The 123,839-nt window shown below is 34.1% G+C and overlaps 10 protein-coding genes and 1 long non-coding RNA gene across 17 annotated transcripts; 4 read left to right on the plus strand and 7 right to left on the minus strand.

The window, feature by feature from the left end:
- Positions 1–786: 786 nt before the first annotated feature.
- Positions 787–3,056, plus strand: LOC110689846 (NAC transcription factor 25-like). Its single transcript, XM_021866679.1, has 3 exons — positions 787–964; positions 2,129–2,457; positions 2,592–3,056. The coding sequence occupies exons 1-3, from the start codon at positions 787–789 to the stop codon at positions 3,054–3,056; spliced, it is 972 nt and encodes a 323-aa protein (XP_021722371.1).
- Positions 3,057–5,272: 2,216 nt separating this feature from the next.
- LOC110689673 lies at positions 5,273–11,625 on the minus strand. Of its 4 annotated transcripts, XR_002504934.1 has the most exons (8): positions 11,443–11,624; positions 10,839–10,920; positions 10,514–10,615; positions 10,056–10,163; positions 8,931–9,066; positions 6,557–6,694; positions 5,620–5,868; positions 5,273–5,529 (listed from the first exon to the last, which is right to left on the minus strand). It is a non-coding gene; the product is annotated as an uncharacterized LOC110689673 (long non-coding RNA). The 4 variants fall into 4 exon arrangements; XR_002504936.1 differs by having other exon boundaries at positions 5,620–5,854; positions 10,839–11,625; XR_002504935.1 differs by having other exon boundaries at positions 10,514–10,642; positions 10,839–11,624.
- Positions 11,626–12,170: 545 nt separating this feature from the next.
- LOC110689847 lies at positions 12,171–19,478 on the minus strand. Its single transcript, XM_021866680.1, has 5 exons — positions 19,419–19,478; positions 19,266–19,330; positions 14,770–15,526; positions 12,650–12,705; positions 12,171–12,348 (listed from the first exon to the last, which is right to left on the minus strand). Exons 1-5 carry the CDS (start codon positions 19,476–19,478, stop codon positions 12,171–12,173), a joined length of 1,116 nt encoding a protein of 371 aa, XP_021722372.1.
- A 6,601-nt stretch (positions 19,479–26,079) lies between these two features.
- On the plus strand, positions 26,080–30,358 carry LOC110689674 (FT-interacting protein 1-like). The gene has a single exon (XM_021866450.1). It carries the CDS (start codon positions 26,990–26,992, stop codon positions 30,095–30,097), a length of 3,108 nt encoding a protein of 1,035 aa, XP_021722142.1. The 5' UTR covers positions 26,080–26,989; the 3' UTR covers positions 30,098–30,358.
- Positions 30,359–31,202: 844 nt separating this feature from the next.
- On the minus strand, positions 31,203–40,760 carry LOC110689676 (ribokinase-like). Its single transcript, XM_021866451.1, has 13 exons — positions 39,168–40,760; positions 38,989–39,031; positions 38,793–38,882; positions 37,399–37,476; positions 37,206–37,280; positions 35,899–35,951; positions 35,328–35,478; positions 33,779–33,889; positions 33,490–33,616; positions 33,248–33,345; positions 32,254–32,392; positions 31,779–31,831; positions 31,203–31,549 (listed from the first exon to the last, which is right to left on the minus strand). Exons 1-13 carry the CDS (start codon positions 39,254–39,256, stop codon positions 31,436–31,438), a joined length of 1,221 nt encoding a protein of 406 aa, XP_021722143.1. The 5' UTR covers positions 39,257–40,760; the 3' UTR covers positions 31,203–31,435.
- Positions 40,761–45,639: 4,879 nt separating this feature from the next.
- LOC110689677 (ribokinase-like) lies at positions 45,640–52,729 on the minus strand. 3 transcript variants are annotated; one of them, XM_021866454.1, is made up of 13 exons: positions 52,086–52,729; positions 51,899–51,953; positions 51,294–51,383; positions 50,449–50,526; positions 50,228–50,302; positions 49,421–49,473; positions 48,979–49,129; positions 48,110–48,220; positions 47,216–47,342; positions 46,889–46,989; positions 46,263–46,401; positions 46,091–46,143; positions 45,640–45,963 (listed from the first exon to the last, which is right to left on the minus strand). In XM_021866454.1, coding segments are annotated over exons 1-13 (1,143 nt in total). In that variant the 5' UTR covers positions 52,088–52,729; the 3' UTR covers positions 45,640–45,855. The 3 variants fall into 3 exon arrangements, with proteins under 3 accessions (XP_021722146.1, XP_021722144.1, XP_021722145.1); XM_021866452.1 differs by having other exon boundaries at positions 51,899–52,095; XM_021866453.1 differs by having other exon boundaries at positions 46,889–46,986; positions 51,899–52,093.
- A 1,364-nt stretch (positions 52,730–54,093) lies between these two features.
- On the plus strand, positions 54,094–59,482 carry LOC110689679 (39S ribosomal protein L47, mitochondrial-like). The gene is made up of 4 exons (XM_021866457.1): positions 54,094–54,234; positions 54,361–54,537; positions 56,721–56,878; positions 59,227–59,482. Exons 2-4 carry the CDS (start codon positions 54,375–54,377, stop codon positions 59,332–59,334), a joined length of 429 nt encoding a protein of 142 aa, XP_021722149.1. The 5' UTR covers positions 54,094–54,234; positions 54,361–54,374; the 3' UTR covers positions 59,335–59,482.
- A 4,737-nt stretch (positions 59,483–64,219) lies between these two features.
- LOC110689678 (receptor-like serine/threonine-protein kinase ALE2) lies at positions 64,220–75,173 on the minus strand. Its single transcript, XM_021866456.1, has 9 exons — positions 74,197–75,173; positions 71,041–71,124; positions 69,769–69,882; positions 69,571–69,666; positions 68,001–68,369; positions 67,672–67,923; positions 66,417–66,806; positions 66,003–66,243; positions 64,220–65,171 (listed from the first exon to the last, which is right to left on the minus strand). Exons 1-9 carry the CDS (start codon positions 74,258–74,260, stop codon positions 64,460–64,462), a joined length of 2,322 nt encoding a protein of 773 aa, XP_021722148.1. The 5' UTR covers positions 74,261–75,173; the 3' UTR covers positions 64,220–64,459.
- A 5,734-nt stretch (positions 75,174–80,907) lies between these two features.
- LOC110689680 (WD repeat-containing protein 26-like) lies at positions 80,908–90,813 on the plus strand. Of its 2 annotated transcripts, none has more exons than XM_021866458.1 (5): positions 80,908–81,045; positions 81,240–82,275; positions 88,595–88,696; positions 88,973–89,608; positions 90,285–90,813. In XM_021866458.1, the coding sequence occupies exons 2-5, from the start codon at positions 81,553–81,555 to the stop codon at positions 90,474–90,476; spliced, it is 1,653 nt and encodes a 550-aa protein (XP_021722150.1). In that variant the 5' UTR covers positions 80,908–81,045; positions 81,240–81,552; the 3' UTR covers positions 90,477–90,813. The 2 variants fall into 2 exon arrangements, with proteins under 2 accessions (XP_021722150.1, XP_021722151.1); XM_021866459.1 differs by having other exon boundaries at positions 81,036–81,148.
- A 3,607-nt stretch (positions 90,814–94,420) lies between these two features.
- Positions 94,421–97,300, minus strand: LOC110689848. Its single transcript, XM_021866681.1, has 6 exons — positions 97,026–97,300; positions 96,451–96,646; positions 95,973–96,397; positions 95,816–95,846; positions 95,448–95,730; positions 94,421–94,902 (listed from the first exon to the last, which is right to left on the minus strand). Exons 1-6 carry the CDS (start codon positions 97,298–97,300, stop codon positions 94,421–94,423), a joined length of 1,692 nt encoding a protein of 563 aa, XP_021722373.1.
- A 6,657-nt stretch (positions 97,301–103,957) lies between these two features.
- Positions 103,958–104,778, minus strand: LOC110689919. The gene is made up of 2 exons (XM_021866745.1): positions 104,548–104,778; positions 103,958–104,293 (listed from the first exon to the last, which is right to left on the minus strand). Exons 1-2 carry the CDS (start codon positions 104,658–104,660, stop codon positions 104,077–104,079), a joined length of 330 nt encoding a protein of 109 aa, XP_021722437.1. The 5' UTR covers positions 104,661–104,778; the 3' UTR covers positions 103,958–104,076.
- Positions 104,779–123,839: the final 19,061 nt, after the last annotated feature.

Raw genomic sequence — 123,839 nt, forward strand, 5'->3', positions numbered from 1 at the left:
ATCCAAGAAACACAACCATTTAGCTGATCCTATTTGTACCATTAAAACTCAAGGCATCTTCATTGAAATCCCAGATTAATGCTAGTTTAAGATCTACATACCAACGGAAAGAGGCGGTTTTCAGTCCTGTTAGCTAAATAAAACACCAATGACTTTAAAGTATTGAGCTTTAGATTTTTAATCTGATCATGAAACACCAGGACAAAATCACAATATTGTCCATAGTCGCAAATAACAAATAAAAGGGGACGAAGGGAGTACATAGTAGCAAATAACAAAAGCAAGAGTTGAAGCAACTATTCGTTCGAAAAATCCAGTAATAACAATAGTTCATTACAAAAAGAGCATACCATACAAAATAATGCTGATGGTATCCCTAACCAACATACGACTTAACCCAACATTTCACATTCAGGGTACTCCATATGTTGCACAAACCACCTTGAAGAAAATCCCAGTCCAACGATCCACCGATGAATCAAAGGTCAAAATAGCTCCATCCTCCAAGGTATAAACACCAGCATTCAACCCAAAACTATATCTTATCATTATACTCGGTTAGTTGGTTAGTTAATGATATTTAACTATATCTTATCCTATTATCTATAGAATTATATCCGTATCAAATTTCATCAAAATTCTATCTTCATGTTGCATGCTTGGCCAAAGGTCAACCTCCTACTATAAAAGTGAATTGAAAACGCATTATAATGGTAATCTTGATTATCGCAGTTATTAGTTAATCAACAACGTAACTTTCTTTCCCTAAACCTCTAATACTAAGCTATGGAAGAAAAATCCGGAGAATCGTTCGATAACCTTCCACCCGGCTACAGATTTGAACCCTATACAAAAGAACTAATTAATCATTATCTCAAACCCAAGATCAATGGCTTTGATTTGCCTATGAATCCCATACATGAAGTTGACAATATCAATGTCTATGGTCCTGAACATCTCACTGGTACGTACAATTGCACCACTAATACTTTTTTTTTTCTACCTCTTGTATGCAAGCCAAAAATAACTAAAGTTACAAAAGCATGTGATTTATTTACTCTATTCTTTGTTGTTTGTGCGTAATTATTAATTTTCCAAATTAATTCTAATAACTAAAGTCACAAAAGCATGTAATTTATTTACTCTATTCTTTGTTGTTTGTGCATAATTATTAATTTTCCAAATTAATTCTTACTTTTTAAACCTTCACAAATTAAAATTACATATTCAACGCGTTTTATGTGTATACGTAACTGAATAACCCTTCACCTAGTATCCCTTAATCAAGTAACCATAGCCACACGGGGTAGACAGCCAAATAGAATTAGGGTTTATTTTATTTGTCTCAACTCCTTAATTTATTTTAAGACGTACCTAATTCAGCAAATTTTGAATTTAAATTTAAACGGAGCATGAGATTTTTAATTTTTTTTTTTTTTTTTTTTTTTTTTTTTAAAAGAAAGATAGAGCCATTATATTACTAAGCCAAATCCAAAGTAGCAAGTGTTACAATACTTTGGGCAAACGGAGGGAAACACACAACTTCCAAACCGTCCCCTACATCACTACGAGCTACTAAGTGAGCTACTGTATTACCACTCCGTTTCGTGTGAGAGAAAATACACGACTCAAAAAAAGCTCTATCGATCAAAATATCATCAAAAACAGCGTATATAGGTGACCTGCCTTTTTTCGGGCATGAGATGACCTTAATCACGTTCAATGAATCGGATTCCACACATATCTTCCTGAAACCAAACCTTCGAGCAATTCCCAGACCATATCGTATAGCTTGCGCCTCAGCACATTCTGGTGACGAATGGTGTATGTGTTTCGTTGCTGTCATGATTAGCTGACCCAGGTAGTCACGGACCACCACACCCATACTCGCATAATTCAGTATGAGATTTTTAATTGAATTTAAGTAATTTGCTTGGATTAGGGTTATAAAAAAATATTTTTTTAAAAAAAAAAAAAAAAAAAAACCTACTTGTCATAGGCATATATCTTTCTTTTTTAGATATTGTGAGAAGACACTACTGTATCATTTAGGATATGAAATTTTTTTAAGTTTAATTATTAATTTGTTTTTGTAATTTAAACCTTGCATCCAGATTCATACCACAAGGAAAAGGAAAAAGTATAAGTTGGTATTTTTTCACATCACGGAATAGAAAATACCAGAACGGCAGTCGTCCTGATAGAAAAGCCGGTGATGGATTTTGGAAGGCTACCGGAAAAGACCACCCAATCATAGATGATGATGGTACGTTGATCGAACACCAAAGGTCTTTAGTGTATTTCAAAGGAAAACCTAACAATAACAAAAAGGATAAGAAAGAGAATAATAATGAGAAGACGCAATGGCATATGCTGGAGTTACGAGTCGCTGATCAACCCAAATTAATGTCTAAGAGGAAACGAGATCATCCACAAGAAACCAATAATAGTATGAGGGTATGTACGCTTATAATTCTTCCCATCCTTATTATTATTATTATCGTTAATTTTTAGTATAACAATAATACCCCTTTGCTGCAACTAAAATTAACGGAAATAATTAATTTATTTTTTTTGTGGATGAGATGCAGTTGGATTATGTGCTATGTAGAATCTACTACCATGAAGGAGCCAAAAAAGAAATACAAGATGCACAAGTTGCAAAAGAAAATAAAGAAGTAGTAGAATCTAATGTGGAGGAAAACATCAATAGCCACGAGCAAGAAATTAACAATGAACAACTCTCCAACAGTAGCTCGAACACCTTCTCTGTCACCAACAACAGTTACCATTCTGTAGGTTATGATTACGAGTTGGTTAACCGCAGCAGCCTCATCTGCTACGATAATATTGATGGCTTGGTTGACAACAACAACCTCATCAGCTACGACAATAATGATGGCTTGGTTAACAGCAACAACCTCATCAGCTACAACGATGATGGCTTGAATAACTCCATCTATGGTGATCTTCAGGATCTCGTGCCGGATTTTGATAGTTTATATGACGAGATAATGACCGAAGTATTAATCGACCAAATAGATTTCACAAATTGATCCTTAGATTTTTTTAAAAAATTTTATTAGTCTTAGACACTCTTATTAGATTTTTGATGGTTATAAGTTTTTTTTTAGTCTTAGTTTATTTTCAATATTTTTAATTATTTTGTTTTTTGAACTTATTAACTAGTTAATAGAGCTCATGGCATATAACCTTTTAATAAAGTTCAATTTATGGAATATAGCCTTTTACATACAATCCGACTAATACTTAGTATTTTACTATTTTTCATCAACAGGTTTTCCCACCAAAAACAAATAGTCCCGTAGAGGGGAATTCCTAATGTAACTTAAGTCGTATTTAACTGACTTTATAAATTGAATAGTAAGGTTTTGTTTAAGTAAATGTCTATGCATATATATGAATAATATGATGAATATAAGCAGTATAAAGCTAGACCGAATTACTTACATGTTTATTTTAAAAAAGAAAAAAAAAACTTAAGAGTTTTTACGATATCAAATACTCCCGAGATAGATAATGTGGAGTACTTGTAAAATAGTAGTGGGTCTTAGTATCAGTTATATGCTCTGTTCTCTTCACTTTTAAAAAAAATTAATTAGTAAATATCTTTAATTATCAATAAGTAAAAAATTAAAATAATTGAATATTAACAAATTATTTATTATGACAATTCAAATAAATATCCACAAGACTATATTTATTTTGACATATAAATCAAAAATATTAAACAAAGACATAGTATTTTCAGTCTAGGAGAATTAATTTTGAGTTTGGATTGTTTAGTTTTAAAAAAGTGAGAAGAACAAAACGTAATACGGGAGTATTTGATCTCTGAGATTAATATTTCAGTTTATCTCCACTTACAAGAGTCACAACTTTATGCATTTGATTTCTGCACCATTTTATTATTTCACTTTTATTATTTACTAGTCATTGGAACGTGCGCGATGCACACGCCCCCTCGACGGTATGATGATTTAGTTGGGTAATTAATCTGGTGCTTTTAACTATGATGCTGGTTTTGTGCTTAAATTGTGTTTTTACATTGTATATATTATTGGGAGCTCTATGGAAAAATGAAGTGCATGCATGTCGTTTAAATATGTGGTATATGAAATGGGTGTTTTTATAGTATTTGTAGGGAACTTATAGTAGAATTAGGTTAGTTTTAGTTTAAGTGTTGAATTCATACCTTATTTTTAGCTTACATTTGAATTACCAGCTGTAATATAATTGGTGTTGCTGCTGTCAAAATATATATATATATATATATATATATATATATATATATATATATATATATATATATATATATATATATATATATATATATATATAATTGGTGTCACATAAATGTTTAAGGTGTAATTGCTGAAATGGCAAGTTATGTTGGGAAAACTAATTTGCTATTTTATGATAAAGGAGTTTTTGAATTGAATTCTTCAACTGTAACTGTTAGTAAAAATAGGATATAAATTTTCTAGTCAACATGGATGGAGAAATATTATCATGTTTTAATTTTATTTAGATTTAACTGAAAATTAGGTGGAATATGTTTGAATAAAGTAACGGCACTTTGAAAATGTATTTTATGCTAATTTTATAGGGTAATTTGTTTATCTATAAATGTAGGTGTTTTTGAGTCCTTAACTAACTCAGATATTCTCTTTGGAAAGTAAGTCTAAGTGGTTGCCTAAGGTTAGGTTTATTAATTGAGTATGAATAAGCATTAATCTTTAAACTAATCATTTTTTTGGTTTAAAAAAACAACCCACTTTTAAAATCACAAAAATAGTTTGATAACATACTTTTTCATTAAAATTCATGTTCTTCAATCCCAAAAGATACTCATAATAGCGAAAGTATGCTCACTAACGAAAGAAAATTATAGCTTAAATCTCACATTTGTGAATGCACAAAGCTATAAGATACAACATTTATCCATTACTAAAAGATTTGAACAAAAAATAAATTACAAATAGGAAATAAACCCAAGATTTATAATGAGCTTAAAAGCAAAACCATTTGGCCAAAACATCAGCATTTCAAAGTTATGGATACAAATTCATAGATCATACCTTTCAAAATATAAACCCCAAATTTCTTTTTTACTCCGTAATACCTCGTCATTCTGGTGCAAAAGGATCGGTTTCCTTTATTAATAACTTAATTTATTTATTTATGAAATTATTACTTTTATTATATTTTATTTTGAATAAATTACGCATGTGGTACAATCATACAAGTATGATGTAAAAATTAAAATTACATTTATTGAGTAGTAATTTAGAAGTTACATCAAACTAACCCACAAAGCCAACAACCAGTTATTTTTATTAAAGTGTTGGAATAGAACCAGCAAAGCCAAACATGTAGCATCTTTTGTATTTCTTAAATGAGGGACATTCTCAAGACCATTAGGCCGGAAAAACTTGGTATGGTGATTCTTCTGAGCCACAATCACCACAATCTTTGGGTTCACTTCTCATCCAGGTTTTTACAAGCCTGCCAAGAGTTTGGAATATGTTTGGTTACGAAAGTTGAAAATTATCAAAGGATGATAGTCATGGGCAAACCTTAGGCAAAAACACGTACCTAAATACGATAATATGTTCAGGCTTTCTTTTCCCATAACTGACATAGAAATCAAGCAGAGCCTATAATGACCCATTTTAGAACTGCTTAGGCTTAAGACAACATTTACACAAGTAACATCTTCCGCAAACGTATCTCATGATACCTTCATCTTAGACACAAAATTGTCAAATCATTTTGACCTTAGGAGACTGACTCCTTAGATGCCCTGTATTGTGAAATCAACGACCATTCCCTGTAGTTAACAACCTAAAGAGCATAAGAACAAACAACATCAACTAATGTTGATAGCAAATTTTCCTTGTCAATTTTTCGAAAAATGACGAGGAAGGAGTGTAGAAATTTACAGCAGCAATTGATGGCACATCAGAATGCCTCGGTGATTAAATGATTATATTAAAATAATGAAAATTATAAATTAAAAAATAATAATAATTGAATTAAATAAAAACAATTTGATTGAAGCCAGTATAAAACACATTCTTACAAATTTTTAAGCTTTATAGCACAGATAAGTGACCTACAAGGCCTCAATCAGAGAAGAAACATTCAACATGTGATCATATGAATAGGAATTTACATAACAGGTTCAGATGCTAAGAGAGAAGATTAGTGCTCTTGCTGACATTTCTTGTTTTTGAGATTAAGCTTTTCACATTCCTAAATCCTGATGCAGTCTATACTTTATTCCCTTTCCGAGGCAAGTTCTAAATAAATAAAGAGCTATAGGGAACCATCACAATTGAAACAACTACAGTAGCACAACATATACCATCTCATCAAACAATAGCATAAGCATGCAAAGAGATAAGGTGATAGCAGGTTACAATGAAATTGAATTTGCTGATACATGCTTTCCCAATGCAAGGCAACAATGGTTATTATTTCATTGTTTGATTCAGCAAGAAAAAAATCTTGTTAATCAAGCAACCGTTACCTCAAATGTCATGTTGCAAGAAGAAGGAGCCCAATCCTCGGCAATATTCCTTTCAAGTGATTTCTGATTAGTTGTAGGTGGAACCTGGATGTCAATACTTGCTTCAGCTTCAGAAGGTTGTAAATTCATGACAAATTCCTGAGAGACAATATCAAAATGAACTGAATTGAATTGACAAAACCCTTAAATTCTAAACGATTTGAACCTCACATAGTATGCGAAAGTTCAATCCAATTCAGGTTCACTTTCCAAATTTTGCTTAATCCAGCAGTATGCGAAAGATTTGGAATTGAAATACTGGAACCTCACATAGTAAAGAATTTTGTACTCAAACAACTTAGAGTTAGCTAGCATGGCCATGTCACTTACGAGTAAACTTCCTTTGACAGGTCAACGCACAACTCAGGCAACACAGATGGTTTGCATGTCAAGTGATTTTGAAGCATAATTTTACAATAATCTTAAGATCCAAGGAACACACTTTTTTAGTTTGGTATTACTCAGCAACAAATTTCTATCTATTACAAGGATATAGGAGTCTTATCCTCTATTCTCATCAGCTGAGACAATGATTAAAATCAGGTTATAGATTACTTTAGTACTTATGATTCAAACTGAAATTTGGTGATTAAGATCATATAGCACTGTCATTCTCTAATTTATCCAGTTTCCCTTAACCTAAGATGAAATTTCTCCATGTAGCTATGCTGCAAGCTCAAGCTCAAACTACCATCCTACTTCTGCTGATCTGCAATAAGCCTAAAGCCAACAGCTTATCCATACCAGAAACCACAACTGAAACTACAAATTATGAACACCGCCATGCCAGTGCCCCTTCATGACTATAACCTATGGCAGAGTTTAAAACAACAATGTTATCTTAAGTAAATTGTTCAAATAAATTAAAAAGTAGTAGTGAGCCAATGATGAAACCTATAAGAAGTATATATGATATTGAGAACGCAAAGGACCTGCTTGAACAAATCATATAGTGAAGTGGCCTAAATTAGCAACCATTGCTTCAGCTCTTGTAATCGCATAGCTCAATTATTGTTGAACAATTGGACATCGAACCAAATGATTAGTCCTTGTCTAATTCATACTCATAGGACTAATGCTCAATTGCTCAAGAAAGACAATGGGATTCCCTAATTTCACTGCTTCTTCTTATTAAACTATCTAATCCTATCAGTTTCTTCATTTTCAACAAGCAATTTCTAAGGTTTAGCCTAATCATACCTAAACATACCAATCCTGTCATTATAGCTGCACACATTATACTAATACAAAATAATATAAACTAAGTTAACTAACTACCATCATTCACTAAGAAACATCAACTCGACTAATAGACAAAACAGAGTCAGTAATTACAGATATGTTTAGAGCTAAACTCTTAGTTAAAAAGCTTTGACATCATAAACAGGCAGCATTTTGTCTAAAGGTGAGGTAAAACAAACAAATTTTACCAGCAAATCCGCTTGCTAAATCTTTCAGAACTTTAGTATATATATGAGCAATATTTCAATACTTTGCCAAAGAAGACCCCTAAATTGGATATACTAAAATAAAAATTTATGATAATGTGAAATTGAACCCTAGATTGTGGAATAGATATTTGAATTAGCAACCACATTTGACTCAATTATTAGAATTATCAGATTAGGTTCAAAAAATCATATTAAGTTCTTGCTTTAAAAAATCAACATAAATAGCACATGGAAAGTTCAAGCAACAAATCTGCTTGTTAAATATCTCACAACTTCATAAAATATGACAAATATTTCAATAAAAATGTCATTCAGCAACTATGTATCAAAATAATGATTTTGAGCCAAAAAACCAGATAAAAGCAGGATGGAGATGTCTTATATTTTGGATATGGTTTCATGATTGTCGAATCCTCGTCTCCAATTTTTAGGAGTCCCCTCTGGTACAAATTTGTGTCATTGACATGTCAGATCATACTTAGATATGTACCCAAACATTGCTGTTGCCTGTAGGTTGTATTGTATCTAAGTAGAATAGGCATGCAGAACATGATATTAGATATTGGGGTTTAGAGTCTCAAATTTCATAAAAAGGTTAAGGCAACAATTAATAGAACAGTGAAGAGCCCCAAAGGTCAATAGTGATGCATTTCTACTGATAGGCATAGGACAAATAGGCAAAAACATCAAATATGTAACATGCATAATATGCGTTACCACGTATGTGGACTGGACGAAAGCAAAGGCGAGCTCATATTAGACATCACTACTAACTTAATAACAACATAATACTTAGATAATGTGAACAAAGAACGAGCCACCGTCTTAAAATCCAAAGAGCAGGCAAAAGTTACAGAAAATGGAGATAAAAGTGGTAAGCTTACCTTCAAACCAACATCGGGTGAGTAGATTGTAGCAGTTCTGAATGCTCATGATCTTTGGAATTCCTCCAACTTTTGCTGCATGGACAAACTCCATAATGCCCTAAGAACTTTCATTTGAGAAACCAATGTATCTTGCCTACATGTGTACATTACAGTGTGTTAATGCAGCAAAACAACAACAATAAAGGCAGGAAGTAGCAACAAAAAAATAATAAAAATAACTTACATGACAAAAATGCATGCCAACAAGGAAATTTCACAACACATTTTTTGTACACAAGTAAAACTACAACAAAAATTGAGACATTAAAATGGGCGATCCTAGAAGTTATAAAAAGAGGGAAAAGGAAACAAGCGAGCAAAAAATAAGACAGGAGAAGAAACAGCTGAGAAGATGGGTGAGTTGTGAACATATTGCTATGTGCTTCAATTGATATGGTTTTTAAGATAGGCATTAGAACATGGGCCTTGTCGTGGTTTCTCCCCATACTAAAAACAATTACATTTTTCTTGAAATGACGGGAGTATTATTCCCTTAAATATAATTTTCTACTTAAATTCTGCCTTCCTCATAACAATAAACAAATAAAAGGAAAACCTTCTTTATCAAAATTAGTTTACAAAAATTGAAAAGTAAAATCCCCTCATGAGATGTATTACTACTTTTAATAATTAAACCTTAAGAAATGGTGGCTTGCGTAGTTGGATAACTTGTGACCATTAGCCAGTTCCGCAAACATGATCCTCAGTTTTTTACAAGCTCAAAATCTTGTCACTCCAATAAACAGTCATTGAACACTCAGCCTAATTAAAGGAGGATATACAATGTAGCCAACATGAAATTTCCTCAAAGCTGAATTTTGTAGTCGTTATGTGTTTGAAACTAACCGAAGAATCCATGTAGTTGATTAAATTAAGTTGGTTGTTAATTGATTTATAAGAGAGAAGCATAATACATGCATTGTACTTGACAGCATACATATGTGCATTTCATTTATAACAATTCCTGTAATATACCCTATGTCTTTTTAAAAATTCTAGGCCCGATTATGGAAAGACCTCAATAAAATGAAAATGTGTGCAAGATGCAATGACCCTCACATGCTTCCTATAAGCTGTCTATACCTTTCCTTCATCAATAACTTCTTGCAAGGCCTCAAGTTGCTCCTCAAATGGCATACCTTCCCTCCATTTATTGTCATCGTTAAAAAAATTCAAGGTATGGCACTGAAGCTGCACAATAGAAACAAACATATAGGGAAATGGTTTAGTCATAAAATCTAAAAGATTGGGATTTTTAGATGATCAATAAAAGTAGAGCTAAGATGATTTCAAAACATTCTGTTATCTGGCATACTTAAACATTCTATAATCAGAATACGGGAAAAGTAATAAGGTACGAAGGGAAATGTTTCCTTATAAACCTCAACAAAAGAAAAAGAAGAATAAAGTTTTAAGAATTAAAACAACCTCAATTCTAAAATCCAACTAAACCCGTTCAAAATTAAAGCAAAACCTATGAAAACGAAGCTCAATAACTACAAATTTCACCAAAAATGGAGAGAAAAAGACGACAAAAAGACCTGTGAGATCGCCAGTGGTAAGATAAAGAGAAGGGTTGATGACCGGAAGGATAAGGGCCCACCATTTTCTTGAAATCAAGAGCTCTGTTTGGGTGATGAACACTGAAATGAAGATCAGACAGTTGAATCCTAATTTAGGTTTCAGCAAGCATACAAAAACCCAATAAAACTAAGTTAAACTCAGAAGCAATAAAATTCCAACTTTGGAAAAAAAAAAAACAGAATTAAACCAAAATTAAATCCATCAAATAAAAGGAAAAATCTAATCGAAGAGATGAATATTGAACCAATTGGAACAAGAGAGAGAAAGGAGAAAGATCTATACCTGGAGATCGGAGAAAACGCCACCGGAGAATCAACAAATTACCTCTCAAGTTGCTTCAATGAAGAGGAAGGTTCAAAAGTTGCTTCAATGGAGGGTTGGAGAAAGCGTAGAAGTGAAAAACGCAAACAAATATCAACTTCCGTGGCCATTTTTACCAGTAGATTCAACAAAAGAACACAATTTAAACAAAATTCTAAACTGAATTTAACAATAATAGCGCAAAATAAAACCCTACTTTAAGCAATACCTAAAATTCTTGAACAACAAACGTCTTCATCAACTTGTAAAATAGCCACTCAAAACTCTCACCAATAAATTTATAAATTTGGGCGATTTTTGGCGAAAATTGAAGTATTTTAACGCCCAAATTTCTTCAATTGTCGTTTCTCAATCCACCTCTCATTCACTCAATCAATTAAATTAAAATTCCATCAATTCCACAAGATACAAACAAATATCAACAACAACAACACACAAATCACAAAATAGATCAGAAATTCCACAAGATATTGCACAGGAAAATTTTCCAGAATTTTTTTTTAAAAAAACACAAAGATCGAACTCGAATTAGGGTTTAATTTGCGATGTTATTGTTAAATAATACCTCAATCAGTTTCTTCACCTCACTCTCGAATCCACCAAACCTCGCTCCGTCTTCCTCCTTCCGCCTATTTGAAACACAAAGATTGTTAAACCGAATGTCTTTTCCTTGAATAAGTGCAAGTTGAGGACCCTTGAGGTTTATGGCACCTTTGTAAGCTGTAATATGATTATATAAAGTAACTAGGCTGATTTACCATACACATAATCTCATATAGTAGTATTGAACTACCAAATAACATTGTTTGAGTATCAAATAAAAGCGACGATATAAATTTAATAAATTTTTATCTACACATAAATGAGTACGTGTGAATAATGTTAAGACATATAAGTAATTGTTTGATATATATAGTAAAGATAGAGGGTGGGAGATAGCTCAAGCTTTCCGCTCATGTGGCTCTCTAAACATCAATTTAAATATGGATCAACATCATTTAGGAGAATTGAATATACTTCTATGTTTGTATATATCATTAGAATCACAACACACACCCTAGAATAAGGGTGTTTGTATCCTAGTACGTCAAGTCACATATACAAATTTCAGCTAACTATTTATAGGGTAATTCCTTGTTCCTCATTGTTTTGTTCCTCATGGGGTATGTGTCAAGATCACATAGTTCCACTCATGACACATAGACGGATCACATTAATGAAAAACATCACATTATTTTCCAAAATGTCATTATGAAGAACAAAAGAGCTCCTCAGAAACTGGGGCTCCCTCCTTTATATACGTAGAAAACTAACACATGAAACTCGTAGATCAAGTTTCTCTGCACATTCACACTTCCATGTGTGACTCCCCTGCGCACTTTTACCCTGCTCCAATATGTAATTCCCAGCTGCACGGAACACTCCAAAGCCTTCTTGTTGCCTGAAGTACTTTTCTGGTGCTATATCATACCTGCTATCAACGCAATGTGCCCTATTATATGCTATGGAATTGAACAAGATAATATAGCTTCATTTCTCAAATCACATAAAGATTCATGAACAAAGATTAATGGGTTTTTCCCCTCTAAAAAAAGGAACTTTAAAGATAAGCCCCTAAATAAAGCTAGTAGCACTCAATTTTCAAAAATAGTCTTGTTATGAAAATTTTACCCCTAAACAATAGATAAGAGTCTAGTAATGAATGATATGAGCTTATAAGATATAACTAGTTCAGAGGCGAAAAAGAGAATCAAACATGGAAATTGAACTACCCATTTAGCCGACTCTTGTGTTGTTTTTCACGGCCAACCTTTAGTGCAGTATAGCACTACACAACAGAACCTAGGTGATAAAATCATTATACATCAAGGAAACCATACAAATTTCAAACCTACCAATCAAAACAGATGATACAAATTTCAATCCTCAACTTAAACAACTTTACCCAAATGCCTGTTTTTAGCTACAAATAGCAAGAATTGACCCACTTTGCTACTGCCCAGGAAAATCACTCTATTATACCACTTGCTTCATTCCCATTTCATTTGATAGACAATTAGACATTGGAATTTCAACACACCACCACATAAAATTGATTCAATTGGGTGTTGGAGTTCGAGTTCGGGTTCGAAAGACAAGACCTTTGATTCAATTGGGTGTTACTTGTGTGATTTTAGATTCTTTATTAAGTTAAGGGGTTTAAATCCACGTCAGTGTGATTGGTCTAGCTTGTTGATTCGTCAAAGAAATTGAAGCGAAAAAACCTTTTTCATAACCCAGAAAAGCATAAAAAGATGGAAAATGAAAAGAATAAAGATAAGAAGAATGAAACCCACATTGGTGATATGAAAACTGATACACATTATAAGTGCTGAGGGGAAACGTAGGGAGTTTACGTATTAGGATCAACGTTATTTGGGAAATACCTCCTAATCTTAGCTTATAATTATAATTCATAAATATTTTTAACTTGAGAGATTAACGGCCAAATATGATGTTTAGGATAGCCTTACTTGACTATAAATGTTCTTTGCTAGATAGAAGCTGCTCTTGCAATACCTTTCTCTGAATATGAGTTGTGTAAATACCACAACGTGATTTGGGATTTAAGTGTGCTCGGTTGGGTAGCTGTGTTTTTTGTGTTGTACATTGTTCTTAGACCATTACAGTTCCCTTATTTAGCTCTTCCTGTTCTAGACCGAGTTTCTACTTTCCTTAATCATGTTATTGTTAATGGCCAATGTCACCAATTAAGGTAATTCTTCCCCTAATTTTATTTTTTATTATAAATCAGCAGGTAAATGTTTTACTTGCTGTCAACCAACTCGGAATTCCCTCAGTCTCAGGAAAGCAACTTTGTTTCTACTTGGAGTTGTATTCTTCTGCTGGAGGGTAAATCCTAAACTACTAGATCTATTTATGGATTTGTGCTCTGTTATTTTCAACAGTAGTGCAATTTGTGAGTTAGGGTGTCGTGGTTAATGCCCAAACTACTAATAATAGATACCTACTCCAGAATCTTTATATTATGCTTTATTGTTTATATCTGAAATACTTTCTATACTAATAATAGAGAGTGATGACTCACTATGGTTGCCAGAGGAGATATGGGCTCATAGATTATCAGTCGGAACACTTAGAAGTAAAATGGTTGCTATTTAATGAAACGTTGTATGCTGAAATTCTAGAATAGTGGATTATCGAAAATGGTTTCAATGGTGGAGAGAAAGCTCGGGAAGCGACTTTTACTCATGTCCAGTACATGAGCTGAGATTGAGCAACGAAAGTACCGTAGAATAAAAGAGAAATTTTGATGTAATGTCCTTGTACTGGTGTAATACTTGAATTGGGTGGCAAAATAGAGTACTACAGTTGAAATCTTGTTGTCATATTCATGGAGCTTGGGCTTAAGGTTTCATTTATTTTAAATTTTGATTCAATTGTAGGAAGATATAGGATTATAGGGTTATTCTAAAGGTAGATTATTAACTTTTAGTCAAGGTAAAACTTCATTTTCATTAGTTCTTGTCATAGTCCCCCTTCAAATATATCACTGTATTATATTTTAGCCAAAAAAAATCTGAATATACCAAAACCGATGAGGGAAAAAATGGTTTTTTTTTTATTATTTTTATAAATAAACTTAGCTTTTATGTTTCAAAATATGATCCCTTCGTTTTACTTTGTTAGTCTCATATACTATTTTGGGCGTTTCAAAATGATATACCCATATAAAATATATTCTTAGCATTATTCAAGGGTGAATAATTTTCATAATCTGTTAATAATTAATCTAATTAGGTGTTTTTTTTGGAGCAAAAAACGAGCGGAATTAAATTAAATCAAGTTCCACCAAAGTTTGTAGGCTTTGGGGAAAAGAATTTATACAAACCCGTTCCGGGGAAGTACTAGTATCCCATCTAGCAACAAAGTGGGCTACCGTATTCCCTGTTCGTTTAACGTGATTGCAAGAGAAAAAAGAAAAATCATTGCTCATCTTCAGAACATCATCAAATAGAAGAAAAATAGGTGCAGCCCCTACTTGCCTCGTCTGGATTGCTCGAACTGTTGTAAGTGCATCACTTTCCAGAACCACCTTCTCGAACCCCAGCCTTCTTGCCAGCTCAACCCCGTATCTCATAGCACCAGCCTCCGCCATATCCGGTGACCACCGTGCCTCACAATGCTTCACTGCAGCAGCTAACAACCCCCCATGGTTGTCTCGAATCAAAACACCAAACTGGACCCCAATCCCCTCCCTGATATGAGCATCAACATTCAATTTCACTACTCCAGCAGGGGGTAGAGACCACAAACTGGCTGAAGCATATGTTCTCGGTCCTCCACCGTTTAGCTTCGAATTGTATAGCCCATAATCAGATGAGAATAGCACGAAACCCCTAGCCATCTCAACCGCTCTTATTCCTCCTGGCCCTTCAAAAATGTGCTTGTTTCGGCAATGCCACGCTGCCCAACATAGAGATGTGAAGACTCTCAATTGCTCCTTGCTCACCTTCTTTGCAAACCAACACAACATATCAGCAATACATGTCTCAGCACATTCATGAAGTAGGTCCCCAAACTCGCTATATCTCCAAATCTCTCTCGCATACTTACACTCAAAGATTGAGTGCAAAACCGTTTCGACACTGCAGCCACATACTTTACATCTTATTAGGTGTTTAAAAGTCAAATAATTCTAATTGGTTAATATATGTGCTAGTGGATTGCTGACAAGGCAAATTCTTCCAATCAAAATTTATTATAGGCTACTAATTACTGCCAATTCCCATAAATAAAACAGGAAAAGACAAAATATTAATTACAAAGCTACAATCAAATTCCAAATTAATAGGATTCCTCCTTTTCTTATTGTAAGTGATTGATTCCAAATAGAACTAACAAAGTGAAACGGAGAGAGTATCGATTAGGAAAATTATGTTGAGCTTAAAATATTTTATGGTTAATCACTTACCTCTTAATTCGCTATTGTATATGGTACTATCAACTTGTATTATTGTGTATAAACCTCCTTACAAATGGACTAAATGGGATATCAACAATATAACACCCCTTAACATACACATTCTGGCAAACCGATTATATCTGTTCCATGTTAACATTCAGGCAAACCCATTTCAAAAGTGAAATTTGCTTACACAATGCATATACAATAAAAACCAGTTTAGTTAGTAACTGAATAAATAAATTATAAATTCAATCCTTTTTTTTTTTTTTTTTGTGACAAAATTCAATCCTTTTTATCAATTGTACGCTCACTAATTAATCTACAATTTTTCATTCGTCTAACAAAGAAGCGTACACATTTGCCAAAAAAAAGTCACAACTTTCGATCATGTGCAGTAGCTACAATAATATCGCTTCGTGAAACAACCCTAGTTCACCAAAAAGAAGAACTATGTAAATAATTCTTTGATTATATTATGTTTTTTTATTAGCTTTCTTCAATTACTTATAATGTGCAATGCATATAGAGCTTGTAATTTGTGTGTGTTAGGGTTTATTAAAAAGGTAATCATCTTTTGCCCTATTATCAGTTCGTTGGTAAAGAGTTGTCCGGGATCGCAACAGTTATCAAATCCTCAAAGGCGTTCAAGTGAATCAGATGAAAATTATCCTTACGGCTACAACAAAACGGTAGACCGTCTCTCCGAAAAGGCTGTGTATTCCAGCGATGTGTGCGAGAGATGTACCGCAGTGCAAGATCTATTCAACGATCGTAGCTTTGATGAAGGAAACTCTTATTTGATTCAATTTTATCTATTTGTTGATTTAGATTTCATTTGTAGATGTCGTATGGCTTTTGATTAATGAATTGATTTGTTTTTTTAAAAAAAAAATAGAGCTTGTACTTTTTTTTTTTTGACATGGTAGAGCTTGTACTTGATAAATTCTTGTTTTGATAATTTTATTTCCATCAATTTATGAATCTCTATGTTGCTATTTTGGATATATATGGTTGTATTTCAAGATGGTAATCACACATATGCACGTAAAATTTGATGGCGATAAACAATAAACTGAGATAATGGTCAATGAGGGGCAATAGCCACTAGTGGTCCATAGAGGTCCATGATTAGATCAGTCAGAACACTTAGGTTCAATCCTTAGTCTACCAAAAATGAAATTTCTAGTCTTTTGGTTCAATTTTAGACCTGCGCACAACCCTAATTATATTTCATAGTCCCCAAAACTCCCCCACAAAGATAATAAAATTTTGTATGTGTTATATGTTAGCCAAACTTGATCTCGTGTTTGATCCTCCATCCTCTATACATTTCTTTTCCCGGCTCTACAATTGTTGTACTTGCACATCGATGGACAGCTTGCAGTTGAAAAGGGCTAGGAGAGTATTGGGCAAAGACATAAAAGATTCTATAAATATGAGATCCAAAAAGGCAAGTGCACTCTCGTAATGATCGACTATTAAGCCCAATTACTCTATCTACAAGAATTATATTAAGGGAATGTGGATGGATTGATGGGTCATTTGCATACAAAGTTGAACTTACAAACAAGTAAATAAAAGCATGTTTGGCTTGTCTATGTCCTTATGGTGTGTTGGGGGAGTATATTTAATTTTACAAGAATTAAGGAATATATGATGGATTGATGGGTCATTTGCATACAAACAAGTATATAAAAGCAGCTTGTCTATGTCCTTAAGGACGTTAAAGTGTGTTTGGGGATGAAACCCCAATAGAAGCTCTTTGAGGAGGGGATTTTAAAGGGCTTAACTCGCTAACTTGGGTCAGAGTGGATTTGTGAGAGCATCCGGCCCGGCAAAACCCTTATCCTTACAAATAAATAAAAAATTATAAAATAAAAACATAACATATATTACATGCATTACTAAGCAAAGCTCTGATTAAGGGTCTATTCTGTACATCTCATTTTCACTTATTTCACGTCTAATAAATTCAAATAAGTTAAGTTAAGATAAGTTCAATTCAGAAAAAGTAAGTTCAAATAAATCCAGTTCAGAAAAAATAAGATCTAATAAGGGTTACACAAATTCAAATTACAACTAAAATAAATTCAAATACGTTCTAATTAGTTAAGATAAGTTCAGATAAGTGAAAATCAGATTAATATAACATACTCTGAAGGGTTGTTATATGTGTTGTGTAATAAGCAAATGGTTGTTATATGTGTTGTGTAATAAGCAAAATGAATATCAAAAATAAGGAAATAATTAGAATGTGTACTTGTTTAGTTGTATCACTTGTTTGCCATGTAAACTTATGAATACTTGTTTAGTTTGTATCACTTGTGTGCCACGTAAACTTACAGGTCACATCACATTTTTGTGTTATGCACGATACAATTTTTAATTTATCATAACAAGTTTAATTGGCAACTTAGGTAATTTTGAAATGTCTTCCTTTTGCAAATACAATTACTTCTACGAGTATAGAAAAAAAGAGAATCAATTAAAAAAAATTATTTCAACTACTTCCTGTGCCTTCTTCCCTCATTCGAGTATGCTTCCTTAATTATTAAATAATTGCACAATTTGTTTGATGATCTCCAAATATTATTTTACACCGGGGTTTCTGATGAACATAATATTTATTGATAGTTTTGAGGCTAACTAACCAGGTAGGTAAAAAAAGAATGAACACTAGTGACAATTTGGCTTTTATATATATATATATATATATATATATATATATATATATATATATATATATATATATATATATATATATTAGTCTTCGGGACAATTTGGTTAAAAAAAAAAAAAAAAAAAAAACCTCAAGCGACACTTGGACAAAAAATTGAAAAGGAAATAAATGAATTCCTATGAAGGTCATAAAGCATTGAATGTACAAAAAGTAAGATCAATCAAAATACTTTTAGGATCAGATCATAGTTCGAATATAAATTAAACAGACGAGACGTTTCATATATGCATCATAGTCTTTTAGTTCGAGTATAAATTAAACAGACGAGATGTTTCATATATGCATCATAGTCTTTTAGTTCGAGTATGATTTTAAACCTACGCACAGCCCTAACCATAGTCTCCAAAACTTCACTCATCTCCCTTTTGGCTAATAAATGAAGATGCATCATTTCATAATGCATAAACTGCTTTCACTGATTTATAATATAAGGAAATAAATGGCAGAATTATGCAAGGGTGTACCTAATTGATATCCAAACAAAGGCAGAAACTCAGTTTTTACCATACATGCTAATTGAGAATCATTCACATTCTAGTTTTCTTCTGTGTATTTACATTCTAAAAGACTCCTTATTCCATGAAAAACACACTTATTTGCAGTAAAAAATCATGTAAATGCTAGATAGATCCTGTACTATGTACTGTAATACTGGTTTTGTATACTCTCCTATATATACTTATGACTTCCTGTAACAAATTTCAGCCAATTCCATCTGGTAGCACTAGAACAGTATGAATTCAGCTATAGACATCATAAAATTCAGCTACAAAATTGAAATATTATCACCGGATTAAGGTTCCAAGAAGTGAAAGAGATCGCCCGAGAAAGCCTCAAGACCTTCTTCTACTGAATTATTATCGCGCACTGGAATTTCCTGGAGTGTTGCCATATTAGGAAGCATCAGATTTCTCCTTGTCACCTTGTATTTCGTCTGATTCTGTAGTAGACTCTGACATGTCTGTATCAGTTGCAGATAACACTTCCCCTGCAGCTATGCTGACTGATCTGTTGGACTCATCACCAGCAGTGGTATTGCCTGAGTTCGAACCAGGACCACTCCCAGTTCCTTGAGCCAGAGGAACAAAAGGCGGCTTTGCCTTATCAGAATCATCTTTGTTTTCACCATCTTGAGCTCCCGAGAGCAAAACATTACTTGAAGTACTTCCACCTCCCTCATTAATAACTATACCAGTAGAAGGCAATGGATCAACTGAAGGAATCAACTTCTGCATATTTTCTTGTGATTCTTTCCTTCGTTTTTGCCAAAAATTTATCTCAGCATTTATCTCGGAAGGCACCTTTGCATTATCAGAATCACCTTTGTTTTCACCATCTTGAGAAGCACTTGAGTGCAAAATATCAGCTAAATTACTTCTGCTTCTCTTAAGAGAACCAACGCCTGTACCTGTAGAAAGCAATTAGGTACATACTAGTACAGATCAACTATCAAACAGATCCCAAAAAGTAAAACATATATATCCTGTCAACCATAACCTTACAGAGAGCCGTGACAGCCTCAGATCAGTAGTAAGGCGAATATAAAAGTTCATAAGGCTCTAAAGCATACCTGCATCAGGAGATACAGTCACAGATCCCGACTCATCAACATAAACATCAAATGGTTGAAGCTTTAGGCTTGGTGGTGAACTTGATACTCCAGATAGTTTTAGGGAATCAAAATCCTTCAGAATCTTATTTGCTGCTGCTCGATCAATAACAGGTTTTGCACTTAATCCTGGTTGCATCAGGGAACCACTACGAGGCTGTAACTGATGCAATGGCCTTGTAGGTGCCACTAGCTGCTGTTGTGCCTGTTCTAACCAGAATCTTTATCAGCTTGACTTCGGATTTCTACTTCAAATGTAACAAATTAAAGACAGCAAGTAATTCAAGTAAATCAACAACTACAAATCCAACAAATTATAGACAGCAAGTATGTTTCATTAATTTGTTCTTCGACATGCCAAGTTGAATAATCCAACAAATAAAACACCCATTTACTTCTTTCTCTTAATCATTCATTATTTAGTGATTCAGAATGTACAATTAACCCATTAAATCAACATGCAGTAATCAATTTCATACTATACAACCAAGATTCATATACTAAGCAGTAAAACTAATACCCAGAAATTGTTCTACAATATGACAAAATGAATGAACCAATAAATTAAACACCCACTTAATTTTCTCTCATAATCCGCCATTAAAAAGCAATAAAGAATGTATAATCAACCCAGAAATCGAAAATGCAGAATATAATAGAGAGATAATCAAAGAAACTACTAGCAAAATTGTAGTGATAAAGAGTATAAAATGTCAAAATGAATGAACCAATAAATTAAACACCCACTTACGTTTTTCTCATAATCTGCCATTAATAAGCTATAAAGAATATACAATCAACCCAGAAAATCGAAAATGCAGCAAACAAATAGAGAGAGGTAATCAAAGAAAAACAGCAAGATTCTAATGATAAGAGTAGAAAATGTCAAAAACTTACAGCAGAGTTGGTGGGTTTAGATTCTTGATCATTGTTGTCATCGTCTTTCTCCATCTTTATCTTCTCGCTTGCCATTGAATTTACAATTCTTCGAAGATTTTAGAACAGTAGAACAGAGAATTTTTGTTTTTTCTTTCGTAATTTTTGAGAGCAAAAAAATTGAAGTGGTTTTTTGAGCGGTAGAATTTATGCGTATATATCAGTTCATATCAATCACTGTATTGGCTCGCGCTCTTTTTAAAAATAGAAATAGAATTTTATTACTACCTCCGTTTCATAGGGCGGTTTAGTAGAGGGTATTTATCAAAGGGTAAAAAATGAATCGATTTTTTTCATTGAGACAGTTCTGTTTTTATTAATGAACTAGGTTATATTCTCGTGCAATGCACGTTTAGAATTATCTTTCTCGTAGTTTATAATCTGTTGCATAATGTTGTATATGAAGATTAGAATTTGATTTTACATTTAAGGTAACTAAAAAAAATTGAAACCATGATCAAACGAAATAGGTATGCGAAACTATAATTTAGGAGGGAAAATTGGTTAATTGATTTTTATGTAGACACTTATGTATCAAAGTCAAATGTGTAGATTAAAAAATAAAAAATAAACAATCATTAATAATTGATGACATCATACATAGAATTGGAGGGAAATTTTTTAATTTGAGAATGACGCATATGATAGTTTAGGAGTTGATGATATTAGCAATGTTTTGTTTTAGTATTAGTTATTAGATTAATTTACTGCTTGTTTGTTTAGAGGATGAGAGAGGAAAGATAAGGTAAGGAATTTGAATATTTTTTTTGTAAATTTTAAGAAAAAAGCCCTGTCACTTACGAGTAATTCACAATTCACCAAAAAGAAGAACGTAGAGTATGTGAATAATTCTTTGATTGCATTATGTTTTTTGATTGGTTTTCTTCAACTGCTTATAGTGTGCAAATGGCCAAATGTGCAATGCACGAAGCTATAGAGCTTGTACTTAAAAAATTCTTGTTCAGATAACTTTATTATCATTATGAATCTCTATATATGTCGCTATTATTTTCATAATCACACACTATGCGCATAAAATTTGATGGCCACTAGCATTCGGCATGGTGTGATAAATAATAAGCTGAAATAAATGGTCAATTAAGGTTCATAATTACATCAATCAGAATACTAATAGGTTTAATACTTAGTCTACCAAAAAGGAAATTTCAAATCGTTTGGTTCGATTTTAGACCTATGCACAACCTATTCATATTTCCCAAACTCTCTACAAAGATAATAAAATTACATACTATCTCCATTTCTTATTATGGCTATATTTATATATCAATACCAATACTTGATCTCGTATTCGGATCCTTCATTCTCTATGCATTTTATTTCGCTATGGAGTGTTAACAAATTTTCTAAGCTCTACAATTGTTGTACTTGCACCTTGATGGACAGCTTGCGCCTTGCAGGCCCAGTAAATGTGAGAAAAGGCCCAGGAGAGTATTGGGCAAAGATGGTAAATGGGCAGTCCATTTCTGAAGCTATAAAAGAATTTTATAAAAATGAGATGTGATGATGAACTACCCATTAAAGAAGTTAGGCCCAATTAAGGAATGTATGATGGACTACCCAAAAATAAGACTATCAACCAGAATTAAGGAATGTATGATGGATTTGATAGACTATAAAAGCATGTTAGGCTTATATATGTCTAGTGGCGGAGCAGTATTTTTTTGTTAGGGGTGCCAAAATTTTATAAATGTACCCATATCTTATTCGTATTCAAAAACAATTTGATATATACTTAGTTAAAATATAAATTTAATAAATAAAATACAATAATTTCCAATTCTAGAACAACATAAATTAAATTATTGAAACTAAATATTTTTATCAAAAGTAAAATATTTAGTTAAATACATTTTGGAAATAGAGAGGCAAATGCCCAAAGACCTGAATTTGGGTACTACTTATTTACGACTCCATACAAGTGATGAGGGCACTAAAGCAAAATAAACAAAAAAAATTGCAACAGACAAGATTCGAACCTAAGATGAGAAAGACAAAATGAACAATGCAACCTCGCTAAACCATCTCTTATTAATATTTACAGCCATGGGGAAGGCCATGGCCCACGCCAACCCCCCCTTGGCTCCGCCATTGTATATGTCCTTAGGGAGTGTGGGTGGAGTGTGGGTGGGTATATTTAAGCTTATAAGCGTGATAAAGAAAACAAGTCAAACACAGATTAAAAACAAAAAAAAAATTGTAAGGGTTGTTATGTGTATTGTATAATACGAAATAAGCATAGATGGATATAAAAAAACATGGAAATAATTAGATTGGATAAGTAGTGTAGTTGTGTGCCATGTAAACTTAAACGGTCACACCACATGTTTTTATTATGCATACAATACAATTTTCAGTTTATCATAACAAGTTTAAATGACGACTTAGCAAGTTTGGAAAAGTTTTTCTTTTGCAAATACAATTACTCGTGTGGGTAGAGAAATTTTTTTGTAGTATAAAAATAAGTAAGTGAATTAAATTTTTTATTTCGATTACTCTCTCTACCTCCTTTCCTCATTCGATTATACTTCCTCAATTACTCAGTAATTGCACCATTTTCTTTTCGATGATCTTCAAAATATTACTTTGACCGTTAATGTTTTATAATTGTTCATAATTAAAAATTATAAAAAGATTGGATTTGGAAAATACATTTTACTTACACCAGGATTCTCATGATGAATAGAATATATATTGACAAATTTGAGGGTAACTTGCAAGATTGGTAATAGAAAAGTGAACACTAACGACAATTTGATAAAGAAAAATAACTCTGTTGATAAAAAAAATAAAAAATATTTCTCCAAATTCCTAATCACCCAATTTTTATTTCCTAAGGGGTTGGAAAAAGTTAAGTGGAAATTAATATTCAAGGAACGATTTCCCTAAAAATTGTTTAAATCGAAATTTATTCCTATTTTGTGTCATTTTAAAAACTTATTTTTTGAATAATATCCACGTAGGATCGAGTAATTGTATTTGCAAAAGAAAAACTTTTCCATTCATTGTTATAGAGGTAACCTCGAGTAACTGACTCTGAAATTATTCCATTCAGTGCTATAAAGTAGTGTCCACGAGTATTCGTCCAAAATGAGAAAAAAAGTATGTTTATCTTTGGATAAACATAATCACATAATATTTTCGTAAACAAATCAATATTTTTTTCTTAAAAACGAGTTCTCACAATGATGCTCACTAAATAAAGTTGTTGATTTATTTATCAAAATGTCATATAATGTAATAAATAATTTTTATTTATTACATAAATAAATCTGAGTTTCTTTGTCCAAACTGTTACTTGAGATATTTTTTTATTTATTTTAACCATATTGTCACATAAAATTCATTTTTTTTCTTAATGATTTTGTGGCATGAGATTATTTATCCACTAAATTGTTGGGAGTATTTTTCTTTTATTTACGATCTAGTCAATGACCTACGGTTTCAGACACAAAAAAAAAAAAAAAAAGGGTCCGTGAAACACGCGCCTCGAGGAAGCGAAGACCAAACATAAATTCTCGAAAATAGCTCAACTTATTGAAAACCAAAACCCAGAAACTCTTTCTCTTTGCTCTTGTCACTTTTTATATAATATAACTACGCCCTATTCAGTCTTCAGTCTTTCCCTCGTACTATGCACGCCTTTTACCTCACTTCTTTGGATTCTCTGCAGATTCTAGCACGCGCGCTTTGTCTTCTTCCCTCCCTTCTACTTTTGTTGTTTCCACGCGCGCATTTAATCTCATCCTTTCCTAGTTAGAGTACTCCGTACTTTGCATGCAACAGATTTTATTTCGAATAGCCCACTTCTACTTGTACTCTAGATTTTGTTACATACTTCGGATTTTTTATTTACTCGTATTCAATTCATATTAATACTAGGAAATTAAATTTCAAAATTCAACACAATGAATGGTACTTGCGTTTCAAGGTTTTGTGTTTTGTTCCAATCAAATTACTGAGGTGTCATAAATTGATATGATCAATGTCATTAATTCAATTCGATCTAAGTTGAAACAATCTGATTTAAATTTCAACTCGTAGATATGGACATACGAGTAATAATTTACTAATATGACTCAAATTTAAAATAAATCTAATCCGGTCTCACCGAGTTTGGCCCAAGTATTAAATTGACACCACTAGTCATCAACGCAGATACACGTAATAAGTCTAATAACCAGAGTATTAAATACTCCGTATTAATTTAAGGGAATTGGAATTGTTGATATTCATTACTCTTTGAACTATATTTGTCACAAACACAATTTTCACTGATATCTTTGATTATCTTTAACGAATTTCAGAGTATAAAAGAATTGATATTCTGAAGAAAAAAATACAGTAACAAAAATGTACATTGATTTTTATTTTTATTTTTTTATATATTTTTTTTAAATATAAGTAAGGGTTGATTAGGTACTAATTTTCCCAAGGTTGAAAAGATTAAAAACATGAAGAATTTGAAATAGTAGTCGTTAGGATTAAGAGAGTATTATTAGGAGTTCACATTCTAATTGTGATCAGTTTAGCCTTTGTAAAAAATTAAATGTAACAATTAATATATTTTCTTTACGCTATAATTGCACTAGGCTGTCAGGAAAAAAAGCTTAGAAACTTAATTAGAGTATCATTGGTCCAAACAGCTGATCCAGTATTCCAGTTGGATTTATTTACACTTATACAGATTTGTAATCTTCTTCTTCCACTCCCTTTTTTCTTATTAAGGAAATAATGAATTAAAAAAAGAAAAACAAAAGTGAAAAGCATAGTGAATTGTTGTATGTACTGCATGCACAAATGGACTATATTATGGCTCCATTATTAGTCCATCATTAACATATAGCTTTACTTAATCACTTTAGCAATTTTTATAACTTGTTTAAAGTATTTATAGCTTCAATAGGGATTTTAATTGAATACTTAAAGTAAACCTTATGTAAACATATAGTACGCAGCATGCCTTATAAATAATTTACTATCATATGATTTTATAACTTTAATTTTGAGTAATTTTTTTTTTATTAATTAAAAAAAAGTTGAATAAAGAGGTTGTACAAGTAGTTTTTCTTTTTTGAAACAGCCCTAATGTCATACCGTTAATACAATTATTGGACATACAAATTCTACTCCCCTGTTTGTTTTTTAATTGCAACAGTTTGACTATACACGCTTGTCAATATACAATTTTGATTATTAATATCTTTAATTTTGTATTAGCATAAACTATAAAATGGTGATATTATGATGAAAAAAATTGTAACCAATAGATAACATATTACATGACAAAATTTTGGTAAACATTAGTTAGTAATACAAGTCAATACTATTATATGAATGGTAGAAAACTCAAACAGTTGCAAAAAAAAAAAAAAAAAAAAAAAAAAAAAAAAAAAAGAAGAAAATACATGGTATACTTACTTCATATACAAAGAAGTACGGAATACTTCATAATTTAAAACGAGATATTTAATCTCATGCCTATACTGGCTAACTCGATTATGCCATTAATCCGTGATCACGTCACCATAGCAATTAATAACATTGTAAGTTTGTAACAGTAGTCAGTAACTAAGGCCAAAGACCAAACCACAAAATGTCAACTACATCCACAAACAAAACGTACACTTCCAATTCTAGCTTAACCATTGGTTCTCCAACTCTCTCACGCGCCTCGCGCGTGTACTTAACCAAATATTTTTTTCAAAATACCATCCATTTTCTCTCTCCTACCCTCCTTCCTCCTTCTCTTTCTACTGTCACAAGCATTCTCTCCTCCTCTGTTACACCAACAAAACACAACCCCATTTCAATTTTCTCTCTCCTCCAAAAAAAAAAAGATGAACAACAAAGAAAAACTCATAGTAGAAGTAATTGGAGCCCATAATTTAATGCCGAAAGATGGAGAAGGCTCATCATCTCCATTTGTAGAAGTAGAATTTGAAAACCAGAGACTAAAAACCCAGGTTAAATTCAAAGATTTAAACCCTGTTTGGAATGAAACCCTTGTTTTTCACCTCAATGATGTCGCTAATCTTCCTTACAGAACGTTGGAAGTGAATGTTTTCAACGAGAAAAGGTCGAGTAATAGCAGGAATTTTCTGGGTAAAGTTCGGATTTCGGGTTCGAGTGTTGCCAAAGAAGGGGAAGAAATGGCGCAGTTGTATAGTCTTGATAAGCGGAGTTTGTTTTCTCATGTTAGGGGTGAGATTAGTTTGAAGCTTTACGTTTCGTGTCGAAATGACCTTGTTGTTAATACCAAACAACTCGTTCACTTCAACAACAATTCGAGTGATAACCGCTCTAATAATGTTGGCTCTACGAAGAATGGTGGCGAGAATAACGTGCAAATTGTTGGGGGTAACAATGTCAAGAACAATAACAACAACAACAATAATAACAGTAATGGTAAGGGAAAGAAGAAAGGGGGGAATTCCTCAGCGGCAATGGCGGCGCAGAATCAAATGGGGGATAATAATGGTAATAATGGCGGAGTTCAGCAGAAAGGTGGGGAGTTGAGTGAGTTGAAGCCGGTTGTCGTAACTACCCTTCAGAATCCTCCGATGGGTGGGGGCGGTGGGAGGGGTAATTTGGGAATATACCCGAATGGAATGATATTGGCGAATGAGTATTCGTTGAAGGAGACGAGACCTCATTTAGGAGGGGGTTTACAGAGTAAGGATAAGACGAGCTCGACGTATGATTTAGTGGAGCAAATGCAGTATTTGTATGTCAAGGTTGTGAAAGCAAGAGAGCTGTCCGTGTTCGGTGGAGGAGAGGTGATTTGTGAGGTTAAATTAGGGAATTATAAAGGGGTTACGAAAAGGGTGAGTTATAATCATGCTGAATGGGATCAAGTTTTCGCGTTTTCGAAGGATTGTATTCAGTCTTCAATGGTGGAAGTGTTTGTTAAAGAGAGGGAGAAGGATGAGTATATTGGGCGGGTTTGGTTTGATTTGAATGAGGTGCCGAAAAGGGTGCCACCGGATAGTCAGCTTGCACCTCAATGGCATAGGATGGAGGATAAAAGAGGGGATAAGTCCAAGGCAGGTGAGGTTATGATTTCAATTTGGTTTGGAACACAAGCTGATGAGGCCTTTGCTGAGGCCTGGCACTCGAAAGCGGCTAATGTTCATCTTGATGGTTTGGGTTCGATAAAGTCGAAGATATACTTGTCTCCTAAGCTGTGGTACTTGAGGTTGAATGTGATTGAAGCGCAGGATATTGTGTTAGGGGAAAAGGGTGGTTCGATAATGAGGTATCCGGAGTTTTATGTGAAGGTTCAGGTCGGGAATCAGGTTTTGAGGACTAAGGTTTCCCCTGCTGGTGCAAATAGAGCAGTGTCTAACCCTTTTTGGAATGAGGACTTGATCTTTGTGGTTCCTGAGCCTTTGGAGGATTATGTGTTGATATCGGTGGAGGATCGTATAATGCCGGGGCGTGAGGAGGTTGTTGGGAGATTACTTCTTCCGTTGGCAGCTATTGAGAGGAGGTGGGATGATAAGACGGTTCCCTCCAAGTGGTTCCATGTTGACAATCAGAATTTTGCATTCAGTAACCCTTCTGATCCTTCCAAGAGTCGGTTTGGGTCGAGGATTCATATTCGAGCTACATTGGATGGAGGGTACCATGTTCTAGATGAGGCGACGATGTATAGCAGTGACCTTAGGCCTACTGCAAAACAGCTTTGGAAGCCTCACATTGGTGTTCTTGAGATGGGAATATTAGGGGCAACAGGGCTTATGCCAATGAAGATTAGGGAAGGTAAAGGGGGATCGACGGATGCTTATTGTGTCGCGAAATATGGTCAGAAATGGGTTCGGACAAGGACTGTGGTGGATTCACTTTCGCCTAAATGGAATGAGCAGTACACTTGGGAGGTGTTTGATCCTTGCACGGTGATTACAGTAGGTGTGTTTGATAATTGCAGGCTTGATAAGAACATTGCTGCTGCCACAGGAGCAAGAGATTCGCGTATTGGGAAGGTTCGAATTAGGCTCTCTACCCTGGAAACTGATAGAGTGTATACTCATTCTTACCCTCTTTTAATTTTGCATGCTTCTGGAGTGAAGAAAATGGGGGAGCTTCACTTGGCTGTGAGATTTTCTTGTGAAAATATGGGAAATATGCTTCATATGTATGCAATGCCTTTGCTTCCTAAGATGCATTATGTGAACCCTTTATCAGTGAACCAACTAGAGAGTCTCCGGTACCAAGCTATGAATGTTGTAACTGCTCGATTTAGCCGAGCAGAGCCTGCTCTGGGCCGTGAGGTGGTGGAATACATGCTTGATCATGACTCTCACATGTGGAGCATGAGGAAGAGCAAGGCCAACTTCTTTAGGCTTATGAATGTGCTTTCAGGCGTGATTGGAATGGCTTGTTGGGCTGAGGCAATCCGGTCTTGGCAGAGACCTGTTTACTCTTCCTTGTTTGTGTTGGTGTACCTTCTGCTGGTCACTTTTCCGGAGCTCATCATCCCTACAATGCTTATTTACATGGCACTTGTAGGGATATGGAGGTACAGGTCTAGGCCTCGACATCCTCCTCATATGGACACAAGGCTTTCACATGCAGAAAACGTGTACCCTGATGAACTCGATGAAGAGTTTGATACTTTTCCTTCAACCAGGAGTTCAGAACTCGTGAGGATGAGGTATGACAGGCTTCGAAGTGTAGCAGGGAGGATACAAACTGTGGTGGGAGATATGGCAACTCAAGGAGAGCGATTTCAGGGATTGTTGAGTTGGAGGGATCCAAGAGCCACTTTCTTGTTTGTGATATTGTGCTTGTTTGCTGCCATCGGGTTCTATATGGTTCCTATTAAGGCTGTGGTTGCTTTGTGGGGGATATACTATCTCAGGCCACCAAAGTTCAGGAGCAAACTGCCACCGCAGGTCTTCAGTTTCTTCAGAAGGCTGCCTTCCAAGGCAGACAGCTTGTTGTGAGAAGGTTTGGCTAGGTGATAATTAACTGATGATGTTCAGCTATTTTGTAATGTGTAATCTGGATATTATATAGGCTTAATTTAGATGAGGGTAAAAGCTGACTATTATTTATCTTTTGTAATTTGGCAGTACTTAGAATTAGTTGTGGTTGGTGGTGGCTTTTGTTTAATGATGTACTAATTGCCTAGATATTGTATGTAATTATAATTATGCTTTAAGGTAATGTTATGCTTAAATTGAGAATTAGGCATCTAATTTCCAAGCCAGTAAAACTTTGTTATTACAGTTTTGCTGTTAATTCAGATTTCTGGTACTCTTTAGTCCCCTCTGCCTCCCTTGTTCTTGCTGAAAATTAAACTATTGTGTTTTTCAGGATGTATAATTGTTGCTACATAACCTACATTCCTGTGATTTCAAAATATGTTTTATAGGCCTGTTCAATTGAGTTATTAATTCATGCATGATAAATGGTAAGCATAGTGTAAACAATTTGGGGGTTAGTTTATCTACAAGTTTAGTGTCAGGATGATTTTCTACTTCATTATGATAAATTCTCCTTAGAATTTAGAATTTTGTAACAGGCGAGGTCTATCACAGGCAGTTTGCATGCTCGTCCGCAGTAGTTGTGGTTCTGTTTCAGAATGATAATCGATTTAGCTTATGCAGAGATGAAGATATTCCTTGCGGGGAAGTAGCAACTTCCCTATTACTCCTGCTTTCATCGCCAGGTTTTCAGTTTTTAAGCACTAGTTTGCAAAGGTGAGATGAATGAAAGATACGAGCAGACTGTCACACTGTAAGCAATCAAGAGAGAACTCTCACAACAGTAAGCCTAATTTTAGAGTTCTAATTATGAACGAATTGCAGATAGAAATCACCAGTAGTATGTATAATGGGGACACTACACGAGTATGCTAATCTTAATAGATTGGCTTATTATACATTAATGATACAAGTGAAACTCACAAAATCACAGTTACATTACTAAGGAAAAAATAAGAACTACCTAGTGTTGATCTAGAAAGGCCTGACATAATCCCTATCAAGTATTTAAAAGAGAACTGACAGAGTGTTTCCAACGAATAATGAAGATCAACAAAAAATAAGAACATCAAAAGAATTCGTTAAGGAATTGACAAAAGGATAACTGATGATCACCGTACAAAATCAGCCAATGCATTCATAATAGTCAGTAATTAGAAATGCCAATTCGGGGCAAGTTACAAAGTCATACAGGGTGGAAATGCCAATTTGGGGCAAGTTACAATATTATACAGGGTAGAAATGCACATTTTCTTATAAGGTAATAAGGTATATACCAATTTTGCTTACGCACACTCATGGCACCAGACCAGCAATTTCAGAACCCTCGTGTAAAAATGGTGCAAGACGAGTATCTGAGTGATGGGGGAGACCTGACCGAGCTCCCAATGCTCTACAGCTACAGGCAGCCTAGTAAGAGAAATGGAATGCAGGGTGAGCATGTAAGTTGTCTGTTTGGTAAATCTTACTTTACACTATGTTATAAATAGACAGTCTACCATTTCAGATGTATTTTTTCCATGTTTTTGACACAAAATAGAGTCAGATATTAAATTGTTGAGGCAACATGAAGAGGCCAAGTAACAGTCTTTGTCTACCAGATTGTAGATGTGAGATACCCATTTATCAGTCTACTTACCACTTGCGAAGCAAACGGCAACATCCTCTCTGGAGGCAACTTCACACATGAAGCTGTGAATTTGCGAAAAAAAAAATTAGTATAACGCATATTAATGTATTAAATCATATTGCAGTATGATGAATGAGACAAATTGCAGTATGCTTGGGGTTTGGGGAGAATGTTCCTCAGAGACTCAATAACAACGGAAGAATAGTTTCAAGTCAACCATTTTATATGCAGCCTGACATGTTTGTTTGTTCCCCTATTTCAACAATATTACATACTCTGAATTAGCTTATGTCCTACTTTACATTTTGAAACTTAAAAAAGCTGGTCACAGTAGTTTCCAGCATATAAAACCAGAAAGTCCAGATGAGAGTGTGCATAAGCTGATATGCAATACAAATGCAGACTCGGAGAATGCAGCTGAATGACCCAGATGACAAATGAAGCTGCTTTTATAGATAAATATATATAAGTATCATATATATACCATAAAGAACTGCTCCAATAAATGCATCTCCAGCACCCGTTGTATCAACGAGTTCAGAGGGTGGAATCTTTTCAGCTGTCCCCACGTGTAGCCTCCCACATAGTGTCCCAATCCCATCTGCTTTCAATGTCACCACAGACTGGACATTGACACAATGGAGGACAAAAGAGTTCTTATCAGATATCAGCCTTGAATTGAAAATATCAACATGCAAAAGAGAAAATAGAAGCGTATTAAGTTAACTCAGATCGATATCATGGAGCTTTGATGATGCACTGCCAATTTTACTCAGCACAAAATGATAGATCTGCCCATCATTTAACTTAGTTACTTCATGATTTGCTTAACACATGTGTAATGCATTGTTCATCTCTAAGAATGGCCAATCTGAGTTGCAGGCATCCTCATATCTCCACTCGAGGTCCTAACCCAAATAAACAATAGAGATTGGGGGATAGAAATTGAATCCTGAAATCAAGCAGGACAGAGATACTGGGTTTTTGGACCGTTGAGATTGCAGAAGCGGGTGAATGTCAAACAATATGCCAGCGCAAGAAGTTTGCCAGAAGAGCAGGGAAATTGTGCAAAGCTGAGACTTAAGTCATGCCACAGATAGCAAGGTGGCCAAGGACTGAAGGTTGACCTGGGGCAGCCGGGCAGGCAGTACTATGTGCATCAACAATAACAAACAAAATACTTCATTCTTTATTACTTGACCTAATTTGACTTTTGCACTATTCGCATATTCTCTTTTAATTGTCTTTTGTTAGTTATAGTTAAGGAAAAACACAATCATGTGAGATCTTGCTAGAATATCTATCTTATATAATTTTTATTTATTGAAAATTAAAGATATTATGTTTAAAGTTATGCATCTACAAATGTGATAAATGAAACAAGTCAAGTACTTTAAAAAAGAAAGGAGGACGTAATATACAAAAAGATATGACAAGCAATTGCATAAATTTTTGTATAACAGGAACATTATTGATACCGATGAAACACAGGATGGCTTGGAGTCGTCACTGGGTGCCTTTCGCTTCAGAGATTCAAAAACTTCGTCGATACACATTTCCTCTGAATTTGAAGCTTCTGCATGATGAATAGTAAAAGTGAAAGGCTGAAAGCCACAAGTTTAAAATATTATATGTTGGTTAAACTAATATCATCAGAGGTTCATATTCATGAACCCAATTGATGAAGACTTGTTCTAAATGTAAGAAACAGAAGACTCACTGTTGTGACTTCTTTCAAGCATGATACATCCATCTTCACCAAGAGTCACAATCACAAACTTAACTTTAGGTAATCTCAACAACATGGAAAGAAGGGCTGTTGGTACAGAAGAAGCTTCTGTCCATACCTGTAAAATTGGATGCAGGAAATCTCCTAAAAAACAATTTAAAAACCCAAAAAATAAACTTTTAAAGTGGAAGAAGTCAATGTGAAGGCCTCAAAAAGTTTTTTTAATATATTTTTTTTATTAGAGGGGGGGGGGGGGAGGGGTGGAAGTCACCAGTCTTGCCTGTGGAAATTTCGCTGTGCACACCACATATGTGGCAAAACTCAAAAGCTCATCCAGCCCATCTCTCTTCTTTTCTGCATCAACTAGAATAGGAATATTTCTACGAGTTGCCTGCACTGGAAACAGATCAGACACAATGAAATGTTTTTTTTTGGAAGAGATGACATGTTGATTTCATTCATCTTATGTGAAATTTTTGTGATTTGGGGGATGAGAGAGGATGGCTAGTTAAGAAGAAACAGTCTTTACATCACATTTTACTTCAAATAGAGGAAGCACATAAACTAATCCATATCCTACCCTCCTACTAAATTGCCATAGTCTACTTCTATGACAATAAAATGAGCTCTACACTAGAACTTAAGCAGCAAGTATCCTCAAGAAAGTAGTAAAAAGCACATATGACCAATCTTTTGTAGCTCAAAGCATGGGCACTGTCCATTCTATTAAAAACTGAATATTGTATATTTTGATATTATAAATCCTATATTCAGAAAACTGTGTTAACAATTCGGATGTATCGAATTTAGCCTCCACTTTCCTCACACGTAAACATGCTCCCACTTTTTTTTTTAATTAGTTAAGGTCTTTGGACTCTGACTCATATTTTCTTCTCCCCCTTGTGTCTTTGTATGCAAGTGTTAACAGACCTTGGATTCTTAAATTGCATCTACAATCTTGCTTCATTCCATTTGTTGCATTACTTTTGAAAGCAAGCTGCAACGAAGCAACTATGCAGCAAGTTGTGAAAGTGTTCATCTGTCAAGTCTCAACAGCAAGGATGGCAAACAAATTTCTCCAAAGACCTTCAATTTTTCTCAAGCAAAAGTTGTGCATTTAAAAGACGTATATCGGTCTATTAAGAAGCCACAGATAGTGATGTTAAGTACATCCTACCATACCATCGTTCTATGAGCAGTAGCTGTGAATGCAGTATGATACCCCCATTAGATTTATCTGGAAGCAGCTCATCAGCTTTATGTGTTACGATGTGTGATATCACTCTGAAAATTCAACTTGATATCACATAGGTCATGTGTCTATTGACTGACATTGTAACAAAAATTGCAGACAAGAAAGGATATGTTTAGGATTCTTTACCTAATACCTGATTAATTATTAATAAGCACCCTTATGAAATACGAATCCTTAGACCTTTTTAGTTACCATTATTAAATTTTAAACAGGCTTTTGAAGGAGTAGAGCCCAAATATACCAATGATCTTAACATTTGGAACACTAAACTCGTTAAAGATATCCTTGAGTTAGAAAAAGCACATCGTGCTTCCATAACAGTGGGATGAAAAAAATAAACAAAATCAAAAAGTAAGAAAAAAAAATGAATAGAATAACATGATCATCTGAATAAAGAAGACTGATCAGACATTACTAGTATATAGTAAACCAAGCTAAATCCTCATTCAAGACCACAGTTTCAGTAAAGTATGCATAGCCCCTGTAGCTGAATAGCATAAGGCTGACTATCCACATTTCAGAATCCATTGATAAGGACAAGAATGAACTAGAAACAAAACAATTTTGTAATTACCTCTTTCGCAATTACTATAGCAGTTTCATGCAGTCTAACATCAAAATATACAAGCCCTGCTCCATCTATAGCAGATTCTAATCTTGACTGGGAGAGTTCTTCTGGTACCAATGGGGGGTATCCAGGAGTATGAATGCACGTGCGAGTCTTCCTGAAAATATCAATATATTGGATATTAAGTATTTGTTAGAGTAGATATTACAACTTACAAGCACATCAATACATAAAACGTATACAAAGATTTTCTGCTGACCTGGTCATTTAAGTTTTTATAATCAGACAAAAAAAAAAAAAAAAACTGCAAATAGTCTGTTATTGCTCAATTTGCTCATCACTAAATACTAACAGCCTATAGGCAATAGAACATTCAGAATTATATTTGGATTCAGAAAGGAACGAAGAATATGATTTGCTGTTTTTACCATATAATTTTATAAAAATAAAGCTACAAAGTTCTATGTCAGACTATAGACATAAAATAGCTGGTACTTAATAAGTCAACTTTTCTGTCTTCTCCTAATATGCAAAACAAACATTGCCAAAAGATTAAAAAGTTATGACTAGAACTTACGTTTCATTGTCGACAATGATATAGGTAAATGGTGAATTACCCTCTGGTGAGACCTGCAGAAATGAGGGGTATGAAAAACAGATACAGTTTAGAAGGGCTTACATGGTTTTTCTTAGTACTTTCATACAAAGTATTATGAGCTTAAGGACATTGTACGGGTATAATAAATTTAATTATAATCATGATTTAAGGGAACATTTACCAACAGTCAAGACTCAAGAGAAGGGGAGTTACAGAACAAAGGACCAAAAGTTCACCAGTCTCTAGAAAAGTGAAATTAAGAGGAATCCTAATCACATTTGAAATTAGATAAAGACGATCCCAGGATCTCTCTGTGATTCTGTATGTATGAGAAGCTACAAACTCTACTCTGAACTAGTTACCCAGAATTTAATTAGACACCCAATCTTTGCAAAAATCCCAAAAAAAAAACGGTGCCTAGATTTATGATTATGTTTTTACTTTTTTGGATTGCTTCAATAGAGGGAGGAAAAAAAACAACAAGACTAGAACTGACATCTATAATGGATCAGAAAACAGTTAAATGTAAGTTGCTGGTACTTGTACTTCGAGTCTCCATAGATATAATGGGAGTTTCACCAACATTTGAGCACAACAGAAAGCAGTTTCTAGTCCTCTGGTAATGAATATATTATACTACCCTTGTGTTGGACAAATTATCCGAAGAATATTGGAAAGAAAGCATACATAAGGCTAAAAAAAATGTAATAGTTCCAATACAAAATGGGACAGAAGTCACAGAAATGCATCAGGGATTGAAAGGACAATTCTTTTGTGTGAATCCTACTGACAGTAAATATGATGATGGTGGAACCTAAGGCTTATCCCTTGTTGGTTACCAATAGTTAATACTTGATAGCACCACATTTTCACAGGCTTTTACCTTTTTCACCCTTCTCGCCCAAACCATTAAAAAACTGATACCTTAACAGTTGATAGCACTATACTTTCTGCCTTACAACTTGGGCACCTAAACTATTAAACTTGAACCCTTAACAATACTCACCCCTTGAAAGAAAAATCTTTTTTTCTTTTTAAAGATTGGGAACGGTGTTTATGTAATTAGTAAAAAGGCAGTAACTATTAATAGCAGGATAATAAGATTTATATCAGCTTCAATCTGTATAACCAACGAAATTTGTAAATCATGCACCCATTGGCCCTTCTTATTAAGCTATGCTATCAAAATACCATTATTGATATGGTTCTCTTTATTTATATGCAGCTATCTTACTACCAGAACACCCGATTTAAGAAATTGAAAAGTAGCAAATTAATAAGCTTACAACAACGAAAGAAGTATCAACACCATCAGCTTCAAGCTCTTCTAGTATTCCTCTACCTTGAGCATCATCAGCAACCTAAAAATAATATGTTATGAATGCATTAAGATTAATGATAAGATAAAACATCTGCTGAGCTAATCTAATACAAACAACAATTTGAATGAGAGAAATGTAGCAAAAGCACATTAAAGACCTTGGATATTAGCCTTGGATGTAACCCCAGCCGAGCAGCGCATGTCAAAGCATTTCCAGCATTACCACCTCCTTGAACCTATGAAAACATTCATCAGTGCATTCACAATAGTATCAGCTGGAAAAATAGCATAGTAAATATTTTAATATAGACTATTATAAAATTTTAGAAACATCATGGCAAGAAATTATTCCTTGACAAAATTGTTGTGTATGAGAAAGCAAAATGAAGCAGAATAAAGAGATTAATTGAAACACCATTTAGATTGGCATGTATTAACAAACAATACTAGTATTTCAGTTGCAACAGAATGTTCTTCTGCCAAAGTCTGGGCAATGTAATAACAAATTAACAAAAGATCAGACACTCAACAAGGAGAGAAAACAAGCACCTAGAAACCAAGATATGATGCAAATAGACCATGTATATGACTGGTAATCACTTTTATGATGGTTCAAAGTCCATAAATGCTGTATTCCCTCTTCCTTACCAAATAAGCCCTCCAATGGAACAAACCATCGTGATAGTTACTCTCAACAGATGTCTGTTGACTTTTGTTGACCGTCAAGTACCATATTTTAAAAATATTCTAGAAAATTGTGACTTTAACTTTTGCGATGAATCGATGATTAAAGTAAGTGCATATATTCCCAGACTTATCTTCTGCTTAGTGGAGTGATATGTATGTCCACTGAGTGAATAAATATGAAAATAATTAGGAGATACACAGCATAGGGAAACCAGAAATTTGCTTTTGATTTCTCACAGAGTCACATTCAAAGCTCCCTATTGTAACAGAGAAATTAAGTGAGAATTTGTTCTATCTTTAATGTACAGCTTAACTTGATTTTGCTCAAGATGTTCTATCTTTTATGTACACCTTAACTCGAGTGTGGACAATGTATAGAGTAACTTGTCTCAAGTGATTGCTACTTATTGATTTCCATACTAAATATTTCCAGAAAAAGACTAGAACAATTTGTCCACAAAAAGGGTTATACTTGCACTAATTTATTATCCTCTAATATAACTCCCTGCATTCTGCAGAAAATAGACTTCCCTTCGACTGTCCAATCATAAACATCCAATCAAGCATAACAAATACTACTTGATTCAAATCCCACAATCTACATCAATTTCCTACCAATTCATTGTCCATAATTCAATTTCTTGACATACTTCCCAACTTCAAACTTAACCTTAACAGTTAAAAGCTAAGTAACTCTTAGTCCTACCATAGCCTATAATCCACAACATTTTTCAGCAGTAAATCATCCAAAAACTTTTAGCACAATCTAAATAAATTAGCTATCAATTAATTTAATTATAAAAAAAAAAAAAAAAAAAAAAAGAGCATCAAAATTTGCATAAATAAGATCATTAATTACCATTACCTGAAAACTGGTGCTTCTAATCTTGTCATCTGGCTTAGGATAGCTTGCAACAGCAGCTAACAAGTCCACAACTACACCTCCACAACCTAGCTGCTAACATGAGCATCAGTCTTAGTCACACTGTAACATTTCCAAATTAATTTTGCTAACATACACACCCAAAAAAATAGGAAAATAAAAGGGTGAAAAAACATACAACAATGCGATTCTCTGGTAGAGAAGAAGACATCATTTTTGCCCTGCATAAACAGCAAAGTTTGAATTTTTTTTAAGCAATTTTTGCTGAATTAACAAATGGATATTTACAAAATTGATTGGAATAAAGAAATTAAAAGAGAATAATTGGATTATTGACATAAAAGGAAGAAAATTGACCTGGGATTGGAGGTGGGAACTTGAGGAGAGAGAAAGTAGGGGATTCTGAGTGAAGTGTTGGGAACTGAATTTGTGAAATAAGTTAACATTTTTGCTGGATTTTTTGTTTTGGGAGTTATTAGACAGGCAGAGAAAAAGAGAGAATTTTTCTGCCAGGTGCAATAAATTATTGTGCAAGATGATACCAATGAAAAGAGCCAAGAGAGAAAATGCTAGTTTAGCCACATTTTTTGTTGTTGTCAATTATCGAAATTTTGTTGTGAAATATTGTACTCCGTAAGGGCTACGGAGTACTCGTAACAGAAAGAATTAAAGTTTTACTCGTAACTAATACAGTTTGATTTTTTTTTTTTGATCCCATAATTAAAATATTTTAATGACAATTTGTAAATAACCACCCAAAAATGTACCTGTTTTAAAAATAACCTCCCGTTTAATTTTTATTTTTATTTTACCACCCCTTAAATTAAATAACCGCTCACATTATCCTATTTTAAAATTTCGGTGAAGTTTCCGACAGTGGGCCCCACTTTTTTTATTTTTTTCCTTTTTCTTCTTCTATTCTCTGGATTTCACACTCTCTCACCCCGATTTTTTCACTCTCCATCTTCTTCCTGCCTTCTTCATTGAATCAAACAATTTTCTGCTTCAAACTAGCTAATTCAAATCAATTACATACTTATTTTACAAAACAATCACACAAAATTGCAAAAACCCATTTGTAATTTTCCCCAGTTTGGCCTTTTTTTTTTTTTTTTGTGTACGAAATCATTACTGTAAAACCTTAAAATAATGAGAGTGAACTGTAAATGTTGTTCGCAGATTATTCGTTTCGTTGTTGTTGTTGCTGTTGTTGTTAATGGTGATGATGATGTCTCAGTCACTCTCTCAAAACAACAACAATAATAATAGTTCAAACAACAACCTACAAAATCATCATCATCATCACCATAATCATCCACCTCCGGCGCAAACTCTATCGCATCAAACCATAGTCAACAACTAGCTAATTCAAATCAACCATAAGTTCACAACCATCGCAACGAACTTACCACACCAACTCCCACCACCACCTGCCAATTCAATTGAATTGGGGGTTTTCTTAAAATAGGAACCCTAATTTAAGAAAACCCCCAATTCAATTGAAGCATGAACCCTAAATCGACCTTATTCTTTCTTCTTAATTTATTTTTGGGGCTGATTTGTGGGTGTGAATTGATGTTTTAGCTGTTCGATATGGAGGTCCGGCGGCTTGCAAGTGGCTTGCAGTGATGGCTAGATGCGGCGCTGCGTGTAAGGTGATAGCGCGTTGATTATGGTGGTTGTCCAGGAAATTGGTGGGTGGTGTTGCCGGTGGGGAATTGTAGATGAAGAAGAGGAAGAATTTGGAAGTGAGCTTGAAATGGAAGGCAGGAAGAAGATGGAGAGTGAAAAAATCGGGGTGAGAGAGTGGGAAATCTAGAGAATAGAAGAAAAAAAAGAAAAAAAATTAAAAAAAGTGGGGCCCACTGTCGGAAACTTCATCGGAATTTTGAAATGGGTGGTAATCTGAGCGGTTATTTAATTTAAGGGGTGGTAAAAATAAAAAATAAAAATTAAATGGGAGGTTATTTTTAAAACATGTACATTTTTGGGTGGTTATTTACAAATTGTCCATATTTTAATTAAAATATTCAAGTACCATATATAATTTAGAAAATTCTAGTGGTATACAATTTATTTCATAGGAAGATTATATAGTTGTAATCAATCAAATAAATTAAGACAATAAAGTCACATAAGTAAAATTTTTGAAAAGGTAAACGAAAAAAAAAACTAAAAATAAAGTTAGAGAGATTAAGATATCACTTTGAATATACAAAATGTTAAAAAAAAAAAAAAAATCTAGTATAGAAAATATAAAATGACACCTATACTTCAACCTAATCTAATATCATACCATATTGTATCATATCATATCACTAATATATAAAGCCGGACTCGCAACCAGGCCACGAGACATCGACACTTGGCATTCCAGTTTTTCGCCAAGTGTCGAACCACGTAGGCGACAAATATGTATTATTGTGACACATATGAGGCTAAGTAAGCGAATTTTGGATTTAGTAAGATAAAAATGTTGTATAGTGTTTTATTATCGATATACTTCTAATATTTCATATATACAAAATTAATTATAACTCTTATAAATATCTTATAACCCATTACTATTTCCATCATAAAATTCGTCTTAAAAAGTTCTTTAAAATGTAATCCATTTATAATATATTTTAATAAAACATAAAAAATCAGTAAAAAATAAGTTTTAATCGGAAAATATAATTTCAGTTTGGTAGAAATACTTTCAATTCATTAGAAATAATTTAAGTGCAATAAAAAAATATCAAGTTAATAATAACATAGATACCTATTTACATATAAAACTACAAAAAGTACACTATTATATAAATAAGCGATATGATATCGTATGTCTAAATATTTTACATTATCAAAAGGGGTTATATAATCGTATTTAACATTCAAGCTAGGACAATCCGGGCATTGCCCGGACACAAAACTAGTATATATATAAAGGGGAGTTTTTTCCCAAGATTTTAGAGAGCCACATAGGATTTTAATTTTTAAAAAATTGTTAACGTATAGGATTCCTTTTATTTGATTTCGTATATATACAAAAATACTATTAAACTTAAAAAATGATATTCACGTAAAAAAATAATGAAATATGAGAAGTGAGTATAATAAAATATTTTCGTAAAAAATACTAATAAAAAAAATGAAATCACGTTCAATTATAAAAAATATCAGTTTTTAATAATCATTGAAACTAAAAATATATCCTTTCTCTTTTTCCAGCAAAAAAAATGTTCATCATTTATCATTTATTCGGCTAAAAAATTAAGTTCAACGTTAATAAAATTTATCATATTTAATAAACTTTATCACCACTTTAAATCCAATAGTTTTTCAATCCTATATAAACTCATCTAATGTTCCACACAAATAAACGTAAAACTTTTGCAGGCAACGAAGCATATTTTAGAATTTGAAAACCATGAAATTCTTGAATGCGATGTACAGTGGTGATCATAATTGCTGGAAGATTTAAAATTTGTTTGTATATGTGTGAACCTGAATTGTATAAGATTAAAAAAATAGTAATATTATGTATTAATATTTTGTTATTTTGATTAAATATTGATGCATGGGTTTAAATCAAGTTTCTAACAATTTTGAGTAGGAAAAAAAATAAAAAAATATCATTTGCTAATATAATTACAAAAATGCAATATTGAACGCAAATTGATTATTATTGTGTTTTTAGACTAGGCGAATAAACAACCCCAAGATCTCGACCCATAAGGGTGGTGTAGATACACTGAAACGCGAAGGACCTTTATAACAATTAAAAATTTCTTTGGTAAATAAACTATAAACTCCTATATCATGCCCGCCTTCATTTAGATAATAATATTCCAACTAATCATCGGTATAATAAATGCAATTAGTTTCACAAGCCTCACAATTATTAGGTAATCTCTTTCCAAATATATATCGGAGTAATACTGAAGTTGATTGTTCCACAGAAAAAGAAGAGTTAAACCCTACAAAAAGTGCTCTATTACCCAAGTCATTCACCTTTGTTAGTAACCCATTCATGACATTCACCTCCCACACATCAAAGCATTTAGTCTTGTATGTGTTTCTTATCTGTTTCGAATCGAATACCACTTTCGTGTAACGACACACAAGTAGCAACATGCCATCTGATTCCACCAAGTAGAATTTCTTAGCATAGCTGTTTCCTGCAGTTCGGAGCTCTGAAACTAACCTTGGAGTCCAAGGGCAAGTTTTCCCACAAGCCATTACCTGAACATTACTAATATATTTAGGATCATATGCATTAGGATGATAAACAGCGTAGAATTCCTTGTTATAAAAAGTGACATCCCTGTATGCACCGCGGTAAGGGCTACTGTCGAGTGCAGTCCACTTATCATCACTGCTCTGCCAGAAAGCCAGAGTATTAGTTATAACCATTGCAACAGTGTAGTCCTGCGTTACTGATGGACTTTCTGACAGCGCGAATTTATGGAACATATGTAAATACTTTCTATCATGCCATAAAAGATCCATCGAACGCAAGATGGTTCCTGATATAACAGGGGTTTGAACTATTTGCCCTGATACGGGATGCATAAGACTGATGTTTAGACCAATTTGCGTTACATAAATCAACCATCCACGCGAAGAGAAGTACCTCCAATCACTCTTCCAATTGTATTTGTACTCCTTGGGTGGATAAAGTTGCCTCTATAAGTATTGATTGTACATGATACTATCTGGTGGTGGTGGTGTAGGTGGTGTGGGCAAATCCACACGACGAACCTTGGAATTGTAGAGACTATAGAACAAGTACGAGGTGGTTGTGCTAGCATCAACCATGGGGTTTGAGTTGTCAATGATGATTGATGACTAAACTTTGCTGTGCGTCTCCAACAAGTACAAACTATTATGATGAGCACGTCTAATGGAAGTTCTCCCCATTTTGGTATTGCCATGTAAAATGGCTTAGGATCAGATGAGACTATAGGATGGTTTAACTGCTAAGATAAATGATATAATAAGAATAAGTCAGCAGTTTTCAACAATGCAATTAGATAACACAATATCAATAGGTATTTAGAAGAATCCAATCTAATTAACAGATTCAGCATTTCCTCTAAAACCCCCCACATAATATAAATTATTTTCGAGTTTTTATAATTTCAGCACAGCTAAATTAAGTGCACAGTATTGTTCCATACATGTATTCAATTTGTAATCAAAATTTTTTCTATGATAAATATGTTTGTTATATAACTTTTCAAAAAAAATTCTATGATAAACATGTTTGTTATATGACTTTTCAAAGACTTTAAACTCAAAGTACACAGATAATGTGTAGAAATTAAACTTAAAAATTAGATTAACGAAATTTTTAGCAACAATTTTGTAACGTCTAATAAAGTTAAATGTATTACCTTTGACATGTGTTCTCCGGTTCTCCAATCTCCAGTAAGTATTTCGTATTTTTTGAGATCAAGAACTTCAAACGTGGAGGAAGCAAAGCTAGTGTGGGAGTATTGGAGGAAACAATTACCAGATATACATAATCCCTATTTATATACGTAGTAAGATAAATTTAAGTTATGGGGAACAATCTTTTATATTTTCCCTACACCACTCTACCCTTGGTCAGCCACATTATTGGGCTCGATTATATTTAGTAGTAAGCCCGAATACACGGCCTATAGTAGACAGTCGAATTAATTATCTCCTTAATTATTTTATACATTTATTAGATGCTTATCTTGATCAAAAGACAGCTTGTTTATAATACGTCTAGATAGGTATGTATAGTAAGGGAAATGAATTTATCACACCTAAATTGATTTAGGCACACCTCTCTATGTGAGAGCCCAGTTTTCAACTTTTCAATACTCTTCTCACATAAGGGTGTGCCAAAATCAATTTCCGTATAGTAGTATAATATGTATACAGTATTACAATACAAGAAAAACAGTACAATGTGACTTCCAGTATTGTAGCCTCGCCGCTGTAAGAGCATTATGTAGCCCCTCCTCCTCCAGGGTAACAATCACAAACTACAACTTGGGCAATATCATTAACAATAAAAACAAGTTCACTACTTAGGTTAACATAGCCTTTGTACAAGCGAATCAAGCCTATAACAAGAGCAAAAAAGGGTTTCTGATAAGACAGTAACAAAAACTTTCAGCGCCATATTGATGGTCAGATCGCTTCACAGTAGATGCATGAATGCATCAGCCAATACTCCCAAGACTGCAAACAAACTAATATCATCCTCATCTAGCCCCAAAAAACCCCAACCATCCCGAAAAAAAAATCTTACCAAAAAAACCCGCCCCGACCTATTCAACAATCACCACCATCCACCTAAAATATCACAACAAAACTTCTGCAATTTTTTCTAAAGATTTGAAGAATCTGAACCCAAGAGAAAGGGTAAAAAAAATTATGAGAATTGAAGAATATGAAATTTTGCAACGCTAAACTGTGATAAATGTAAATTTAAAGATCACCAATGCAAACTTTTTTTTTTTTTTGGTTAAGAAGGTCGTCATAGCCACAAACAACAAGCAAAGAAACCAGAAAGCAAAAATTAAAACAGAATTTAAGGACAACCAATGCAAACTTTAGCTTTAAGCAAATCTACCTATTGAACATACATGTTACTTAGATTTACCTAAAACTGTGTATCAGAGTTATATTTTTTATCTGGAAGAACATATAGAGCAGTTATCTTTTCCTTCTGTGTTCAATAACAATGTAGCATTTGGAACAAAACATCAAGGTTAAGATTCCAGAGTAATTTATTCGTGTCTTTTCTATTTTTCAATCATAAACAATGTATGATGCTCCAAATGAATATGCACCAACTTTGAAATGAACAAACCTTATTCATCATTAATATACAACATTACAACATATTCAATACATAGGCTTGAACAATTTACAACCTAGCCAGGATGACTTGGGACGGAGGAATATATGTACATAATAACATTGCTTAGCTTTAACAAGCAAAATATACAGAAGGTGCAGAAGAGATATTGCAAACCATTCGTTTAGGGAATTGGCTTAGGCTTGAAGTTACACTTCATTATGCAAGTGATGTACTTGTCTTTTGATCCAGGAAGGGTTGCAAGCGTGGCTCCGTAATATGTGGAAGACCTGTCCGAGCTCCAAATGCTCGGCAACAGCCAGCTGCCTGTGATGATACCACTCAAGCAGAGTCATATCATACACTTCTCTTCTCAAAAAAAATATAATGGCAAACTGAACTTAGTAAATCCTAACTACAAATTTAAGCATGGACCAATGAAAGTGCCACTCACCACTTGAGCAGCAAATGGCAGCATGTTCTCCGGGAGCATATCTGTACACAAAGCTACAAACAAAAACATTTTAGTAACTTGGTTGTACTAAATGACATATCCATTAGCATATAAGTTTCTCAAATACTACACTGCTACACATGACCGACATGAGATCTATTATTTAACATACCATAAAGAACTGCTCCAATGAAAGCGTCACCAGCTCCCGTTGTATCAACTAGCTCCAAGTGTGGTATTCTCTCAGCTGTTCCAACTAGCAACCTTCCACTGAGTGTTCCAAGTCCAGGTGCTTCCAGCTTTAAAACTGACTGGGAGGTGAAAGCAGAATTCATACAAACAGAAAAAGAAAAAATAAGTATCAAACATGAGGGTGAAGCAGTACAACTGTAGCTCTCTTGTGAAAAAGACAATTTCATGGCAATATCATCAGGTTCTCTGTTCAATATACATCTCTTCAGCTCAAGATTAACTTCAAAATCACTCGAAAGGTAAAGCTGAAGATGATAATTTACACCACAATCAATGCTATCCACCAATCTCAAGAAGCATGGGCGCGATAATAATAATAAAAATAAATATTTTAAAAAAAAACGCTGAATAAACTTAACAGACAAAACATGGCAACTATTGACATCATCAATATATGGATTGTCCAGATAAAGACAACCCTAAACCATGGTCCATAAAACAGCCTAATTAGTAAAATCCAACCCCTTTGATAATAAAGAAACATTGCTCTAGTAAATTATCAATAAGGAGTACAATGTAAACACATATCAGAAGACAAAAACTAACCGATGAAATACATGTTGGATAACTTTTATGGCTGTCTTTTTTCTTGTTTAATGAAGCTAAACATTGGTCCGCATTCATTTCTTCTAACTGAGCATCATCTGCTGCAAAGAGAAATTCAATGAGGTATCCATGACACCGTATGCATATTCAATTAAATTAACAAATTTGCAAGCCAAAATATACTTCTTAAACACAGCATACAGATCATGCATCTAGATAGTGATTAGATCAAGATTGGAAACACGCGTATGGATACCAACATATTTTTTTTTTTTTTTGGAATGCTATGAATGGAAACAGTAGCAAGTGACTTCTTGTATTCCTCACCTTTATGACTTCTCTGTAGCATTATGCACCCCTCTTCACCAAGGGTAACAATCACAAATTTCAACAATGGCAATCTTATTAGCATAGAAACAAGTGCAGTTGCCATAGATGGTGCATTTGTCCAAGCCTATCACAGCAAGAGCAGCAAAGCAGTGTGTTATTCATATAGTGTCAAGATTGAGTTTACGAATGATAATGTTTCATAAAAGAGAGTGAAAACTTCCAGCGAGACATTGATGGTCAGATTGTTTCACATTAGATGCAAGAATGCATCAACTTTTCGGAGAACTATAACGACATTTAGGAGGACATGTAACCAATAGAATTAATTTAAAGTTGAGGAAAAGACCTTAAATAATTTAATAAAATTATGTGCAATGTGCAAATTACAAGAACAGAACACTACTCCAGCTCTCCAAATGCCCCTACGTCTTCACATATCAAAGTGGCTTCCTATCAGCAATGAGAGGTGCCAATACACCTGATCTATGTAAAGCATCAGCTCCTTAAACCAGCACATAATTACACAGTCCAAATAAATATGCAACAATGGGTAAAATTCATACTGCTTGGCCCACATGACAATTAAAGGGGAGAAATTAATGCTCTGGTCTCTAATTTAATCCCAATTCTCTCTTTCCAACTAAAGGAAACAAAAATATCTTACTAAACTCTGGCAAAGGGATCCAGACTACTCAAGACCATTTTGAGCATCCCAATTGTAAGACCCAGGAATGTCTGCTCTTGTAACTAGTGTGAATATTATCTATGACATCACTCACTCTCTTTCAGTTAGTAATTTGTTACAATTCTAAGAAAGGAAAAAAGGAGTTCATCTTCAGCAGGACAAAGTAGAGAAGTTGAAACTGTGGTAATTGGTAAAGCTAGTCTTACCTGAGGATATTTTGCTGAGCAAACAGCATAGTCTGACATTTTTAAAAGTTTATCAAACCCTTCCTCTCCCATTTCTGCATCAACCAGAATTGGTATACCTCTACGACGTGCCTGCAACAGAAACTCACAGCAATGTCAGTATGTCAGTCCACCTCATTGCCAGAACCTTCAGGAGGAATCATGAGAGAGAGTGAGCGAGTATGTGTGTGTGTGTGAAAGAGAGAGAGAAAGAGAGATCACAGCACCCCATGAAAAACAAAACTGAAAATAAACCTAGATGTTTACAGCACATCGAGTTGACAACAAGTTATGTATGAACATAAACATGTATTCAAATATGCAGGCATATGCATGTATCTCTGTATTTGTATACATATATGTTAGGAACATTTTCATTGCTACCAATCTACCATCACCAAGTGCCCAACCCATATGCATTATCATTGCTAGAACAAAGATGAACTTTGAGTCATTAAGAGTGAGCAGCTGGTGAACCCACAGTATCTTCATATAAGTCCCTAAAAATAATAAAGATTATCTTTGACTAAGAATTTCTAAAACTCAAGGCCTAACATAAACGTAAGTAATAGTAATAATAGGTGGTCTCTTATCAATATAATAAATTCTGGAAACCAGAGCACTAGATTATACAAAGATATGGTTAGCCACAGAACCCGCACCAAGAAACTTAGGCAAAAGAATGTCCAGAGTATCTAGGTTTACAATACCATCCTCTATGGAGTATGAGTGCTGCAATATGCAAAAGTATTATAAGAAATGTATATCTCTGACTGAAGCACATATACTAACCGGACAAATGAGAGGAAACTAAGCAAAGAGAAAAATACAGAAAAATACAAGACATTTACCTCTCTTGCAACAGCTGAAGCCGTTTTTAGTGAAAGTCCATCAAAATATACAAGGTTGGCACCATTTAAAGCAGAAGATAAACTAGAGCCAGAAAAGTCAGTAGGTATCATGGGAGGATATCCTGGATAGTATATAGCAGTCCGGGTTTTCCTAAAAGCATCACAATAAGTAGTTCAACGCATATGCAAAAGCCAAAAAGTTTAATCATGAGTCAAGGTGGATTTATGAGAAAAACAAAAGCAAAAAAACTGAGATTCAAATTAAACTGTGCATTTGAAAGAGAAAATGAGGATGACGATAAACTTAGGGGAAAAATAATTGATGTGCAAGATGCATAAATAGAAAAAAGTGAATGAAAAATCGAAAGTAATATTCATGGTTATGAGACTTATGACTCCTGAGAAATTGACAAAAGATGCAAATACTAAACAGGAATCTCACATCTTACTGTCAACAATCACATAACTGTACATTGAACGACCTTCCTCAGAAACCTGCATAGGTGAATGGATATTTCTTAAAATACACCTCTGACACATAAACAAATGTAACAATTATGATAGAGAGTAGGAACATAAATGATTTTGAACATAGACTACTGGTGATACAATTGTCAGACAGCTGTTGTTGATTCTGCTATGAATTATCATAGCTTTTTTTTTTTTTTTTTGAAACCAATAAAAAAAAAAAAAAAAAAAAAAAAAAAAAAAAAAAAAAAAAAACCTAAATTACAGCACTTTGTATGAGAAATGCACTTTCGAGAGGTGGATTCTATCCCAAGTTAGCCTTCTAAAGCTAACCCAAAACATTCAACAACATTCCACACCCTTATTTGTCTCTAATTAGCTAAAGCATTTTCCTAACAAACTAACTTCCTTCTCCTTGAAGCTTTTATTACAACTTTATTATAACTCTACTCCCAAAATTGCCGCTCTTCCTAAGATTAGATCATTGTAGATTTCTCATGGGAATTGCCTAATAACCGACAAAGGATGCAAATTTATCTACAGGGTTACTCTATAGTTTAACATAATAGCAGTGAGAGATAACTATCTAAAGGATAAAGACACATCTTTTGAGGCCTAAAAGAATTCAGCATTCACATACCTTTCAAATGGAGTTCCAACTGAAACTAGCAGAATCACATTTGCAAGTAATATAGCACTTGCTTACAAACTCCCTAAGTCATACTCTTATCTCCTAATTTCTAAACAGGAGCATCTACCGTTACAAAAAGCAAGTAATCACCACAATAAAAGAAGTATCCACACCATCAGCTTCAAGCTCTTCTAGTATGCCTCTTCCCTCAGCATCTTCAGCAACCTAAAGAAATGAAGATATGTGAACCAACAAATTTTCTGGAGTTCTTCATTTGAATAAAATATATCTCGAGTTCTAGGTTCCCAAATTTTATTGAAAAGTCACAAAAGAAAAAGAATTTTTTTGCTACAACACAGTAAGACCTTGACCTTGGCAATTATTCTAGGTCGTAAGCCCAGACGAGCAGCACAAGTCAAAGCATTGCCAACATTGCCGCCCCCTTGAACCTACAAAAATCATCAATAAGGGTAATATTATAAGGTCTACTGATAACTAAATTACCAAATTTCAATACAGAATTTATACTACGTATATAAGATGGCTGACTTGACATAAATGAAGAACCATAAACTTTGAAGATCAAGTTTTTTCTGCTTCCATTTTTTTCTGAAAATAGAGTTAGATTCCCCCTCCCCAAGTCTAAAGTCCACATTTCTCACATCATGAAATAGTCTAGCGCAATAGACCCACAAAATGACAATCTACTGTCTAATACAGAAGAAAAATAATTAGTTTGGAGCAACGGTGTATTTTAGATGGAAAAATGGCAGTGCACAGTCTCATGTCCACTTGCATGTTTGTGTGTCTTAAAAACTATTATTGTCTTAAAAGGCAATGTGTTCTAAAGATGGCCAGTAGCTAGTTACATGATAGAGTTATCCGACATGTCAAAATCTTCAGCTCTTCCATTCCCAACCCCTCCTCCTCCACCTTCAATATTACCACTTATCCCACTTCCAATATTATCCCCCAACTTCCTTCAACAACTTAATCTAGTCAATTCAATGTGTTCATATCATCATTTAAACATCCATGTCTCATCATACATCATCCAAACATTATAAATATGTCTTCTCCCTCGTCTTTAAAAATAGAACTTGCACAGATGTAATTAAACAATAGTCATTGAACTTTGAAATATACAAGTTTTAATGATCTAAATCAGTATACTAAGAACATTAACAAATCATTTGGCTCATACACAATAATGTACCTTGGAGGAAGTGCCTTTGATCTTTTCATCAGGCTTAGGGAAGCCATCCACCATTAACAGATAGTCCATTGTTGCACCCCCACACCCCACCTGCCATCAGCCGCAATTGCATCATTTTGATAATAGCCATTGATTCATATTCCGTTAATAACTTTGTTAAAATTCACTAATCTATAGCATTTTATTTGTGATATTTTCCTTTTCACCTCCTACGGCACCTAGTACAGTAGTACCTTCTCATAAACTATTATCAAATTTTTCTAGAAACCCTTTTAATTCAACCAAAACAAATAGAATTTTCAGAAGCATAAGCGAGGTGACAGTTGTTATTTCAAGATTTCTCAAGATAGTTTAGGATGAATTTTGAGTCATTGATGAAGTTGCACCACTATTTGTAATAATCTCCTTTATTCAGAACTAAGAGTCGCGTTGTTAGTGTAATTTGAATTAATAACGTGACAATTAAAACCGAACAGAACAAGTATATCAATTATCATTTATCAACAATAAACAATGAGTTAGTAAAATTGAGCCTCAACCATTAAAAAAAAAATTACAAAATCAGTGTTTAAATAAACAATAGGAAAATAACAAAAGGGTCTCACGACGATGCGATCATCAGGAAGCGGAGAATTTGAAGAATGAGCAGACATCATGATCCTGCCAAAAAACATATAAAAAATTAAATTCAGAGATTAAAAAAAAAAAAAAAAAAAAAAGGCGTTATTATATAAGTTTAGATAAATGCAAAAAGGGTTAAAGAAATTGAAGAAGATGGAAATGGAGTTGGACATTGTTGGGGAGAGATGAAATTGGAAGTTGACAGCATTTTTTGGAAATTTTTAGTTTACAGACAGAGTGTAGATTGACTGTGAATGAGGATGATGATGGACTTGCTATTGATTCCCAGTTGACTCCTATTCGTTTACACGGCTACGGATGGCCACCTAAACTATTGCTGAATAGGCAAGGTGCTAAACTATTTTGAATTCGAAAATTTAATTAAGTTAACTTTTCGGTCAATTAAAAAACTAAATTTCTGATAAGGTACATTAGAGGTAGCTACAATTGATACTTTTAAACAAATGACTTAGGCTTTGTTTAGCATTGTTATGGTTTTCTGTTTTTTGGTTTTTGATTTTCAAAATAATATATGTGTCATAATGAGTAAAAAAATTGGTCAAACTTATTAAAATCCTGATAATTTAGAAAACCGACAACAAAAAAAGTAGAAACACTTTTTTCTTGTATCATGTTGTTGGTATTCATAAAAAATAGAAAACTAAAAACAAAAAACAATGTCAAACAAGCCCTTAGCATAACAATTTGGTTTTCCCTTCCTTAATACCAACCCCTATTTGTAAACACTTTTCCTCGTCTCTATCTTTAGACGTTGCAAACAAACAAAATTGTCATAAAATTAAAGAATATTTGTCTTAAAGTTAATGGGATATTGTAAAATACAAGATATTATCCCTCATATTTTTAGTACAATAGTTTATGTTCATATTCCTTCTAATAAGATTGAATACCGAGTGTTTTGGATGACACATTTCCTATGGTTCAGCCAAATGAGGAGCATGGCTAGCACATTTTTGGGGAGCATCCTACTAAAATGAAATTTAGATTTTCCTCCTAAAACTAATAATTCTTTGGAAATTTGTAATATTATGCTCGAGAAAATTCAAGTTTATCTCCTAGATAATAGGTTTATCTAAGAGTGAATGTATAATTTCACTAGTTAAATGAGTGGGTAAAGTTGACTACTCAGGATTTATGGTAACATATGGTAGCGTTATTACTGAAGAAGAATTTTCCAATTCTCCATAGCTCTAATTCAAAAGTTCTATCTTTCCTTTGCCGGTAGTGGTTTCTTGAAAGAAAGAATAAATGAGAACCTGCTACAAACCATGGTTATAATTACAAAACGACGTTAACGTCAACGTAGCGGACGTTAGATAACGTTCAAAATAGATGTTTCTTTTGGATACTTTTTCATTGTTTACAATAATTTATTCAAGTGACGCATTTCCACAAAGATCTATTTTGTCACTCGATTCACTTTGTTTATCTGCTAGATGAATGGGGATTTGATCAGTTATGCTCCTTCTAAAGAAAGTTCAAATACAAGTTGTTTTTGTTAGTGGATAATCAACAAGGGGTGATACTCATGACTAGGGTCAACGTATACACTAGTTTGCACCCGTTGCTCATTACGCTATTTCCTAATGAATAGATACTTTGGCAAGCTCCTCTCTCCCATAGGCATGTTAACCTTTGATGACTCCCTTTGCTCAAATGAGAGTTCGATTTCGATTTTATATCGCAATTCTTCTTGACAACCTTATACTTACTAGCACCAAGCTTATTCCATCTAATTCAAGCATTGATTGTGGAGGCTTAGATATTTTTAATAACATAAAAGGAGCGCTATTTTTTTGAATTAAATATCTTATAGTTAAAGGTGACAATCTTTACGTCATCAACTTTATCAATCAACAAATCTAACATGTACAACAAGCTCAACAATTTATTTAACCTTATCAAATACGTTACTATCAATTTTTTTGTTTTTTTTTTTGAAAAATACGTTACTATCAAGTTTTACAATATCTATATCTTTAAATTATTTAATTTCTCCTTTTATTTCCTACACTTTTCCCAAATTATTTTTCAAAATTAAAAAATCTTATCAAAATACAGTGCAACTCTTTCAAACAATTTTTAAATTACATTTTTCATCCACCAAATTTAACTATAATTCCCATAAATAAGAAATCTTCATTTCTTTTCCACCATTTTCATATCAATTTTTAAAAATTTATTTTATAAAAAAAAAATGAAATAAAAATATGAAGCTGCAATTGTGTTAATTACTCACTCTCTCACTAAAACTCCTCTTCTCACTCTCACTTCCCGCCGTCAACGCCGCCGTCCGCCGGTAAACCCTTCTCTTTCTCATATTCGAACATTCTTCATTTATATTATCTTCTAACTATCTTCATTTTCTCAATTTATTTCAATTCAAAAAAGTTGCTGAATTCGTTGCATTGAAAATTGTAATTAGGGTTTATCTTCAAAATGTTTCTGCGAAGAATTGGTGGAAGGATTTTATCGGCAGCTGCAAGATATGAACACACAAGTACAGGTGGAGCAGCTGCTGCTTCAACATCAGTGCGTAATCCTCTTGAGCAGTTCTTTGAGGTTGATAGATCAACTGATGATGATAAACGTGTTGTTTATGGTGCGTTTAATTTTTCCCCTTTTAAATTTATCTTAATCAATTTGTTTTACTTGGGATCATATTATGATTTAGATGATAATGTGAAGATGACCCTTCTGATTTTTTGACAAATTTGGTTTTTTGTAATTTGAGGGTTTGGTTAACTATGTTGACATTGTATTTTGTTGGTGAATGTTGAATGTAGAAACACTGTTTGTGGTTTATTAGTCGATAATTGTTTGAACTAAATACTAGATGGATTTTTTAATTTGATGATGTTTGTCATTAATGTGTTTTGATAAATGGAAAATTGCTTGAATTTGTGAGAAGGGTATGGCATGGCATGCAATTTTCACAGTTGAATCCGTGAAGACTCTACGGTGGACATTGGTCTGTGGTTAATGATTTTTATTTATTCTTCCTTGATAGATAGATGAGAGTGTCCTATTATGCTTGTGTTTGGGCCATTTATTTTGTATCATGAACATATTTAATGCTCTTGCTTTTTGTCCGGGTAGGGATGGGGAGACTCTGTTTATTGAGCTTCAATTGTTATAATTGAATGATGTTTATTGTGAAATGACATTAGAGATTTAATCCATTTAGTGATGTGAACTTGTATCTCATACAGCGTTTACTAGAGAAGTGATCTATCTCAGAATATTCATTTGAGAATATTACCTTATAAGTTGTAAAACAAGCGATTATATTTTTTGTGGGTAGAACCGTAGAAGTGATACAGTTATACAGCATCCCAAACTATTTAAAGCTGTCCATTGGCAGTTTGGCACTTCACTTGGCTTCAGTAGACTAATGATTTTTGCTAACTATTATCTCGTCTTAAAACGAGAACCTCTCAATTTTAGACTTCAAGAGCTATATTTTAAGGCTAGCTTGTTCTATGCAGCTGTTTAAGAATGTGAAACAACACTGAAGTACTAGAATTGACTCCTTCAGATCTCAATAAGTACTGTACCTGTTGATCACCTCCTATCTTGTGCAAAAAAATATATAAAACAACCTCTCCCCCATTTGAGATTCTGTTAAGAAGAAAAAAACACCTCTATATAGCTGACTGATCCTAGTTGAGGTCAAAGAAAGCTAATTCATGATGTAATTATATCTAATACGGGGTAATGGTTGAGTCACTTGCAGTTTGTTTGCTGTGGGGTGAGATAAAGTCGCTTTTATTAGGTTGCTCTTCATGCAATTGGTCTGCTTATACAACTGCTAATATTAGGTATGTGGGATTGTGCTAGTGTGTAGGTGCTGGCCCTTACCCACTTAGGCTTGAATGCATTATAATTGTACAACTATTTAGTGACGAAGGAAGTAATACATATTCATTTAGTGTGTAATCCTGTTTTATACAATTTTGCCTTCAATCATTATGGAAATGGATCGCTATTTTGTAATTTGTTTGCCCCAATCAGTGTTCCATGCGTGACAAAGAAAGATGAAGTAATGAAAGAAGTAATGTTGTGGAGCTGACTGACATATTGACAGTTAAGAATGGTCTTAATGGAGGATTGACCCAACTTCAAGAAGCTTGTTTGTCCTTGTTGGTGCCCCAATTTAGTTTCCATGGCCCTGTACCTCACTTCTTACAAAATAAGTGCAACCTTTCCCCATCCTTCCTCCAATGCCAGTTGGATTGATTTGGCTCCTCTAGTCCCCTTTGATTTGATCTATATAAGAAATACTATATTTGGCATCTCCTTAGTTTTGGAATATGTTGAGGATATGGTTTTTGTACTACAGCTGCTTGCAGTAGCTGGGCTTCATGGTTGATGGTTGGATCAAAAGTTGGTACTGAGTGTTGGCTCAACCAAACCAGCAATTCCGTGATCTCCCTCTTTCTGTGTGCCAAGGGTGTGGGGGGTTGGTGGTGAGGTTTGAGTAGGGTTCTAATCAAGGGGAATAGAGTTCTCCATTGATAACAAAATTACAAACTTTTATAACTGAATAACTGATACATAGTAACTAATAAGGAAATTAGGGTTTGTCTCATATCTGGCTCTGGAAAGACTGCAACCATATGCCACCGTAATGTTTCTCTACAGAACTATGTACTTGCTTATCCTCTTGGTATTATTCAAGCTTTGCGAGTCAAGTGATCTGTATTTGTAGTTAAATTGTGTTTGTGAGTAAATAATGCTTATTTGGATGATATCTGACTGAGTTATATCATGAATGGATCTTAGGACGCGGTTGGAAAGCTTCTGAATTGCGCCTCAAGTCTTGGGATGATCTCCATAAGCTTTGGTATGTACTGTTGAAGGAGAGAAATATGCTGATGACACAGAGACAGATGCTCAATGCTCAAAACCTGCGATTTCCTAATCCTGAACGTATATCAAAGGTAATTATGGCCAAACTCTTTTGGTAATCTTAATGTGAAAGTGACTTCCCAGTTTAAGCAAAGAAATTCTCTTATTTAATCTGATGTTACTAGTTTGGAAACTAGGAGTCAAGACTATGCTAATTTGGATATTTTCCGTGAACATACGTCTGGCATTATGCTTTTACTGATGCATGACTGTGGTTTTGATGTCCTGTTTCTGCTAAGGATTATTAAGAAAGAAATATACATGAGAATATTGAAAAGACTACATCATATGATGATGGGTAAAGAGGGAACAGGAGGAGATCGAAGAACGACAGAGAGACATATTTCAAAATAGAGTATAAAGTAAAATGAACTAACCTAACTAGGTGACCGGAGATGGCCACTGGGCAGATAGTGCTGACAACTTCTAGAGAAGTCTAGCCAGTGACTTCTTTAAAACCAGCAACTACTAATTTGCCTATGGCTTCCCAACTTGTGAAATTTTTATTATGGAGTATTATTATTATTATTTTTTAAATAAGGCATCCGGGGTTTTAAAAAGTACTACCTCCGTTTTCCCAAGTTCTACCCATTTATTATTCACAAGGTCAAAGTTTGAAATTTTTTACCATGTCTAATTATGTATATATAAGAAAAAACATTATCGAGTTGGATTTTATTAAGTATATCAACTTTGTATACACAATTAAAGATATTAATGGTCAAAGTTTTGTTTTGAAGACAGCGTAAAATGCAAGGGAGTAGAACTTAGGAAAACGGAGAGAGTAGTATATTCATGCAATTAATTGAAGGCTTTTACTTGAATTCGCATCTCGAAGGCTGTGTAAGATTTGATTTTAAATTGATTTTGGTCTTTTGTCTAATTTTTTTTCTTGATTTGGTGAGGCATGCACCTTCTAGAATGTGCTTTGCCTTACAAGGCCAATGCATTTTGTCCCGCGGCTAGACATTCTAGTGCAAAGCGTGCTTTTTATAACTAAGATGTCAAAATAACCTTGTAAGTTACCAGCATTTTAAAGTATCACTGCTTAATGTGTTGGGAAGTTCTGCATGGTTCCATTGTGTTTTGGACTTTTGGGTTGTACGTGCTAGTTTTATTCTATTCTTTTTCTTAATATCACATGATGGCATGGCGCTGTTAAGGTTACAATTATACTTTTCATTCCCTTCCACTATCCATCTGCTTAAGTGTATACTTACAGTTTTCTGTCACGTCCTTCCTTTGTCCCACTGTCTTAGTGTTAAAGTTAAAACCTGTTGTGTCTTTTAGTGTGAATGCTTTCATGATAGTGTGGTGGATTTTCAGTTGTAAGGATCAGCTGTGCAGACGCTAAACAGTTGTTATTTGTATCTTAAAATTAGGTGCAGTCCAGTACTTTTTTAGGCCATAGAAGAAAGTTTTAAACTGTGTCAAATTGGGTTTGCACATAAAATGATGAGCACTGAGAGCATGTATGGCTTACACACTCAATGGTTCTTGAGCCAATCGAAGGAAAATGTTAATTAGGGACTGGGCATAAGTTCAGTTAGTTGCTAACTGCAGATTTGATGTTAATCCACCCAACAGTGTATCAAAGCTTCTAATATTCTCATTTTTTATCCTCGTAAGTAAAAGGTGAGAATAATCCGCTTAATGCTTCACAGCAAACTTTAATACCTCACATGGATTAGCATAGAATGTTACCATGCAATAACACTAGCCTTAGGCTATTTTTTGCTGCCTAGGAGGGAAATGTTAAACTTGAAATTATTCCAATATGTCTTTGGGCTTTTTACATGGTTGAATTTCTTTTTAAATTCACTATACCCTTTATAGTAGTTGCCTCCTCTGCATCCTATCTCCATCACTCCATAGAATCTAGTTCCATATCAGATAAAATGTGACAATTTTTAATTTATACATGACTGTTATTTTCGGACGGGGAACTATTATTTTGTTTGTGTTTAAATCTTTTGCAAGTGCAAATATGGTGTAATTATCTTGCTGAAGCCATTCATTGTGTGCTCCTGAATATTGTCGCCTAATATTTTGCTTTGTGCTCTATTGATGTATGCAAGACTTCACATGTGATATGAGGACCTAATTATTGTTAGATTGCAATTCTCTTGTCTATATTTTTATTTGAGACTTAGAAATATTTACCTGGATTCTTTTCTAGGACCTCTTGGTCTATCCTTTTCACTATAGTGTTTTTACTTTTAATATGTCCTAATTTATGTGCTTTACTAGTGTCTGTATGTGGAACTTTCCTTTTCTGCATTTTAATCGTTAAACACCCACCATACAACATTATATTTCACAAGATTGCAATTTCTGCATTTTACTTGTCACTAATGATTTAACCTTCATTTGGGTGCAGGTAAAAAAGTCCATGTGTCGGATCAAACATGTACTGACAGAGAGGGCCATCGAGGATCCAGATCCCCGCAGATCTGCCGAGATGAAAAGGATGATTAATGCCCTTTAATATGTCCTGGTCACTCTTTTACCTTCTTCCCCCCATCCCTAAGAAAAAAAATTGACATGATTTGATCAGTGGAATTGAATTTTTTTGCCTCTAATAATAGTCTTGTAGTTCATCTATGAATGCCAATTTTATTTTTCACTCCCCTACATTTTTCCATCTTGGTAACATTTTTTTTTCTTCTCAGTTATCAATTTATAATTGTGAGGTTTTTTATTAGGTGTCCATACATCTGGATGTAATTTTACAATCCTCTCAAATTCATGCGTACATTTGGGACTATTGGGAGGGGGGAGATAGGGTGGGATTGAGTAAGAGTCCATGAAAAAATTACATCTAGATATACCATTAAAATTGTGGGGTTCTGTATATCCTTTACACTTGAGGGAGTTGTGAGCCATCTTCGGTGATGGTAAGAGGAGCCTACGTCTTTCGGGTGGCTTGAACATGGCTGTCATGACAGCTAACTGATTCCGCCCCTATAGCTGTCTCTCTTTTTGTTTCTGTTGGTGACTGAACATCACAATTTCTGCATGTGCTCTTGTGTACTGATTTCCCATTTTATGCCATTTGAATCTTAGAGGTTGATGATCTACATAAACCTCAGTTACTTCTTCCAAAGGATTTAATTGTCACGTTGTTAGTTTGATTATATTTCACTGATCACATGACAACTAGTTTCGAACAGAGGGAGTTGTGACTAGTGAGTAAACAACATTCCTGAATGTTACTGTATGTACATTCTCGTGTGTGAATAGTTAAAGCACACAGATCTAACTCCACGTTGAGGTGCATGGAACATTTGGAGTAACTCTGTGCACATGTGACTTTGGGATTCGTGTAATGATGTGTACGGATGCATGAATTTGCGTGCTGCTCTTTTCTGCGATTGCCACCTCTTGCATGTGTGATGTATCTACAGTTGTTTGATCCATTTTAGTCAAATTGTTTGACTTGGGTAGTCAATAATTTTGCTCAACTTGGAATTTATTGAAGTGTAGCAACAAAATTGAGAGTTTATGTATAAATGGCTAGTTTGTCCTTGTACCCTTTTGAGGGAAATGCATCCTTTTAATTATTATTTGTGCCTATAATGTTATCATAGTTAGATACCCGAAATTTAGGTAGTGGGATAGGTATTTTCCTCACTTCGTGGTATAGAGATTAAATTTCATGGGGTTCATTTGAGGGATTTTCTTTATCTCTCACTGGATTCTCTTTCTTCTTACCTTTAAAAATTAAAAGAAAGATTACCTACGAGTAATTGTGAAGTTTTGTCGTAGTAGACTTATTCGTGATATTATGTCTCGATGTATAGTATTAAATTTGATGACAAATGCATCATTTGTTTGTTGGATACATACATTGCATATACTTGCTCTGTTTATTTTTATTTGCAATGTTTTGATTTTTGCACAATTCACATTTGAGTATTTTACTTTCCCTATACTTGATTACTTGGTGATTTATATAATGATAAAATTAACTTCTTCTTTACATACAGATATACTCATATACAGTATATTTCTCAAAAAAAAAAAAAAAAAAAAAAAAAAGAGTATTTTTTGTGTTATTTTAACATATTGATAATTAAAGATATTGATCATGGAAATATGCATCAATAAGTGTTAAAAGCAATTGAGGACCACTCCTTGGTAAATACAATATGAAATTATGAATAGCAGTCCAAAATGGAAACAACAGATGTTGCATCCAAAATCAAGTGAACGTAAAACCTAAAATAATACTTATGTAGTTATGAGTAATTAGAACTTTCTAAGGAGACTTTTAGAAAACAATTACGAGTAATTAATACTCAAAAATCTAAAATGTAGTGGTGTGCTACATCTACATCAATCCCTACATTTTGTTAGTTGTCAATTACTGTATTTTCTTGTAATTTCTTTCATCTGTAGTTGTATCCTTTTATTTTTCGAAACCTGTTGGTTTGACCAATTCTAAGATAAGATCACTCATTGTCTATGAAAAAGTTAGTGAGTACAATTTTCTTTCGTTTAGAATTAGTTGTCATATTATCTAACATTCTAAATTAACTGATACCTAATTGAATAAATCTCATCGCCTTGGTTTATTTTTTTTTATCATAACTAACCCTGGTCAGTAATTAGTCTCATTACATATACTCTTTACTTGTTTTAAAAATAGAGATAAATGATGAAAAAAAAAAAAAAAAAAAGAGAGAGAGAGAGAGAGAGAACTTCAAAGATCCAAGAGTAGTCGACATGCCTATAATATCTAAACAGAGAGTGGAATTCAATGAGTATCATAGTAATATACTCTGTATTATAATTATAGGAAACAAATATTGCATGGACAGATATCCCAAGTTGGATGAGTCGATCTCCATCTACTGAATTATTATACTAGGACAAGTCAAGGAGTCCATAAAGATCTCAGACATGACATGTGTATTAGATTAATTCGATGTGATCTCCTCTCCGGCTCTCCTCGATATACATACAAATTTTGTATGAGATGGAATAACAATAATTTATTACTATGCAAAATATAAGGAGTAGACACCTTACTCGTACTAAATTTAAACTTTTTTTTTTTTTTATTTATGATAAGTTTTTATAAGTCCGTTTTATCTAAGACGTGTAGTCTTCCGATTATACAAATTCTCACCATCCCATTCCTACCGTCGTTGTAATTGTGGTCACTTGTCAATGACTCAATATGTCCCCCCTTTCAACTTATTTAAATTTCCCATGTCTTTACCATTAACTCCCTCATTTCCATCCCCTGAAGTTCAGTATATATATAATTTTTTTCCTGCAGCATCTTTGTTTCAGTCCACCCTCAAAAATACAGCTGTTGCACAGTTTCACTTGCTCCACCACCTTCATATTTCCCACAAATTTAGGTCCACCCTACATTTCTTCATCACCCAAAAAAAATAATTCATATCCAAAAATCAAAAACCCCACAACCCAAAAAAAAAAAAAGAAAAAAGAAAAGAATGAAAGGGTACTCAAAAATCAAGGGAAATCATCCATTCATTTCAAGATCAAAATCCAACAAAGAGTTTCTTTTTATTGATACAGATTTTGAATTATTATCTACAAAAAAATCCCAAATTCATGAACAACAAGAAAAACAACCCAGAATTATTGTTCATGAAGATGATAGTTTGCATAATAAGAAGAATGAATCTTTCTTCTTAGGGAAAACAGAGGATCATGAAGATGGGAATGATCAAGGTGAAAAATCGAAATCGAAGGGCGGTGTTTTGAAGCGAAACAGCTCAGTTTCTTACCAAAAGAAGAACAACAATGTTGATCATAGTGATAGTAATCATAAGAATATTAGTCTTGAAAGGCAGAGTAGTACAAGAGCAATACAAGCAGCAGTGAAAAGAGCATTTTCAATTAATAGATCTTCATCTGTTAATTCTGATAAGTATAGCAGGATTTATGATCAACCCATTTCAATAAATGTTGATGATTATGATAATAATAATCATGATAATGATTATGATAATCAAGATTATGACTTTGAAAGAATTGGATCATTAGAAACAAGATCTATCAAGAAAAACCAAGATAGTTATGGAAGAAGACATGTGGGGTCCAAGGTTGTGAGAGCTTGTAAACGCCTTTTTAGCCGTTAGATTTTTTTAGTTCCAAGCTTAATTACTAGTGAAACTATCAATAAAAGCTGGGACTTTTTGGTTGCTTTTGAAATATGGCTTTTGTTTTAATGGTGAAATAATGTCTCTTTTGGCCTTCTTTTTCTATGTTGTGGTCCATATTTTGTTGTTTTCTTTGCTTTCATTATCTCTACAACTAGATTTTTGATTCATATGAAACAAAAATTTGGAAAATGTTAGTTTCCCTATGGTTTAGGGAGACTTTTATTAATGCTCAATTTGAGTATTCCTTGGGAGTATAGCTGTCAAAACTAACTCGACTTGAGATGGTCTATTCGAGAGTGTTAATTGATGATCAAACTCCTCAAGTTTTAATAAATTTCTTGATATACATAGGAGAAAAAAAAGTACCAACTGTACCTAGAAAAGCAAATAAGATTACGACTTATTTGATATTAACTCGACTTCAATTCATTTTTTTTTTTTTATTTATTATTTTTTTTTTTAAACGTCCAATAAATCACATGCAAGGACATGAAAGAAACAAGGCTCCATATTGAATCGCATTGGAGTAGAGGAGAACTGGAGAAGAATTTATGTGAGCGACTCCTTGGCATGACACCTTGGTTCATGTAGCCAACTCTAATGTATTGCGATTCATTAGTGATTGGTAGAGAACAGTTGAAAGAAAATAAGATAATAGAGGTAAACTTTCGAGTTTACAGGGGTTGGTGCTTTCTTGTGCAGACAGTGGATGTCTGGTGTGTAGAAGAAATAAGGTGCAGTATCGGAGCTTTGAGAAAAGAGGAAGGAAGATACTAAAAAAAAGGAAGGCTGGACTCTGAAGTGAATGATTATAGAAGTAGCTACTTCACGTTTCAAAACAATACAACGCAACTATACAAGGTCTGAAGGTAGCCGCCTGAGCGGCCAAGCCTTGTTCCTCAATTAAGTTAAACAGTGTAGCAGAAATAATAATATGAATTTATGCAGGGCAGGATGATTAGAAGCTGCTGCAATCACCTAATTAAGCAGGGTCCAATTCCAAAACATTGTGGCATCACAGGATTGATTATTCATAATAAAGCCGAAAAAACTCCTGCTAAAGTTATGCCCTGTTGATGCTGGTAAATGCTTGTCAAATTGCTGCAGAAATTTCCACACCTAGGCTAAACGACTTAACAATAAAGTAGATAAAACAAAGCAATTTAGACTTTCTCGCAAAAATCCAAGCATACAAACAACCACCAAGCACTGATTAGGACATCAACATCATCAAGAAAATAAGATGGAAATTTATATACTTCAAAGAGGGTCCAATCGACTTACAAATGCCATCTCTGTATGGTAATGAATTGATTTCCAAGTTGAAAACCATGGTTTTCCTCAAAATATGGTTTACACAACAACACCAGATTCCTATCCTAGCTAAACCTGAAATACCATTTTCTGCGACAATCAGGTCCTCCAAACTGTACATTAAGGAAAAACCTTTTCTTTTGCATTATAAAACCCTCAAACCCAAAAGCCATCACTTCGGCCTCGTCTAGAGAGGAAACCTGCATGTTCACTCATACTACCTTTCAATCGGTAGAATGATGGCTTGCTTCTAATTGTTCTTAAAGGACCAGATCTATTACCATGAGTTATGGGCAAAGATACTCTTTCTCCGCCCAAACTTGAAGTTGATAATGGTCTGTTATCTATCTCGTCAAGGGGACCAGAACTATAGTCCATGGTTATGAATGATGAAGCCTGTCCATAAATCAAACGTGGTGTACCACCACCTGCATTCCACCAGCCGCTGTCTGACGGTCCAATATCACTCTTGGAATCCAAATCTGGAACAGAAGAATCCTTTAGACTACCACAATCTTCACAGGTCTCATCATTATCATTGTAGATCAGTTTAAGAGCCTGTACGACTTCACCCATGAAGGGCCTATGAGTAACTTCAGGATGGACACACATGGAAGCTATTGCTGCAACCTTGGCCATATCGTCAAAATTATAGTTTCCAGCCAAGGCAGGGTCCACCAACTGCTCCACGCCTTCTCTGCTGGTCAAAAGAGGCCGTGCCCATGTTACTAGATTCTCTTGTCCCTGAGGCTGGGACATATCCACAGGCATTCTTCCAGTAAGAAGCTCCAATAGAACAACCCCATAACTGTAAACATCACTCTTCACAAGCAAATGCCCAGTCATTGCATATTCAGGAGCAACATACCTGCAAATACACAGTCAAAATATAATATATCAAACCTCATGAGCATCAGGAAGAAAATCAAAATATACAACAAATTCCTGAAATGAGGGACCTAACAGTATTCAATACAACACCAACAGGGCCAGGTATTAGAGTACATTCATAATGTGTATGAGAGGCTGAGAGCATCCAAATAGGAAACATAATGATTCAAGTGCAGAATTATGGCATTTCAGAATCATAGATTCACTTTATTTTGGCTTTCTGAAGCAGAAAGATAACTAAGTCACTCATGCCTACACATTATTATTTATTGTGAAGTAGTAGATAGTCCATGCATACCAAATCAAGTGTTAATTGCAACAATCTTTTCTGGTAATGCAGTGGTAAAGCAGCATACATCGCGTTGGTTGTTATACATCATGGCTTTTGGAGAAGGAATGAAACATATGCACCCAGTCTCAGTTAGCAACGTATTCTACTTATGACACCAAGTTATATTGAATGCATAGACTTCTCTTTGTTGAAATATACGATGCAACTCAGATGTCAAAACAATTCAGGCTGGGCAATTGATAAGAAGTCTATGCGAAATTCCAACATATGTACTCAAGTTACATGGACAAGGAGGGATTTTTTTAACAAAGAATGACAGTCATAAGTTACAATGAATTTTCACACAGAGATGCCAGAGTAGTGGCTTTACATAAGTGGTAAGACTACGACATCAAGTCGTTCTTTTTCTTTTTTTTGGTTGAATAATCTTATCCTCAATAATGCAGCTTCAGGAATAAGGAAACAAGCTGGTCCAGAGTTTAAGAACACTAATTACAGAAGGGAAATAGTGCATACCCAAAAGTTCCCATAACACGGGTAGATACATGCTGACTTCCTTCCGTTGCTTCTCTTGCTAATCCAAAATCTGACACCTTTGGAGTGTAGTCATCTTCAAGCAGAACATTGCTGGCCTTAAAATCCCGGTGAATAACTCGAGGATTAGAATCCTCGTGCAAATATGCCAATCCTCTTGCAGCACCCAAAGCAATTTTCAACCTCGCATCCCAATCTAGAGGCCCCTTTAACTTATCAACACCTGCAAATTTTTTTTGTTTAAAAATAGGAATCACAACCTAGGCACATGTAGCTCAAAGGAAGCAATCCCACACAAGGGTTGGATAGGTCATTTTCCCTACAAGAGACAGAAACCTTAACCCTTATTAGGAAGAGAATAGACATATACTTGAATGCTGATAAAAGAAACTGTACCATGCAAGTGAGACTCAACACTGCCATTATGAACAACCTCATACACCAAACAGCGTCTGTGTCCTTCAATGCAAATACCGATAAGTTTCACAAGGTTTCGGTGATGCAATCGGCTCAGCATCTCAACTTCTGCAATAAATTCACGATCTCCATTCTGATTATCCCTAGTAAGCAACTTAACTGCAACTTCAGTTCCATCTTCTAGGATGCCATGATAGACACGTCCAAAACCTCCTTCACCTAGAATTCTCCTTGAACTGAATTTATCTGTAGCCTTCTCAAGTTCAACAAGTGAAAAAGCTTTTACAGAGAGTGCACAAGTCGGTATTGATGCAAACAGAGACATGGACGTCGAGCTTGCAATGCTGCTCGATAAAGTTGAGCCAACACCTGCATATAAACAAGCAGAAAAGCTAAACATATTGGGAAGCAATAGCAATTAAGTTATAATGAATCCAGATAAGCAATAGCATTTGCCACAATCAGTTCTAAATTGTTGAAAAACATTCCAATATATAATTTGTTCACTGTATAATGACATTCAAGGTGATGATTAAGCTAAAACAGATTGACCATCTACAATCTCAATATCAATTGCTAAAGCCTTATGAACTCTCAGTATATTGAATATACATGTACTCCCTCTGTTCGAGTCAAAAAATTCAGCTGTATTCCTCTCAAATATTGATAGATACTACCTCTTTTTAAAAAAGTTCTTAACTTCCACTTTTTTTTTTTCATTTTTGGGAATTTTCTTACCACTTGACCCTCTTATCCCACAATACTTACACCTTTCACTCTCTCTCAATCTCTCTCTACTCTATCTGCCTTTTTCTTATACCCACCGACCTTTTTACACTCTCTTTATCCACTTTTTTTATACATCAACTCACCACATCAACACTCTCTCTCCAATCACATTAATTTGCGTTCAAATAGTAAATGTTAAGAACTTTCAGAAACGGACGAAGTAAATGTAAGAGAATAAACCCTCTGTGTAAACAATAACGATAAACCAGTAATCCAGTAGGAGAAAGAGGCTAGTCGATAAGCAAGTAGCAATAAGCCCTTCATGAAAATTACACAGGTAGCAGTGATTGCCAGTGGAAATTATATATATTATTAGTCTCACTAGAGTAGATAGATTAATCACTTGTAAACATAAAGGTTGTAAACAGCTGTGAAACCATGAAAAGGAAAGAATAGATATACAAATAAAACTATATATATTGTAAATTCATTCTAAAAAAATTACCAGATTTCTTATTGATAGAAGGTGTGAATACAGGTCCAATTGCATTGGATGACTTAGCTTTTCTCCATTTTATAAACACAGCAATTGCTGCGAAGCAAGCGACCAACAGAACCAATGCAGAAAAAACAATAACAAACACAACTCTGGAACTTAAATTCCGCCTTTTCTTCATAACTTCAGCAGTAATTGGATATTGTGGAGGTCCATCCCCAACAATTCCACTTGGACTTCCCATAGGAGGAGAAGGAATCCCTGTTAAAACAGTTTCGTCAGAAACCATCACTGCAGAATATATAACACTAATATGGCTCGTAGTAAGGGAAAAGTACCTGGATAATTCACATATACCACGTCATAGGTACCAAAAAGAGTTCTATTTATATGAACCTTCTTATGCTTAAATCTATCAGAAGTCAATACAGCGGTGGTGTTATCAAACTTTTCGCCCAATGGAACCAAGTTAATATCAACTACTGTCCTTTCCTGATTCTGGGAATCAGCAATTGCACCTACTATAATGACTTGACAGCGATTGAGATATGTGCCAGATGCAATCTCATTTGCTAGCTCAGTTACCTCCGAAAAGAGAGCATAAACAGCTACACTCAGCAAAAGCCTGACTTTCATTGGCACCACACACCCACAAGGAGTTCCAATGGGAGTAGTAGTATATGGATCAGAGCATGTTTGTCCACAATCTGCAACATAACATGTGGTAGAAACACTTAACTGGTATTCAATCCAAGAACGAAGGAGAAAGCAACCACAATGACATTTAACTGGAAATAAAGTGTACGGCCTGTCATGCACCATAGTTCCATCATCATGTTCCTTATTAGGTAGTCACGGAGTATTTCATTATAGTAAGTCCAAACAGCAACAACAGTTCGTCACTTACTCAAAAGGCGAAAAACAACTAAAAAGAATGCAGAGGGACAAAATTTATGTGCAGCAAACATGCAGTGACTACACAGTTTACACATTGACAAGGTAAAACAATTCCAACATACTTCCTCCGTTCTTTTTTACTTGACCTACTATAACTTTTACATTATTCACATTCCCTTCTTTGAACGCCTTTTGTGTGTTTTATGTAAGAAAAAACATATTCATGTGGGATCTTATTCGAATCTTCTCAAAAAATACTACTATAATATCTAATTTCTATAATTTTTACTTATCGAGATTTGAAGATATTGATGATTAAAGTTATGTATTGGCAAGTGTGATAAATGAAACTGGTCAAGTAAAATGAACGGAAGAAGTATAGTATAACCCAAAAAAATCTTTTCCGTGAGCCTCAAGCAGAGAATTTGTACGTCTCCAATTCAAGTAGCCAGTCATGAAATGACTTTTAATCAGACACCTTGACAGTCTAGGATAGAGTCGACAAACATTTACTCCCTAAAGTCCACAAAGTTTTTACTTTTTCCAAATTCCAAATTTTGTCAAAGAGTAATCAGAAAGTAGCCACTTGCACTAGTTCAATCATTTTCCTTGGTATGGGGATCTATAGGAAATGAGAAGCAGTTTGTGGAAACGTAGGGAGTGCAAAAATTAGAATTTGTCCCAAAAATCTCAACATATCAGCTCTTTTCCCCTGGAGGCAAACATCACCACCATACATGGTTTCATTGTGGCTGAGATCTTTATATCTTTACTAGAACATATAAATTAAACACCTGCCTTCTACATATAGCAGATGCAACATGATGCCTGGTGGCATGTGGCAGTTATGAGTTAAAAATCACTAATCTTCTGATCTACAGCAGCACTTTGCTAAATGCTTTTCACTGGTCATATAGGAACAAATTTTATCAACCATACTGCAGAACACCTAAATACAGATTACTCCATTAGCTTACAGCCTTACATAATACTTGATGGCTAATTAATTACCTGGTGCAGCTGCAGGGGGTGGAGAGGACAGGTACGGCCTAGGTTTCTGATGATGCCCGCGACGTCTTGGGGTGGATCTATGAGCGGCAAAAGGTCCTGGAAAAGGAGTAAGGGTCACAATAGCATAGTGATAACTCGCTCCCAAGTCATTTTTTGATATAGCATAAGTATGTTTAAGTAAAGATTCAGTATAAAGACCTTGAAATGCTGGAGATGGCGAGGGTGAGGGTGAAGCTGAAGGCCCTTCAGGTGGCTTAGTCTTCCAAATTGATCTCTTCGCTCTTGGAGATGATGATATATCACCAGAATAGGCTGCAATCAATATTAGATGGCAGAAATTATTTCAAGGAAATTTCTGTAAAAGAATTATTCATTAATCAAAAGCTAAATCATCTACCACAATCTATAGTAAATATCTATTAAATAAAGACGTTTGAGTTTTTATGACAAAAACAAACACCCCTAACTATATCAAGTTATTGAAAACACAACGAATGCAGATACCAGAAGCTAACATATTCTCCCCTTCTTATACTTCTTAACAAATTGGAAATAATACTTTAGCCACCATGGAACAAATTAAGTAACAGGAACAACCTCCCTCTGTTAGAAAGGTAAGGTTGTGTGTGTGTGTGCGTGTGTGTGCGTGTGTGTGTGTGTGTGTTGCATATTCTCTCCTTACAAATTTCTCCCTAACATATTGAAAATAACACATTAACCATCAGGAAGCAAATTAAGTACAGGAAGAACCTCATTCCTCTCTCTTAAAAGGTGCTTGTAAAATTTTTTTAAAAAAAAAAAAAAGTTACTATTTCGAAAATACATATTCAGACAAATCTAACAAGATCCCACATGACCCACTTATAAAGTTTACAAATGGTCGTCAAAGTAGAGTTTGTTAATATAGTCAAAACAAAAACAAAATGTTAACATTATGAAACTAAGGTAGTATGCATTTAATAATTTTAGGAAGTTTTAAGCAAGACTTTAATCGAATAAAAAAACTTACCAAACTAGACAAATTTAAAATAGCCATCTATATTTAGAGTCCAAATATTCCCTAATTATTAGTTGCGGATTATAATAGTGTAATTTACAGATTTTAAACACTTTCATTTAATTATTCTCAACTTGTGATTTCTAGTGGATTAGGAACTATTCTAGAAAACAAAGTTTATCATATTGAAACATTTGCTCAACATTATTCTTCAGAAATGTGAAATGAGTCAAAGCCAACCCAATTCGACCTTAATCAACTCTGACTTGTGGCCTTTTATAGTATGATAAATTATTCCCATAAACATAATAGAAACTAGGAAACTCGTGAATACTATCAAGGGAGGCATTAAAGAGTTGCAACAACTTCAATTGCAAAACTTGGCGGTGAATGCAGATGAAATTTTTTTATAATAAATATCAAAGACAGCAAGATTTAAACATGATAATGACATAAATTGCTAAAGGGGTCACCTTTAGACAGTGAGACTTCTCTCTTAAATAAAAATTGGCTAGGCAGCGCAAGAGGAGATAAGTATATGTGTGCGAACTTGAATCCTGTATGAAGGCAAGAGAAAGAAAGTGACAAACAACATTAATTCACTATATATAAGCAACACAAATCTAAAAACACTATTTGGATTAACGAGTCGAACTTTCTATGGAAGTAAGACAACCAAACAAAACTCATAGATACAATGAAAATATTTTACCGCAAGTGGCTACAGGCCATAGCTCAAATATACAAAATAATATTAATAAAAAATAAAATAAAATAAAATGTTAAGAATACCAGATAAAATTACTTTAGTGGTGAAAACTAAGGGAACAATAGCTTAAATTTGAAAAAATAACTCATATCAGGACTGATCTTGCTTACAAGTTACAATTAATGTAATAAAAAGGTATGTTAAAATATTTCGTCCAAAAGCAAAGTTAAGGTTCGCCCAACAAATGTATTATATTCAATTTAAGTTAATTGTATGGTGAGACAAACTAATACCTCAAACTCTATGTAAATAGAGAATTGAAACATTATAAATTTCTTATCTAGGTAAGTTAGGTAAGTGAATTTCTTTTATAACAGGGTGACAATATAAACAAAACAAAACTCCCTTTGTTTTCCTATGATGTACCCATTTGCATTTCCAAACTTTTCAATGCGCTTTTTTAATCGTTAATATCTTTATTTCCGTATCATCAAAATATTTAGAAAAAAAATATATACTTCTAGGAAACTACATACTGATACGATTTTCGAAAGGCCCTACGTGAAATATGAAGGTGATTTTTTGTATATTAGTGAGAATTCACGACCAGAGCTCTTTAATCGAGACTATAGTAATTGGGTACATTTCTAAGAATTTCAGAAATGGAGGGAGTACATTTCCAAAAAAAAAAAAAAAAAAAAAGAAAAAAAGAAATGGAGGGAGTAATATTTTTTTTAGGATTGGTGCCTTGTTTAAAATTTGACTCTCCTAGATTAATAACTTCTAGATGAAGTTTAAATTTGTAGAACATAACAAGGATATAACTTACATGGAGATACATAAAAAGTTATATGAAAGGGTCATGTTTGGATACTATTTGTTACTTGTTAGGTAGGGCAGATTATATAAATTGATTTGACTAGCTTTTTGTAAAGTTGATTGCCTGATTGCAATAGTGGTTACATAAAGCTTGTTTCGTAAAATTATCTAACAGCAATTAGCAGTTGGCTTATGATAGGTACAAAATTACAAAAAGCTTTTAATTTTTAGAATTTGAATGTTGCGTTTGCAAACTCATTTTCAATCTTCTCTACCAAAATTATTGGGTAAAAAGCTTTTCCAAAATCAATGTGTTACCAAGAAGGGAAAAATAACAGCTTGGTTGGACAATTTTTAATATGCTTTGATCACTAAAAGAACAACAAAAAGTTCTTCATAGAGTTTGAACAGCCTAAGTTTCCAAACAATGTGACTTTCGTTTCTTTGATGGAATTCCAAATTTCTAGGGCTACTTGCAATCAACCAAACAAGGACAAAGTCCACATACGTAAAAAGTAAGAACATCAGGACAACTAGATAAACATAAAGATCAAGTAAAGAAGTTGGTGTCAGATGATATAGAATTTCTCACTATCAAACCCTCACTTCACCACATATAACTTTTCTAGTTAATTTAAAGAAGAATGATGTAGATAGGTCTAACAAATCTCTTACCAAAAACTAAATTGTGTATAGATAAACCACACAGATGGATCATTAAGGGGAAAAAAATAAATATAAAAAAAAAAAAAAAAAAAAAGCCACTATGGTAACAGATATCTAATGGAACCGTAACTAAAATAAAGATCACATTCAGATTTCAGAAATAAAGATGTCAAACAATTAGAGCTTCCTTTTGTACATTATAAGGACGATTGATAACAAGATAAGTTTAAATGATGTCTTAGTTCGTTATCTGTCGTAAACTCTCATATGTTTATTTTTCTAAATATTGCAAAAGGCCTTTACTTTCCATACAAAACAAAACCAAAAAAAACCTGCAGAACTTTTTGTAAGGAAAGAAAAGGCCTTTTGCAATATTTGAAAAATAAAGTTGATTATTGGCATTAAAAGTATAAATGGGTTGGCTAGTAAGAGATTCGGTGGATTTAGGCTATCTATTTTCGTTAACATCCATAATTCTATATTTAGATTCTAAAATAAATGCATGCAAATAGAGTAGTATAGAGAAATTACATACATATGCTCCATGGGGTTTTTTTTAAAGTATTTTAGAGAATCGTGTGTGTTTAATGCTTCCCTGAACTGCTTTTTAACAAGGGCTGTCAAGATCTGCCTAAGATCAGTGAAGAAAAATTTGTTACACTATACCTTCCCCATGTCAATTAGGTAAGGAATTTATCATTTCTCTGTAATTGGATATAATTTCAACCTTTAACCACGTATTTCAAGTTGAGACATTGCAAGTGTTGAAGCTCACCCTTAAAACCAAACTCATACCAAGTTACATCACGAAAATTATGTGGTTAAATTATTAAAAAAAAAAAAAAAAAACAAAACCATCCTAGCCAATCATCTAGTTAGTTTTATTCATTTCCCCTACTCAAATGGGCCATCTATCTGCTACAAATTGCATTCTACACACAATCCAAGATTCCTGAAATCGGTAGAACGAAAAGCCCCTACCACTTATTTCCAAGACCAATTCTCACAAAACGACAGCTTCCTACAGCAGCAAATCTACCTACTTACTTTATGGACAAGTAGTTTAGTCATCAAATAGCATAATTGAATTAACATTCCCTCCATAATGGAATTACAAATTATATCCTTTCGCGTGACACTCATCACAATTCCACTTCAATACTTACATACAATCGCCGTCTTTATCAAATTAACCATCAAAATCCAAAAAAAACTAATTTAGCATCACCAAATTAATAATACAAACAACCTACTATTACTTCTATTAGACCACCATTAGTACTAAACAACAAAATTCAGCACAAATGACAAATCCCAAGATTAATCCAACATCCATAATCCATCCAATCCAACAAACAAACAAAAGATAACGCCAAATTCAAACAAATTCCAAATCAAAGTTCATAAAATTAGCTTAAAAATCAAAACAAATTACCTTGAGAAAAATCAGCAAGGTAAAACATCGAAACAAAGAGAAACAACATCACTGAAAGTTGCATTTTCCACCACCAGCAGTAGCACTCAATTCCAGTCCAAAATTCAAAAAAACAGTCATCTCAAAAATTCCAGCAATGTCTGAACTAAACATCCAAAATTCCAACACCGACAACGACGAAAACTCAACACCGCCATTGAAACTAGGGTTTATCTCACCACATTTTACCCAAATCCAAATTCAAAAAAACCCTAACTTCGATTTCGGCGCAATTGAATTAAACCAAAACCAAAACTCCTCCAGCAGATCCACAAAATGCGCCTGAAAATCCGCAACAACGACGATGAAGAACACCGAAATCGCAGCAATGGCGGAAGAAGAAGAGAGAGAAAATGGAGGAGAGAGAAAGTGGAGGATCTGGTAATGGAGTATAGTAAAAAAGAGGAGAGAGAAAGAGAAGAAGTGAAGGAGTGAGGTGAGTGAAGGTATTTATTGCTGATGGGTGGCTGCTGCAAGGTCACTCACTCTGTCAGTTAGTCTCACAGTAGTCTACTCCATTTTTTTAGCCACGCGCTGTTATGGATTGAGTGTGCTACACCGCTTTTGTTTTTATTTTTAAGGGGTTTGTTTTTAAGATTTTGAATAGGGTTTTGTATTGTTTTGTTATGTTGTTAGATTAGATTGAGAAATGTTGAGGTGATTGATGGATGGGTATAGATTTAGCTCATGCTTTCGTGGATTTCAATATATGTTAAGTTTAGTTTTGATTCCTTGTAAGAATATTACAGGGTAGTTGGATATGGATAATGGAAAATTCTCGTGTTTAGTAAATTCGATTTGAAATTATCATATTTTTGTCGATTATATCATGTCAGATTTTTTTTTCATGCTTAAACTCGTGTCTAATAAAGATGAGGGTAAGTCTTCTATGTGGCTAGGCATACGGTTTGATCACATTAATTTATAAGAGTAATCTTCATTTATATGTATGAATAACCTCATTTTTCATAAAAGTAACCTATATTGTCCATAAAAGTAAATCAAATTCATTATACGAGTATAATTAAGTAATTTAGAAAAAAGTAACACCATTTGTTTATTCGACTAACCCCTATTCTTTTGTTTTAAAAAATAAAAGAATGATTCCATTTATTAAGAAAGTAACCCTTTTTTCTCATTTAAGTAACCTACATATACGTTAAGGTAACCCCATTTACACATCACCATGACCCCTATTACTTAATTAATTGTCCTTTATGTGATTATGTGAAGTGGTCACACCATGTGGCTAGCCACATATAAGAATTTGTGATATATGATGCATTTGGTAATGACTTTAATGGAATTATTTCTTTTTTGTTTATTTCATGAATACAATTTAAGATTTTATTTCTTAATTATTTGAAAATTCATTATGGATGTGTATCTTAAGAAATTATAGCCCCCTGGGGAAAAAAATATCTACGGACATTATAGTTTCGATTTACTTCACAATTTATTTTTCAAAAAATTATTACCTTTTACATTGTCTAAAATCCACTTTAAACTATTAAAGATTTTATTTTCTATATGGCGATGACACTTTTCAAACTATGATTAATATCCATTTATTTTAAAAACACTAAACTCCAAAATTTACTCCATAATACTTGTAGAACTATTTGGGAGATACCAACATTCCTTTTTGGAGTTAAATTCCAAATTTGGTCTAATTAAATTATATCATGATAACTTGTGTATGTCACAAAAACACTTCGACATACATATATGCAAAATTTTGCCAAATATTCACTTTTTAGAGTATGAAGCATAACTGTAGCATTTGATATAGAGATGGAATATTTTTTTCTTGGAAGTTGAAGCTCAGGTATTTTTTTTTTTAGGGTTGTTAGGAGATATCATGTGATAAAAGGTTGGGTGTTTGTCATGTTATTCACCGCATACAAGGTATCAAATGCTCTATATATCTGTGAGAAGTAGAAAAGACATTCATCTACGTTAGGATTTTCGTTTTCTGGACTGCTATGTTGTTTGTCTTTTAAGCCCTATTAATTTTAGTGAACATTTTGAGTAAGCCAGTTCGACCCTCTGATAATTGGCCAAACAATCATGTTGCTAGATTGCATTTGGCAAATTTTAAGTAGTTAAACTAAAAAGCTATCAACCGCAAAGACCTCAATACTTTAGCATTGTGCATTGGAGAAATCTCATATTGGTTATGGATTATTATTCCATGTTTTCCCTCGTCAATTCTACCAAAGAAAAAAGAAAATACTTATATATATTGTGCTGAATGTGAGTCATTGAGTTCTCAATAAATGTGTAATAAAACTCATACAAACATGACTATGATAAGGGATTTTTTTAGGTTGATTTAGACCTCCTCTTAGTTTCACCCAATGCAAGCTTCATCCGGGTCCTGAGTAGATCACCCAGGTTCCTGAGCGACAGTCAAACGAGAGCGTGAATGCGTGACATCCCTAATATGACTCAATTTGGTTGAACACCCATTGTTATTGTGACTTACTATTTGAAAAAAAAAAAAAAATATCTTTGCATACTTTCTTATGACATGCATGCTACATATACATCACATTCAACAACAGATATAAAAGATAGTCTTGATTATCTATTACTCATAAGGTCAATCTAAGGCCATGTTTAGGTCACCTTATTTCATAACCTTATTATTTCAGATCAGATCAGAAAAAATAAGTTTTGAACATACTTTATTATTTTATGTGTGATTTTTTATCGCTAAATATATATCTTTAATATCGTAATGAAAAAACTATAAATTACATGCATATTAATAAAATATACATTATTACGAATGTAACAAGACCACACTTAATATATTTTTTCTTTATAGATTAGCGTTTATAAAAGGTCAAAAGTTTGGTAAAATAATCAAAAAATTAAATTTAATCGAAAAAATAAGTTCAGATCATATTAGATAAGTAAAAAATAATTAAGGTGAACTAAACAGGGTCTAAATCTTACAAGTACATATAGCTTTTGAACAAGAATAGTTGGATGCTATCAATGCTAACATATTTTAACTTTTGAAATAGCTTGAACCCATATTTTCTAATGAAAACTTATCTATTTTGGTTAGTTTACTACTTTACCATAGCTTGAACCCATTTTTCTAATGGAAACTAATTAGTTTGGTAATTATCATGAAACGATGGATAACAATAAGCAATGGCTCACAAACTTCAAAATTTCAAATAACCCATATACCAAGGCAATTAGACTAAGTCCTAATCTGTGTATATTACATTACAAATTTGTTATTTCCATACTTGTATTACTATACTGATATTTATTTATTTATTTATTTATTTATTTTTTTTTTTTTTTTTTTTTTGTTTTTGTTTTTGTGTCACTTGTATATCCATCAATAATTTCATAACTAACCGACTCAGGCGCATACTAGTCTCTAATTTGCCTTTTATTATTATTATTATTGTTATTATTATTATTATAGAAAAATAACAAAAACTTACAAAGTCAATCGATTTACAAAAAATTAGTGGGGAGCCGAGATACAATTTGGGCCCCCACCCCTCTAGCTATAGCGAACCCGATCCTGTTGAAGATGTGAGCAGCTGTACGAGCACCAATATCCAGAGTTCTAGCGAACGCCTGAACCCGCTTCAGCAACGCAACATCATCCTTCTCTAATTCCCCCAATGAAGAAAAGGAGAAAGAAAGAAAACCATGGCCAATAGCCATGCAACGCGCCCCATACTTGTCCCGCTTCCACTGAGCCGCAGCCGAAACAACACGACCAGGAACGAAGTCAGACAGCCCAAATTGAGTCAAAGGAGAAGACCCCGTCAAGTCAACACATACATCAAGGCCTATATCCCAGGAATAAAGCAACACATATGCTGGTCGAAGAGCCCCGTCGTTCCCTCCAGTCAACCCAACGTTAACCTCCTTTCTTATAGAAATCCCAGAGCGAAAAAAAATATCAACAAGGGTGTCACGAACAACGTTGTGTCGATGTTTAATACCCACCATCCCAGCACAAGACACTGCATGATCCCCATAAATATCCCCATCAAGAACCCTTGAGCAAGCAGAACATGGTGTCGAAATGGAGAACAAAGGAACACCCAACCGGTAGCAAAGAACACAACGGTAAGTCTTACCATTCATAGTCTTACCCAAACCTAATATCGGGACCGCTCGCAACCAGGCTAAAGTGTGATCCCCCCGTTGGGACTTCCATAAGGCAACCTGACGCGGAGATAAGGAGAAAGTGGATTCTGCAGATGCAGTGACCTTCGTGAAATATATATCTGCCAATTTCTTCATGAGTTTGGGGGTAGCGATCTCACTTGGGTTACTCATAAGGTCAGTCTCCACAATCCTATTAAAAAGACTAAGAGCACCATTGAAGGTCGGTCCTGGACCAACAATACCAGAATTGCGAAGAAGCGTAGCTTGAAAACCAGAAGATTGCAAACGTGACGCAAGGAAAGCATAGTGCCGAACATCACCCGCTAAATAGACACTCAGTCCACCATAAGCAAAAGGTAAGGTGGCAAGTTGTCATTGCCAATCACCAAAACCAGGGCTCGAAGTAGTTACAATGCGCTCCAAAGAAGCCCAAATAGCCACATTAAAAGAAGTCTGGGGCGCTTCAAAAAGACGAGGGGAACAAGTGCGCATAGCAAAGTAGAATTTGAAAACCCCAGTACACGCACGAAGAAGTAACAACTCACATTGGGGATCATCGAGCTTAGCAACAGCATCCATTAGCACAATAGTCTTCGACACTCTCTGCGAAACAAGCTCACCACAGAAAGAGGAATCTGCACTGACAGGACCACCAAGCAACTTAACACCATGCACAGGACGAGCAATATCTGGAGGAAAGACACCTACGAGACGGCTACGAGGGTCCTCCGAGGGCCAGAAAACTTCTGTTTTCTCAACGTTGACATGGAGGCCGAGACGAGGTCCCTCCGCCAAAATCAACTCCATAACTTTACCTACTACTAAGGTGTCACCAATAATAGTGTCGTCGTACGTCATCCAAATACCAAGCCTGCAAACATAAGTTAAAAGAATCCCTGATTCGGCACACCAACGAATGAACAACCAAAGCAAAAAGCAAAGGGCCAAGAGGATCACCCTGCTGCACTCCTTGACATGACCATAAGGCATGCTCCCCATAAAACAACCTGGTAGGAGAAGAGTAACAGAATTCAACCTAACGCGAGAGAGCTGGACAGCGGAGACGAACCTCACGCAACATAGCCGAACAATCAACCAAATTAAAGGCATTCTGAAAATCCACCAGCAATATAGAAAGACCAACATCACCACCACGAGCCTCAACCAAACGATTAATAGCATGAATAGCCTCACCACCCGCCGGCACCCCAACACCAAACTGAATACCTCCTAAATATGGACCAATTAAAGCAACACCAAACTCAACACCCTTTGAAACCAGACGCCTCCAAACGGTACCTACAACAATAGGCCGAATACCACCACCAGGCTTAATAAGTGGCGTGAGAGGAGCCCTAGCAATATATTCTCCGAACTCAGCAGGACATTTCCCAGCGAGAAAGAGATTAACCACCTGCGTAATAGAGTCCACTAACTCACCTAAAATAGCAACTGCAGCACCAAAGCAATCCATAAGGTCAAACAAAAAAGACAAAGTCATACAACTTACAGAAAATTAGTGGGAAGCAAAGTCATAAAACCTACAGAAAATTAGTGGGAAGCCGAGAAACAATCTAGGCCCCAACTCCTCTAGCTATAGCAAAGCCTATCCTAGTGAAAATGTGAGCAGCAGCACGTGCCCCAATGTCTTGCGTTGTCGAAACTTCTGAACCCGGTTCAGCAATGCAACAGCCTCCTTCTCCAATTATTATTATTATTATTATTATTATTATTATTATTATTATTATTATTATTATTATTATTATTATTATTATTATCTTTTACTACACCATATTCATTTTATACTTTCTTTCTTATTATTATTTTTTTTTTTTTTTTAGTTGGAACGGATACTTCTTTTTTATGTTTACAACTTCTTTGTAATCACTACCTATTTTTTCCCACCAACCATTGTAACTAATTAAGACCTTTAAATGTACTTTATTACATATAGCTCATGCACTACATAACCTAATCTATAGTACGAGTAACAGCTTACTTCGTTAATTATTTGTATTATTGATTGTTTTTTAAATGAACAAATAATGCATACGAGTAGTAATTAGTCTAATAATGTGCAACTATCAATCAACTCTTATTTGAATAACACAACAATCGCATGACTAAAAAACAAAAATTGCATCAAATAATTTGACAAAATATGCTTGAATATAGGAGACACCAATAGTAAAATGAGTTTAGTAGTACTTGAATTTTGTTTTATACTATATCTTGAAAATATATTTGGCAATATTATGTAATATATCCACCAAATTATTCCAGTACAATCAAATTAGATACGCGTTGGTGAATCACGCGGGCCCACCTTCCTATAAGTTTGACCTTCTTCCTTGACTCTTTTACACGGTAAGAAACTATTTCTTCACGCTACTGTAAGAGCGTGATGTCACGCGTACATTAAACGACGTCATTTTAACATGTCTAAGATTCTACATCCACGTGGCACCCTCGAACACAGCTGTCATTTAATAATGGTCACCTACAGGTAACGATCTCATTATCTTTCTCTCTCCTGATTTCTTAGGCTACTGAATCAGAAAAATGTTTTTTTTTTTTTTTTTTTGGGAATTTGAAAATCTAATTTACAAACTTTCTTAATCCCTAATTTCCTTAACTGCCCAATTATCTCCCAAGGTTAGTTTATTTTTTTGGTTTCTCATATTTGATTTACTTCAACTTTTGCGAATTAATGTAACTAGTTTTAACCGGAAGACCGTCTCATACGAGAATTTGCCGGGTTGAGTTTTTATTTTGTAATTATGATTATGGTATATGATTGAAGTATTGAATTATGTTTATGCTTATTTCTGTTTTTGTTTGTGTTTCAGGATAAAAAGCTGTAATCTTTCTGGGTTGATTGCTATCTGGGAATTTGAGATTTTTGGTAATTGTTATGATATTTGTTGATTAATTGTTGGTTTAATAGTATTTTGGGCATTTTTTGATTTGGGGTTGTTCTATTATTCATTATATTTCTGGGTTTATTGCAATTTGATCGGGTGAAGAGTTTGAGTTTTTATTATTTGGGCGTTTGGATTTGTTAATATTTATGGTACGAGTAGTTTCATTTTTACCTAGGAGAACGAGCAATTGGGTAGAAGTGATTTTGGAAAATTAGAAAACTGATGGCCAGATGTGGAAATGGGTATCTTTGAGTGTAGGACAAGGGAAAGTTCGCCGAAAAGACGAAAGATTTGCAAGAATTCAATGAAAACGGAAAATGATACATCTTCTAGGGTGCTCGGTTCGAAAGGTCTGATAAGGAAGCATGAGTTTGTGAGGATTATTATTCAGTGTTTGCTGTCATTGGGGTTTGCCAAATCTGCTTCTTGTTTAGAGTCGGAATCTGGTATTTCGTGTAAATCGAAAGAGTTTGAAGTTATTGAGTCGGAGATTTTGAATTCTAAGTGGGATGAATGTTTAAAGTTTCTTAATGGGATTAAGGAATTGAGTGATGAGACACGATCTTCGGCCTTGTTTCTTGTAATTAGACAGTATCTCATGGAATGTTTAAGTCATGGGGATGACTCAACAGCATTGGCTTTTCTACAAAAACGAGTTTCCTCCTTAAAATTGGGCACAGAAAAGGTTCATAACCTTGCTCTTGATATGCTTATTAATAAAGACGCAAGTGTCATTGAGACGAATGGTAATGTTTATGAGTTGCGGAAAAAATTGTTGGTTGAGTTGGAGAATTTGTTGCCCCCTCCAATTACACTGCCTGAAAGAAGATTGGAGCATCTGGTTGAAACTGTTGCTGCTTCCCAGATAGACTCTTGCTTGTACCACAATTTCTCAGGTGCAGTTTCCATCTACGAGGACCATTGCTGTGGTAGAGATCAAATACCGAACGAGACTCTCCAGGTGTGGCTCTAGCTGCTGTTTTGATTAGTTATTCTTACTTTGGAAAATCCAGATTATTTCTTAAGGTGAAAAATAAAAGATTTTTGAATTCTTTTTGTATACTTTTCAAGCTTGAGCATACCTGGTTGTATACTTGAAGGTATAATTTTTATTGTCGTGTAGCTATGTATAGCTTTTGAATTGGATTGGGCAATATAATGGAACTGTTATTAGGTGTATAGTAGAATTAATTTGCTCATTGGATGATCAGTGCCAATGTCTCATGCGTCTGGAAGTCATTTGTGTTTGTTTATTTGATAAGGAATTGGGCTTAAACAATTTTGAAGCTTATGAGCAAGCTCGTACTTGAACATAGTGGTCACCTTCTTTTATGCTCAATTGTTCTTATCAATTAGCTGGATGACCAGCTGGTCCATGATCATTAAAAATATCTTTTGAAATTACTATGTGGCTCATTTTTGTAGTCCTATTTAAGACCTCCTAAAAATTTTTGTCCAATTGTTGGGCTGTTATCAATCAAATGTATATAAACCTTTTGATTTAATAATACAGGGACATGTACGAGGTAAGAAAAGTTCAAAGTTGCTGTCTTAGATAGACTTATAATCATCTCAGTTGATTCAATTCTAGTATAGATGACCTTGACTAGGATGAGTGAAGTTTTTGTGTATGAGTTCTGATGAATAACAATTCTAATCATACATCTATATCAAGCTGAGCTTGAGAAATCTCTTCAGCTCAGAGGCTTGATCTTGACCTAGCTCAAGGTTGATTATGAGCTCAAGCTGCAAGCTAGGCTGAGCTAAATGATCCTGGACATGAGCAATGTAATACTCAACTATGTATACACAGTATGCATCTCTTTCTTGAATTTTAGTTTATACTCAGCTTTAGGGGTAAGGTGTGGCTTCCCTTTTTTTTTTTTTTTTTTTTGGTTATTGAGAAATGTTAAAGAAAACAATACAACAAAATACAGGAGTTTCAACCCTTGCTTTTGACAGAATTTATGTACGTGTGGTTAGATTTTGAGTAGGGACAAGTAAGATGGAAGAAGAATCATGAGAGCTATAGAAGGTTCACTACTAGAATCCATTTATATGGGGTGTGAGAAAGTACAGTTAATCCTATAAATGAATGCCATAAACTTCCTTATATTTATTTATATATTTAATTTTTAATCAACTACCTTTTATATTTTTTAACTTAAATAGCTTCCTTTTAAGTCCAAAACAACAAGAAATTGCTGCTACAGTGCTACGTACAAGATTTGTCAAAAGCTTTGTGATATGGTCACATATCCTAATTTCACTGGCTGACTTTTTAGATTTTTCCTTTCCCGGCTTCCCATCTTTTGACCTCCCCCCTACCTGCCTTTGCTCCGATAATCATCCCCAATCTTACATGCATTAAACATTTATGCAATCCAATTGAATAAGACCCAAATTCATAGCATTTCTAATCTTAAAATGCAAGACTTTGACTCACTGTCTACCCCAGAAGTTCCTTTTATTTTCATATTTATGCGTCTTTTTTGTACAATCATACCAAAAGTTGTCTTTTTTGTAGTTTCACTTGCAACTTTATTTTCAATCTCAAGTTATCATTAATCCAATTCAAATAAATGTAACTAGATCATCCTAATTATTAAAAAAAAAAAAAAATCCTAAAATCATTGCAAGATTTTATCCCTTTTTTCCCCTTCAATCATGTGGGTTTATTGATTCAATTTAAATGGCTAAAGAAGTAAAGAGTGAATAAAAGAACCGATAAGAACTTGGAAAGAGGCGGATGAGGTCATTAGAGAAAGGGATCACAGAAATGATGTGATTTGGGAGTGGTTAGGTCGAACTGGGAGTAAAAAGATAAGGGCATAATGGGATGATCAATTTATTGGTTAAGTGGCAGCAATTTCTTGTCGTTTTAGACTATGAAGGTAGTCATGTCTGTAAATAATTATTAAATGTAATTATCTGCACTATTGAGTGTAGTTTTCGGCAGTTTTTGGCTTATCGTATTCCAGATCCTGTATGAGCACCACGGTCCGTGAGGCATTGACATATTGTCCATGAGGTATAAAAGGGAGTATTTTTATTCATCTATCATTATGTGGAGTTAAACCCCTCTCTCTCTCACTAAACGTATTGATAGTTTCCAAGTAGGGAATTTTGATAGTGCCTACTTCCCAATGGTCAAGTGGTGCATTTAATGTTGAGCTGCTTATATGTTTTCACTGGAGTTGCATTTTAGCATGATGTATCTTGTTTATGAGCTATAGAATAGGCAATTAGTTAAAGCATTTTGTAATCTGACTATTAATTTTCTTGCTGTGTGATGTTGCTAAATTGTATTTTTGTGCAATATTACAATATATGATCAGTAACTAGTTTTAGTTTATACTTTTTTTTCATAAAGATTTTGGTATTTCTTTTGGACTAACAGTGATTCAGTGAACCTTGGTTGGAGTGTACTTAGTGAAGTAATATGGAGACTGGAATCATTTATGAATGTCTGATTCCACATATTGGTCGTTGATATATTGATTGAATAAATTTTAGATGACTTGTGTATTGGTTGTTTTTTTTATTTTTTTTTTTCAGATAATTTAAAGCTTAACAATTTAAAAACCGATTAACATGTCAGATATAATATTCGTACTGTAGATACAGTGAGCATGTGGTAATATGATGATCTTGCTATTAGACGTGACAGCGTAAGGATAGATGTGATCTCTTTGATAGTTCCATACAGGCCCCTTTTCTTGTTAGTAAATTGGGAGGAAGAAGGATTATAAGTTATGACTCTGTCATAGCTGAAATATACCTTTGATGGTTTGGCTCTCTTTTATAAAAAACTTAAATTTCTACCCATGGATCTTCAAATGTTTTTCATTTCTAACTATAAGTTCATCATTTCAGTTTGAAGGTGGATGAAACCCTACCTTTCCTTTTTTAAGAAGATGTAAAAGAGAACATAAGAATGCTTTTATAGTTGTACATTTGAAGTATGTTTTAAACATTTCTTTTGATTGTATACATTTATACAGCTTCAGATTGTTTTCTTTTTATCTATATCTTATGAGACCTGTTATTGGTGTTCTTACTTGAAAACCTATTGCGGATTACTTGGGTATAAAAAATTTAAAGTGATGCTGTTGATTGTTCTTGGTTTGGTTATTCTCTGTGAAAGGCAAAGATACAAGTTTGACCATTACATATGGACCAAGAGTCCGACCAATTGACCATTGTCAATATACCAAGTGCTCTTGCTGCCTTATCTTTGTCATAAATCATCAGTGACTGGTGCTTTTTGAATTTTCTTTTGTTCTGCTGTGGAAGAGATCAATTAAAATACTTTTTTCAGGAACTGATTGTGTAACTGGTAAAAATTTGAGCATACTATCTTTGTAGTGAACTAGTGACAGTTATGTTGACAGAGAGGTCCAATGGCTTATTATTCCAGATGGTATGTTGTTTTGAATTCTAGTGGGAATAACTTAAGCTGATGCATATAAATTGCCAATTTCCAGCCCCTAATGAGATCAACATTTGCCTTTACCCTTTTTTTAGTATCTTTTATGACCAAGACAGTAAGAGCATTTTAGAGGTTATGTGCTGAAGCGTTGAGACGCTTGATCTCAATCCTGTATTCACCAACCTTTTAATCGAATTATTTTGGAAGATCAACTTATCATCTGATTGCAAATGGTTTGGAGCCCAGCTGAGATAGGTTTGCTTTATGCTCTATTTTTTCTCGTTCGTTAGCCCTTTAGATGACTTGGAAGTTTGGTAAATCAACTCTAGTGCTAAACTTGTATCACCAACCTTTATGCTCTATTTTCTCGCGTTCATTGGCACTTTATGCAATCCTTCAGTGAATCAACGGTCTTTGTATAATGACAGGAGCAATCCTTCAGGGGTCTTCTTTCTTTACTGTTTGCTTCTCATTGTGTTACTTTTGCTTGTTTATTTTTTGAAGCTCTACTTTCTCCGTTAGGTGGTTTATAGGAGGATATAATTTTTTATGTATGTCAATATGTGATGCTATTTCTTTGTATTATTGATTTTGGACTTGAATATCATATTAATTGAGGGATGAATCCATATTCAATTCCAAGTGATAATTTTTGTATGATGCACTTGCGCATGGTATTTGGAATGTTATTTTAGCAGTGTGGGAGACGATGAGGCAGGGGTGATCATCTTGGATGGGAAGAGTATGCAAAGTTGTGAGGTCTTCCGATATCTGGGATCTATTATTCAAAAGGATGGAGCATTGGATGGAGATATAGCTCATAGGATCAAAGCGGGTTGGTTGAAGTGGAAGAGTGCGACGGGTTTTTTTATGTGATCCAGGCGTACCCCATAGATTAAAGGGAAAATTCTACCGAACGACAATAAGGCCTGCTTTGTTATATGAGACAGAATGGGGCTTTAAAGCATTGTCACGTGCATAAGATGAATGTGGCGAAGATGTGTATGTTGCGATGGATGTGTGGTCATACAAGAAAGGATCGGTTAAGGAACGAGATAATAAGGAGAAAGTAGGGGTTATATCGATTGAGTAAAAGATGAGGGAGAATTGCTTAAGATGGTTTGGCTATGTAAGAAGGAGACCAAGTGACGCTCCGGTTAGGAGGCTTGAAGAATTGCAAAGTGTTGGGATCGCGAGAGGTAGGGGAAGACCTAAGAAAAGTTGGAAGAGGGTGATTGAGAGTGACATGAGTGCTTTGGGGATTGAGGAGAATATGATGTTGGATAGGGCGGTGTGGAGGGAGAAAATTCAAGTCAACGACGTGAATTGATTATATATACTTTTTAAATTTATTTTCGTTTTTAATTTTATTTTAAGCCCACCAATGTTTTATGAACTGTATTGTTTTCCTTTGCTAAAGCTTTCTCAAACCCTATGTTTTCAACTTGAACGTTTTAATTATTCTTGTAAAACTAACTTGACTTTTATTCTTGATTTTCTTTTAAAACTCACTTAATTTTTCTTAAATGCTCTTTCGTTTACTCACTTTACTCACCTTTTCTCAAACTCTTTTAAATGATGGTTTTGTTATGTCCGTTTTTTTTTTTTATACTGTGCGATTCCTTATGACGTTTCATGTTAGCCGACCCCAAATCATTTTGGGACTAAGGCTTTGTTGTTGTTGTTGTTGCACTTGCGCATGGTATCTAGTTTCATTGTATGGAAATTGATGATGACCAGCTGAACTTCCTGTTGCATTGCTGTGGAATTGTTGCCAAATGCCAATGAAAACTTGGTTTGTATTGAAGACACTGCTGAATTTCTATTCACAGATTGTAGCTCTGAATTGAAAGCTTGGGTACTGCTTGAATTGGATCTTTCTGGGTCATTTAAGCTATTGTGAAATTACTATATAGGATAGATTTACATCTTATCTGGAAATTGTATTTCAGTAAGTCTGAACTTGTCTAGATACATTTGATGCAGATTTAAGTACTGCTTTCTTTCAATAGTAGTACTTTTCCAGCCACCTTATAAGGTTGTATTGCTCAGGTTTTTTACCTGATTTATTCTGAATTGTTTCCGCTGACCAGAGTGACTACTACAAAAGTATGAATAGCTGTTAAACAATTTGTAAACTCCGAGAGGCTGTCCTTGATTAATTGATGTGTTTGCTCTGTAGGAAAGCATTTGATGCTATACTATAATTAATGGGAGTCCGTGTGCTATTTTTATATGATGTTAGAATAATTCAATAGGATAATAGAAGTTAAAACTTTCAATTAGGTTATTCTCTTAAATTTTTTCCTATAAGGTCTTAGGAAATTGACCTTTCTGCTTGGCAGAGGCCCAAAGGTATGGTAATTCATTTTCTGAGGTGAATTTTGTTATCTTTATATAAATTCTTATTAATTTGAGCCAGGCAAAAGAAAGAATTCGTATCTCTCCAAGCTTCTGATTTTTCTTAAATTAGATCTCTGAATGAATTTGTTTTTCATCCTTAATTAAGTGAATTGGTAATATTGGCATTCCCTTACTGTGAAGCGTAAGAGCTGTCGACTTCCTTTTTCATGATGAATGTAACCATAAGAAGTGCATGATGGAGTTAATACTCTTAGTGGATCATTGACATAGAGACAAAGACATAGGTGATCATAGAACCTATGCTTGGCTGCTTTCTGACAAGTGCTGCCAGTTAGCTACTAGCTTTCTAAATTTATGATGTGTGCGCAAAAGTGACCCTACAAGCCTTTTTATATATGAAAAATATAGAAGTATAATTATCTATTGTTAGTTTATTATCACATAATAACTAATAAGCAGTGAATCTTTTAAAATGATTTTGCAGATTCTTACCGCCCACAAGAATGAAGTATGGTTTGTGCAATTTTCTTATAGTGGGGAGTACTTGGCTTCATCATCAAGGGACTGTACTGCTATTATATGGAAGGTATCTTGCTTTCATTTGTAACTTCATTACATCTAATATTTGGTTAGATGGTAACTTGAAGTTCCATTTATTTTGATTTCTTTTCGTGCATAGATCTGAGACTTTCCAAGTGAATCTGATGACCAATTCTCAGTTGATGCTAGGGCATGCCTCTTCTAACTATAAGTGGGAGGAAGATGCAATGCTGCCTCACCTGAAATGAAAACCTTTTCTTTTCTGCTTGTAAGGGATCTTTATTTTCTAAGTAGTTTATAGATGATTATCCAACTTTTGTAGGTGGTTGATGACGGTAAATTCACAGTAAAACATGCATTGCAGAGCCACCAAAAGGCAATATCTTTTGTAGCATGGAGCCCAGATGACACTATGTTACTTACATGTGGCAATGTAGAAGTTGTTAAGCTATGGGATGTAGAAACTGGTGTGTGTAAGCGCACATTTGGCGATCATGGTTTCATAGTAAGCTCATGTGCTTGGTTTCCTGACTCGAAAAAGCTTGTGTGCGGAAGTTCTGATACTGAAAAGGGAATCTGCATGTGGGACTGTGAGGGGAATGAGTTAAGGGCATGGCGAGGAGCGAGGATGCCCAAGGTGCTAGATCTTGCAGTGACCTCAGATGGAAACCATCTCATCACTGTTTTCTCGGACAAGGATATTCGGATACTGAATGTGGTAACAAATGCTGAGCATGTGATATCAGAAGAGCATCCAATTACATCACTTTCAGTTTCAGCAGATGGCAAGTTTTTCATTGTTAACCTTAATAGTCAAGAGATCCATTTATGGGATGTAGAAGGAAAATGGAGGAAACCATTGAAGTACACAGGACACAAGCAAAACCAGTATGTGATAAGGTCCTGTTTTGGTGGTTTCAACAGTTCATTTATTGCCAGTGGTAGTGAGAATTCAGAGGTATTGCATTCTTTCCTGGCCCTTAAGCTTTTTCCGTCTTCCTTACCCTATCTTTGAAGTAGGTGATATTACCCCTTTATGTTTTGCTTTTCATGAATGGATTTTCTAGTATTTAGCAATTGATTAGGAAAATTGATCCCTTGTACTACCCAAGATTAGTAATTGTTCGAGTTATATTAGTGGATAAAGGACATTATATAGATTTAACCTAGTGTTACTCTATTTGTCAATAGTTTGTGATTAGGACCAAGAATGACATGGTAACCTCGGTAATTGGCTGTCAGGTAATAAATTTGAAGACTCCAGCAAGTAATGTGAAAATGCAAGTACTGAGGGAAATAAAGTTATGGTTTGGTTCTAAAGATATTTTAGAAAGAAAAGGCTTATGTGTATAAATATAACTATACTAGAGGGTTGAACTTGCTGACCTTTTTAAAGGGGGTTTCCTTCTGAGTTTCCAAGTTACTGAAACCGGAAACGTGTCCTTCATGAGAACTTCCATACATCATATATCAGTAGCTGAACAGCACATCCAGACTTTTCCTCCTTTTACTTTGTCTGTGTGCTCAACTGAGTTTGTGATCTACTTGCCATTTAGAATGGTCTAAATCCTAATTTTCCTTTCTGTGAAAGAAGAACCAGACGTGGAATCTTAGTTTTATTTTCTGATTTACAGGTCTACATATGGAATCGCCAGAAGTCTGAACCAATTGCAATTTTATCTGGGCATTCAATGACTGTAAACAGTGTAAGCTGGAACCCTAGAAATCCTCATATGTTGGCTTCGGCAAGTGATGATCACACCGTTCGTGTATGGGGACCTGCCAAATCTAAAGCAGACAAAGTTTTGGTAAATGAAAGTTTTTGAATAAGAGATCCTGCAGCGGCATCCCTGCCTGATGTATATAACCACATGGTAGTTTTTACTTTCTTTCAATTGGATATTATTTCTATTCATTTGAATTTGTAGGAATTACCCTCAGTTTTGCTGTTACTGTTTTGTATATATATTATTACCAGTCTTCCATCAGGGTTCCTGTTACACCCGAGCAGTTTTTGAAGGGAATGACAGTAAGAGATGATTCAGATTCGCCTGAATCCTATTTGGTTTTCTATTGATAATATGAAGATATTGTTATGCCGTTTATGAACTGTTGAGTTTGTCTTCAATGTGTGTGCAGTTGTGCACGATCTAATTTAAGCTATAGCCTGCTCTTGCTTCTGCACTCTTTTTGTTCGGTAGCCACTTTCTCAGGCTCCTTTCGTCTCTCTGACACTCTGTTCAGTGTCGACCGATTTCCTTCCATGCTCTAAATGTGAGTGTAAATAACAAGACTATTTTGATGTGAATTAGGGTATTACAAAATAGTGAAATCAAAATTAAAAAAAAAAGGAGGGAAACTGAAATTCGAACTCATGGCCCGAATCATCACAAGACAAGTATAGACAACTTTTTATAAATTTTAGGAATTTTAGAACATAACCTCAAAAAAACCAAATTTTGATTATAACACCACAACAAAAAAACTTTTATTATAATTCCACAAAAAAAACCAAAAAATTGGTTTCACCACCACTTAACTTTGTCATTCAAAAAAACCGTTAAGTGGGCTCCACACAACACACGTGTCAATCAACTATTGGATTAAAAAAAAAGAAAAAAAAAATTAAAATAAAAAAGAAAACCCCCTGCCAGCCCCTCCCCCACTCCCTTCCCCACTGGACGACCTCCCCCAAACCAGAAACCACCAGCCCCCCTCCCCACCCCCAATCCCACCGATACTCAACCTGCAGTCCCGAAACCACCCAGCGGCCCTCGAGATCCACCCCAGAGCCCCCGAAACCCACCCCACAGCCACCTAAAACCCACCTCACCTACCTCCTTACAGCCACAAACCACCCCTAAAGCGCCTCCTCTCCATTTCTCCCACCCTAAAACACGCCCTACCACGGTCGTCACCCCAACCTAGCCCCCATCGATGTCTCCCCGACCTTAATCCGTCGCCGACCCACCCAGACCCAGCCCCTGACCGCCGAGTGTTTTTAATTTGCTGTGGTTGTGATTTGCGGTGATAAGGCATGGTTAGGGTGGTTTTTGGGGAGGGGGAAGGGAGGGTTTCGCCGGTTTTGGTGGGGCAGGAGTGCCGGCGGCTTGGGTTAGGCAGTTGGCGGTGGGGGTCAGGTGGTGCCGGTGGTGGGGTGGGCTGGGTTAGGTTGTTTAGGGTTTTTTTTGTCTTTATTTTTTTTATATATTTTTTTAATTTTTTTAAACCAATAGTATAGTGACACGTGTTTTTTATCCAATAAATGATTGACACGTGTACAATGTGGGGCCCACTAACGGTTTTTTTGGATGGAAAAGTTAAGTGGTGGTGAAACCAACTTTTTGGGTTTTTTTTGTAGTGTTATAATCAAAGTTTTTTTTTTTTTTTTTGTAGTGTTATATCAAAATCGTGACAATTTTTGGGTGTTATTTTCTAGTTGTATTTAAATTTTACTAATGTACTATGGAGTGTAAATAATCAAGACTATTTTGATCTGAATTAGGGTATTACAAAATAGTGAAATCAAAATAAAAAAAAAAGAGGGAAACTAAAATTCGAACCCATGGCTATTTTACTAATGTACTATGTACTTCTTCAAAAAAACACAGTTTTCGAATTACTACTACTCTTTCCTCTCTTCTCTATTCTCTCTAAAAAAAAAACCCTAGTCTCCATTGTTAATTTTGAAGGGGCTTTCATCGGTTTTTACCGGTAGAAAGCCCCAACTTTGTTTTTTTAGTCTTTTTTGTTTGTTATTTTAGGTTTATAATATTTTTCCCCTCAAAAGAAAAGGTTTTTAATCTCCTTTGAAAGACAAGATTTTTTCGATCTCCTTCGAAAGACTAGGCTTTTCGATTTTCTTCAAAAGACAAGGTTTTTCTCCTCTTTTCGAGGGGGAATTTCTTTAGCTTTAAATCCGGGATAATAGATCTAATGGATTGCCGTGAAATTGTTTCGTTGGTGAAAAATTATGAGGGGTCGCAAAGGTTATCAATTTTTCAAATACGATCAGATGAATCCGATGGAAATCTTCCTCACGACTACAAGGGATTATTAGATTATTATCTCTCCATCAAGGCTATATTTTCCAGCGATATAAGCGGGAAATGTTCCACATAGCAAGATCTGCTCGACGATCCTTGTTTTAAGGAAGGAAATTTTTATTTGATTCAAATTATGTATTTGTTAAATTCAGTTGTCTTTATAGATGTCGTATGACTTTTAATTAATAAATTAATTTTACTATTCAAAAAGAAATAAAAATGTACCTCTTCGAAAAGTTGTATACAACATATATTTTACATTTATAGTTTTTATACTCCATTTTTATTGTGAGAGAAAGTGACCAGAAAGGAAGATAGTTTTTCATTATTGAATGAATAAAGAGATGTGTACATTGAGAGTATTTATACTAGCTGTAACAAAATCTTCCTACGTGGCATGTGTATTGATATCAGCAACATCCCCCCTCAAGCTAGGATGCATAGAAGGATCAGGTATCACTAGCTTGGACTTAAGCTCAGAATGCTGGCTTACAGGCAAGGCTTTAGTCATTATGTCAACCAATTGATCAGTAGTAGATATATAGGAAAGCTCAATCAACCCTTCCATTACTTTTTCCCTGGTGAAATGACAATCAAGCTCAATATGCTTGGTCTTTTCATAAAAGACATGATTCCTCCCTATATGAATGACGCTCTGGTTATCACATCTAAGAGTCACAGGCTTCAAATTCTTACACCCAACACTTGTAGCAACCTGACTAACCAAGTGGTTTTAGAAGCAGTTGCTGCCATCGTCCTATATTCAGCATCACTAGAACTTTTAGAAATAGTTGACTGCTTCTTAGATTTCCAAGAAATAGGAGAATTTCCCAGTAAGAGTACATAGCCAATTATAGATCTTCTGGTGGTAGGGCAAGCAACCAATATGAGTCTGAAAAAGCCCGAAGAGTCAAAGTATCAATTGCTCTGAGTAGAATACCCTGTACATGAGTATGAGCAATGTATCTTAAGACATGCTGCAAAGCTGTGACATGAGGATTTCTAGGCTGATTCAAAAACTGACTGAGAGTTTGGACTGAATAGGCAATGTCAGGCTTTGTGTGTGACAGAAAATTCAATTTCCCAACTAGACTTTTGTATAATTTTGGATCGAAATAATATTAACCAACATCAGCTTGCAACTTTAGATATGTAGGAAGGGGAGTTTGTGCATCCTTAGAAACATCCATTTAACAGTCTTGTAGTAACTCTTTGGTGAATTTTTTCTTAGTCATAAGAATGCCAGAAGATAAATGACTGATTTCAATCCCTAGAAAGTAATTTAATAGCCCTAAATCCTTAATTCTGAATTTAGAGTGCAAATAACTTTTAAAGAAATCAATTTCTTTCTCATCAGATCCTGTCACCATTATGTCATCCACATAAACAACTGCTATTGTAAAGAATACATCTGTCCTTTTTGTAAATAGAGAATAATCTTTCTTTGACTTGCAGTAAACCATGTGTATCAATTCTGCAGTCAACTTAGCAAACCACTGCCTGGAAGCCTGTTTCAGACCATACAAGGATCTCTTCATTTTACAGACAAGATTATCTGTATTCTTCATCCCTTCAAGAACCTTCATATACATCTCTTCTGCCAATTCTTTATGTAGAAAGGCATTGTTTATGTCAAGTTGATGGAGTTTCCAGTGATTACTTGCAGCAATAGAGAGAATACACCTTATTGTTGCCATTTTAACAATTGGTGAAAAAGTCTCCAATTAATCTATGCCATATTTCTGAGTAAAACCTTTGGCAACCAACCTTGTTTTCAGCCTTTTAATTGCTCCATCTGCTTTTAACTTTACCTTGAAAATCCATTTACAGCCAATGGGCTTCTTTCCTTTAGGTAAAGGAACCAATTCCCAGGTTTCATTTGCTGTCAAAGCATCAATTTCCTTCTGCATGGCCTTAACCCAACTAGGATGCCGAGAAGCTTCAAAGTAACTCACTGGTTCACTAACCTGAGTAATTGTATTGATTAATGCTTTTGCTTCAGAAGGAATGAACTCAAACCGAACCAAGTTGCACCAGTGTTCTGTCACATTGTCAGCTATGTAGACAAAATTACCAAAATGAGAAGGCCATTTCCTTGGTCTTGTTGACTGTCTAATAGGGACATAACTAGTTAGTGTTTGTGGTTCAGAATGTGGGCTTTGGGTAGGAGAAGGTTCAGGAGTAGGTTCATTTGGTATAGAAGTATCTGTTAGAAAAGAGAAGGGTTCAGGTACTTCAAAGTATGTGTCCAGGTCAATTGGTATGTCTATGGGTAAGAAAATAGGTGTTTTTGATTTGGATAAGGTTGGATCATAGTGAAATGGTAGATGTTTTTCATAGAACATTATATCTCTAGAGATAATGATTTTGTTGTTCTCAAGGTTCAAAACTCTGTATGGTGGATAACTAAGTAAAATGCAAGGTGAAGCCCTGGTATCAAACTTAGATCTGTAACCCTTAAGAGTGGATATATATATATATATATATATATATATATATATATATATATATATATATATATATATATATATATATATATATATATATATATATATATATATATATATATATATATGTAACACAAACATCCAACCACTCTTAAATGTTCTAAGTGTGGCTTTGAACCATTCAGTTTTTCATAAGGTGAACTGAATCCCACACTACTCAATGGCATTCTGTTTATGATGCGAGTGGCACACAAAAAACACTTTCCCCAAAATCTCACTAGCACCCTTGACTGTAAATACAAACCTCTTGCAGTTTCCAAAAGGTGTATGTGCTTTCTTTCAACCCTTTGATGCACTATCCCTTTACCATGGAACAAATGTAATATTTCACCTTCACAAAGTTCCTTTGCATTATCAGCTCTAAAGCTCAAAACTTTAGTATTGAACTGAGTTTCAGTCAAAGTAACAAGATTATTCAAAACAAAAACAACATCACTTTTATTCTTCATTAAGAAAGTCCAAGTATGTCTTGAAAAATCTTCAACAACAGTAAGAAAGTAGCTAAACCCTATATGGACCGCATGTATCTACATGCAACAACTCAAAAATCTTATTTGCTATAGAAGAACTAGAATGAAAAGGCAACCTAGTCTGTTTTGCCTTATGACAGACCTGACATACAATATCATTGCCAACTGTACAACTAAAATTGATATTCACCAAATGCAATTTATTAAAGGAATGTGACCTAGCCTAAGATGCCATAACTTGGCTTCTTCTGAGCTAGATAACAAAGAAGTGTTTGGAGCAACAGAATTCCCCTACATACAAGCCAGAACTCAAACTACCAAGAACCAAGGACTGATTCGAAGTTGTATCCTGAATTAAGCACTTATCATGAGTAAATGTGACTTCACAATTCAAATCCTTACACAATTTATGTGTAGAAACCAAATTAAATTTGAATCCAGGAACATGAAGCACATTTTCCAGCTGAATACCATTGTCAAACTTAACAGTACCAATGTGATTTACTACCACCTTTTTCCCATTAGTAATAGTAATAGTATTAGGAAACTTGTCAAAAACTCTAATCTCACTAAATAAATCAATGTTAGAGCATATATGATCAGTAGCTCCACTGTTAATTATCCAGCTAGAATTAGAACAAATTATAAGGCAAGTACCTGCAACATAAGCTCCTGCAATAGACTCAGACTGTGCAAGTGAACCTCCTGAGCTAGCAATAGTATCCTAAATTTGCATATACTTCATGAAATGATATGAGTAGTTTGAGTATCACCAACATCTGAATCTTGTGCATCATCATCATCATCTTGCACAATTGCAGCCACCTTCTTGCCTTTGAACTTGTTTCCATGACTAGGTGAATAGCCATGGATTTTGTAACACTTATCCACTGTATGACCAGGAAACTTCCAATATTCACTAAAGAATGGACTTGGCTTTTTGTTGTTATCCACAATAAATTGTGAGCAACTCCTGAATTATGAAATTGTGGTCTAAAATTAGATTGATTCCTTTTGTAATCTGCAGCAAATGCCATTGAATTGATGTTCTCATCAGATAAACTACTCATCTCTCTTTGCTTTTCTTCTTGAATTAACAATATGTAAGCTAGTGAAATAGGCGGCAATGGCTGCATCATCAAGATGTTTGATATGGTATTTGAGAACTTGTTACGTTGTTCAGTTTCATCAACAATTGAACAAGTCTCTTTTCCTGTTGTTGCTTGAGAAATGTTGAGTCAAAGAGCATGTGCAATTGTTGCAGGAACAAGTAGGTAAGGGATTCATTTCACTAATCTGATCCAATATAGCCTTGATTTGAGTAAAGAACTCAGCAATTGAAGTGTCCGGACCTTAATTGATTAAGCTCTAAAAGCTTTTGCTGCAGTGTGAATAGTTGTAGTCTAGAGGTTTGAGAATATCTTTCCTCCAAATCTTTCCAGATTTCTCTTGAAGTTGTCAGATATAACACACTTCTTGCAATCGAATTATCATGTGATCTCAGAATATAAGATATGATTATAGCATCACATCTCTTCCAAGCTGAGAAAACATCTGTAGAAGCTGGTTTAGGAATATTTCCATCAATAAAACCAAGCTTAATCTTAGCAGAAAAAGCAATCATCATACTGCGCTTCCATTGTTTCTGAAATTAGAGATTGGCTAGTGTTTTCTGAAGGATGTATGAAATAAGGACTAGTAGGATCTTGTGTAGGTTGAAAAATCGAATTCTCAGGCATATTGAATCATGAATCAAAACAATTATCAATCAAAGAACAATAATCTGACAAAAAAATATGGATATAACAGTAAAACTGGAGATAATATTATCAAACTCTCTAGATTAAACCGCAGAATTTTGATCAAAAAACTCAGGAAAAACTCAAATTCATACCCGAGAAACCGGATTCAGAGTAGAAATGCTCAATCTTACCATTTTATCATTTAACAATGAATACTACTATATATGACTTCATATATACTCATTTTGTGTACCATTAGAAACATACAGAGTAAATAGTACCATTGGAGTTTTAATAATAGTACCGTACTATTAGATTCTAGATTAGTACATCCAAATTTATGTAGTACATAAAAAGAAGGTATTATAATATCATTATACTATCTAATTGTACTATTTATTCACTTGATGGTATCTTTCTTATAAAAATTCCATATTATTTATAGAAATTATCAGCTATATTGCTATGTAAAGGTACATACAACACGGTACACGGGTATGTACCTCTTATTAGCGCATTTAGTTTAGAGCCCAATATATCTCATTTTCCATGGGTGCATATTTTTGTCATCACCTTTGAAAATGTTAGCCAAATGTCACATGCTGACTAATTACCCTAGTTTTTTTGCACGCGTGTCCACTAACTTCACACTAGTGTTTAAGGTTAATAAGATAATTTTATATTATTTGAGAGAGTGTGTTTACAAAATGCTTGGATGGTTTGCAAATGAGGGGAGACTCTCTATTTACAGGCCTCTCAAGTACAAGTATTCTAGAGAATTCTTAACCTTCTCAAATGAAGCTAACCTTTTTAGAAACTTCTATACAATTCTATGTACAAGACTCATATATATACAATATTTCGGAAAATTCTACACAATCTAGCATTAGGGCTTAGGCTATGTACAAGAGTTTCCTAGAAAGCTGTAGAACCTTCGAACGTTACGTTTCTTGATCTGTACAATCTGGATGTTTTCGAGCCCCGTATTGGAAACTCGACGTCATCATGATGTTCATTGACCCGAAAATGGTGGATCCCCAAGCTTGGGCTCATTTGGACTTCGTTCGGGCCCAAATAGGCAAACAACCCATTATTATGTTATTGCAGTGTTCAATAAATACAGAATATAGCTTTATAGGGTGAAGGACTCCACTGGCATTTCCCTAGTCACAAATGTTACTTAGTGCCAAGTCGACCACATGACGCTAGTGGCGTGTGGGACATGAGTCGTGACACAGAGCTCTAGCATGCCAATATAAATACTACGGGGTACGTATATTATTCATCTAGCCTATATATTTAATCGTCATTCTATCTTGTACAACCCTCTTTTGCTAACAAGCAAGCTCCTTCTCCACTTCCTTAATTCGCCTTTTTTACCTAACCAAAGGTGAGTTACTGAGGCCTGAGGGTAGCCTAGGAAGCAGGATCTTCAAAATGAAAGATCTTGCTATGCCTTTGATTTCGTATTGTTATTGACGGACGTATGAAGCAAAATTGGCGTTTGGATTAGGGCACATTTATAGTAGTGATTTTTGCTTCATAATTTATGGCTGTAAGAAACGAATGATCTAATAAGATTACTAAATTGGTGGGGCACTATTAAATTGTTATTCAATGCGTATCGTTTTTAGAAATTTTGCCAACAATTATCATTTAAATGATCACAAGAACTACCACAAAAACATTGTGGCCGAACACAATTGTCTTCAATTTCGCTTTTTTTTTTTTTTGCGTGTTTGGAGAGCTACAACGCCCACAAGGGCGAATGTTGAAAATCGATCTCATAATCCCCTAGATTTGGGAAAGAAGCTCTAACAACTTGAGCTATTCTCACTCTCATTTCTCAATTAAAATTAGGGTTCATTGTCAAAAAATTAGGTTTACGAAATTGGGGGATTTGGGGTAATTGAATTGTATTACCTAATTTAGGGTTAATGTGGGGGCAACGTTGTCGTTTTACCTGGCTTTTTTTGGTGAGAAATCTTATAAAGTGGGCCCCTTAACCGGAGATTTTTGTTGAAAAACTAAATGTGATAATGCTACTCAATTTTTTTATGTGTTTTTGTAGTAGTTTTTTTTAAAATAAAAATATATAAATGATAGTTGTTCTAAAAAATGATCAGTTTAAATGATACTCCGTATTTGTTGGAAAAATGGCGGAGCAAATGAGCAATGCCACACAAATATCCTAATTGCTAGGTTCACCTAATTGATTGATTTTGGTACATTTAAGGGTTCAAGGGTTGGTAAGCAAGGGAAACGATGTGAACAAAAAAAAAATATATTAATGATCCTTATTCCTTATATCATTGTATGTAACTCGTCTTTAAGGTTGCTTATTATTTTCTTTAACAATTTTAATAGCATTTAGTGTAATTAAGAGCAATACGGACGCTTTATTATAGAATAAAACTTCTTCAAAAAATATTAATGATCCCTATTCCTTTATCATTGTATGTACCTGAGCGATGCACGGTAGTAATAATAATTTTCCCTTAAGTAATTGTGATATAATATAAAAAATTGAAGTAACTCATGTGGGATAGACAATTGCAATGCACATAGAAAAATAAAATAATAAGGCAAAAATTATTAAAACTACAATCGAGGGGGAAAAAAAAAAATTATTGTTGATTAGTTGTATTGAAATTATTTAAAAGTAGTTTATTACATTAATGATGCATATTATTCCCAATGATCTATACAACCTAGTGATTACATGACTAAAAAATTATTTATAAATGCCTTTTAATAAACATCAAAATATTAATCAAACAACAAACTAAAATCTATAGTAAAACTATTAGCGGAACATACATGTAAATATATAATTTACAAATAATATATCACCTTTATATTTAATAAAATAATTTCAATGGAAATAAATACTACTTGGATCATTAAAGAAAATAATAATCCATCATTAGGCAGAACTAAACTATAATATTAGTAGCACATTTTCTATTTATAGGTTGATGCTTTACATGATATCGTCTATCACTCTTTGTTATTATATGTGTGTGTGTGTTTTTTGTTTTTTTCGAAGGTATCCAATGATTGCAATTTGATCATTCTTTCTTTATTGATTTAAAAGTTTATTTGTAAATGTTAACTATTTATCCAAAAAAATTAAAAGATACACAATTAGATGTCACTTGTCACTATGTCCGACGTGTCTTTTATTATGCAGCTTAATTAGGAATGTTAAATGTAATAAATTTATCATCTCAATCAAATGTTTCAGCAAAAGATAATAATTTATATTGTATTTTACTAAGATATTATGTTTTAGAATTACATAATAACAAAAAATTGATCGATATTTTACATTTTCCTAGAATTAGATATATGATATAATTGTCGAACACAACATTTATTTTATAGTCATATCTAATACTCCATTAGTCTAAGAAACAAAAATTAAAGGTATTTGAAAAAAAATAAAGTGATATTTTAAAGTAATTTCTTTAATATGAATTATATGAATCAATATCATTATTACTTTTTTGTCAAATTTCAATAATACTCCGTTTAAAAGATGTCCACGCGGTAATGATAGCTTGTGCCTTAGCCAGTGACTCACTTTTTCTATAATTAAAAAAGAGTTGGAATAATATTTTAGGTAAATGTGTATGGAAGAATTGAGAACACGAAATAAAAATAAAGGAATATATTTTATATAAAGATAATATTTAAGATTTGGAATAATATTGAATATTATAGTTGTAATATACAAATATTCCAAAAATAAAAGATTTTTTGCTAAAGGGGGAAAAGAAGTTTTGGAGGGAAAAAAAACAACACTAGGAAATGACACGTGTCATGTCATTTCTGATGTCTGTTTTAGTATTATGTTATTGATTGATGATATATAGCCATATAGGAGCAATTCATCGTCTCTAAACTGCCATTTCTTTCTTACCCAAAAAATTAATAAAAAGAGTAATTTTTTACTTGATTACCATTGAATTTTCTAAATTTCCATTGCTATCGTAAATAGAAGAATATACAATGAATACAAGACAATGGCAGCAAAATAAATTTATTTGAAAAAATTTACACACATTACAATTACATCGATTTATAGAACTCTAGTATGTAACAGGCAGGGGCATATTTAGGGTAGGTTCATTGAACCTACTAAATTTTTGGTAAAAATATATATATATATATTTTTAAAAAAAAACCGAAAAAGAAAAGATATACTTCGTATATAATTTTGTCTGCATAACTAATGTAGGAAATGCAGTGTGGCCTAGTGGTGTTTTAATGTTTACCTTTGTGTGCCTCTTAGCTTACTAAGGAAGGGGTTCCATTCCAAGTACACTACTAATGTTTTTGTCCCTTTTCCTTCAACTAATTCTCTGAGCTCCTAATAATTTTTAGCATTTTTAATATATATATTTTTTTTTCCTTTTGTTTCAACTACTTCTCTAAACTCCTAATATCTGAACAAATCCATCAAAGACTAAAATAATAAACCCCGTTACCCTAAGTTTAATTTCTTCTCCAAAGTATATGAAAATCCGAATGCTTTATTTTTTCTTACCCGAATTTATACACACACACATACATATATATATATGTTATCCGTTGTAATTCGGATTTGAATTTATCTATTAAAATTTAATTTATATATACTCCCTCTGTCCCATATTATAGTTCCTGTTTTCCTATTTTGAATACCCAAAATGTTGTTCTTGTTTCTAATTTTGAATAGTATGTAAAGAACATTATACCCTCATTTTTTTTTTTAACTTTATTCACTGAACTTCTTTATTTACCCTTAAATTATCCACTTGCATTGTATTTTTTCCACTTTCTCTCTCTAACTTTTGTCTATAATTGTACATTTCACTTTTTTCCCTTTAAATTATCCATTTGCCTTGTACTTTTGTCTAACTTTTTTCCACTTTTAATGTACTTCATCCACTTTTCCCTTTCATTTCTTAAATACCTTGAAAAAACATAAACAAGAACTATATATTGGGACGGAGGGAGTACTTCTTAGTTCCTACGTTCGATCTTTTTTAATTGCAACATTTGTACACACCCTTTTGATCGTTTTTTGTTATTCATATGTTGGAAAATGTACATATAGTCAAGTGGGATTTTGTTAGATTCGTTTCGGAAAATATTTTTATGATATCAACTATTTCTAATTTTTACAAAAATATTACTCAAGATATTTTAGTTCACAATTTTTTGTATGCGGCCTGCTGTACCGTGCGACAGAGGTTACTCGATCGAGTTACTCGGTCAGGGGTTACTCGAGTTGCCGGGGTTACTCGAGTTTCTCGTTCAGGGGTTACTCGAGTTGCCGGGGTTACTCGAGTTACTCGGTCAGGGGTTACTTGAGTTGCCGGGGTTACTCGAGTTACTCGGTTAGGGGTTACTTGAGTTACTCCGGACCGAGTAATCCCTCAAGTAACCCCTAACCGAGTAACCCCTCGAGTAATCCATGATCGAACCCCTTGAGTAACCCCTGACCGAGTAACCCCTCAAGTAACCCCGACTGAGTAACCCCTCAAGTAACCCCTGACCGAACCCTCAAGTAACCCCTGACCAAACCCTCAAGTAACCCCTGACTGAACCCTTAAGTAACTCCTGACCGAATTACTCGAGTAACCCTTGATCGAACTTTTTAAATAACTCCTAACTTGAGTAACCCCTGACCGAGTAACTCGAGTAACCCATGACCGATTCTCCCTTGACCGAGTAACTCGAGTAACCCCTCAAGTAACCCTTGAGCGAGTGAACCCCTCGAGTAACCCCTGTCCGAACCCCTCAAGTAACCCCTGACCGAATAACTCGAGTAATCCCTGAGTGAATAACTCGAGTAACCCCTAACAAAATAACTTGGGTAACCCTTGCCACACGGTGTGGCCTGCTGCACCAAAAAGTTGTTGATTTTAGTTATAAAATGAGCATTAGCAAGTGTGAAATCACCAACGTTGCAATTAAAATAACGGAAAACCAATATATTTTTTAACGATTTCGTACCCACACTTCTGAATTCCTGAATACGCCACTGGTAACGTCCACGTCTTATGCTATAAGATGTCAATTTTTTTTTAACTATACCTCTTTTAAACATGATTTCCAATGGGCGTCCACATAATATAGTGTTAGCAATTATTACAAAGATTGAATTCTATTTATCGGTTTAGTTTAAAGGCATTAATTGAAATAATACTTTTACTTTGGACCAAATTGCTAGCTCACTTGGCGGTTTTGTCCAATATAAAACCGACCATTGAGTTAGCGGATTTATTAAAGATAAAACCAATAATTCAACTGGAAACGACCATTTTTTTTTACTAATCCGGTAATTGAATTAGCAGTTACCTTAATTAGAAACTGCTAAATGAATTAGCTATTTTGTGTTGATTACTTAAATATAATATGTTAATATATCTTGATGACGTGGACAATATATTAAGAAATATATTAGAAGGGGCATAATTATTGAAATTAGAGGGAGCAAGCATTAAAATCAAACATTTTAACCATAGTAATAGACAATTTAAGGAAATCAAGTATGAATTGACAATGGATTCTCAATTTCAGCACGTTTTTGTTGCTTAAATATATAACAATTGGTCTAAACTATAAAGGACACAAGATAACTAATTCTAAGAACAAATTAAATGACTAATTAAGAAGAATCAAATTTGTAATATTTATCAACAGAAAGAAGTACATCCCAAGTGCAACTAAGTCCTTTAGGAATAGTAACAAGATCTCCTGCTCCAAATTCAACATAATCTTCTGTTGTTGACCCTTTTTTGTAAACTCTAACTTTGCCTTTCACCATATAGCATGTCTCTTCTGCATCAAATTTCAGCTGATACTTCCCAGGTGAACATGCCCATCTTGTATAAACAATGAACAAAAATAATTAGATGCGCCGAAGTTATGACAATTTTCTCTCGAGACTAAAACATAACTTATGTAAATAAATAAAATAAGAAAATTTAATATTCATTAAAACAAAACAATATCTTAGCGCGTTTAAATGTTGTGACTAGTAGCTACAAGAAGAATGACGCGTAATTTTGTCATAAATTTCCATAAAACATATTTAAAAGAGATGAGATCAAAGGATCAATAATAAACAAAAACTTACTTGGGCCAAGATTTAATGCCTAGCTCAGATAATTTTGATTCAGAGGGATTTTTTTCAACAATAATTCCAAAGTTTTCTAGGGAATCATCTGATTTGGACTGATTAGCTGCCATAATAAATCCAACTTAGATTAAAGTTTTGATTTTTGTTTGAGAAGAAAGCTTATTTGGTTGAGATAAGATGAAGAAGAAAGAAGAGGAGTGATGGTGTAAGTGGGTTGTAAAAGAGGTGTAATAGGTACACCATTAATATATGCTTGACTTGGTAGTTGTTACATCCTACTTTTGTCCTTTTTCACATGGAGGATTATTAATCTTTGACCATGAATAAATAATTTGCACCTAGTTTTTGAACATTGATGAATGATATAGACACCTAAAAGAAATTCTAGAATATATTATTGCCCAATTTATAAATATCTATGGCATTTATATTGGGTCAAATGTTGACTATTTAGTGTATTGATATATAAAATTAAAGTTAAAATTAAAAAAGGTTTATATTTCTTTGGATTTCAGATCATATTAAATTTCACGTTATTCTGAACCCATAATTAAGGATATGACATTATTTTATAATTAGATAATTAACTAGATTAGTGTCCGTGCGATGCACGGTAGTAATAATCTTTTTCCCATAATGAATTTTGATATAATATAAAAATGGGGTAACTCATGTGGGATAAACAAATGCAATGCATATAGAAAAATAAAATAAAACTACAATTGAGAAAGAATTTTTTTTTTTTATTGTTGATTAGTTGAGTTCAAAATATTTAAAAGTAGTATATATTATATTACATTAATAATGCATATTATTCCCAATAAAACTATATAATCTAGTGATTATATGACTGAAGATTTATTTATAAATGCCTTTTAATAAACATCAAAACATTAATCAAACAACAGACTAAAATCTACAGTAAAACTATTGACACAACATACATGTAAATATATAAATTATAATTAAATAATACATCATCTTTATATCCAATAAAAATAATTTCATTGGAAATAAATACTACTTAGATCATTAAAGGCAATAACAATTAATAATTAGGCAACACTAACCTATATTATTAGTAGTACATTTTTAGTTTATGGATTGATGCTCTACATGATATCGTCGCTCTTTGTTATTATATAAAATTGTGTTTGAAAGCTATCCAATAATTCTAATTTGATCATTGTTTGTTTATTGCCTTAAAATTTTATTTGTCGATAATAGCTATTTATCCAAAAAAAAAAAAAAAAAAAAAAAAAAAAAAAAAAAACATAAGAATATGTCACTTGCCACTATGTCCGACGTGTTTTTTAAAATGCAGCTTATTTATGAATGTCGAATGTGATAAAATTATTATCTCAATAAAGTGTTGCAGCAAAAGATAATAACTTTTTTGTATTTACTAACATATTAATTTTTTTTAATAATGTAATGACAAAAAATTGATTGATATTTTACATTTTTAAATTAGACATATAATATAGTTGTCGAACATAACATTTAAGGTAATGTTTCAAAGTAATATCTTTAATATCAATTACTTCGATATAAATCAATTTTATTATTACTTTTTCGGTAAACTCAATAATGCTCGTTTAAAAGATAATTATAAAAGAGTTGGAAAACTATTTTAGGTAAATGTGCATGAAAAAGTTTAGAACACAATAAAAAGGAATACATTTTATATAGAGATAATATATAAGTTTGGAAAGTATTATTATAGTTTTATTATAAAAATATTCCAAAAATAAAATATTTTTTGCTAAAAGGGAAGGGGGAGTTTTAGAGGGAAAAAACAGCACTAAGATGTGACACATGTCACTCCCGATGTCTATTTTAGTATTAAGTTATTGATGATAAAGCGTTATAATATGTCCTTTGACCATTCTTATGGTTGTCTTGATACTCTGCCAAATTTACAAAGTGGAATAATTTATTCATGATAAACAAATTCTAAGTTATGAATCCATTAAAAAAAGTTATAATACTTATTTTTCTTTAATTTTAAAAACATGAAGGACAAATAATGTAAATGACATTCAATCTTATGTCTTGAATACCAACACTTTAAGCAATTAAGCTTGATGATAACCATATATGCCCTTATTTACAATTATGTATGGCATTTATTTTATTTGGTTTGAAAATATCTCTTACATTAGTATTGGGTCAAATGTTGAAAATTAAGTGTCTTGATAAAAATAATACACATACATAGGGGTGTTCAAATTAAAAAGAGAAAATACAAGTTGATATCCTATATTAATAAAACTTGTTAATATCAAGGGTAAATTTGTAAATTTAGCAGCCACAATAAGGGTAATTTTGTAAATTTAGCAACCACACCCCTTTTCTCTCTCCTCTATCACCACCGTACAACCTGTCGCACCACTTGTCGCTTCACCAGCCGAACACTGACGACCTTTAGCTTCACCAGTCGACCACCGCACGACCTTTAACTTCAACAGTCGACCACCGAACATTCTCTAGCAACACCAATCGACCGAGCACCACCATTTGACCGCCGAAACACCACAAGTACAAGCGAATCCCTTTCCCTAAGGGGTTTGTATGGGCCCAATTTTCATAATTTGCTACTAGGGTGTCTATTGTTTGGTCGGCCGGCCGGCCGGTCGCTTTAGATACGTGTGAAAGGAATTGTGTCCTTCCAACAAGTGTATTATTCCGATAGAGGGTTCAGAATTATTAGAAAGCTAATTCTTCAGTGAGGTCAAGTGATCGGAATGCCAAGGTGGAGCCTGCTTCCGAACAATAATATTAATGTATAATTAATATTACAGATTAATCTTGGCTGAACCCTTCGGGTCGCACCCCAATCGAGTAACCGATCCGAGACGACGAATCAATCCGAAGGATTAGATGAGTCATTAGAGTATTTCAAACAAAGACGTCGGATATCGAGCTTAGAGCATCAAAACCGAGCGTCATAAGTCGAGTTGAATTTAGAATTCGACGAGACGAGAAATCAAGCAAACGACAAGTACGAGCTAAGCCGTAGCCTTGCATTGGCCTAGCCATGCGAGTGCTAGGCTAGCTTAGGCCACCAACTGCATCACAAGGCCATGCCGCAAGCCAAGCATGCATGTGCGTGCTAGGCTTGCTGTCCGAGCATGCTTGCGGGACTGGTGCACCTCGTCGCACGCAAGCTAGCAGCTGGCGCGCCATGCGTGCTAGCATGCTGGGCCTCGCACACAGCCACGCACAACTGCTGCTAGGAAATGCCCAGCATACGCAACACATCAGCAGTAGCCCACATTACGTGCGTGGCTTGCTTGCTGTGTGCATGTGTGTGCGGGCTGGCTAGCTAGCCCAGCCTTGGTGCTAGGTGCCAGCTAGGTAGCCTTGGTAGCCAGCCTGCCAGCCAGCTGTGCGTGGGCCAGCTCACGGTCAAAGAGGGGACCGGTCTCGGTGGCTTGCTTGGGGAGCAAGGGGTGTTTGCCCCCCTAGTGGTCCTCACCTAACCCCCTTGCTCACCATTTGCCACTTGGCGCTTGTTGATTCACTTGCACTTTAATTTGTTTTTGAATTAAAATAAATTGACCAAAGTGCATTTTCACCAATTCTCCCACATTGATGGGTGATTGGAAATCAAGGCTCCCTTCCCTATAAATACCCATCTTTTGGGATTGGGAAAGGACACTTGAGTTGAGAATTTTAAGGGATCTCCTTGAAGAGAATACCTTAATTGTAATACTCTAGTTCTTGGTCTAGCCCCGACTAACCTTCGGGGTAGGGACCGTTCGGGTCGGGTCTCGAGGGTGCGAGCCGTCGGAGGCTTACGCACTTGCGAACCTAGAACTTTCAAGTACGAGCTCCTAGAGAGAGCAAAGCACGCGTCAAGGGTAAGATTGTCTTTTCTTCTTTCTCTCTCTTTGTTAATTAATTATGTGATTGCATGTTTAGTTACATTAATTTGTGTGCGGGTCTTGGGCGGGTTTCATTCCGCGTAGTGTCAGACACTACGAAACCCAACAACGTGAAGGTGGTCGATCTTGGGCATAGCCATGGGAATAGAGGAGAGAGAAGGAAGTAGTGGCCATGGGAATGGAGGAAAGAGAAGGAAAAATTGGCCAAGTTAAGGGAGGAGAGAGAAAAATTGGTGATATTAACATGATTTTGTTAATATAGGATATTAACCTGGTTTTATTTCCTCGTTCAAAAATTGGTCCTGACCAAATTAATCGGTCCGGTCTCTGGGTCGAGAAATATATTTTTTGGTCTTCGGTCCGGTCTGGTCCAAAACCCTATAAAAACTGGTCTTGGACCAGACCGAGTTTTTTCTTAAATTTATGCATATAACCTTTAATAATGATTAACATTATCCTTAACAAGTTTGGAAAACTTTAGTCGTATGAGCCTTTTTAACTAAACATAGAAAAAAAAGACGTTAAAATATTGTTTTTCCTTTATTTTATTTTTTTCGAATTTTCCATAAATTATTTAAAATTTAGGAATTTTTTTTATAAAAATTCTAAAATCGGTCCAAACCGGTTCGGTCCGAATTTTGGAACGGTTTTTCCTGTCTGGTCCAGGTTCATTCCTAGCTTAATCGGTTCGGTCTTTGGTTCTTGAAATTTAATTTTTCGGTCCGGTCCAATCTTGGACCAATGAACAGCCCTACACATACATATCTGATCGGAATTAAAAGCCCTTCCGACGGATTTTTGATTTAAAAAAAAAAAACAAAAAAAAAAACAAAACCCTAAGAAACCCCGGATTCCCCTCCCCTCATATATATCTCATTTCTCTCTCCTCTCCTCTCATCCTTTCCACCTCACATCTCCTTCCCTCTCCTCTATTCTGATTTTCTCATTTCTCTCTCCTCTCCTCTCATCCTCTCCGCCTCTCATCTCCTTCCCTCTCCTCTCTTCTCCTTCTTCTTTTTTTGTTTGTCTTTCCTTTCTCTTTCCTTTCTCCTTCTTCTATTTCCTCTTTCATTTTCAATCTCAAATTAATATTGGTGTTTTATTTTTCCTCAATTTTCGTCAAAATCTTGCTATGGGTGTTCGGATCAATCATCACCGGCGAAACTTTCTCCACCGACATCAACACAACCACCAACATGCGGGCAGAGCTTCACGGGATTCGTCAAAATCGAGACCCACAACCGAGTAACCGACATTTGAAGAAATTTTTTTTTGACTTTTTTGTTTTGTTTTTTATTTTTTTTCTGATTTTGATTTAGATTTGTATAATTTGTTTTTTTTTTCGTGTTTTTTTTTTATTTTTTTTGGATTTTGATGTTGTATTATTGAATTTGCTTATTAGATCTGTTTTTTTAATTTGTATATTCATTTTTTCTGTTCTCGTATTAGATCTGTGTTTTTGTTTTTTGTTTGGATTTTGATTTTGCATATTCAATTTTATATTATTGAAGCGTACTCGATTTGTTTTTTCGTTTTTTTTTAATTGTTTTTGAATTTTCGTTTTTTTTTTCTGGGTAGAGGTGGTGGTTGTCTGAATTTGGTTGTATTGGTGGTGGGTTGTGGGTAGTTGTGGGTTAGGGGGGTTTCGTGGGTGGGGATTTGGGTTGTGGGTGGTGGTTTGCGGTTAAGGGTAGGGGGGTGGGCTTTGGTTTCGTGGGTCGGGATTTGGTTTCGTGGGTCGTGGGTTGTGATCTGGGTTGTGGGGGTATTGTGGGTGGTGGTCTGAGGTTGAGGGTAGGGGGGCAGGGGGTGGGCTGGTGGTGGGGGTTTTTTATTTATTTATTTTCCGACGGAATTTTCCGTCGGAATATACCTCCTCCGACGGAATATTCTGTCGGAACATCTCCCCCACCGACGGAAATTTCCGTCGGAAAATCCTACTGTGACGGAAATTTCCGTCGGAATCTTGCGACGGATTTACATGGAAAGTCAACAAAAGCGTCGACAGAACAAAATCCGTCGAAAATTCCGTCGGAATTGACCTTTCCGACGGAATAAAGCAAAATACCTACAAAGGGTCTTCCGACAACGCTTTCCGACGGAATTCCGTCGGAAATGGCCGTTTCCGACGGAATTTAATGGTTTTTCGACGGATTTTTTCCGTCGTTGATTGCCTGTTTTCTTGTAGTGCATTTGGCACACCCCAGTCCACGGCACGGCACGACCCACGTGCCTGGCGTACCGGGCCGAGCAACGGGCCGCCCACTTTGTTTTTTTTAAATCGATATATTTAAATATTTTATTAATTTATGTTTTTTATTATTATATTATTATTGTTCTTTATATTTTTCTTATTTTTAATATTATTTTAGTTCTTTTACTTATTAATTATATTTATGTTATTTTTATTATTAATATATTATAATTAATTTTATTTTTTATTATTATACATCTTTAATATTATTTAGCAAAAAACAACAATGCATATAATTAAAAAATTAACTAGTGCGATAACACAAGAATTGATGAATAACTTATTTTATTATACGTTGCTACGATAAATCGATAATACAATAATTGATAATGATAAAAATCGTGCAATAATTGATGAATAACTTAACTTTTTGCTTATTTTATTATACGGGGTTCGATAATACAAATAATAGATATAATTAATAGTATGTAATCTAATTATTCTTCTTGTTCGTCTTCGTCTTCTTCTTCTTGTTCAAGTTCATCGCCCAATTGAATTGATTGGGAACTGGTAGAACCGACGTTCCTTCATTGTCGTCATTTTGTGCATAAGTACGATCTTGGGAGCGAGTTTCGACATCCAACCAATCCTTGAAACAAACACACATTTCAAGTGTTTCGGGTTTTAGACATGTTCTTCTATCGTTTAAAACCCTTCCTGACGCACTAAAAACTCTTTCGGAGGCAACGGAGGAGACTTGGATAGCAAAAATATGACGAGCTATTGCCGCCAAAATTGGATGTTTCATGCTTTGTGATTTCCACCAATCAAGGATGTTGCGGCCGTACTTCTCTTCGTCGTCCATGCCTTTCATAAAGTCGTAACTTAAGTACATTTGCAATTCGAAACATCGCTTTGTGTTATTCATAAACTCTATATAAGGCAAAAAATTGATTGGTCACATTAGTTTAATAAGATTCAACATCATCTTCAAATTCATGCATTGAAAATAAATATCAATTAATAAAAATGTGCCATCATACTTTTGCCTTGGATCTAATATAGAAGCAAAAATATAAATCATAGGAAGAGTAGTTTAATATTTACGCCTTTTTTCCTCCATCGATGGAAGATATCCATCATAATCGTGTTGTGATCGGTCGGTCGGTGTTCATCAAAACGTTGTGCAAGTAAACATGCATTGCTAAGAAAAGAATGAGCACATTGTTAATGGACCCTTGTACTCGATTGTCATACTCAACATTTCATATGTGGAGTTCCACCTAGTTGCACAATCCGTTTTGATTTTAATACCCTTTATCCTTTGTTGCCTGCAAAAAGTTTTATATTTTTCTTATTTTTAATATTATTTTAGTTCTTTTACTTATTAATTATATTTATGTTATTTTTATTATTAATATATTATAATTAATTTTATTTTTTATTATTATACATCTTTAATATTATTTAGCAAAAAACAACAATGCATATAATTAAAAAATTAACTAGTGCGATAACACAAGAATTGATGAATAACTTATTTTATTATACGTTGCTACGATAAATCGATAATACAATAATTGATAATGATAAAAATCGTGCAATAATTGATGAATAACTTAACTTTTTGCTTATTTTATTATACGGGGTTCGATAATACAAATAATAGATATAATTAATAGTATGTAATCTAATTATTCTTCTTGTTCGTCTTCGTCTTCTTCTTCTTGTTCAAGTTCATCGCCCAATTGAATTGATTGGGAACTGGTAGAACCGACGTTCCTTCATTGTCGTCATTTTGTGCATAAGTACGATCTTGGGAGCGAGTTTCGACATCCAACCAATCCTTGAAACAAACACACATTTCAAGTGTTTCGGGTTTTAGACATGTTCTTCTATCGTTTAAAACCCTTCCTGACGCACTAAAAACTCTTTCGGAGGCAACGGAGGAGACTTGGATAGCAAAAATATGACGAGCTATTGCCGCCAAAATTGGATGTTTCATGCTTTGTGATTTCCACCAATCAAGGATGTTGCGGCCGTACTTCTCTTCGTCGTCCATGCCTTTCATAAAGTCGTAACTTAAGTACATTTGCAATTCGAAACATCGCTTTGTGTTATTCATAAACTCTATATAAGGCAAAAAATTGATTGGTCACATTAGTTTAATAAGATTCAACATCATCTTCAAATTCATGCATTGAAAATAAATATCAATTAATAAAAATGTGCCATCATACTTTTGCCTTGGATCTAATATAGAAGCAAAAATATAAATCATAGGAAGAGTAGTTTAATATTTACGCCTTTTTTCCTCCATCGATGGAAGATATCCATCATAATCGTGTTGTGATCGGTCGGTCGGTGTTCATCAAAACGTTGTGCAAGTAAACATGCATTGCTAAGAAAAGAATGAGCACATTGTTAATGGACCCTTGTACTCGATTGTCATACTCAACATTTCATATGTGGAGTTCCACCTAGTTGCACAATCCGTTTTGATTTTAATACCCTTTATCCTTTGTTGCCTGCAAAAAGTTTCCATTCCTGAAATCTCATGTTAGAGCTGTTAATAGACATAATAGCATATATAATTTTGTGATAAAATGGACCAATTGCTTGGGTTCCATCCTTCACACACAAGTTTAGAACATGACAAATGCATCTAATATGAAGTGCAGCTCCATCTAATATTACATCGGTCAATTGTGCTTTAATTAAATTTACACTAAATGTCATAGAAGTTGCATTATCAAAAGTCATAGACATGATTTTAGACCTAAGATTATATGAATCAATAGCTTGCATTAAATGATGAGAAATATTAAGACCGGTGTGGGGGTATTCAAGAATTTTAAAATGGATAATGCGTTTTTGTAATAACCAATCAGTATCCAACCAATGACAAGTCACACACAAATAGTGATATCCGTAACCACTATCCCATGCATCAGCGATCAAAGAAACTCTACAATTAAGATTACTCAATTCATCATATAATTAACTTCAATTTATACTCTTGAAAATATTTCATGGCAGCCGAACGGACAGTTTTCTAGAGATGTTTTTGTGTTGGGATTGTAATGCTCGATTAATGTAATTGTTAAAGGGATCATTTTCGACAAAAAGAAAGGGTTGTTCGGCATGTACTAACATTCTCCCAAGCTCATCCCTATCTCTTTCATAATTATAAGTGAAGTCATGTGGATGGAATTGAGAAATTTTGGGTTGGGTTGGATCACTAGATGGTTCACCACATTTTTTTACATGTCTAGTAAGGTGTCCCGTCCCTCCCTTGGTTTCGGTCGAAATTTTTTTCTTACATGTCTTACACTTGGCTTTGGTTCCATCTCTACTTAATTGAAAATGTGTCCAAACATAACTCTTTTGTTTGGTAGCGACTTGTTCCTCTCTGCTACACCATTCTAATGTGTTTTGGAATTTGTGTGTTTGGCATTTGGGTAGATTGTTTACTCGACCCGGCGGCATGTGTTTGACTACCTTGACTAGTAGGATAAGAAAATTCATGTTGTGAGTTGTATAAATGAGGTGAGAATTGGTTTTGTTGAAATCCCGAACTAGACATAGTCCAAGGAGACATTGTCAAATTGTTCAAATCCTCCCATGGTTTGGGGATGAAAGAAGGAGGTGGAAATGTTCGGAATGGGCATGTCAGGGGAGGGCATTGAAGTGGTTGAATTTGGTAATTCCCTACTAGTACTAGTACGTTTTGACTTGGCTTTCCTAGAGGAGGAGGAAGGGTTTGGGTTTGATGCCATGATTAATAATAATAACAATAATAATAACAACAACAACAACAACAACAACAACAACAACAACAACAACAACAACAATAATAATAATAATAATACAAATAATAATAACAATAACAATAATAATAAAAACAACAATAATAATAATACAAATAATAATAACAATAACAATAATAATAACAACAATAATAATAACATTAACAATAATAATAGTGACAAGAACAATATTTATAACAATAATAATAAATTAATATATAACAATAACAACAACAACAACAATAATAACAATAACAATAACAAATTAAAATAACAAATTAAAATAACATTGAGTGAGATTTTACAACGACGCTTTGATTGCTTTCCGCTAATTAATTTTCCGAACTTATAATTTTTTTTTTATAATAGAGAGAATTAGACAATTAAAGATTATATGAGATTTTTTTTTTTTTTTTTTTGAGAAGTTGAGATTATAAGAGAGTAGGAATTAGAAAATAAGAGATTTGAGAATAGATGAGTTGATGAATTGTGGAAAAAAATGGAGGAAGAAGTGGAGTATTTATAGGAAAAATGATGAACTAACCATTAGAGTGGTTGTTGGAATACAGTCGTTTATGGCTGTTTGAAGCTGCGGAAAGTAGCCGTTATGCACAGGTCGTGCCTGGCGGGCCGCGTGTCGTGCTGGGTCGTGCCTGGCTGTGCCGCGTGCCGTGCTCGTGGGCCAAGCGACCGTGCCGCCCACCGTGCTCGTGCCGATTTATCAAAATTTTGTTCACTGCTGGGCCACCGTACCGTGCCTATGGCGGGCTCGTGCCGGGCCGTGCCACCACCGTGCCACCACCGTGCCGTGCTCGTGCCGCCTGCGGGCCGGCACGACCCATTCCCACCTCTATTTGTAAAGTACTATCTTTGTCTCTGAAAATTCTTGTTTTTAACCCTTTATGAGAAATAATCACTATCTAATTAAAAAGGACTTTTAGAAACAGATGGAGTAGCATATGTGGAAATTTAAAACAAATTCTATGATATGAATTCATCCCTACCTTATAAAAAGTACAAGATTACTCTTATGAATAGTGTGCTGGCAATTATACCCTTCAAAATGTGTATTTACATATATACCCTCATTAATATGTACAAGTTTTTTCTAATCAAGAGTGTTTAGACAATCATATCCTCTAAAATATTTATTTACTTATTTACCCTCATTAATGATAAGTAACGTTTTTTTTTATTCTTAACATTTATACCCTTATATATATATTTATTTACATATTTTCTTGCTGACAACGACTAAATTTTTTATGTAAGGTCAAATCGAAAGAGTTTCGGATATTGCTAGCTTAGCTGCCCTAATTTTTATAAAATTATGATGTAAAAATTTGTCTCTCTCTCTCTCTCTCTCTCTCTCTCTCTCTCTCTCTCTCTCTCTCTCTCTCTCTCTCTCTCTCTCTCTTGGTTATTGAAGAAAGACTTAAAAGCATATAAGATACACCTCACTAACTCTATTATCAGAAATTCGACTCACTTTATTCTCCTAACTCTATTACGGAAATTCGACTCACTTTATTCTTGTTAATTGTGACTTGAAATCTAGTACAGTGGCAAAGGGCCGAATTCAAACGCATATATCTCTTAATAAGTAATGTTGAGGTGATTCAAGTTAGAGGTTATAGCTTGTTTCAAGAGCTTTCTATAGATACGTCATATGCCCAATTCCGTTAAGAAACGATAAAATTATGGTCGTTTTACGAATGACTTTCAAAGCTGGGAAGGGACACGGGCGTGCTATGCCTTACATAGCACGTCTGTGCCTAGTTGGGTGAAACGTTTTTAGCTTCCTATTTTCGGGTACGCTTATGATAGCTACTAATGCTATTCCTTGGGGAATGATTTAGGGTTTCTTTTAAGGTTTCCATATGTTATGTAAGGAACCATTGGGTGGACAATTAGAAGTGCTCACATTGATTAGCCTAGCCAATTCAAGCCAATACATAACTCCTCTTGAGAGATTTTGTGAGATGGAGAAAGTTATATCTCCTTTCTCTTGTGTATCCTCCATGAAAGCTAATAAGAAATTACTATCCCTTATTACCATGTGGACGTAGGTCTAATTTGACCGAACCACGTATGTCTCTGTGTTCATCTTATCTATTTTCTACTTTATTTCTCAAATTTAGGTTTTATATATTGTTGTCTATGTTCCGCGCATATCAAACACATAACCTAAATCAATCGATCCTCAGCTACTTCCTTCCTAACAATTCTCCTAACTATATTATTGGAAATTTGACTCACTTTATTCTAGTTTTGTCAAACTCCAATCCCATTATTACCCTTTATATAAGTAATCAAATCTATCATATTAATAACGAGAATATACAGGTTTATCACCTTGATAAATAAAATTGTTTATCAAATGACAAAGCTCTATATAAATCAACATCTTTTAATTAAATATCGAGCCCACGGTTGTTGATATAATTACAGACATGTCATGCTGACTAGATATTTTTGTTGATTTATTTACGATTATGCCACTCGATAAACGAATTTTGTTTATCAAGATGATAAATTAGGGCTCCTCGTTAATAACAAGTTGTAGTCAAAGCTTTATTGTTAGAGCATAGTAAATCATTAAATTGATCTACATTATTTAAACGGAAATATAATTATAAGTAGTATGTGATAAATCTTTTCTTCGTTCTCAGGGTGAGTTTATCCCCAGACTCGAACCCAGACTTCTGACTCTACCACATCAACTTTCCACTAATTTTAAAATACTTTTTTATTATTCAAATTCATACAAGACTTTCTCCAAATTTACACATTATCCCAAGACTCACTTAATCCTCTTCAAAATATATTTATTTTTTTTGTAAAATATCTTTAATTTTTTTAAAAATTATTGTAAACTTTTGGTTGGTGAGGTGACCAATTTTCATTGGCAACCAACCAAAAGATGGCAGCATTTGTTCCCTTACAAAGTCTTGACATGGGTTTGGATTTTCCAAACTCCATGCAAGAGACTCACATGAGTCTTGAGTGAGTTTATTGCAAGAATCTTGAGCAAGACTCATGTTGAGACTTTGCTCAAGACTTGCAATAAACTTACCCTCACTTTTCGGAGAATGCTTCCTCGAACACCAAAAAAGATGGTTTCTAAATTGAGGTCGATGTCATTCCAACATGCGGAGATGAATGCATGTCTTGAAGGTCTACAATGGGGAGCAATGCGTTTACTACATCCTGTCACAATTTACACGGATTCTGTTTCTCTGGTTAGGATGCTAAGGACGATACAATCACAGATGTCAGTCTTCGATGGACAGTTGATAACATTCGCCGAGGTAGGAAGGCATTTGCATGGTGTAGCATCCACAAGGTTCAGAGGGATCGTGTAAACAAGGCGCATATATCCTCGCAACCACTCTAATAATAGTTTATCTTCTTTTGTCAAACAAAAAAAAAGACAGTCGGTATGAAGCACCTCAATATATGATGGACAACCTATGCTGATAGCCATTCTTCGTAGTGCATGCGACCCATCGATGGGAGGCCTACTAGCCTATTCCAAATGCGAGGAAAACTCCATTTGTCATTTTCAGGTAACCAGTCAAATAGGCTCTGTATAAGAAAATAAGTAGTAAACTTAGAATTATTCAGAATTAATAAAAAGGTTGAATTATTTATGAAGAACGGGGCAAACATTGGATTATTGTTATTAAATTTTCCTTTTTTATTTTACTCACAATGCATTTTCTTACACGCACCCACCTTTAAAACCACTTATATGGCTTATATTCACTTGTTCTAACCATATGAGTGTGCGTTACCTTTTTTCAACTTTTACTAGATTGCTAATTTAAATTATACATTGACATTTAACTTAAACTTGTAGTGGATCATTAGATGTAGTTGAAGAATTTTTTTTTTTTTTTTTTTTTTTTTTTTTTTTTTTTTTTTTTTTAACTTGTGCTCATGGGCTCACAATAAAAGCCTAAAAGATTTTGTATGATAAAATTATTATTATTGTAAGAAATAAAAATGAGAATCTTTCTATGCATATGTGTAGGGAATATTTTAAACACTCAACTTTGAGCCCCACTGTGATCATGCACTTAAGTATGGTGGCGTCCAAAGGGAAATATGTAATCCCCCATATTTTTAGAGTAAATTATAATATATTTCTTTATTATTTAAACGAGTATTTTATTTCGTTTTCATTAAATAAATTATTTTATGTAAAACTTAATTAAATTAATAGGCACTAATTGAATTTAAATTTCCCTTTCTACATGCCAACTTACTTTGGCAATAATGTTAGTAGCTCAATTTTAAATAAAGAGAACTTAAACTCCTATCTAAGCCCAATCTACAAATCCCTACTCCCACTTAAGTTTGGAAACTAAGCCCACATGCACATATAAAAACCCCAAAAACTCTCAAATCCTCCCCCCCCCCCCCTCATTCACGTAATTCCCTTCTCCTCTTTTTCCCCTTATTGCTTCACTGTTTCACAAGTAAAAAAAAAAAAAAATCCTTCGCTGCTGCTGCACACCACCACTACCGCCGACCACCACCACCGATGTCCCTGCTGTCGCGCCACTCTGCACCACCACCATACAGCACCAATTCACCCATCTCTCTCTTCTTTCTTTATTTTTTTTCTTTTCTTTTGTTTTGCTAAGTTGATTCAAGTTTTAATCTTTATTAAAATTTGTTCTTAAATTGTTATTATTATGACTTGATTTTGCATATAAATTACAAAAGATTATAAATTTGTGACTTTTTCTATAATTAATTTAATGACAAAAATTTCAGATTGGGTTTAATCAAGAATTAAGGGTTTAAATGTTGATTTTTCATAGTTTAGGGTTTAAAACGTGTTAATTAAGTTATCTAATTATATTATGTGTAAATTATGTTAAAATTCAATTATTTTGATTATAAATTAATTTTCAGATTTGAACTATGTTTATTTTAGGGTTTAAGTTCGTGAAATTTGAAGGTTTAATTGAGTTTTCATGAAACTGATTGAATTTTAATTATATATTTCAAGTTTAGATTGTTGTATTCGATCATACATTCTACTATTAAATTAAATTTCCAGATTTTTAATCTTGGTTTTAAAGGTTTTAAATCATGGTTTTATGACAGATTTTTAGGTTTTTAACATACTAACCTATTACATAATGATTATTTCAAGTAGAGATGTCTATGAGGTTGTTTCATAATCTTAAACTAAATTTTCAGATTGTGTTCTTATTTTAAAGTTGCTGGAATTTCATGTTATAAGCTATATTTTCATGATTTTAGCATATAAACTTATGGTTGAGCTATTAAATTATCAACTTTGGCTATTGGGAACAATTTAAAGGCATTATTTCAACGGTTTAAGGGGTTTAAAAGTAGTTTAGTATTGCTGTAAATTATATTGCTTGGGTATTGATTGAATTATTATTGTTTGGTTTAGGAGAGGACTTTGTAGAGGCGATTTCTAGTTCTTAAAGTGGCTAACCAACTTGTTTACTCAAGGTACGTACAAGGATACGAAAACCTTGACTTTAGAAGCATGTTTAAGGACTCGGAAAAATTTAGAATCATGTTAGGAAAACTTGTAGATTGGTTGAAATTGATTGGTAGTGAGTTTAATTGATGATTAATGTGATGATTAGTTTGATTCATGTATGAGAAATGTGTATTGATTTATCTTGTAAGTATTATTTATGCCATAACTCGCAAGATGAGCTAAGAGGCAAAGGTACATAAATATATGGAATGAATTATCTTATTACTTGTTCATGTTTATGAATTGGAATGAGTAAAGGGAGAATTAAAGTCCTATGAGACAAGGTTGAGGATTTGAGGTGCCTTATGCACGTAAGGTGTTTATACACCGAGGTAGTTAAAGGATTCAATAATAAATATTTTTTGTCACTAATAAATCAAGAATTGAATTGGAAATTTGAATTGTTTGAATGATTGATGTATGATTGGTTGTATTGTTTTGCATTTGAGTCATCACCTAGTTTAAACTTGTAAATCACGTAAAGTGCAAGATGGATGAGCAATAAAACTCTGGATTTGTGCACATCTAGAGTAATGACAAACAAGGGTTGGGGTACACGGGGTATTAGCCGTGCACTTATTTAGAGGTCGTCTGATCTACAAGTCTCTTGTTTTCAAATACTTTTTAAAACTATAAGGAGTTAGATGAGATCTCATACTAGCTATGGCCACGGAGTCGCGCCCGTCTGTCATTGGATGTTTATTGATGTTTCCAAAAAGAGGCATGGGGTTTTTCTTTTATTGATGTTCCGAAATGGAGTATGGGGAGACAACCTTGTCTATTGCTTAATCCAATCAATAAATGAAATGAATTATTGTTAGTAATTAGTGAAGTCTTAGTAATGTTAACAGTCGAGACATGTGTTTGAGTCAATAATTAAATTGTGTGTGCTGATTGATTATTAGTAACATGCTAGGGATTCTTTGTTACATTTCGTAGCTTATATGTACTCAGCATTGCTGATTGCGTGCTTTTGTGTGTCTTTTTCTTGGTCATGGCCTTCGCCTTTCAATGACCCTGTTATGATCCAATTTTTACACTTGTAATATTGAGGAGCAGATTAATCACAGGTATTTGCGTATAGAGACTTGCATCAAGTGATGGGAAATTGAGTGGAGAGTTAGTCTCTATTAGAGTTTTTGTTTCTCGCATAAACATTAAACTTTCCAAAACTCTGGTTGATTTATTTACTATTTTTGTTGGGTTTTGAATAAGGGCCTTAATGGTTCGACTTGTAAGATTTAATTTGATTTTGAAACTTATTTATAACTGAGTTAGTTTTTCCGCTGCTAAATTCTGAGCTAGCTTTAATGTTTGAACACGTGGCGGTAGCACGTCAGTAATTCTCTTGCAATTTATTAAAGTTATTTACAGGTTTTTAAGAGAAAATTATTGGGGTGTTACAAAAGAAGCTAGAGATAAAAGAGTCGCCAACAAGTTTTAGGAACTTGTAAACCGTTCACGGGTGTGAAGGTTACACCCCATTCACGATCACGGAGATCGCTAATTCCATAGTAGTCCGGAACCATGACTGGATATTCGGGGATGATGGTACGAATCCAATCTAAAAGAGATTGAACCCACCCTAAATCGGCCTCTACTTAATTCTTATGATATTCATGTGCGCTTTCCGATCAACATACAATCAACAAGTTAATCCTAAACCTGTTTATTCTATGTTGGTTGATTATTATTGCATAAATAAATCTATTATTGGCGATCACTTGAATTAAAATCATATTAAACCTAAATCAAATTATTAATTATCTTATTAAACGTGATTTCAAGTATAAATTCCCTTTAAAACCTGCAAGAAGGGCGTGATCAAGCAATAGTAAGAATATGAATAAATAATCAAGCAACGTAATAAAAACTATAATTGACACAACAAATCATCATCATCATAATAAAGCAATATCTCCAAAATAATATTAGCAAGATCCTAGGCATGATACTAAACGGATTAATAACAAACCCTAGCATGTCACTAAACAATAAAAATCAAAGCTTTAGCCTAAGCATGATACTAGAAAGCATGATATAAAATAACACCCTAACATGATACTAAAATTATAAAAAACATCCTAACATGATACTAGGAATTAAAATAATATTCTAAGCATGATTTCTAGATTAAAAGCAAGGAATAAAGATAGTAATCTACTCCTTTAATGCATCGTATCTCTTTCTATCAAAACAATACACACGTTAGTAACTTCAAGAAAGAAGTAAATCAACAAACCAAATAAATCAAATAATAAATAATTGAAATAGAGATTTGGGACCAAACCCTCAGAAATATCAACCTTTCACGTTGAGGTCGAAGGCAACTTTGAGAAGGGCTTGGAGTATTCAAGTCTCACAAAGGTCGTAAGGTGTGATGTGTTTAGGCCAAGGCTAAGAAAGAGAGAGAGAGAGAGAAGCTTAAAGCTTAGAGAGGGAGATCAAAATGATGATTGTTGGTGATCAAGCTTGTTGATGATTGAAAACGGGGAAAACAACCCTATTTATAGGAAAAAACGATGGAAAAGATTAGAAAAGAGTCAGAATTCGACTCGGAGTAAAACATCTTTCATCGCGTAACGATGGATCCATCGCGTCGCGATGCTTATATCGCTGTGCGATATTTCTATCGCTGCGTGATGCTTTTCAGAAGATAAGATCCGTACGGAATCCGACTTCCAATCAAATTGGGTTAGTCGAATATCCGTACTTATCCTTATTTTATCATAATTAAACTTATTAAAAACACATGTTTATCCGATATAAAATTCTTAGTCTTTCTCTTTTCAAAAACAGGATAGATTAGAACCTTCTAGAGGATTCTAGAAGCTAATAATAAATCCTAAGGGATTTAAGACTCAGAACAACCTTCTAGATAATTCTAGAACCTTGTAATAAATCCTAATGGTTTTAGAAATAGAGTTTAAGATACATGGACCCTTCACATGATCATTGGGTCGTAGGTAAGGCTCGATTTGGACCCAGTTTAGAATTTTGGCCATAACTTTCTTGTTATAACTCGTATTTGGGCTTATAATATATCGTTGGAAAGATCTTTTCAAGACCCATTCAACTATACAATTATTGGACCCAGATTATGGATAAAAAACAACTGGTTTGGACGTTTTTATTAAGATGACACGAAATAAATGATTTTAAGGACACGAAATGAACTATTTTGAGTTTAAAGGCACGAAATAAAATGATTTTAGATTAAAACATTTAAGGAAAGGTTAAAATGGTCAAGGCTTAAGGGATGTTCACGAGACTCTTCAACTCTTCACCTAACTTGATAATCAAAAATATGAAAGGTATTTATCACTGGGTTTAGTTTTTGGGGAGACACAATCAGGTGTCTACAATATGCAGGCCATGTTTTATTTCCCTTAAAAAATTATTATTAAGTATAAATAATTTCATTTTAGTAAAAATAATTTCATTTCAATTGATATAATTTCGTTAAATATTCTCAGTTCAATAAAAATAAGTTAAGTTCAGTAAAAAAAGTAAAGTTAAATAAAAATAAGTTAGTTCCGGTACTCTTCAGCTCATTTTCACTGAAATTAAATTATTGATGTGGAATTATTAGGGAAAAAAATGTAATTCAACAACTATTTTGTTTTTTTGAAATGTAAGGGACATCCCTCCTAGAATGTGCTTGGTGATTGGCCTATAGCCTAACGTTTGGAAGTCGGAGAAATAGCCAACTACTCTAGCCTCCTATATTTCACATACTTCTCAGAACTAATTTGCATGTGTTCAACCAACTAAGCTATCTACCAAACAAAATTCAACAATTAATTGATCCGTACAAATTGTTATATGTGACTGGCTATACCGTGTGGCCAATTGTCATGGGG

This window comes from Chenopodium quinoa, unplaced genomic scaffold, assembly GCF_001683475.1.
Source record: "Chenopodium quinoa cultivar QQ74 unplaced genomic scaffold, ASM168347v1, whole genome shotgun sequence".
Classification (NCBI taxonomy): domain Eukaryota; kingdom Viridiplantae; phylum Streptophyta; class Magnoliopsida; order Caryophyllales; family Amaranthaceae; genus Chenopodium; species Chenopodium quinoa.

Excerpts from the sequence above, each read along its gene's own strand:
- LOC110689846 (XM_021866679.1), top strand. The coding sequence starts at position 787 with ATGGAAGAAAAATCCGGAGAATCGTTCGATAACCTTCCACCCGGCTAC. Across the intron at positions 965-2,128 it reads TGGTCCTGAACATCTCACTG|GAAAAGGAAAAAGTATAAGT; the intron begins GTACGTACAATT and ends TCATACCACAAG. Across the intron at positions 2,458-2,591 it reads AAACCAATAATAGTATGAGG|TTGGATTATGTGCTATGTAG; the intron begins GTATGTACGCTT and ends GATGAGATGCAG.
- LOC110689847 (XM_021866680.1), bottom strand. The coding sequence starts at position 19,478 with ATGGCAACACTCCAGGAAATTCCAGTGCGCGATAATAATTCAGTAGAA. Across the intron at positions 19,331-19,418 it reads CAGTAGAAGAAGGTCTTGAG|CTGAATTCATACTGTTCTAG; the intron begins GCTTTCTCGGGC and ends TGATGTCTATAG. Across the intron at positions 15,527-19,265 it reads TTTGTTACAGGAAGTCATAA|TGTCGAAACGGTTTTGCACT; the intron begins GTATATATAGGA and ends ATGTGGCTGCAG.
- LOC110689674 (XM_021866450.1), top strand. The coding sequence starts at position 26,990 with ATGAACAACAAAGAAAAACTCATAGTAGAAGTAATTGGAGCCCATAAT.
- LOC110689676 (XM_021866451.1), bottom strand. The coding sequence starts at position 39,256 with ATGTTAACTTATTTCACAAATTCAGTTCCCAACACTTCACTCAGAATC. Across the intron at positions 35,952-37,205 it reads TTGATACTTCTTTCGTTGTT|GTCTCACCAGAGGGTAATTC; the intron begins GTAAGCTTATTA and ends TCATTTCTGCAG. Across the intron at positions 33,890-35,327 it reads CTATAGTAATTGCGAAAGAG|GCAACTCGTAGAAATATTCC; the intron begins GTAATTACAAAA and ends TTTCCAGTGCAG.
- LOC110689677 (XM_021866452.1), bottom strand. The coding sequence starts at position 51,967 with ATGTTTTTTGGCAGGATCATGATGTCTGCTCATTCTTCAAATTCTCCG. Across the intron at positions 50,527-51,293 it reads TCAAAGGCACTTCCTCCAAG|GTTCAAGGGGGCGGCAATGT; the intron begins GTACATTATTGT and ends TGATTTTTGTAG. Across the intron at positions 50,303-50,448 it reads GACCTAGAATAATTGCCAAG|GTTGCTGAAGATGCTGAGGG; the intron begins GTCAAGGTCTTA and ends TCATTTCTTTAG.
- LOC110689679 (XM_021866457.1), top strand. The coding sequence starts at position 54,375 with ATGTTTCTGCGAAGAATTGGTGGAAGGATTTTATCGGCAGCTGCAAGA. Across the intron at positions 54,538-56,720 it reads TGATAAACGTGTTGTTTATG|GACGCGGTTGGAAAGCTTCT; the intron begins GTGCGTTTAATT and ends AATGGATCTTAG. Across the intron at positions 56,879-59,226 it reads ATCCTGAACGTATATCAAAG|GTAAAAAAGTCCATGTGTCG; the intron begins GTAATTATGGCC and ends ATTTGGGTGCAG.
- LOC110689678 (XM_021866456.1), bottom strand. The coding sequence starts at position 74,260 with ATGCAACTTTCAGTGATGTTGTTTCTCTTTGTTTCGATGTTTTACCTT. Across the intron at positions 69,667-69,768 it reads GCCATCTCCAGCATTTCAAG|GACCTTTTGCCGCTCATAGA; the intron begins GTCTTTATACTG and ends CTCCTTTTCCAG. Across the intron at positions 68,370-69,570 it reads ACCCCCTGCAGCTGCACCAG|ATTGTGGACAAACATGCTCT; the intron begins GTAATTAATTAG and ends GTTATGTTGCAG.
- LOC110689680 (XM_021866458.1), top strand. The coding sequence starts at position 81,553 with ATGGGTATCTTTGAGTGTAGGACAAGGGAAAGTTCGCCGAAAAGACGA. Across the intron at positions 88,697-88,972 it reads GTACTGCTATTATATGGAAG|GTGGTTGATGACGGTAAATT; the intron begins GTATCTTGCTTT and ends CAACTTTTGTAG. Across the intron at positions 89,609-90,284 it reads GTGGTAGTGAGAATTCAGAG|GTCTACATATGGAATCGCCA; the intron begins GTATTGCATTCT and ends TCTGATTTACAG.
- LOC110689848 (XM_021866681.1), bottom strand. The coding sequence starts at position 97,300 with ATGATGATTGCTTTTTCTGCTAAGATTAAGCTTGGTTTTATTGATGGA. Across the intron at positions 95,847-95,972 it reads GGTAGTTTGAGTTCTGGCTT|TTGTACAGTTGGCAATGATA; the intron begins GTATGTAGGGGA and ends TATCAATTTTAG. Across the intron at positions 94,903-95,447 it reads CCTTTTGGAAACTGCAAGAG|ATACTTCTATACCAAATGAA; the intron begins GTTTGTATTTAC and ends CTTTTCTAACAG.
- LOC110689919 (XM_021866745.1), bottom strand. The coding sequence starts at position 104,660 with ATGGCAGCTAATCAGTCCAAATCAGATGATTCCCTAGAAAACTTTGGA. Across the intron at positions 104,294-104,547 it reads GGCATTAAATCTTGGCCCAA|ATGGGCATGTTCACCTGGGA; the intron begins GTAAGTTTTTGT and ends TGTTTATACAAG.